This window comes from Pipistrellus hanaki (genome assembly GCF_964339955.1).
Source record: "Pipistrellus hanaki genome assembly, chromosome: 1".
NCBI lineage: Eukaryota > Metazoa > Chordata > Mammalia > Chiroptera > Vespertilionidae > Pipistrellus > Pipistrellus hanaki.
In genome coordinates, this window is record NC_140503.1 from 31,766,433 (window position 1) to 31,897,633 (window position 131,201).

A 131,201-nucleotide genomic window follows, 5' to 3' on the forward strand; every position below is an offset into this window, starting at 1 on the left:
TTATAGTATTTCCTCTTGCCCTTGGATTAGCTGCAAGGGAACCAATCTAAAATACAATTTGAAAGCCTTCCTAGTTTTTACTTCTTTGGATTTATTTCTTAAAATAATAAGGTTTGGGATCAAAAGGAAAAATCTGATTGGCTATCTCCCCAGAGTAGATAATGCAAATAGCCAGGGATGCAATATATTTGTCTTCAAAATTCAAAAATTTCTACACCAAAAATGCACATTCTCTAATATAATATGTAGGAAAGTGTGAGGACTTTCGACTCCATGGGGTACCTGTTTTCTTTTCTAATCCCACATGCGAAATAGCTGCCATGCTTCCACTCTGTCCCATTCACCCCTTTTCTGCAGTCAGCACTGAGCACAGTGATGAACCAGCTCCCTTTGGAAGCCTTCAGAACTTGCTCTGAGATGGGAAGGCCCCTGGCACTTGCCTCAAATTCTGTTTCTACATAGCAAGGGGAGAAAAGAGTCAGGAATAGTCTTTATTGCCACATCTCACTTAAGATATATAACAGTCCAGGGTCTTTGACTTCCCTGGGATAACTGCTAATCCCCTTTCCCTTTCGTAGAAGAGGGAGAGCAAAGAATCTAGGCAGAAGACAATTGCAATCATTCAAGTTTAAGAAGTAATTCAGAGGCAGCAACACATTTTTTGTGTGTGTGGCAGAGACTCAAGAGTAAGAAACAGTACATTTTAAAGGGTTCTAAAAAACATTGACTATGGAATGCCACATTAACAAGTCGGTACAAATTAAAAAACAATACGCCCATGGTGATTCATGGTGACTCAGCTAAAGTAATTTGGTAATCCTAATGTTCTCTGATGTTCCTCGATTTTGTGTGTGTGTGTTTGTGAGGGGAAGAGGAAATCAATTTAATGTTTTTCATTTAGGTGAATTAAAATTAAGCAAAATTACTTTTCTTGGTTTTGGCACTTTGATTGAACAAATGAATAAGCACATGTCTTCTGGATATTTCCACCTGGGAGCACAAACATGCTGAGCCTCCCTATAAAAAAGAATGTGTTGACTCAAGAATAGGTGACAATATATTTTTTACTTTTTTATTCTGTAAGAATTTTAAACATAGAAAATTTGTGAAAGTATTACAAAGATTTTGGTTTTATATATACGCCATGCAGCTTTCCCTAATGTCAATTACTTACATAACCATTGTACAACAGAAAACCCAGGAAATTAACATTCATATATTAATTACTATGATCTACATTATGAACCTATTGTACCTAAGTTCACCAGTTTTTCTCCAATGTCTTTTTTTTTCTTTTCTTTCCTGTTTCAGGATCCAGTCTGGGATGGTACATTGCATTTGGTTGTATGTCTCTTTAGTCTCTGCAGATCTGTGACACTCTTTAGTCTTTCCTAACCTTGACACTTTTGAAGAATACTAGTTACTTTTTAAAATGTTCCTCAGTTGGGTTTGTCTAATGTATTTTGGTGACAGAATTATGCATTTTTGGTAGGAATACTATACAAGTCATATTGTGTCCTTCTCAGGGCATTATAACAGAGGTACATGATATTGATATGCCTTCTTATTGGTAGTTTTAGCCTGGCTCACTTAGTTAATTTTGTCATGTCAAGTTTTTTCACTGTAAAGATACAATTTTCCCTTTTGTAACTGCAAACTATCTTTGGATAGTTTGAGAGTAGGCTAATATACTCAAACTTTAGCCCACTAATTTTTGCACCCATAGATGAACTTTGACTGCAACAATTATTACTGCATTATTTCCCCAATAGTGACTTTGTATTTCTTATTCTTTCTACATTTATTAAATTTTTCTATAAGGAAGAACTTCCCTTTCTTCCTCATTCACTTATTCAGCCGTTTATACTAGTATGGATTCATGATGTTTATTTATTTATTTATTTAAAAATATATTTTATTGATTTTTTTTTTTTTTTTTTTTACAGAGAGGAAGAGAGAGGGATAGAGAGTTAGAAACATCGATGAGAGAGAATCATCGATCAGCTGCCAAGGTACATGCCCTTCACTGAAATCGAACCCAGGACCTTTCAGTCCGAAGGCTGATGCTCTATCCACTGAGCCAAACTGGTTTCAGCGGATTCATGATGTTTAATGTGTTTTATGGGTTATAATCCAATACTATCACTATTTATTTAATTACTCCACTGTTACAAATTGGCCATGTGAGGGTTGGCTCCTGTATACTTTTGACATGCCTCATTCTTTTAAAAAGAAATTCTTTGTTTTCTGGCACCAAAATATTATCTAGACTTATCCTGCCCCAGTCCTGGAATCAACTGTTTCTCTAAGGATCCTTGATGCCTTGTGTGCAGGGATCCTGCATTGCTCTGTGCCTTGGTGGACAGCCTTTTGTATGTGATGTCCTCCTACATGTACTTACTTTCTTTCTCTGACTTTGGCCTTGAAAGGTCAATTCCCAAGTTGACCTGACAAATAGCAAATAAACCTCTCCCGGTGTTTATTGTGCCCCAAATTTCCCTCTGAACTATGGATTTTTTTTTTTTTTTTTTTTGCCTTTGGCTCTTGGTGTCTCCTAGTGACTTTTTGCCATTATCTTATCTGGCTGAATCCCAATATTGGCGCTTACTCTTTTGTCCACTGCACAGACTTGCTAAGTCCAGCCCACATCTCACTAGATGGCATAGTTGAATGCTATGGAGGACTAAACTTTTCAGCTACCTTTAACTGTGCTGATTAGACTGAGAGGTTGGGGTAGGATTAATTTGTTTCTCTCTCTGGCCTTGGGGAAAAGTGTAGGTTGAATTCTTTTTTTTTTTTAATTTCTTTATTGATTAAGGTATCACATATTTGTCATCAACCCCCCATTCCAATTCCCCCCCACACACACACACACACTCATGCCCCCACCCCCCTTTTGTCCTTAACCACTGGTTAGGCTCTTATGTGTGCACATAAGTCCTTTGGTTGATCTCTCCCTTTTATCCCCACCCTCCCTTTGAGGTCCAACAATCTGACCCATAGCTCCTTGTCTCTGGAAAGACAATCTCAGTGAATAGTTGGTCCTGGGGAGTGGAGCCAGGCCAGGAGCCCTACAAAGGATTGGGTAAGGGCTCAGTCTGTAATAGTCACTTCTCGTAGCAATTGTATTTCCTGCTTTGCACTTCCAATCCGTTATCCTCTAACCATTAAGTAACACTTTATTCAGAAGTTGTGGCTTCGCATTAGGGTAATTCAGGGATTTTAGTGGAGTTTCCCCCACATCGGTGAGCCAGAGAGGCAGGTACAGTGGGGGGAGCATAAGTAGAGAGAGCCATGCTTGGTGGCATGTCAGCCTCATGCAGGAGCAGGAGTTTCATATCATAGCAGAAAAACATAAGCACACTTCTAGCACAATCTGGAGAACTTTTAGTTTCCTTCAATCAAGCCACTGTTTATACAAGTTTCTTGTGTATCACTCCAGAGTTTACTTACTCAGGTATGAGTATATAAGGTCTCATTTCCATACCTTTAAAAAAATCTCTGGCACCCTTTAAAATTCACCATCTTTCCCTAGCCATCAGTGAGCCACTCCTTCTTTTGGAAAAAAAAACAACAAAAAAACACACACACACTTTTTTATTTAAATTTCAGATTATTCTGAAATTTCCTAAACTGCCGAAACCAGTTTGGCTTAGTGGATAGAGCGTTGGCCTGCGGACTGAAAGGCCCCAGGTTCGATTCCAGTCAAGGGCATGTACCGTGGTTGCAGGCACATCCCCAAGTAGGGGGTGTGCAAGAGGCAGCTGATTGATGACTCTCTCTCATCGATGTTTATAACTCTCTATCCCTCTCTCTGTAAAAAATATCAATAAAATATATTTTAAAAAATAATAAAACATAAAATTTCCTGAACTGAAACATAGATTCTATATATCCCTTAGTTATGTTAAATTCATCCATTTAGTTCATTAATTTAGCAAAAATCTATTGATTTTCTGCTGTGTCAAAAAGACCCTGTATTTAGTTCTTACAGGATTATGAAGATTATGTATCTTGCCCTTGAAAAGCATATAATACATTAGGAGATATAAGATATGAAGCTAAATAACCATGAGAGAGATGTATAAATTGCCACAGCAATTCAGAGAAGGAGAGCTTAGTTAAATCCTATGGATCAAGGAAGGCTCTGGGAAGAAAATGGCCTTTAAGTTCAGGCATGAAAGTTGGGTCTATTCCCTGTAGAAATGAGGTGAGGGAAAAGGAAGGACATTCTGTGTTATATCTCAGCACTTTTGTTTGCAAGTGAAAGAAATTCAAAGTGGCTTAAACGAAGAAAGGAAAAGTAGAAGAATGACATATTACTTAGTAGCTCCTGTAACCAAAACCAGAAAAGACGAGGCTGGAGCTAGCTTCAGGGGCCAATCTAAGAGTAAAAAAAGAGTTGCCCCTCTGCTTCTAATTCAGAACTATCTGTAAAGGACTGGCCTAGGTTGGTGGTTATAACCCTCTGGGAATTGGGGAGGAAGGTACTAGGATTGGTGACCTCACCAGAAAACAATGAATTGGAGAGGAGCAGCTCTCTATGGGTGCTGCTATTAGAAGATGGTGGGAAAGGACACAGGGCAGGCAAAAAGTATCATGAGCAAAGGCATGAAAGCAGAAGATTGTAAGTCACACTCTGAATATGGTGGGGCGCTCAGTTATGTTTCAGATAAGCCTGGGACTGGTGTGAGGGAAGTGAGACATCTATAATGCAAAATTTAAGGATAAACTCACTCTCAGAGGTCAATCCTGAACTGATAGGACTCTGAGAGGGAAAGAGTACCTCCTTAAATTTTGTATGTTAGACACCTACTTGCCTGGCCCTGTTCAGAGGAAAGGGATGCTCAACAGTGTCGAAAATCAACAGGTTAAAGTAGTTTGATGACCAACTAGAATGACTGCTGAGAGGACAGATTTGATGGAATAATGAAAATAAAAGCCAAATTGCAGGATGTTAAAGAGTAAGTATATAGTGAAGAAATGTACGCTACTCTTTCTGAAGTTTGGTTGCAATTCCTTACCATGATAGAGAAGGAATAGCTGGGGACCCGACACATTTTTATTTTTTTTATTTTTTAATATTGGCACTATTTGGCCCAAAATGCAGTTATCTATCTCCATGGAATGACTTGAAAGGTATCTGGCTCTCTTCCAGCCAAAAAATAAATTTCTACTAGCCTATTAGTGATGTCTGAATTGCTACCATTAGTGATATTGGGTTATTGAATTAAAGGATTATCTCCTAACAGTTAGTAAGTACCCTCCCGGGCTCCCATCTGTAGGTAATTCATTAAGCTTTTAGCAGCTATTTCCGTGATGTGAATTGGTTTATCTGATTTTGTTTGTGTGTGACCACTGAGAATAGATTTTGACAAAGGAAGGATAAGAACACTGAAGGGTTTTTGACAGTTTGGAGGTGGTACTCGTAAGGAGGCAAGGTGAAGCACTCCCCAAAGGAAAGGCAGCCAGGTTCTAAGGGGTAATCTGCCTCTCGATGTTCCTCAGATCATTTTCAATCTTACACTCTCCCCCCCACCCCCTCACATCAATGAATCATTTTTAAAGACCGCTTTGGACTATAACTTGTCAAATTTTTCTGGGAATATACTTTATGTCCCAGATAATAGAACAGTGTACTGGATCTGTTCTCACTGGGCCTATCCAGAGGCAGAATTACCTTGAAGCAAATGATGCTTAGGTTTCCAGATACCTCACTTGCCTGGGCCCATTTTAGCAATATGTTAACATGATCATGCATTCTGGGAAAATTTGCAAAATAAGATAATTACAACAGACCACTGTCTCTTTCCACTCTTGTTTCCACTTTGTCACATTTTCCCTAAGACTGTAACAAAAAAGGCCAAAGTAGCCCTGGAGTAACCACAGTCATTTTTGTGATCCAATAGCTAACGGGAAGTTGAGTTGGATATGCAATTAGTTTAGGCTTACTAGTATATGTTTTTTACGGTTTGCTGTCACTTATGTGTACTCTTAGGCTATTGCTAGCTGCTTCAGTGCAGGGATGTATTGCTGGAATATTCCTACCACCCACTGTGCCAACGCATGTGTCACAACATGAATGTGTGCTAGTAAAGCCCTTGATCACAAACTGGTGAGTGTTATCAATGCAAAGATTATTTAAGATGGGTTACTGTTCAAGGAAACTTGAAATGTCTTGAGATCTTACTGCTCATATATGAAAAAAGCTCTTCTAAATTATGAATTAAAAAATTGCAATCAACCCATACTGAAGAAAATCCGAATTATCTTTCTAATTGTGATTATACTATGAAAGTGTTGTCTTATAAAGATGTAATCAGCCCAAACCGGTTTGGCTCAGTGGTAGAGCGTCGATCTGTGGACTGAAGAGTCCCGGGTTCGATTCCGGTCAAGGACATGTACCTTGGTTGCGGGCACATCCCCGGTGGGGGGTGTGCAGGAGGCGGCTGGTTGATGTTTCTCTCTCATCGACGTTTCTAGCTCTTTATCTCTCTCCCTTCCTCTCTGTAAAATATCAATAAAATATTAAAAAAAAAATAAAGATGTAATCAAAGACACACAAAAAAAAAGTAGAGAGAAAACTTCTAGAGGTATACATGATAGGAAATGAGTAAAATGATTGTGTTATTGTTTGATATTTTGTTATTATTTGTTGTATTTGCCAGGTTTTAAAATGTTGTAGTTTCTTTTCATTTTTTATAAAAACACTTAAATTCTTGTCTTTATAAAATATAAAAACTATCATTTGGAAGTATGACTGTACCAGAAAAGGCCAAAGAAGAATCATCCACTCTATGCCTTCTCTTTTATGAGGTCACTCAGGATATCAACTATGATTATTGTTGCTTGTTGCCTCACATTATTTTTATCCATGTATCCACCATAGTTTACTTGCCCTTCCACACAAATTAAAGATCTCTTTTTCACATATTTAGGGCCTGGTTGGAATGCTGAAATTCTGTGGTATGTTGTCTTTTGACTGACATCCCCTATTTAATATGCTTCACTTTCCCCTGATTCTTCTCATTTGTTGCTAGAGAAAATAATGTGACCATTTATGTTTGTTTTTTCTCCCACCTATCTCATAACCGTTCTTACCCACTCACCTAAGTAACTGCACACAATTTAGAGATCTTTCAAGAATGAAACTGCTAGCTATTTTGGACTCCTGTCTAACAAAACTGAAGTACCTGTAATGCAAGTCTTCAAAACATGGCTTCTATTTTCCTTTTCCTACAATCTAATCTTCAGTCTTTTCCCAGCATAGGACTCATGCCTTCTTCTCTCACTCTTACGGTTTTGGTTTTTTTTCTCATACCCAATTTTGTAATCATAATTTTGTATCCTTTACTTTAAAGAGTATCCTCCCTTCCTACTTGTGTTCACTTCAAGCCCTACAAAATCTGATTCTTGTCTGTTCCTGTGATTCTGAGCAAGTAATGTGAGATACTAGTTTCCTTATCCGGAAGCCTGGAATCACCATCTCTGCTAACTTAACTTTGCCAAGTTCTTTGAGGAAGTGAGATGATGCAGGTGAAAGGACTTATTTATAAGCTATAAAGAGCCATACAAATGCAAGTAAAGTGGGATCACTGCTTCCTCCTCAAAGAAATGGGACTTTCATTTCCCCCAAGTGGTTATGTTATCTTTTCAGTATTTATACTTTACATTTGGGATATCCTGACTTGCAGGACGAGCCATGATCCCTTTGAAGAGCTTCACATAGAGGACAAGAATGATGGTGCCAGCACAAGCCCACCCATTACCACTGTTGGAACACCAACTCATTGGGTTCTCTCTGCTGGGGGTGATGAACAGAGTTGCTTCTGATACTGAGGACAGCAGTTAGCATTTAAATTCAGTAATATTTCAAATATTCAGTACTTCTGGAGTCTAACCTGAGAATTTTTCATTTCTAACAAGTTCTCTAGAGATGCATATGTTGACAGTTTGCTAGATAGAGAACCCCCATGTTTCAGTTCATCTTCAGCTATCATCATTGATAAATCTCTGTTTTAATATGACAGTCACATCCAGATCCTGGGGTTGGAACCTGGATGTTTGGACAATTTCTAGGTTGTCCATTTTTTATGTTTTAAAGGTATTTCATTTGATTAAAATATTTGCTTAAGTACTTTAATTTATCAAATCCAAGATGCCACTGATTGTGAGACACAACTGGGTTTAAAAAAACAAAGCTCAAATAGTTGAGTGACTAGCCCATATTCACAGATTAGGTATTTTCAAGCAAGATCTGTTTGATCCCACCCTCTCAGATACCAGTTTATTGCTACAAGCTGCTTCTATATAGGTTTCCTCTTCCTATTTGTGTGTCTGTTTTAAGTCGATGAATCCAGCTCATAGTCATAATTGCCTGCAAAAATGATTTTGTAGATCAGATGTCTAAATATATGTATGCATAAGGGCTTTAGTCAAAACACATACTTAATCATGAATGTATGGAAAGTGAGAAGTATACCCAATGCAATAAAATGTGCTTTAAATGAACAACTCTTCAATAGGAATTTTAAATATTTGAAAATGTTTGGAATACATAATAAACTAGTTTACTACCAACCAGGCTGCTCACATATCAAATTAAAATGCTCCACCTGAACTTAGATATTTTATTTCATGGAAGGAAATTCAAGACTAATCTCTTCAGCCAGAAAGACAACTAGTAAACGTTCTCATGTTGCAAATTGACAGTGTCAGGCTAAATGACTTTCCAAGAAGCAGTTATATATATATATATATTTTTTTTTTTAATCAGAATTCAAAATTACACACAGTTCATTTGCTTTTGTCCATTAAATTTTGAAGTTGAGTAGATTTCCATGGGGCTTCTGTGATTTAAGATTTTAATGAAAACTCTGGTTCCCCCACTGGGTCAGTCTGAACATGGGTGCGGAACGCCAATCCACTGGTTTAAAATTGAACACCTTATCTGAGTTTGTGACTTTTTTGTGTGTGTGTGTGTGTGTGTGTGTGTGTTTACTTTTTAATTTGTAGGCCAAGCGTCAAGACTAAAGTGGGGGTGCAAGGAAGAGAACGAAAGAAAAGAAAAGAGGTTCTTAGAACAGGAATCCTCTATCATCCTATCGTGGACAAAAATATTAGGATATAATAGCTGCCCTGTTTCCCCGAGAATAAGACAGTGTCTTATATTAATTTTTGCTCCCAAAGATGTTCTAGGTCTTATTTTCAGGGGATGTCTTATTTTTCCATGAAGAAGAATACGGTACACATTTATTGTTAAATGAAAATAAAGGAAATTTATTACCTGTATACGGTACAGTAGTACGGTAGTTGTCAACACAAACCAGACAAACTGTAAATCCTACAGTATCAAGAATTTACTCATTTATTCAATGACAATCATGATATCATCTTCTGGAACATCATCATAACAATCCAATTCCTGAATTTCCTGGTGAATTTCTTGTGACTCCATTTCTTTCAGAATCAGTGGACCAAATCTCATGTTTAGCAATAGCATTCTGAGACAGAGCCTGGGGGGGCCTTATTTTCGGGAGGATGCCTTATATTTCACTCAGAAGGAAACCTGTAAGTAGGTCTTATTTTCGGAGGATGTCTTATTTTCGGGGAAACACGGTAGAATTTTCGAAATCCAAGTAGTAACCCTTACCTTACTGTTGGCGGAAATGTGTGTGTGAGAAGGTAATTGTCATGTAATGAACTCAGAGCCACAGGATATCTAAAAACAAAACAAAACAAATCAGAAAAAAACCCACATGCCTAGAGGAAGAATCACCCCAGACAACCTGACAAGTAGGTAAAACAGGTGACCAGCACTGGGAGGACTTAAGGGAACTGTGGGTCCAGCCTGGATTAGTCATCACTGTGGCTCACATGGGCTCAGAGCTAGCAGCAGTCCTCCACTAATTCCGAACAGACAGGCCTCCAGGAAGATCCATAATTCATTTCGTCTGGAAATATTTATTGAGCACCTAATACTTAGGATAGGCGCTGGGAATATAAAGAAGAATATGATTTGGCCCTTGCCCTTAAAGAGCTAACACTCTAGGGGGGGGGGGAGGGAGAGTCAAACATATAGATACATTAGTGTATTACAACCTTTAACACAGACATTTCAGTAAGGTACGGTGGAAGCATTAAGAAGGGAGAGGGAAAGTCTCTGAGGGGCCCAGGTAACCGAGCATGACTCTCTCCAGGAGGGGAAGGCTTGATGGCTTAGCAGGTCAGCAGTTCTGGGCCCGGGAAACCAAGGGACGAACGGAAAGGGCGCGGGCAGAGGCGTGAAATTGCGGGTTCTGCCTGGGATCGCCCGAACGCTCCTTTGTCTCCAGACAAGGGAGCGAGAAGGTGGCGAAAGCTGTGTAGGGTAGGTCTAAAGAAGTTTGGGAAGGTAAAGCCTAGCTATTAGAGAAGCATGGCAGGATCTAGCCCGGGGAGATTCCTAACAGCAGAAACGGGAGCCCCCGGGTTTCCAACAGGAGGGGTCTCGGGGGGCGGCGAGGCTGCCGGTGCGGTGGCGGACACTCGGTCCTCAGGGCGCGCTGGCCCTGGTTCGCGCCCCGACGGCCGGCCCGCGGGTCTGCCGAGCGCGCCAAGCCCTCTCCCTGCGCCTGGAGCCCACCGGCTCTCCGGGCGCCGCGCGGGGACTCGCTCAACTGTCCCGGGGCCCGGCCGGCCCAGCGGCTCCGCCGCCTGCCCAGCGCCGGCTCCTCACCGCAGGCCCCGACCCGCGCGCGGGGGGCCCAGACCCGCGCGCCGTCAGAGGCTGGAGGGCGAGCGCGTGTCCCCAACTGCCCCCCTCCCCTGAGCGTTCATTTGTGTTTATGCCCGCACCTTGATTTTTTTTATTTTTTAATAAATACATTTTATTAATTTTTTACAGAGAGGAAGAGAGAGGGATAGAGAGTTAGAAACATCGATGAGAGAGAATCATCAATCAGCTGCCTCTTGCACATCCCCTACTGGGGATGTGCCCGCAACCAAGGTACATGTCCCTGACCGGAATCGAACCCGGGACCCTTGAGTCCGTAGGCCGAGGCTCTATCCACTGAGCCAAACCGGTCCCAGCCGCACCTTGATTTTTATTGAATCCCCGCACCCTGGCTGGGAGAAGTTTCTGCCCTCGTGCTCCTTGAGGCAGGCGGTCTGACGGGTGGCTCGCGGTCTACCCGTCTGGGAACTCCCAGGCGCCAGACGGGAAACGTGGTGCGTGGAGCGTCCATCCACCGTCACGATCCGGGCCCGGAGGAAGGAGACCCCTTCCCGCGTCCTGGGGCCACTGTGGTCCTCCTATCTTGTGGGGGAAAGGCCGACCTCCCCGCGCAGGATCGCCTCCTCCAGGGAACCCCCCGCCCGCGCCCCCGCCGACGCCTCTCCGCGAGGCTCCGGGGGGCGCACGGCGGAGGGACGCGCTGGGCGCCCGGGCCGGCGCGCGGACAATGACCCCTTCTCCCCGGGCCGCCGCCTCCCCCGGCCACCGCCCCCCGCGAGCCCCCGGGCAGACCTATTAGCCATTCAGCCCGGCAAAACCCCGCGGCCCGCGCTTTGTCCCGCGGAGCCCGGCGCCGTCATTAGCGCTGATTACGCTGAGCCGCCTGACAGCCCCGCGGGCCGCCGCGCAGGCCCCGCACCCGCCCGCCCGGCCGGCGCACAAAGGCGGCGGAAATCGCCGCGCACTCCGCGTCCTGGCTGAATGGAGCCAGAAGCCGCTTCCCCTCTCCTCCCGCCCCATTCACGTTGCCTTTTGATACAATATATTTTTTTTCTTTTTTGTTAAAATTAGGGAGAGAGACCGAGGTCAAGGAAGATGTTGCTTGAGCTCTTGGCCTGGCATTTGTTTAATGTAAACAAAGAGCAAGGCCTCCCCTCCCCGGGCCTCTCTTCCCCTCCCTGCCTCCTAGGTTTTCATAAACAAACGGGACCAGAGAGGCGGCAGCGGCGGCTGGAGGAGGCGGAGTGGGTCTGCAAAGTGGAGGCCACAGGAGCTGCGGCCTTCGGGGAGCAGGAGCCATCGCGCTTTGGGGGGAATGGCGGGAGTTTGACATACGTGTCACCGGTTAAGGAGCCTGAGCTAGGGTTGGGATCTAACCCTCACGTGGGTCAAGTCTGCTGAAATGTACGAATGCAGCTTCTTTCCACTTTGCTGGAGTAACATTTTTGTTGTTGTTGTTGTTTAAATTGTTACAGGAAAGGGATTTCAAGAAAGAAAGGAAACCCATCATATGGAGATTTCTCCAAAATCAGGAAACACCCACATTGCTTCCTCCTGAAATTAGAACGAACAAACAAACAAACAAACAAAAAACTACCGCCTTTCAAGGCTAGGATAAAACTGATACGGAAAACAAACAAAAAAAATGTTTAAAGGAAATGAAACGTTGACAACAGCCGTCTACAGGAAGATTTGGACCAACTTCCAACATGTGATAATACTTGATTATTCACAAAAGCAGTGAGGTGCCACCGGGATTCACATAAACATTCTTTCAAGTCTCTTAAATAATAGGACACATATTAGCTAAATCTCCAGATTGGTGAAACAGAATAGCTACTTATAATGTTATCCTTAGGCAGCTGGTTACTTAAAGCAAATTAGATGTGTTTTTTAAAAAAAGATATACTTGAAAGGCTTTCACCAAAGCAGGAAGAAAAATCTTCCATTACTGTTTGCCTCCCACACCCCCCCCCTTTTTTTTTTCTGAGCAATTGTTATTTAGAAATTATTTCTAAAGAGAAAGCTTAGTTCTTAGCACGAGCCCCTTTTTCTTGAGAATGCAGAGTGGACATTTCCTTTTGCTTTTAGGCCTCATTTAAACCGGTGAGTGGGATGGGATTTTAGAATCTCAAATTCCTTTACATAAGTCCACTAATTAGGCCTTTCCCTTCCCTGTTGGATCTGGAAGCATCAGCTTAAGAGATAAAATTTGCCAACTATCTTCTTCAAATGCTGGTTCTGGACAGCTCCATAAACAGGATGGAGTGAGGCTGGGGAACAAGGCTGGAAATCCCTTGATTTTCCATTGAAGTGCAGTACTCTCTGGCAGATTCAGGACCCCAGTGATCGAGGGAGGCACCTAAGAGTGCAAATTTAAGGAGGCACTCAATCCCCGTGCCTTGCACTTGCTGCACTTGCTTGACCTTTAGAGTGAATGCCTCCTTAAATTTCAGGTGTCTCCTTTGCTTCCTCTGGAGAACTGGCCCGGCTTCTTGGCATTCTAGGAACTACCGGGGACTCTGGGAAACATAACAAAGTCCGGAGGAAGCTCTGCCATCCAAGCCTTTCACAACTCGCAGTAGGACTTTTGCTTGCTTTTTGGAAGAGCACAGCGTGATCACAAAGACTTCCCTACTCTTCCACCTAGAGCTCTTGTGCAAGAAAGAGAGTGTTGATTGTCAACAGATCTCTGGCTAAGGGCTGCTGTCCACAATGACAACCACTTATAAAGCCCCAATGAGGCCAAATCTGTTTCAGCCATTGAGAAACCAGAAATCAACCTTTATTTATGTTGCTGGCTTCCCCATATATCTTGCCATTTGACTGCTTTTTGTCTTCCATGACTTCTCTTATTTTTGTTCCGTTTGCACATTGGCATATCCATCCAAATAAGTTAGCAGGCTTCTGTTAAGGACATAAAGGCAAATTGAAAGGAGTCTAATGGGGAGGGGTACTTGAGGAGGGAAGTTCAGCTCAATTTATTTAAATATCATTGTCAAATTGTATAATATGCTATCCTTTTCACTGGGAAAAAAAATGAAAGCTTAGAGACTCGCTGGATAGCATTTACAGTTTTAGTGCAAGAACTCTGTATGTGTATGTGCGTGTGTGCCTGCACACTTAGGGAGGGCAAATTAAATACTAAGAATATTTATATGTTTTAATTGAAGCAAATTAAATACTAAGAATATTTATAACTTAATTACAGGACAATGAAGCTCTCCGTGATTTCTTTTATCTTTAATATAGAAGTCAAGATTTATCTGCAGCTTTCTATTTCACCTCAATATGTGAACATTCTTTCCCCATCGCAGTATATTCCTTTTGTTGAAAATAATGCATTTGATTAAAACCTGCTTCTGCAACAAGAAGATGTTAATCTAGTTTTTACAGCCTCTCCTCTCTCCTTTTGTCTATGTTTAATGAGTTCAATCCTAAATGGAGTATATGCTCACCCTAGCATGATCGTGAGTACCTTCTGCTTTTGTATGGGAGGGGGCCTCAAGGAGATGGAAAGTCTTTCTCACTGCAGAGACTGTGTCAGATTAATCTTACATTTTTATCAAATAGGATTCACTATTAAGCCCTAAAACTTGGCTTTCTAAATTGTTCTTGAAAGCCGTTGACACTTAATAAAAGGGAGTGTCAAGTGGACAAGCCATGGTTACCTGTGCTGGGGGTGTGGGGAGTTGCCTTATAGGGGATGGTCACATTGCCAATTTCTAGGTTTAAATATATCATGCACATGTATGTACATACATACATACATACATGCAATTTGACTGGGAGGTGGTTATCGACTTGGCATAAAATATACCAGAAGACATCAGAAAAGGCAAAGGGTACCATTTGCACTAGAGTCCTCGCCTGCCTGATGGAGGAATTTTTTTATTGTTTAAAGTATTACATGTCTCCTTTCCCCCCCAATTACGCGCCCCCCCCCAAAAAAAAGATTTTTTTTTTAAGGAGTCCAAGAGTAGCTCCCTTAATTAGGAAAGGTTGCTCACCAGATTTTTATTGTTTGACTTCCTCATACAGAACCCTGCACCTTTAGAAACAGCAAGTTTCCAAGATACAGGGAAACCTACCATACCAGTCTCTTAAATAAGTAAATAAACAGCATATCTATGTTTTGTTTAAAAAAAAACTTTAAAGCAAAAGTTATACATATAGCGTCCTTTCGACATGAAATACCCACGGGAGATTCAGAGATTCGGGGCAGGCGCTCAGCGTGCAGTTCCCGTTCCAGAGGCATCTTCACGCACTCTCCTTGGGGAAAAAGCAAAGCAAAGAGAACATAGCGCTGGTCGGGCCTCACCGTGGGCCCCTGCACCACTGGGCGAACATGACACCCCTCTTGCAGGCACCTCACCAGAGAGTCCCTGGCCACCTGGCTTCCAACGCGCTGCAATTGTCTGGTGGTGGGTCTCTCCTCTTCCCTCCCGCCTTCATTTTGTCTGTGTCTTTTTACACACTGGATTCTGTTTCCGAGCCTGCTGTTTGGGCAGCCTAGATGTCGCACTCGCTGTCGCTGGACGTGATGGAGATGGCTGAAGTGGCCGCCTTGCTGGATAGGCTGGCGGCTGGGCTGGCTGTGGTTCCCAGCACCTCGGTACTGCCCTCCTCCTCGGCTCTCAGCACCAGCCCGGAGCCCTGAGACAGGACTTGCTGCTGGAGTCTACGGGGAAGGAATGAAAGATGCTTAATATATTTCCCATTGCCCCCTGGTCCTTGTCGCGACCAATGGCCCTCCCTCAGAACCCGGGCGTTAAAGCCAGCAAGATGAGGCAACAGGGCTTGAGCAGGAGTCCTCAGCCACCTCTGCAGAGCCCTTCTTCAGCGCCCGTTCTTCTCCCAGTCTCCCCAGGCCTCCGATGCTGGGCTCCCAGGGTCATTCCCTGATGCTGGCCACCTTTGAGAGATTTACAATTCTGTCAGGATAAAGGGAGTGTGGGTGACAAGGGCAGAGTGGGCTCCGGGGCAGGGTGTATCTGTGCCTCCAAGGCCTGGTCGGCCCAAAGCTAAGGGCAAAAAGGGGCTGCCTGAGAGCTGCAGGGAGCATCTGGGCCTGCGGGAAGAGGCAGTGTTTTTGGCCAAAACGCCCGGCTGATTGAGGGCCATACGCTGGAAAAGAAAAGAAAGCCATAGCCCACGAATCTGCTGTTTTGAGAGTGGGCTGCCCACGCATGGGAAGAGAAGAGCTCCACTTCCCACTTCTTAGAAGCAGAAGTCTACGGAAAACTGTTTTCATAGCATCAGAGAGGGACACATCCGGGCTTTCAAGCGGCCAATACACGGCATACACGGCCGCACCGCTCACAAGCCAGGCTTTCTTTAATAATAAGAGAATTAGCTTTGGGCCTTGAGGTCCCTCATTGTTCCTGGGACGTTAACTTCTGTCCTCCCAATGCAGCCTGCATCTGGTGACGGGAACCAGCTGCTGGACCGGCTCCCCAGACTCCCAGAACGAGACTGTGTAGAACCAAGCGCCCGGAAGGAACCCCCTGCCCAGAATCCCAGAACGCTGGGTCTCCAAACCCAAGGCTCAGACCGTGCTCACATCCAAGTCGCGGGGCCCGCCGCCCGCCGCCCCCCACCCCCTTCCTGGGTGAGCGCACGGCGGGGAGGCTCCAGGGACTGACCTGTTCTTCGCAGCAGCAGCCCGGTCCCTTTGCCGGCGGTTTTTGAACCAGTTGCCCACCTGCGTCGGGGTGAGTCCGGTGGCCTGGGCGAGCTCCCGCTTCTTGCTGGGGTTGGGGTACGGGTCCTGCAGGTACCACTCGCGCAGCAGGTGCCGCGTGCGCTCCTTGAAGCAGTGCGTCTTCTGCTCGCCGTCCCAGATGGTGCGCGGCAGCGGGAACTTCTTGCGCACCCGGTACTTGTCCACCGGCCCCAGCGGCCGCCCGCGCAGCTTCTCCGCCTCCTGGTAGTGCGCCTCGAGCCACAGCGCCTGCAGCTTGGCGTGCGAGTCCTTGGTGAACTTGTGGTTCTCCAGGATGTGGTAGAGCTCGCGGTAGTGGCCGCCGTGGAAAGCCACGATGGCGCGGGCGCGCAGCACCGACTCGTTCTTGTTGAGGGCCTCGCAGGCCGCCGGGGCCACGGGCAGCGACCAGAGGAAGCGGCCCAGGCGCTCCACGTCGCCGCTCTCCTCCAGGGTCTCGCACACCCCCGCCACTTGCTGGGGGCTGAAGTTCAGGATGGGCAGCTGGAACATGGGGGCGGCGGCGGCGCCGGCGCGAGTGCCGAGCCGGGGACGGGACGCGCGGCGGCAGATGCCCACCGGCCCGCCGGGTGCGCCAGGCTCTTCGCGGTGCACCAGCTCTGGGTAGCCGGGCTGGCCGCTGGGATGGCGGCGGCGGCGGAGGTGGAGGTGGTGGAGGTGGCGGAGGTGGAGGTGGTGGAGGTAGTGGAGGTGGTGGAGGTGGAGGTGGTGGAAACGCACCTGCGGGGAGCGAGCGGGCGGGAGGGGTGGGAGGAGGTGCGGGCTCCGCGGCTCAGGTCCAGTTTCGCACCGTTAGGGCCGAGCTGGCGGGCGAGCGGGCTTCTCTACTGGGGTGGGCGGATTGGCAGCCCGGGCGCCATGGAGACCCCCTGTCAGTCACCGGCCGGCTCTGCCAATCAAGACCGCAACCGGGGCGTCTAGGCCATTTCAGCACCTCCCCGCTCTCAACAGCGCCCGCTGTCCGCCCGCCCGTGGACTTCCCCGCAGCATTTTGTTTGCAGAAGCCCGAGGAGGAAAAGACTTGCGAGTAGCTGGGAGGAAAGAGTCCAGAGCAGCAGCGTTTCAAACGCCCCCCCCCCCCAGCCTTGTTCTTCTGTTCCCCGCCCTCTCCCCCCTCCCCAACCTCCACCCCCGCCCCCAAGAGGCAGCGAAGCTACAGGAATCCACTTTGGGGCGATGCTCTGGCTGGGTCAAGAGGTCTCCAGAGGACAAAGAGGACTGGCCAAATTGAAACCCTCCAAGGATCCGTCGTTTAGTCGTAGCCAAAAGGCAAACAGTTGCGAGGGAGCGCAGGCACGGGAAGGGAGGGAAAGGGGATCACCTCATTTCTTTCCAGCAGCACCCATCCCCGCATGCCTTTCCTCCTTGTCTGTCTGCCAAAGCAGCCCAGTGGGGAGCCAATCTGCAGCAGAAGGAACGGACCCGGGATCTGTAAGGAGGTCAGTGTGGACACTACACCCCACCACCACCTTCACAGGCCTCCTGAAATCACTCAGAGCCAGGTGCTGGCCCCAAGTCAAACGCTCGTAGGAAAAGGGGCATCGCACCCTCCAAAAGTTTATACTTTTCAGCCTCTCTGCCCCCCCCCCCCCAGTTTAATGGACTTGAATAAATGGGCGGCATGGCCACATCTAGAGTGAGAAGTCATTGGCAGGTCAGGACAGCTACTTAAAAGCTTATGTCAAAGATTTTTTTTTTTTTAAATATTGATTTGCTTTTTCTGGAAGGCTAGTTTTTCCCCTAGTCTGTGTTGGAACACTTAACTCTTAAGCTGGGGATAGAAACTCTAACCTTGGCCTTTTTAGCACAAAAGTAATTCAGTAGAGGTAAAAAGGGGAGGGGGGGAAGAATGAGGGGGAAGAGCAGGGAAAGAGTGGCACAACAATGGTCTGCAGGGGTGGGAGTGGGAGGGGGGAGGGCAGAAAGCGCTTACTAAGCTGTTGAGCACTGACCCCGCCCTCAGAGAAGGGCCTTCTTGGCTGTCCTGCCTTCAGGCCCTAGGGTTGAATTCGTAACTTTTATTGATTTCCAACTGACATTTGCATCCTACCATGTTCTGAGGTCAAGGTAAAAAGCAACCCCAATCTCACCTGGGCCTTTCACTGGGGTTTAGTTTGAAGAAAATGATTGGGTGGGGTGGGGGGTCCAAGGAAAACCCCCTTTAAAGGCCTATCCCAAGAAAGGAATCCACGAGGAAGGTTCTCCTGGACCTGGACTGCCTTTTCTTTAGTATCAAGTACAATCTGTGCGCGGCTGCGCAGCCCCGGTAAGTCAGAAGGCAGATAGATAGCACAGATGGTTGGAGGTGTCGGGTCAGATCATGCTACGCCTCAGTGCAGGGCAAAGCTCGTTCTGACGGGAAACCCTGATATTATTTTCACAGATCTTCACAGTTCACTCGGAAAAAAAAAATAGCAGAGGGGAAGAAAAACGCCCTGCAACCATTTCTATCATTTCTGTGAGATTGCCAACAGAGAGGCTTTCTCTTCTGAGAGCTCATTTCCTTGAAATGCGACAGGGCAGGGGCAGAAATAAAGAGAGAGATGAGGGTCATGACAAAGCACAGACCGTAGGGTGACTTCCAAATCCGCAGGAAGGACAACTTTTAGCGAGAAACATCACGCACAAGGGCCCACGACAGGGAGTGCAGAACGGAGAAGGGAGACCACGGGAGAGCCGAGTGCGTGGCACTTCTGGCCGAGGATGGAAAGCATCCCCTCCTCCCGTTCACATAAGTCCCTCCGTTCCCTCGGGAGGTCTCCCCTGCCCGCTTTCCCAGCAGAATCGCTCCCCATCCGTGCGCGTGCGGAAGCCGCCGGGGGTGTCTCGGGACCTTACCGGCCCAGAGGCCAGAGCAGCTGGAGGCGATAAGCTGCGGTGCCCCAGGGGACCGAGCCTTCTGCACCCCCTTTTCTGCGCAAATTGAAAGCAGCGAATTCCGAATTGGGGGGAAACTGGCACCTGACCCTTAGTCTTTGTGAGCAAGTCCTGTTAGCATTCCGAGTCTAGGTGCCATAACCAGGAAATGGGGGTATTTATCCCACTCCTTGGTCAGTAGTTATGCAAATAGGAAATGAGAGGACGCGTTGGCTTGTGCGTGTCTGGTGCTCTCGGACGCCTGGGACCCAATGCAAGACTGGCTGCCCAGCAGAATCCACCTCCTTCCTCACCCACCCGACGCGGCGTCCGGGCGCGGGGCGGACGGGGTCTGAGAAGTGTCCGGAGGCTCCAGGAAATTCTATCGTCACCAGCGCAGGGGGACTTGACTTAATTTTGTTCACTCAAAGGAAATGAACTCCTCCCCACTCCCTCAGCACACTGGGATCATGTGTGCGTTCATCAGCTTCCTTTAGGGGAAAAGACAAACGGAAGAACTACGTGGGGCTTCCCCATCCCAGGAAATGAGACAAGCTCCGGTGGGTTCCTTAGGAATAATCTTATTGTGGCGAAGGCAGGGACGCCCCCCCCCCCCGCCCCCTTTTAAAATGCACTTCTCTCAGGTTTGCCAGGCAAAAGCTGGACCTTCGGGCTGGCTTTTCTTAATTTCACATCAGGCTAGATTTTCACCAGTTTTGGAACCTTGCCCTGGACTCGCTGTCCCCCGCCCCCACCCCAGTTTTCTCTTGCGCTGGACCAGGAAATCCAGGAGGTGCCCAGGCTGCCCCTGGGTGCGGACCTGTTGGTGCAGCTCTGCAGCTGTCTGCAGCTCGTTGGTGTGGGAGTCTTAGTCAAATATTCGATTCTCACTTGGAATCCATAGACGTCTGTTTTACTTTATGGAGAAAATATGGAGAGAGAGAGAAAGAGAGAGAGAGAACCAGACCGCGAAAGAGAGAGAAAGAAGACATTGCCCCTGGGGCAGATTCTACGTCTGTCTAACTGTTAAGTACGGAGGCAGCCCGCAAAAGGCCTCCAGGGAGTTGTGAGGTTCATACTAAAGATCTTCAGAGTTCGGTCTGGGACTTACTTCATGCAATTTTGTAGTCAGGGATTTTAAGAACGTAGCAATTGAAGATATCTGATTTTGCTCTCAGGAGCAGAAGGACCCGTGGAGTCCCAGTTATACTCTGCCGAACAATCCGCCAAGGGAGAGCACTGCTTAGAGGTCAATACATTCTCTCCAATCTCTTGTCTTGTTGGCTCTTGGCGCTGGTCTTGCCTTTTATTGGACTCTTCCTAAACCAAACGCCTGTATAGAAAGGCGTTTTTGTTTTATTTCCTACACAATTCTGTCGACAGGGATTTTAAGAATGTAGCAACTGAGGATATCTGAATTCCTGGATAAAGACATCTGTGCTGCATGTGAGAGTCAGTCACAGGCTGGAAGGACAGTGAGAGCCCAGCCTTTTGTGTATGCCCATTTTTATTTTGGGGGGGAGGGATCTTGAGTCTCCCCCCCCTTTCAAAACTGTATGTTGCCAGTGAGTGAGAATAATGTAAAAAAAAAAAAATCTAGAAAATTAAAATTACTGTCTTTAGAATTATAGTATTAAAATTTCACACTCTCAAGTATTTACTAACGAAGTTAGGATTCTGATTTCAGAAGATATCATATGCATAAATATAGGTATATTTGTTTATGTATTTGATGGTCTCGAGCTTCAGGTTATGGAATTAATTCAATATCCTCGCTTTATAGTGCTAACTATCCTAATAAGCTCCCAAGGTAGACTGCTCTATTTCATGCATTCTTCCCCTGCCAGTGTGCACCTTGTAATGAAGAGCGAGGCCTCTTTATTGTCTACTTCTGAGAACAAACACCACTGGGAAATGTTTTGTAGATTGGCACTGTAAAATTAACAGACAAAAAAGTATTACAATGAAAATATTAGTCTAATTTTACATGATTAGGATATTTTTGTTGTTAGTTGCAAAATTCACCAGCTCTTTTTAAAACTGCTTATGTTAAGCAGAGGGAAATTTTCATAAGTTTAAATGTGGGAAAATGTACCATTTGAAAGTAACTATTAATTAGCATTAATTTTTTTAAATGTTAGGCTGACTATGCAACTCTGTTTTGACCTCTTGTTTGTGGTTGTGCCTAGACATTTGATGAAAATTTGTATTTAAGCCAAAAAGTGCATTGCAAGTCATACTTCTTGTTTAAACTATGGTCTTGAATTCACTTTTCTCTCCCCTGCTTCTGTGGGGTAAGCCTAAATTTTCACAGAGCTTGTTTAGGGATATGTATCAATCAGTGGGTTCTTATGTGAAGGATTAATGTTAAAAAATGTAACCAGTCTGTCACTTAACTTTATTATCAGCAATGAAACAATAGTTGAATGACTGAAAGAATGATTAATTCATAGTTTTCTACTTGAACTTTAATTTTCCCGCCAGCAGGTTATTTTTGACCATTTTCAAATCTAAGATCAAAGTGTCTTTCTAAAATCCACATAGAAATTTTAAAAATCAATGAAGTGAAAATATGTTTATTTATGTCCTCTGGGATGAGTCGAACATCATCACATTAAATTATATGCATACCATATATAATTATTAATTATGTGTTATATGTGTAGTAATAATTCCCTTCTAAGTACTGTAACATCAAATAGAAGCATTAGCCTCCAATAAATATACCTTACGTTCTCTGAGTTGATCCATATGGTTAGCATAAGCTACTTTAAAAATTGCATTATAAAAAATACATTTACATGGCATCTTACCCTTCAAAGAAGCGAATCTCACCAGAGGGCAATTTTACTCCCTCTTCCAAAGGACATTTGACAATGTCTGAAGACATTCTTGGCTGTCACAACTGGCATCTAAGAGGTGGAGGCCAAGATCTTACAATGAATAGGACAGCTCTCACAACAAAACACTGCTAAGATCCTGCTTTAAAGGATCCCCAATAATCAACAAAGACAGACATTACTAACACTTGCTAAAATTCTGTTTATTCTGGTGTTGAAGTACTTTCAAAGGAATCAGTGCCCTTTTAATTTCTCGTTAGGTCTATGCCACACCAATAAAATTTGTTCCTAAGAACCTACTATAATTTTGTTCCTTAAAATTTGCTGTAAATACTTATCATTACCGAATACTTAAAAATTTAAAAATATCCCTGAGAAAAGTGTTGCTATTATGTTACAATCTATGATTTTTGAGTATTTGCTGAGACAGACGACAATGATTGAAGGCTCTTGGCCAGGCCCTCTTCATTTTACAAATGAATAAAATATGAAGACCAAAGAGGTTAAGTGATTACTCATATTATATAACAATTAGTGTTATATAATAACACTAATAATTAGTTAGTGGTAGAGAGGTTTAAAACACAGATTCAAACCTCTGTCCATTAGATGCCTTGCTTATCCTACCCAAGGAAGATGGGATAATTCCAGCTGAGTTTGAGGGCAGAGGATTTGAGTCACACATGAATATGTGTAAGGTCCGATGCTGTTTCCTGTTCTTGTGACTTTCAGAGTTTGGAGCAGTCTAGTTCATAGATCTCAGAGAGATTTAAACTATTCTGAGTCTTGCTAAGTAGTGTACCCTTGCAAGCTCTAAAAAATTTTTGAATCTCAAATGTGGCTCTGAGATTTTAGTTGTCTTCTTTGGGGGAGGGGAGGTAAGAAATGTTGACATTTAGGTTTGCTGAACACCTTTTTCTGAGGCATCACAAGAAAATGGAACTGAATCCAGCCTCTTGGGGAGGAAAGATTGGACTTGAGGTGCTGGTAAGGCTTGGTTTAAGTAAACACACACACAGACACACACACACAGACACACACACACACGCACGCACACACACGCACGCACACAAACACGCACACACATACACTCTCTCCCCTCCCCCAAATAAAAACCCAACCACCTCCAAACTCTTTTGTCAGGTCTTTCAAAAGAATAACAGTGATGCTCACTAGCATTTCTATAATTAACAAGCTGTCAACATTTCTATTACAACTACAGAAGTCTATTACAGACCACAGAATTGTGATAAATGTTTCTTTAGGTCTGAAATGTTAGCCTTCATCTTCTTTTCAGCTTAAGGGCAATTTTTGAAACCAATTTTGTTCCAATCATTTTGGATCAGTTGTGTGGTAATTTTGGAAGTGCAGATGCTCTAGGCCCACCTATTGAAATAAAGATTTTTAAATGGAAACACAGAGAGGAGTCTGCTTAAGCCCCAGTGGGGACCAGCTGCAAAGCTCTGGCAGGGAATTATGTAGACAGACAGTGGGAGTAGATTTAGAAATAAATAAGGGACAGAGAAATATGTGCATGTTTCGTTTAACAGCAGATTTTTTTCCTCAGCTTCTTCAAACTATGGAATTCCGTTTTGTATTCTATCTGTTCATTACTTTCTCTACTATTTCTTAAACTAATATAAGAGAATTTGTCATAACTATTAAAATTTGGGCTGAACTGATTTTTTATTTCTATCCTTCATTTAGTTAAAATTTCTTTCTACCTTTCTCACCTCCCTTCTCCTTGTCTACCTTTTTATTCTTGTCAGTCCTTTCCATGGATTCTGAAAGTTCATATTTCCCAATGATTTGGTAGTTCTCTGTATTATAATAATTTGTATTTCTTTTTTCCCTTTCCTTTTCTGTTTGCTCTGATTCTGTGACTCTTTCCTTCTGCTTCCCACTCTCCATTGCCAAATATCTTCTCACTAAACTAAGCCTTGTTAAAATGTCCAGAGGTAGACAAAGACAAAGTGAGTGCTTACTCCTGAAAGCAGATGGGGGATGGTAGTATTTATCAAAGAAGAAGGGTATAGTGCACATGTGTCAAACACAAGGCCCGCGGGCCAAATCCAGCCCGCCAGGCCTTGCAATGTGGCCCGCACCGCGCTTTCATCACTGCACTCCGCTGTCAGTTTATGACATTGTCAGTTTATGACTGTTCAGTAAACCATTCGGCCCTCGATTTAGGCTGGATTTTAGATTTTGGCCCCTTCTCTGATTGAGTTCGACACCCCTAGTATAGTGCCTCTAGAATGATGTTTTAGGGCTGTGATGCTTCTCTAACTGAACTTATGGAAGCAGATAAAATAGTAAAAACAGCAAGGGTAGTTTACTTGAAATTTCCCAAATGTTCACTGTATTAGTTTCCTGTAGCTGCTGTAACAAATTATCACACACTGGGTATTTTAAAACAACAGTTCTCTGACAGTTTTGGAGGCCACAAGACTGAGATAATCACTATTGCTTGGTGCATGTCATTATAGACCATTTTTTCTACATGCAGGTACATCTTTTTTCCCTTTTGACAGAAATACTGTTCTATAACCTTTTACTGTCATAACATTTTGTGGACATTTTCCTGCTAATAATTACACATTATTTTGAATGGCTGCATTGTGTTCCATAGTGAACATACTATAACTTATTTATCCGGTCCCTATTGATGTTTATTTAAATTGATTCTAGTTTTTCATCAGATTCACAAGGTGGTCCAAACACGTCTGACATCCCGGCCATCCCTTCCCACAAAGAGGTCGATGGCCACCTTGGCTGTGTGCTCAGTGGTTAGAGCACCAGCACTAGGGTCGTGGATTTGATTCCCACTCAGGGGCACATGCCTGGTTTGTGGGTTCACTCCCCATCCCCAGTCAGGGCACATGTGGAAGGCAACTAGTCAAGGTGTCTCTCTCACATCAGTGTTTCTCTCTTTCTCTCTCCTCCTCCCTCCCTCCCTCCCTTCCATTTTCTCTGAAGGGCAATGGAAAGAATATCCTCAGGTGAGGATTAATTAAAACAAAAACAAGTTTCATGGCCAACTAGGGATTTTTCCCACTGATGCCTCTTTCCCAAGGCCCATTTCTTCAGTCTCCTGGCTGGTGCACATATTGTCAGTTTGCAAACTGGCCCCTGTGCCCGGAAGGCAAGGAGAGACCTAAGAAAGAGGCAAAGAACTCCAGGTTAATAAGCAGTTGGTTTAATAAGCTGAGGGAACATAATTGCAAGACTTGTCCTGGGGAGCTGTAAAGCAAGTAGATCTTCACAACTGTCTTTTTACATCTTAAAAGTTATGCATATTGCCAAAACTGGTCTGGCTCAGTGGATAGAGCATTGGCCTGCAGACTCAAGCGTCCTGGGTTCGATTCCGGTCAAGGGCATGTACCTTGGTTGCGGGCACATCCCCATTAGGGGGTGTGCAAGAGACATTCTCTCTCACTGATGTTTCTAACTCTCTATCCCTCTCTCTTCCTCTCTGTAAAAAATCAATAAAAATATATATATTTTTTAAAAAGTTATGCATATGAGGCCTTAACTGGATTCAGTGCAGTATTTAGTCAGATGGCCTCACAATTTACTCTTTCAAGGCTATGTTCTTGAAAATGGCTCCCACTGTGGGAATGATAGGCAGGGCACACAGTCTACGGACAGGGGAGGGGCTGAGGAGCCTCTGGTTGCCAGGGTCTAGCTTGTAGGTCAACTGAAGGTCATGTCCTTTTGACGACCTCCTCCAACAACTTGTATTACATAAATAGTTAATTTGGGATAAATTATATCTTGAATGCTCCCATTCAGGTACATGGGATGGTTCTTATTTATTTAAATGTCCTTTTGTGTCTTTTAATAAAATTTTTCTAGTTTCCTCATGTTGGAAAAGCAGATAGGATAACTGAAAAATTATGGGTTTATTGTAAAGGTCTTAAGTCTTAAGTCCCATACAATTCCATAGATTTTGAAGGCATTATTGTATTACAGTGTGGCATAATAGTTAACATTTACTATCATTTAAAATGAATGAGGAAGTTTTTCCATTGACTCCCCGAGTTGGTAGATATGGATAATTGGAGGGGGAAGAGGAGCAGAAAATGAGGTTAGAGCTTGAAGAATTGTGTAAAGTAGGGCATGATAATTGGCTCTTCTACCCCCCCTCCCCCCATGAATGCACCCAGACTGCAGCCTAAGAAATAATCTTTAGTGAAATTGAGTGATTAGCCTGGGAGGGTAAAGGTCACTCAAAGTGGAGTGTTTGTGCTTACTCTGGGCTTAGAGGTTATGCCAGAGCATTCAATTCGTAATGAGCCTGAAGGATTTGATGATATGGTGAAGAATATATATGATTTTTTTTTCTGTTGATAGGGAGAAAAAGTATAATTAGAAACTCTAGGAAGAACAAAATTGGTGCAAGAAATCATGGCTCAAATATGAAATAAACTAAAGCATGGCATGATTATGATCAATTGATGAAAATTTAGTTGGCTTTGATGCTTGGAAATTTGATACAAATATATTTTCAAATAGTATGTAAAATGACACAAAATTTCATCATCTCTACTTTTGTGCATTTAAAAGAACTTTATAAGTGCAGGTGACATAAAACCAACTTACACTATCTTGAACAAAAATGGAATCCATTGGCTTAAAGAACTGAAAGTGCAAAGATAGTTGACTCCTCCATATCTTGCTTCTGCTTTTATTTATGTTGTCTTCATTGTAAGGCTAGTTTTTCCACATGGTGAGAAAGGTAATTATCAATTGCTCAAGCTTTACAAGGTTTTTGGAGTTCAGAGAGACTTTTTTTGTTTGTTTGTTTGTTTGTTTTTCTTTTTTCCTTTTTCTTTTTTCCCCATTCAACACATACTGTTTAAGAAAAGACTGGTTCCAGAGATGGAGTGCTTTGATTGGCCAGGTCATTGGTCAATGGTGGGAGGTTATTAAATGAAGGATAGAGCATTAGATGCAGATTGATGGCCAAGTCCATCCCTGAGATCAGAGTCCTATGGAAGCTAAATGCATAGCATTATTGGTTCTTGTTAAGAAAGAGAAATTCTATTGTCTGAGGGGTAACTCTTGAACATTCTGAGCCTATATTTCTCTCTAACCTTTTTTTTTTTTTTTTTTTTTTTTTTTTTTTTTTTTTTTGTGAGTTTCTACCTTGCTGGATACCAGAAGCAGTGGAATATGAGGGGGACAACTTTAAACTTCTGAGAGAAGTTTATATCTTAGTTACTGCCAGTTTAAAAGTTTCTTTTAGATAATTTAGTCTTCTCAGATAAATACTAAATCTGCTTTCCTCTTCCTCTCTAAACTGTCTTTTTTTATGGCGATGGGGCAAATGAGACTTCATAGGGTAGATGGGGTTTTGGATACATTGGTGTCCTTTGGATCCCTTCTGGTCTCTGCTGTGGAATGAATGGTTTTATAGTATGGATTGGCCCCCGTGAGGCCTTGTGGAGTGTTGTACAGAAACTCATTACTAGAATCTAGGCTTCTAGACATTTACTTCTAGAGTGAAACACTACATACTTTGTCCTCTGCCCATTACCTCTGTAGACTCTTCACTAAAGTTTTATCATTTGAATCATCTGGGGTGATTTTTTGTTTCCTGCCCCGTGGGACCCTGACTGATACAGAGTTGCTGACTGACTTAGAAGCAAAGGACATTGAGGTCATTCATTTACTATCTCCAAACTATCATCCCAATCACATATGCATATCTTTATTAAAGTATGCATAATCATCAATATCTGTGTCCACAGTCAAATGGAGAAGTTGAGAGCAAGGACTTTCTTCATCTTTATATACTTAAATACTATGTAAGTGCCAAAGACTCCAGAGAAAATGTCACAGATCTCAGAGAAAAGATATATCTATAATAGTCAGAATAGACTGTTTGGGGAAGTTAGGACTTGAACTCTGAAGAATGGGTAGATCTCATCATTGATGTTTCTATCTTACCTCTCTCTTCCTCTCTGAAGTCTATAAAAATGTATTTAAAAATACAGAAAAGTTAATGTGCATTTTAATAGAAACAAACGACTCACTCCCCAAATGTTTGCTGAGGGGAAAACGTGTTTGAAATCTTATGCTTGCTTTTCAAGAACTTTTGAAAAAATGCTGATTGAAAATTGAATTTTTATGATTGATGCCAGTGTTTTTTACTGTTAAAGTTGATATCAATGTTATTGTCGTTCTCAAAAAGCTTTTAAAACGGTTATCAGAGGAAGTGAGTAGTGTTAAGAAAACCACTTTCTTAAAGAAACCAGGAGAGTCTCCGAGCGGCCCCCAGCCCTCCGTTTAGGGATGCTCTCCGACTTAGAAAGCACCTGCTTCCGGGTTGTAAAGCGCTTGGCTCCTGATTGGCCAGGAGGAAGCTGTGACTGGCCTAGTCTCGCGGGACTTGGGTCTGGCTCTTCCGCCCTTCGCTCTTCTGCGGCGCCAAGCGGGCAGTTCCGTGCCGGCGTCTGCCTTCGCGTGCCAGGCGTTCGATTCTGAGTGGATTCTGGGACCCGGGAAAGGAAGGGAGTGGACCTTCGGGTCCCCGGGGCCATTGAGGTGGGTGGGACAGGGAGCTGTGTGTGGCAGTTATTCCCCGCGCTGGCGGGCCCTGTCTCCACAGAACTGCGGGAGGTCGTGTTCTAGGGGCTTCTAGAAGCTTCCAGGCGCGTGGCTGGCCTCTGCTTTGGTATGGCCGCAGCCACGGGCGCCTCCGCGTGGGTGGAGGGTGGGGCGGACTCAGGTGAAGGGAACCAGGTCGGACGAGTTTCCTGCCTCAGAGCGGAAGGGCCGCTGGGAACCTGGGTTAGGAGTGGGGCGTGTTTTGTAAGCCAAAGTGGCAGTCCCGGGAGAACCTCCGCTTTCTGCATTCTTGGTAGATTCGTAGGTGCACAGTTGCTGTAGGTTGGTAAGGGACTTTCTTTCTGTTTTTCTTTTTTTTTCGGTATAGCAAAGGTGGAGATTTATGGAAAAACAAGTACAGAACAAGTACAGACTCCTGCGTGGGGAGGGGGAAGAGTCCCCGGTAAGGGACTTTCTTTAGCTGTCTTGCTACTCCTAGTAGGACCCCTTCGGAAAGGACATATTGAGAGGAATTTATTTTATAGGGCATGTCCTTTTGAGAGTTCTGAGTGTCTGTGGACTCCAGAATATTCAGACAAGGTGTGAGGGCCCCCCCAAAAGTTTGTCATACTACAGCATTCAATAAGTATTGAGTAAAGCGCTCACTATCTCTCTGCCGGGCACTGAGCTGAATGGTTCTCTGCCCTCCCCAATTCTTGCTCCATCCACATTTTTCTGTAATAATGCTATGTTAACAAATATTTTACTGAATTTGTGCTGTTTTGCATACGACTTCAGAAAATCCTTATTTATTTATTTATTTATTTATTTATTTTTACACAGTATCCAAGATGAATGACAGCCTATTTGTCAGCTTGGACAAGCTTTTGCTAGAATTCGGTAAGTATGAAATAAAAATAAAGAAATATGTAATTATTTGTATTATGATTTGCTATTTTAACAATGATGTGAAGTCACAAAAGAATTATTTATTTTAGTTTTTCAGTATGAGCAAGATATAAGTACTAAAGAAGATATGGTTCAACGAATTAATAGTAAGTAGTTTTGCATGATAAACATTTCTTATGGCAGGTAAAGTAATACGCAATTGCCTTGCTCAAGATAACTTAAGTTGGCATTATAACTTTTGTGCAGTTCTGTTGATTGCCTAATAATGTCCTATTCTGTATTCAGTATTTCATTTGTGTAGAAGAATTTTGCTTTAAGCTGAAATGACCCTCTGAGTGCAATTAAAAATAATGATATTTTTCTCAAATAACACAGAGTGAGTCAGGGGCCAAGATTGATGGGTGCCATATTTTTCAGGGATGATAATTCTGAAAATAATATTAAGAGTGAAAGGGCAAAGCAAATTACATACTGTATTTTCCGGCGTGTAAGACGACCCCCTAATTTTACAGTTAAAACCTAGGTTTGTGCCTATATTCGCTGTATAAGACTACCCCCCACTTCAAAGAAAAGACTTACTTTGCCGTCAAGATCTGCAGGTAATTTTTGTGCAATATTGGTCTTTTGCCCCCGAATTTCGGTTGACTTTTTTTCGTTTCAAAAGTCGTTTTATACGCCGGAAAATATGTAAGTATATTAAGATTGTACAGAAAAACTATGAAAAGAAAATAGAACCATTAATTTCTTAATAGTTCTGAAAAGATAGAATTTAGTTGTCTTTTCTGAAACAGAAAAGAATACAGGCTATGAAAATTTTATTTTAATCTTTTTAGGAAACGGTATTTTACTTTTATCTGTTTTAGTCACTACTAAAAATGAGTTGAAGGTGCCTTTTTTTTTTAATGGTTTATTTATTTATTTATTTAAATATATCTTATTGATTTTTTACAGAGAGGAGGAGAGAGGGATAGAGAGCTAGAAACGTCGATGAGAGAGAAACATCGACCAGCTGCCTCTTGCACACCCCCTACCGGGGATGTGCCCGCAACCAATGTACATGCCCCCGACCGGAATCGAACCCGGGACCTTTCAGTCCACAGACCGACTCTCTACCATTGAGCCAAACCGGTTTTGGCTGAAGGTGCTTTTAATAATTAATTGACATGGAATTGAATAGAAATTTCACATTTGTCAAAAACAAAACTTATTATTATATATGAGTAAACATTTACATGAACTTATAGCTTCATTAGATGCCATTGATCTTAGATATCACTCTAACCCTCTTACAATAAAAGGATGTTTATCTTTCTCTTCAGTGCCAAATACAAATTCTTAGCATATGGGTCTAGGAGCAAGCCTGGCTTTGGTTCTTTGCTTTTCAGTATAGGGCCCGTCCCATCTCATTTTCTCTCCATTCTCTGACTGTCTTCCATTTAGGTAAATTACCAAACTACTTTTTCCTATTGTATTTGTTTATTTTAATTTTATGCTTTTTACCTTAAGAAAATATTTCTTTTCTTTTTTTTCAGAAGGCTTTGAAGATATTAAACAAAGTAAAGCAATAATTTGTAAGATACAGGAAACTATAAATGCAACAGATGAGGAAATTGGTTATTACTGCAAACATAGTAAGGATATCAAAAACAACTGTAGTAAGTGAGTATTTGAAAGAAAAGAACTTTGAGTAATTGTCACTAGATTCTTTTATTCAAGGTTTCTGAGTTTAGAAACTACTCTTTTATAATAGTATTTTATATTAGCACAATGATTAATTAAGTCTTAAATTGCCTTGTAAGAAGGGATCACAGGAAATTCAAAAGAAAAAAAGTGCTTTAAGATCTCTCTAATTCAGATCCAACTAGTCTTACTTGTAAATACTGAATTTTGAATAATCTAGGTTCAGTATATAAAATTACTATTACATAAATGAATTTGAAATAATTTACATCTTTGAATTCTCAAGATCGTATTTTTGTTTAGTAGAATCTAGGCTAAAATTAGCAGCTTTCCAAAATAAAAGTATTTACTAGGTTAAGAATTCTTTCGATATGGCATCAGGTTCTACATTCTAGTAGTTAAATCCATTATAAGATATAACCATTTTGAAATAAAGAATTGTTAATGGGACTTTATTTTATATACAAATACTTAAAAATAAAATGTGAGAGGAGAACCAATATAGCAAGGGTAAATGCCAGTACTCATCGCCTCCTACAACCACATCAAAATTACAACTAAAATACAGAATAAAAGTCATTCAGAATCACCTGAAAGCTGGCTGAATTCAAGTCCTATAACTAGAGCAATAAAGAAAAGATCACATTAACGCCGGTAGGAAGGGTGGAGGCATGGAACATGCTGATTTGACACATAGGTGTGGCATTTTTAAAAAATCACGATGGTTATCTCCAAGGCTTCTTGTGAGAAGCAGAGAGGCTCAGCCCCACACCAGACCCCTAGCCCTGGGTTCCAGAGCTGGGAAGAGAAGTCATTGTAACTTTGGGCTGTAAAAACCAGTGGGGATTGTGGCTGAATGATACAGAGGCTATTAAAGTCCCAGGTGTTCTCTTAAAGGACCCATGTACAAACATACATGATCCTGCTTCCCCTGATCTTCAGCACCAGGTGGAGGCTTTGGGGGAATCTAGGACATACGGGGAAGAACTGGATTGTCTGGAATTGGGGCAGGAACTAGGGGGCGGCTTTCTCTCACAGGAGTCATTGTTCTTGTGCTGGGCCCTCCCCTGTTGCAGACTAGCAGCCGTAACTGAGTTTACATCAGCGTGGCTCACACTGCTCTGGTGATTCCTGAGACCCCATCCAAACGAATTTGCAGCCCTACCCAAGCTGTTTGCAGCTGTTTTTGCAGTCTGCCCTGGGTCAGTGTTCAGACTTTGTTAAAATCTCTTAAACAAGCAGCAGCTGGCATCAGCATGCTCCAAACCTATCAATAAAAGGTCCAAGACTTGGCACTAGCTCTTACTTCACAGCCAGCCATCACCTAGGCTCTTGCCCAACACAAATAGAGCCATTTGCAGGTCATGGTAGCTCCTGCCAGGTGGCCCCAGGCAGTGGCTGACTTTGCACCTCCTGGGAGGCTCCAGAGCCAGTGCACTGGTGGACAGCTTCAGACCATACCAGATTACCACTCTACATATTCACAAGTGATACACTCAAGGGACAGACTGAGCACCAAAGCCCCATAGAAACAAATCCTGCTCCATGGCATGTCTCTTGTACAGAAGATCTTATATTGTAGACGCTGCTGATCCTCATAGCCAATTGGCCTGGAGGTCAATTCCTCCCAGGGATGCCAATTCCTCCTGGGGATGCCAACAGCAATCAAAGCTCAACTACAACAAGACTGTACACAACCCATACAGGGCTGCACATAAAGTGCCCAGCTCAGGTGACTAGGGAGGCTTAGCCACTGGGCCTCATAGGACACCTAATTCACATGGCCATTCTACCAATTCCAGGAGACATAACAGCTCTACCAAGTACATAGAAACAAACACAGGGAAGCAACCAAAATGCATAGACTACTGGATACAGAGTTCAAAATAATGATTATCCGGTTACTTGAGGACCTTAATGAGATTTTCAAGGGACTTAATGAAACCTCAAGGATCTTAGTGAGAAATTCAAAGATACGAAAAAGGACCAGTCAGAAATTAAGCATACACTAACTGAAATAAGGAATAATTTACAGGGATTCAACAGTAGAGTAGAGGACTTCAAGAGTCAATTCAATTATTTGAAATACGAGGAAGCAAATAACACCTAATCAGAAAAAAAAAGAACCCCAAATTATGAAGATAGTACCAACATTCACATTTTGGGGGTGCCACAGGAGAAGAGAGGGAGAAAGATATTGAAAACTCATTTTAAGAAGTGACAGAAAACTTCCCCTAGCCAATGGAAAGAAATAGACATAATTCTATGAAGCACAGAGTCCCAAACTAGAGGAGCCCAAAGAGGCCCACACCAAGCCACATCAGAATTAAAATGCCAACGGTTAAAGACAAAGAGAAAATCTTAAAAGCAGCAAAAGAAAAGCAGTTAGTTACCTATACAAAGCATCCATACGACTGTCAGCTGATTTTTCAACAGAAACTTTGCAGGCCAGAAGGGAGTGGCAAGAAATATTCAAAGTGATGAATAGCAAGGATCTACAACCAAGATTTCTCTACCCAGCAAAGCTCTAATTTAGAATTGAGGATCAGATAAAGAGCTTTCCAGACAAGAAAAAGCTAAAGGAGTTCACCACCACTAAACCATGGAATGTTAAAGGGTATTCTTTAAGAAGAGGAACAAGAAGGGATAAAAAACATGAACATTGAAATGGCAATAAATACATATCTATCAACAACTGAATTTAAAAAGTTAATGAACAAGAAATCTATTGAACAGAATAAAATGATGAACAAAATAGAATTAGAGGCATGGAAACATGGATCAGACTTAGGAAACTCAGAGGGAAGGATAATTGGGGGATGGGAAGAGATTAACCAAATATCTTATATGCATACTAGAGGCCTGATGCACTAAATTTGTGTAAGTCACGGTGGCTTGCCTTGGCCCTTGCAGCCCTGGCTTTGTCTGGACGGTCATGTGGCTGGTATAATTAGCATATTATGCTTTTATTACTATAGAATATGCATTTCCTATGGACACAGGCAATGGGGTGGAGAAGGCCTGGGGCATGGTGGGAACTTGGTGGAGGGGGAAAAGTGGAGATATCTCTAATACTCTCAACAATAAAGATTTTAAAATATATATATGAAAAGGGAGAGAAACCAAGATGGATGCATAGGTAAACACCTAAACTGCTGCCTAGCACAACAATATCAAAACTACAACTAAAAGACAAAACGGACACAATCTAGAACCAGAAGAAAGCTGGCTAAGTGGAAATTATACAACTAGAAGGAAAGAGGAAAGCACATTGAAATTCAGAGGAGCTTCAAAAGACTGAGGTATGGAGATGCATGTGTGCAGAGAGGACGGGCAGCTGACTGCACGGGAGGCTGAGTGCACTGCTGGTTTTCTAAAGCAGGAGGGAGATGGAAACTCTTGACTGTGCTGAACTCCAGTCCTGGGTGAGAATGGGAACCCAAACTCATTTTGGGGTGAATTTGGACTGTCAGGAAAAGAGAAAGCACACTGAGACTTAGTGAAGCTGCAGAAAGCATAGGTCCAGAGGTGTGTGTGCGCATAGATGATTGACTGCTGAGTGTACGGGTGGCTAAATGTGTGGTTGGCTTTCTAAAGCAGGAGGGAGACTGCAGCTCTCAACTGCTCTGAACTCCAGTTCCAGGCAAGTTTCTGGGAAATAAGACTCATTCAGGGAGAAACTGGACTGTCTGGCTGTAGGCGAAACTCGAGGGCAGCTTTCTCTCAGAGGTGCTTGCAGCGATTACTGAGGGACACTGAGACCCAGGAGCCTCAAAGAGCAGGGTTAACGGGAAGCCAAGGCTGCCTGCTCCATCCTGAGATTTTGCCTTATCCAAGCTGAGTACAGAGGCGCTTGTGAGTCTTCTCCATAAGGGTGTCTCCAGCACAGAAGTTCCCCCAGCGTAGACACAGCTGATCCTCACAGCCAACTGGCCTGGAGGTCAATTCCTCCCAGTGATACCAACAGCAATCAAGACTTAACTACAACAAGGCTGTGCAGACTGTCCACAAAAAGGTGCACCAAAAGTGTCCACCTCAGGTAACTGGGAAGGCTGAGCCACTGGGCCATATAGGACACCTACCACACAAAACTACTCTACCAATACAGGGAAGCAGCAGAAATGCATAGACAAACATCACGAATGAAAGAAATGGAGGAAAGCAAAACAACTGAATATAGAGTTCAAAACCATGCTAATAAGATTTTTCAAGAATTTCCTAGAAAAGGCCTATAAATTTAGACTCTCAAGGATATGAAAAAGGACCAACTAGAAATTAAACATACACTGACTGAAATAAAAAATATTATACAAAGACCTAACAGCAGATTAGAGGACCACAAGAATCAAGTCAAAGATTTGAAATACAAAGAAGTAAAAAACATTCAACTGGAAAAGAAAAAAGAATCCAAAAATTTGAAGATAGTGTAAGGAGCCTCTGGGACAACCTCAAGTGTACCAACACCTGATTTATGGAGGTGCCAAAAGAGAGAGAGCAAGATACTGAAAACTTATTTGTAGAAATAATGACTGAAAACTTCCCCTACCTGGTGAAAGAAATAGACTTACAAGTCCAGGAAGTGCACAGAACCCCAAATAAAAGGAATCCAAAGAGGACTACACCAAGACACATCATAATTAAAATGCCAAGAGCAAAAGACAAAGAGAGAATATTAAAAGCAGCAAGAGAAAAACAGTTACCTACAAGGGAGCACCCATATGACTGTCAGCTGGTTTCTCAACAGAAACTATGCAGGCCAGATGGAAGTGGCAAGAAATATTCAAAGTGCTGAATAGCAAGAACCTACAACCAAGATTACTCTACCCAGCAAAGTTATTCAGAATTGAAGGGCAGATAAAGAGCTTCACAGATAAGAAAAAGCTAAAGGAGTACATCACCATCAAACCAGTATTATATGAAATGATGAAGGGTATTCTTTAAGAAGAGGAAGAAGAAGAAAAAGGTAAAGATTAAAATTATGAACAACAAATACATGTCTATCAACAAGTGAATCTAAAAATCAAGTGAATAAAAATATCTGATGAACAAAATAAACTGGTGAATATAATAGAATCAGGGGCATAGAAATGACTGAAAATTCTCGGGGGGTAAAGGGGTGTGAGGGGTGAGGGAAAAGGCTGGACAAAAATCACACCTATGGATGAGGACAGTGCGGGGAAGGTAAGGGCAGAAGGTGTGGTAGGAACCAGGTAGAGGGGAGCTATGGGGGGTAATAATCTGAACAATAAAGATTTATTAAATTAAGAACAACAGTAATAATCTGAACAATAAAGATTTATTAAATTAAGAAAATATATATATGAAAAAAAGAAATTGTTAAGTTTTTTATAGTTCATTTTGTCTTTGTATTAAGTACTATATTTTAAATTCATATCTGTTTTAAAATACTTTTTTCAAAATTTTAATAAGCTCTTTTGGTTTATACCTCATTACTTTAAAAAAAAAATCCTAGTAATTCTTGACATTGAGCCTGAAAACTGGTCATGGCCCTGACCGGGAATCAAACAGTGATTTCTTGGTTCATGGTTCAATGATCAAACTACTGAGCCACACTGGCCCTTTCAGATCTTTTTAATAAGTTTTAAATATTGTTACATACTAGAGGCCTAGTGCATGAAATTCGTGCACTTGGGGGGAGGGTCCCTCAGCCTGGCCTGTGCCCTCTCGCAATCCCAGGAGCCTTTGGGGGATGTCTCACTGACAGCTTAAGCCTGCTCCTTGCCTAAGCCATCAGTTAGACATCCTTAGTGCTGCTGTGGAAGTGGCAGAGGTTCCTGCCACCACCGCTGTGCTTGCTAGCCGTGATCTGGGCTTCTGGCTGAGGGTTGCTCCCCCTGGGGGAGCTCACTGACCACCAGGGGGCAGCTCCTGTGTTGACCATCTGCCCCCTGGTGGTTAGTGCATGTCATAGTGAATGGTCGTTCTGTTTTATAGGATACTTAATGCACATCTATCTACATACCTTTTCTTTTTACAAAGATGGGTGTATACCATATTTATTCTTCAACTTGTTTTTTGAATTTAACAATATGTAATGTAAATGGTATTGTATATGTAATGATTATTATAGGCTTCACTTTTTATGAGCTCCACAGTATTTTTAGTATTGATGTGTGTATTTAACCATTCTTCTATTAATAGACATTTATATTGTTTTCAGTTTTTTCATATTATAAGCAACATGTCCAAGTATCCTTTCACATTTATAGACCTATTGCTATAGGATGAACTTCTACAAGTGAAATTGCTAAATCAAAGAATATGCATGCATATTTAAACGTTTGATAGATAATGTCAAACTGCTCTCCAAAAAATTTATACTAATTTTATACTTCCACCAACAATGTATGAGAGTTTCTATTTCCTCAAGCCCTTGCTAACACAGGAATTAGTAATTTAAATTTTTTGGCTATTTGATCTATAAAAAATATATCTTGTTGAACTTCTAAATATATTTTTGATTTAGGTTTTATTGTAATGATTTTTACCAGTAGTTTCCATTACCAGTGGTATCCTAGCTCTCTGAATGCTAACTCCATCAACTAACTGCAATGGGTGCTGGGAAAGAACGGATTTTTTTTTTTTTTTTTTTTTTTGCCAGAGAACCTGTATTCAAGATGTATTGTACTTTATAGTACAATTTCATCTCTGCTGGGTTCTGAGGACAGTTAATAGCATCTGTTGAGTTTAATACCATGACCACCTCTAGTTTATCATGTCAGCATGCTGGTTTAGAAATGTAAATGTTAAAGATGAATTCATAATAGTTCTAGAAGAAAATATAGATGACAACATGATCTTTGAGAGAAAACTTTTCCAAATATGTCACCAAAAGTAGAAATCATATAGGAAATGGATAAATATGACTACCTACAGATTAAAAAGAAAAACACCCTAAATGATACAAAAGGCAAAAGAAAACAATTTATTAAAACAATAATAGTAGTTATTTTTCAGTGTTGAAAGTATATGGATTGATTTTCTGTGCTTTCTAGTGGGCATTTATACTTTTTGAATCTGAAAAAATTAAAAAGATTAGAAAGAAGAGCTAGAGAAAATACTTGAACAATACTTAGAATGGAGGCTGCCATGATATATGCTAATTTTAGATTTTTCACATTGGTAACACTTTTTGAGTCATGTAATGAAAATGTATAAGATGAATATTTATTTTGATATTGCCATCTGATTTTATAATTCATTTATAATTCATTTTGGCCTAGTTCAGGAGGGTGTAACAACCTGACTTTTTAAGTTTCAAAGAAGAAAAACCCTCTCTTTAGCCCTTATCCTAGCTCTTTGAATGCTAACTTCAAAATAATTTCTTAGCCAAGACCTTAGAAGTATGATGAGAAAGAAAGCCAGATGTTGCAGTGTTGCATAAGATATTCCAGAAATGCCATAGGAGTATATACACAGTCCATTCACGTTACAATTGCTGCTTCCCTAGTCATTCCAAAATGGGTTTTATGTAAAAACTAGAGGCCCAGTGCATGAAATTTGTGAACTTGGGGAGGGTCCCTCAGCCTGGCCTGTGCTCTCTTGCAGTTCGGGAGCCCTGCAGACACTGCTGGCCAGGTAGCCAGGGCGTCCCTCTGTGGGGTGATTGTGGGGTGATGGCGGGCCCCTTACCCCCCCACTAATCGCATTATACCCGCGTTGACTAGCCTGGCACCAGTGTGTGTCATAGCATGGTCATCCAGAAGGTCATCCAGACAGTCGTTCTGCTGTTCAGTCATTTGGTCAATTTGCATGTTACACTTTTATTATTTAGCTTAACAGATAATAATATTTGAGCATATGTATAATTGCATGAAGAATGGTAGTGATGATGGGAGATGGGACTATTTTTCTTGATGTAAGCTTGTTTTCTCTAGGAAGGGAAAAACTTGTTTATTTTTAAATGGTTGCATTCATTTTCATTATCTCTAACAATTCATTTATCATTCTGAGATGCTGATTATGTTTTTTTTCTTAGCTGGAAGCCAACATGTGATGTTTTTCATAAATACGAAGACTATATGAAGGACCGATTCGCTATTTATCAAGAAACACTTGAAAAAGACAAGTACAATATATAAATGCTTTTATTTTGTTAAACCTTGTCTGAGGGTATTTTGTCCATTGATTTTTAGAGTGGGTGGAAGGGAGGGACAAGGAAAGGGGAAGGTCCAAAAAGAGAGAGGGAAAAAAAAACAACAACATTGATGTGAGAGAGACACATTGATTGGTTGCCTCCCACACATGCCCTGACTGTGGTAGGGGTCAAAACTGCACCCAAGTATGTGCCCATGATTAGGAATAGAAACTGAGATCCTTTGGTAAGCAGGCTGATGTTCTAACCACTGACCTATACCAGCTAGAGCGAGTACTTATGTTTAAGCTTATCATTCCTGTAAGTATTAATAGGGTATGCTTTGTAAGAATGTAGAAATTTTGTACAGTGGGGGGTAGATTTTTGTTTTGTTTTATTTAACTTTATTTTCATTGTTTATACTATTCTAGATGTCTCCATTTTCCCCATCTTTGCCCACCTTCACCTAGTCCTCACTCCTTCCCTCTGGCCAAGTAAAGCCTTGTTTTTGACTTTTGTGGTGCTACTAAAGGCCTACCTATTTGTTATATAGCTCTATCAAACCCTGGATTTATTTACATATGTCCTTAAACAGAAACTATCAATAGCAATTACTATAGCAGAGTGCTTCAATTAACAGTGCTTCAGTTATGACTGAATTGTTACAAGCAAACATCTGTGAGAATAGTTAACTGTAGATTTAGCTTATGAAAAATTTGGAATACAAGTTTTACCCGCAACCCAAAAATAGAGCATTCTTCTGAAATCCGTCATAAGCTGAAATGGTGTCAAGTGAAGAAGCAGTTACCATCAATTTATATGGAAACATTTTTTAGTGCTTCTGGACCTAAAAATAATCTATTAAATCATACCAAATAACACATAAAACCAAATAACATTAACATTATAGTAAAAGCAGGAATGCACAAAGTAAATTGAGATAAAGCACAGCTGCTCACAGATACAGTTCAAGGTTATGGTGGCTTAATAATGAGATGCTGATAAGATAGTAATGACTCTTCTTGAATCATGACTTAGCTATGCTGGGCTCTGTCAGAGTTCCTATACAGAGTATGTTAGAAAAGTGGGCAGGAATATGTAATATGAACAGGATAGATGTGGTATGCTAATCTAATCAGAAACTGGTGTCTCAGACTCAGTTTCCTTACAGGTAATTTCCCTCCTCCCTGGACCATTTCCCTAAATTACAACTTAATTAGCAAATATGCATTTAGAAGAATAGGAGCTTGTTTGGGCTCAACTGCTTTATCTGCTTAAAGGGAACAGAATTTAGTAATATTAAGAAATTAAAACATTCTCAAGATTCAGATCTGCTAGTACAAGGTTATTAGCTCTACTTTTTTTCTTACTATACAAGCAGTTTATGTTTTTACAGTTATCTTACAGATAACCATTATAGTATCTACACTAATAAAACAGAAACATGCAAATTGACCATTTCTCCACTATGCCCACCAGCCAATCAGGAGCGAGTATGCAAATTAACCCAACAAAGATGGCTGCAGCCACAGAGCTGGAGTGAGTAGGAGGCTTGGTTTCCCCCAGCAAAGGAGGAAGCCAAACTTCCAGACTGCCCTGGCCTCTGCTTAAGAAGGGGCGGGGGGGGGGGGGGGAGGAGGAGGGGCTGGGAGCCTTGGTTGCTGGGGGGCATGGCCAGCCTGAAAACAGCCATCAGCCCCTCACCCAGGCTGGCCAGGCACCCCAGAAGGAACCCTCACCTCATGGGGGCATGGTCGGCCTGCAAACCACCATAACCCCCTTGCCCAGGCTGCTCCATGCCCCAAGGAACCCCCCACCCTGATCTGGGACACCCTTCAGGGCAAACCAGCCACCGCCCACCCATGAACCAGGTCTCTATCTATACTAATAAAAGGGTAGTATGCTAATTAGACTGGGAGACCTTCTGGATATTCTTTTGGACAAAGCCATGGTGACGGGGCCAATGTAGAGGTGGTTAGAGATGAAGAGGGGAGGGCAGTTGTGGGTGATCAGGCCAGGATGGGATGGCAGTTGAGGGTGATCAGCTAGTGGGGTGGGGGCATTGGGAGTGACACGGCCAGCAGGGAGGACAGTTGGGGGTGAGCAGACCAGCAGGGGGGCTAGTTAGGGGCAAGCAGGCCATCAGTGGGGGTCTGGTGGGGGTGAGCAGGGCAGCAGGGGGGCGGGCAGTTTGGAATTAGCAGGCCAGCAGGGGAGCAGTTGGGGGCAAGCAGGCCAGTGGGGAGAGGAGGTGGGGGTGAGCAGGCCAGCAGGGAGGGCAGTTGGGGGTGAGTATGCCAGCAGGGGGGACAGTTGGTGATCAGGCTGGCGGGGGGTGGGGGGGAGGCAGTTGGGGGCGAGCAGGCCAGCATGTAGAGTGGTTAGGGTCAATCAGGCAGGCAGAGAGGTGAGCAGTTAGGAGCAGCAGTCCAAAATTGTGAGAGGGATGTCTGACTGCCAGTTTAGGCTCAGTCCCTGTAAACTAGCAGTAGGACATCCTTTGAGGGGTACCAGATTGGAGAGGGTGCAGGCCAGACTGATAGATACCCCTCACCCCTGTGCACGAATTTTATTCACCATGCAAGAATTTCCTGCATTGGTTTTTAAATAATTTCCCCATATAGTATGGCTTAATTTATAAAATTTACTAAATTTTGAGCAACATGAAGATTATATATTTTTAGAATATTTTCTATGAGTATTAATTCTTGAAGCTAAGTATTTTATAAGAATTGGGTAGAAAGAGGATAAATATTTTAGGCTTTGTGGGCTACACAGTCTATGTTGTAACTACTGAACTCTGCTGTTGGGTACAAGAGCAACTTGAGACATTATAGAAATAAATGACTATTTCAGTAAAACTTGGTTGATGGAAATTAACAGTTTGAATTTTATATAACTATTTTTTACTTTTTTTGTTTTGTTAATGGATATTTTTTCATTAATATTTAGAGAGAGTGAAAGGGATGGGGAGAGACACACAGAGAGAAACATTGATGTGAGAGAGACACATCGATTGGTTGCCTCCTACATGAGCCCCAATCAGGATGGGGATTGAGCCTGCAACTGAGGTACCTGCCCTTGTGGGACCCTTCAGTCCATGGGTCGATGCTCTATCCACTGAGCCAAACAGGCTAGGGTTGAAGTTCATATAACTTTAATGTGTCATGAAATGTATATTATTATACTTTTTATTTTTCCAGTCATTTAAAAATGTTTAAAAAAAAAACCCAAAACATTTTTAGCTAATAGGCCATACAAAATCAGGTGGCAGATTAGATTTGCCCCATAGGTCATAGTCACTGACCCCCTACTGTAGAGCAAGCAAATGTCAAATAAGAAGGAAGAGTGAATGTCATCTTGCAAGAATTAACTGTCTCACTCAAGACTTGTACCTAAATAGATGACTACCTACCTCTACCTGTGTTGGAATGGAGTTCCAATCAGTGCTGACATTTTCTTTCTAGAATAGTTTTTTAAAATATATTTTTATTGATTTTTTACAGAGAGGAAGGGAGAGGGATAGAGAGTTAGAAACATTGATGAGTGAGAAACATGGATCAGCTGCCTCCTGCACACCCTTTACTGGGGATGTGCTCACAACCAAGGTACATGCCCTTGACTGGTTTCAAACCTGGGACCCTTGAGTCCACAGGCCAACACTCTATCCACTGAGCCAAACTGATTAGGGTTCTAAAATAGTTTTGAAGTATACCAAAATGATTATGAAACCAGAACATGTGAAACCATGTTCTAACACATAGAACATGACTATGTAATAATTTTGGCTTAGATAGTTGAAGAAGATTTAAAAGTTGTAGTTACAGAAGTAGCTGAACTGGGGAGAATAGAGACTCGTAACTCAGGAGGAATAGAAATTCAAGAAGTGATCAAAAGAACCAGGTTGTACACTGCCCAGTGTAGCTCGGTTGGTTGGATGTCATCTCATGCACCAAAAGGTTGACAGTGTGGTTCCTTGTCAGGGCACATCCCTGGGTTTTAGGCTCAATCTCTGGTGGGGTGGGGGAGGAATGCAGAAAGCAGCCCATTGATGTTTCACTCTCACATCAACATTTCTCCCTCCCTCTCCTTTCCTCTCTCTCTAAAAGAGCTAATAAAAATATATTTAAAAAAAGAACCAGATTCTGTAATGTCAATTGGAAAGAGCTAAAGAGATATGGAGTTTGACAAATTAACTCATCGGTGACCTTGGGAAGGTAGTTTCATCAGAATGGTGAGAATGAAAATTAAGTAGAAGTGTATTAAGAAGTGAATAACTCAGGTAGTGAAGAAAAATTGGAAAATGTGATGGAGTTAAGGAAAATCTGAAAGACAAATGGTATTTAGGGAAGCAGGGATAAGTAGATATTTGACTTGCCTTTTATGCTTAATTTAGTAGACTTTAACAAATGATAGACAGTTGTAAAATATACTCTGTAATAATGACATCATTTTAAAAAATTTTAACAGAAAAATGTACCATGGTTATGTATGTCAATATAAAGATGTTTTGAAGCAATACCAACTAAAATACTCAGAAGCACCCCTTTCACATGAATATTATGAGAAGAAAAGAGAACATGAAGAAATTAAAAACAGAGTGTTGGCATGTACTGAACAACTAAAAATGAATGAAACTATTTTTATGGAATTTCTAGGTATTAATATTTTTATTATATATTGTTTTAATAGTGGCATCTTCATAATTAAAGTAATAACTCAATCTAAAATACAACTTTGTTTTTCAGTGCCTGCTCCCTTCCCATCACTTACTAAATGGACATTGCATATGTATCCACAATACTTATATTAATATAATATTTCTACTTAGAATTTTTATTAGATAAGTATTATTTCTGTATTTTAATTGTTATTGTGTTTCTTTGGTGAGAATCACATGGGTTTATTTTATGTTTAATTAAAAAATTTTAGAATTTTAAAGTTCATCTGGGATTAGTTTTCATATATGTGCATGTCATTAGAAGAGGCAATTTTAATGAGAATGAAGTGCAATATGTATCTGGCTTTAAGTGGTATGTCTTAGCAACCAAACCAATGAAAAAGTCATCTTGCTCTGTCTTACCAAAGGAAGAATTCCAATTACATCAGTTGATTCTAACTTGTTAGGATGGAAAGCGGTAAGGAGGTGGAGTCACAATCATTCAATCACTTATAGAAATTCATTAGGTATCTGCCTGTGTCAGGCAGTATCAAGAAGATACAGAGCTTTCTTGCAAGGAGCTTTTGGTAGTGAGGGAGATGTGTAGGCAAATATTCTGATACAGTGGCATTGTATTAGATGCTTAAGTAATTCTTAATTGGTCTAAATCTCATTTGTTTGTCAAGATCTTGCCTGGTGATGAACTTGGAACTTTAATCCTCTTCCAACCTCCACAATCCTTTATATGTTTCCCTATCAGATTATAACTCCACTGTTTGTACTAAGTCTACTTTATCCCTGTACTCTACCTTTCGTCATTCTGCTTCATCCTCAATTACCCTTTTATTCCTTTGCTGCTTGCTCTCTCCATGTTTGGGTTTTAGCTTTTTCTGTTTTTGGTTGTTCATCTGCTGCCCATTTAAGTTTTAACTTCTCAATGGGAAAGGGCAGAGGTTGGTAGATGCAGAAGGTTCAGCGGGTTTTAGGGAGTTGGATGTAGGAGGGATGAGATGTATGAATGCATGGCAAACAAGAAGAGATGTTACAGGTAGGGAGATGATTTAAATGTCTACATCTTAAAATTTAAATTGATACTGTTGATAATGGTATTGCATTATAAATAATGTTCATCCGAAATTTTTTGTTCATACAAGTCATATTTTAAGGCAGAATAGAAAAGGCCTGACAGATTTTCTCTGGAGTTTTTACTGTCCTATTTATTTTTAAATTCTCCTAAATGAATTATAGAGTAACTTAGGAAATTGTAGTAGATAATAACCATGCAGAATGCCTAGGAACAGCTGAAATTGGTTATAAATTTAGTTCAAGCAGAAAATCCAGATAGAAGTTCTAGTTATCTTCTGAGTTCTACAGGGTACACTGATGAACCTTACAGAGCAAGAAAAAGGTGTATTTTTAATGTTGACTTTGGGAAAAAAAAGTAATGCAGAAACACCGGAAGTTAGATTTGAGCCTGAATTGGTTGTATATTATTAGTCATGCCAAATGACATGATGAACTTGGGTTAAAAAAAACAAAAGCACAAAAGCACACTGTAAAAATACTTAACTGAAAGAAAAAAAATCTTAAGTATTTTGGATGAAATGTGTTTTGTTCTTGTTAATCCTTACCAGAGAATGATTTTGAGAGAGTGGAAGGGAGCGGGCAGGGGGGTGGGGGAGAAACACAGAGAGAGAGACACATCGATTTGGTTGCCTCTCACACATACACTAACTGACCAGGGCTGAGGATCAAGCCTGCAATCAAGGTAGATGCTCTTGACTGGAACATGGACCCTTCAGTCTGCAGGCCAATGCTCTGTCTACTGAGCCATACTGGTTAGGGCTAAAATGTTATTTTTAAGCTCAATATATAACATAGATAAACAATAAATTTTCTTTGTCAGTTTGACAGATGTTTATATTCTTTTTTCATGTACTGTTAGTAATATTAATTATTGTTTATTGTGGAATATAAGTATATATGAATGTTATATGATATTATTTCTGATGTAAAATCTGTTTGCATAACATAGTTCCTTAACATATTAAGTGTTAATTTGAGATGTAGAACACAAGATATTCTTAGACATGCCAACAATTTTTCCAAAATTTCATGTGAATTGAAGAAAGAAGTCGATGAAGTGGAAATAGAAATTAAATATTTAAACCAGGTATATATTATATATATAAATGTATAAGTGTAATGGTACATTACTTTAAAGTCTTAGAAGAGCTATTTCTAAAGAGCCTAAATATGGACCAGGGCATATGATAATTTATTTGCCTCAGATTCCTTTGGAGTAAAAATATAGGTATTGAGTATATCCAACTCTTGATTTTGGGGACTAACTCTTGATTTGGTTTAACTTTCTTTGGGGCTGAGGAAGAAAATGATGAAAAAATATCATCTAGCTTAATAATGAAAATTTAAAGGCATTAAAAGAGAACAAGACAATAAATGGTTTAAAGAACTTAATTTTGAAAATGTATAACTATTAATATATTCTTTATAGAGCTAGGCTAGAGCTAGTTTAACCTTTAAGATTGATGGTACATGATAGTTTCTTGAGTACATTTTTAAAGTTGATTTTAGAAAGAGGAAGGGGGAGAGAGAGAAAGAGAGAAGCCTTGATTAGTTGCCTCATATTCACACCCTGACTGGGGGACCTAACCCGAAACCTGGGTATGGGTCCTGACAGGAATCCAACCTGCCATCTTGCAGTGCATGGGACAATGTTCCTACCAACTGAGCCTACCAGTCGGGGCTTTTGAATATATTTTTAGTGCCATTTATTGAAATGTGGCTTTCGTTGACAAGTATGTAAAAAAAAAAAAAAAAAATCAAAGTCTAAAATTTTCCAAATTTTGAGAAAAATTTAATAGCTAATTTTCTAAAAGTTGTGTTATATGGTATGTTAATCATTCATAGGTATGAGGTTCAAGATAAGTAATATCATTTGACTTCCTTTAAAGTTTATGGAAATTATGTCTCTAAGTAGGGAATCTGTCTACTTTGCTTCTAACTGTCCTTTTTTTAAAAAGTGTAAATGTCAATAAATAAATAAAAAATAAAATTTTAAAAGGTGTAAGTTCAATGAAATCTAGGTTTGCTAATGGAGTTGTAAGGAAAAATTAAAGGGTTAGGATTTATTATTAATTTTACCTTGCTTTGGCAACTTTCACTAAACAATAGCTAATATACTCCACAATATAAATTTTGTGGTAATATAGAAAAAATCATATTTATTAGTTAAGGTAAAACATGTTCCTTAATACTTTGCAGGTAATTATTTTGTTTTGCTTTATCATTTCTATTTTTAGCAGATTACAAGATTTTATGAAACTAAGAAATTGGAAGAGAACAATAAAAATATAGAAAAAAGAAAGGAATTGAAAGAAAGGTATAGGTAAACTTTAAAATGGTATTTTATGTGAACAAGTATTCTGCATCTAACAATTTTATTCTATATTTTATACCAAACCACTAATATTTATACAGATCCTATATTCATATTTTGTGCATGCTATTTTCTATTAATTTCTTATGAAAATATTAATTTTACCTTTAAATATTATGGACTGATTTTCAAATTTGCTTGTTATTTAGTACAGCCAAGAATAATTTGTAAAGAGAAATGGGATAGCAGCAGCATATTCACTGTTCTTTAACCTGTCAGTTGTATATTTCATCCAGTTTTCCATGATGACTCAGCAGTGGGAAAAATAGTAGGAGCAGCAACGTACTTACCTTTTTATCATCCTGTCACCAGCTTGAACAGCTCTTCCTTTGCCAGAGAGAGTGAAGATTAGCCAAAATGCTACTGAGTTGTGGCATCATATGTTTCCTTGACATTCATCCTAATGGTGATAAAATAGACATCAGTGCTGGAGGCGTTTAAAAAAAGATTGATTTTGTCTGTTATTGTGTGATGAAAAAACATATGTATTACTATTGCTATGTCTGATAAACTTTCTATTTTTCTCATTTGCTTATTTAAGGTAAAGCATGTATTACTTGATAATAACTATCAAAATCTGTATTATATAAAATGACTACTAGTTTCTAAGTTCCTCTCGATATAGAGAATTTTGATATTAAAGATTTATCAATAGCCTGGCCAGCGTGGCTCAGTAGTTGAGTGTCAACCTATGAACTAGGAGGTCACAGTTCAATTCCTAGTCAGGGCACATGCCTGAGTTTCAGGCTTGATCCCCAGTGTGATATATATATATATATATATATATATATATATATATATATATATATATATATATATATATATCTCAAATTTTAGACTTTGATTTTTTCATTCTTCTTAAGTTTCCTATGTCTCCATTGCTTTTATACTAATTTTCAACATACTCCTCTCCCAAATTAATCTTCCTGATCCCACTTTCTTAGATCTTTTTTCTTGATCCCCCCTCTCCCATGTATTACATTCATAGTAATGTGTCTTTAATTTTGTAACCAAATTGATTAGAAAAATATAGTAAATGTACAGAATCTCTCTTTATTGACAAAATTTTAAAAATATATTTTTATTGATTTCATAGATGAAGAGAGAGGGAGAGAGAGAAACATCAATGATGAGAGAAAATCATTGATCAGCTGCCTTCTGCATGCCCCACACTGGGGATCAAGCCTGAAACTTAGGCATGTGCCCTGAGCAGGAATTGAACTGTGACCTCCTAGTTCATAGGTTGACACTCAACTACTGAGCCACGCTGGCCAGGCTATTGATAAATCTTTAATATCAAAATTCTCTATATCGAGAGGAACTTAAAAACTAGTCATTTTATATAATATAGATTTTGATAGTTATTATCAAGTAATATTATTTTAATTATTTAATCATCAATATTAAAAAAATATACTTAGAAAATATTCAGTGAAATTGCTCTTCCAGTAAAAAACTTAAAATACTTATGATCATAATGTTGCTTTAATGGTTTCTGTATTCATGCTAGTTGATTATTTCTAAATCTTTTTAAAGTTTGAAGTATTTCAAAATCTAAAGCATGCTACTTATAAATATTACTAGAGGCTTGGTGCATAAATTTGTGCACCAGTGGGGTCTCTTGACCTAGTTTGCAGAATCGGGCCAAAACCAGCTCTTGGACATCTCCTGAGGGGTCCCAGATTGCCAGAGGGTGCAGGCCAGACTGAGGAACCCCACTGATGCACAATCGGGGCTGGGGAGGGATGCAGGAGGTTGGCCAGCTGTGAGGGACTGCGGGGAGGGCTCCAGGGTGTGTCCGGCCCATCTCCCTGAGTCCTGATTGGCCAGACCCCAGCAGCAAGCTAACCTACTGGTCAGAGCTTCTGCCCCCTGGTGGTCAGTGCACATCATAGTGAGCAGTTGAGCATCCTTAGCATATCATTAGCATATTATACTTTGCTTAGTTGAACTGCCACTGGATGACCAGATACTTAGCATATTAGGCTTTTATTATATAGGACATTTTAGTTTAAAATATTTTTGACACATTTAGAGTTAAAATTATTGTGTTTTAAAAAATGAGAATGTGATATAATGAGAAGAGCACTGGACCTAATCAGGAAATGTGTGTTTTAGTTGTGACACTAATAAGTAATTTAATAATATTGGGTAGATCTGTTAAGTTCTCTGGAACTCAGTTTTATCTGTGAAATAAGGAGTTTTAACTTATCTCTTCTGGCTTTAACATATGCTAATTTTTATTGAATTTATTGAGGTGACATTGGTTAATAAATTAGGCTTCAGGTGTACAATTCATACAATATACATAATCTGTATATTGTATTATGTGTTTATCACCCAAAGTCAAGTCTCCTTCTGTCAATATATGTTAATTTCTTACTTCACAAATACTTAATGTGATTTACTTTTCCCTTTAGAATTTTTGAAAAAGATGAACATGTATTTATATTGAATAAAACTTCACAGAAAAGTCAATTATTTCTTCCAAATGAATCTCAGAAATTAGTCAGACCAATAAATATTCTATCTTCAGAACCAAGAGTTATAGGTACAGTATCTGTTTATTTTCAAATACTTAGTTTTCTTTGCAAACACCTAAAAGAAGAAATCGAAAGAAGCAATTTTAGTTATCATTTGATATAACCAAGAACAAACTGTTAGAAACCTATCAACTCAGGAAAGTACCACTTTGATTTTTTCTGAGAGCAAATAAGACATGCCTTTTGTACTTAGCTTTTTTTCTTGAAAAGAGAAATCATTCATACTACATTTTTTTAAAAAGTGTTCGGATTTGGTTGCACAGGTATCAGAGGAAGGTGGATAATTATATATTTTTTATTTGAGAAGTTGTCTTATTAGTAAGTGGGTAGCTGACTTGTGTTAATGATATTTGTGACTTAGTCACAGAGATATTTGAATCATGATTCATTCGTAGATCTATAATTATATTAGGTAAGTACATTGGCTTTTATTGCCTCCTGGTCACTAATATTACCGCTCTGTCTTTGGTTCCCCATTATAAAGATGTAGTTTTGCCAGCTGGTTTTCATTTTACAGTCATGGTTATTGTAATAGCTATTATATAGTGAGGAATTAAGATTTGTATAATAATTTCATAATTCTATATTTTAATTTAAATTAAGTATTCATGTAACTTTTTAAATTACAAGGTTAGGTTAAATGTTGGGTATGATATTTGAATCTATCTCTGGAAATTATTTGAAGTTGTATAATTTAATAACCTATCAATAGATAAAAAAGAAGATAGTTCTATGAAGCAGTCAAAGCTTGCCAGTGTTGACTCCAAACAGAAAGAAAACAATATGCAGGTAGGTATTTGTTTTTTAATAATATAAATTAAATGCTTGCATTATTTAGGACATGCTGTGTGTTTGTGTGTGTGTCTGTATTTGTGTTATAAATATATATATATATATGTGTGTGTGTGTGTGTGTGTGTGTGTGTATTTTTTAAAAATATATATTTTATTGATTTTTTACAGAGAGGAAAGGAGAGGGATAGAGAGTTAGAAATATTGATGAGAGAGAATCATTGATCAGCTGCCTCTTGCACACCTCCTACTGGGGATGTGCCCACAACCCTGGTACATGCCCTTGACTGGAATCGAACCCGGGACCTTTCAGTCCGCAGGCTGACGCTCTAACCCAGGGGTCTTCAGACTACGGCCCGCGGGCCACATGCGGCCCGCAGAGGAGTCTGATCCGGCCCGCCAGGTTTTTTGGGCAGTGAGCGCAGCCGAGGTGTTACAGTAGGAATTAGTAGTTCATATAGTCCGGCCCTCCAGCTCTCTGAGGGACCGTGATCTGGCCCCCACTTTAAAAAGTTTGAGGACCTCTGCTCTATCCACTGAGCTAAACTGGTTTCAGCTGTTAAAAATATATTTCACTAGAGGTCTGGTGCATAAATTTCGTGCATTGAGGAAGAAGGATCCCTCAGCCCAGCCTGTGCCCTCTTGCAGTACAAGAGCCCTTGGGGGATGTCCGACTGCTGGCTTAGGCCCAATTCTGTGGAGTGGGCCTAAACCAGCAATCGGACATCCTTAACACTGCTGCAGAGGCGGGGGAAACTCCTGCCACTGCCACTGCACTTGCCAGCCATGAGCCCGGCTTCTGGCTGAGCAGTGCTTCCCCAGTGGGAGTGCACTGACCACCAAGGGGCAGCTCCTGTGTTGAGTGTCTACCCCTTGTGGTCATTGTGTGTCATAGCAACCGGTCATTCTGGTATAGAGCCAAAAATAGATCTCTGACATCCCCTGAGGGGTCCCAGATAGTGAGAAGGCACAGGCTAGGCTGAGGGACCCCACTGGTGCACAATCAGGGCTGGGGAGAGACATGGGAGGTTGGCCAGCTGGGGAAGGACCACAGGAGAGTGCCAGGGTGTGTCCAGCCCATCTCACTTGGTCCCGATTGGTGAGACCCAGCAGCAAGCTAACCTACTGGTTGGAGCATCTGCCCCCTGATGGTCAGTGCACGTCATAGTGACTGGTTGACCATTGACTGTCTGCCCCTGGTGATCAATGCATGTCATAGTGAGCAGTTGAGCAGCCTTAAGATACCATTAGCATATTACATTTTGATTAGTTGAACAGCCAACTGGATGACTGGACACTTAGCATATTAGGCTTTTATATATAGGATTGGCCATTAGTACAATACAACCTCAGGATCTAAAAAAACTTAAAAGAGTTTCAACAGGGCAGCCTGAGCATATATTGTAGCCTTCTCATATACTCCTAAAAATAATAGAAGAAATATTTTAAAACTAGAGGTCTGGTGCATGAAATTCACACACGGGGGAGGGGGTGGTGGTGTCCCTCACCCAGCCGGCACTCTCTCCAAACTGGGACATCCCTCTCCTCTCACAATTCAGGACTGCTGGCTCCCAACTGCTCTCCTACCTGCCTGCCTGATTGCCCCTAATCGCTTCTTCCTGCCAGCCTGATCACCCCCTAACCACTCCCATGCCAGCCTGATTGATATCTAACTGCTCCCCTGCCAGCCTGTTTGCCCCCAACTTCCCTCCTCTGCTGACCTGGTCACCCATAACTTCCCTCCCCTGCAGGGTTGATCACCCCTAACTGCCCTCCCCTGCAGGCCTGGTCCCTCCCAACTGCCCTCCTCTGCTGTCCATCTTGTGTCCACATGTCATCTTTGACCACATAGGGGCAAGCTATTGTGTGTTGGAGTGATGGTCAATCTGCATATTACTCTTTTTTTTTTTTTTAGATTGGATAGAGGTCTGGTGCACAGGTGGGGGCCAGCTGGTTTGCCCTGAAGTGTGTCCCAGATCAGGGTGGGAGTTCCCTTGGGGTGTGGGGCGGTCTGGATGAGGGGCCTGTGGTGGTTTGTAGGCCAACCACGTCCTTCGGCAACCCAAGTGGAGTATCTGGGATTTATGTATCTTCTACAATTGAAACTTTGTAGCCTGGAGTGGAGCCAAGCCTTTTGCTTGCTCTGTGGCTGCCGCCATTTCTGTTTGGATTTGTTTACCTTCTATAATTGAAACTTTGTAGCCTGGAGTGGAGGCTTAGGACAGCTAGGGCAGGCAGAAAGCTTGGCTTCTTCCCATTGCCTGGGTAATCCAAACCTCCCTTCTGCTCTCTGTGGCTGCAGCAATCTTGGTTGGGGTTAATTTGTATACTTGCCCTGATTGGCTGGTGGATGTGGCTTGTGGGTGTAGTAGAAGTATGGTCAATTTGCATATGATCAATACTCTTTTATTAGATAAGATACCAAGCCCTGTACCCAGTAGACCAAAAACTGAGATATTTCTGAAGGATGAAAACAGAATTGGATTGAAGAGGGAACTTGTAGCCCAGGATTTTCATAGAATACTATTATTGAAGTTATAGAGCTGAGAGCAATGAATCAGGCAATTGATTGGATTACTTTAGTAGGTGTTAGTTTCATTAACATTTGTTCATCTCATAAGCCTTCTGCCCTTGGCGAGGTGTCAGCAATGGGATTACTGTCTCTAGGTACCCTGTTTCCCCGAAAATAAGACGGTGTCTTATATTAATTTTTTCTCCCAAAGTTGCACTAGGTCTTATTTTCAGGGGATGTCTTATCTTTCCATGCGCTAGGTCTTATTTTCGGAGGATGTCTTATTTTCGGGGAAACACGGGTAGAAGCAGTGAATATAGGAGCTTGGGTTAGAGAGAGGTGGTGCTCTGGGTGATTCTTGATTTGCATAAAGAAAAAGGAGCACACCACTCAGAAAGCTAACCTCTGGTGTGGCACATCTCTTTTCCTTCATTCTTCCTGAAAATAAATAGTACAGAAGGAAATTCTCAATTAAAATATAATTGCTTTCCATTAACTCATAATTAATACACACAAATATAGGGGTAGTGGTGACCAAAGTAATTAGTGAAACATTAATTTTAAATATGTATTAATTTAAAAAATTTAAAAATAAGCTACTAAAATTCTAGATGATATCCAATATGGGATGAAGGTGAAAAATAAATGCGGGAAACTAGTGTACTCAATTCTTTTTTTATTCAGGGTTGGAGGAAAGGAGAAGATACAAAAACTGATTAATTCAATATATTGCTGGAAAAATATAAATTTATGCATATGTTAAACATTTAAGGGTAACCAACAGTAGATACATGGAATGTGTAAGTTTTAAAACAACAGAAAAAAAAGATGAAATGAAGAAAATTAGTCCAACAGAAGTCAGGAAAGGGAGGGAAAATAAAACAGCATTTTATTTTTTAAAAATATATTTTTAAAATTGATTTTAGAAAGGAAGGGAGAGGGAGAGAAAGAGAAACATTGATGATGAGAGGGAATCATTAATTGGCTGTTTCCTGCATCCTCACACTGGGGACTGAGCCTGCAACCTCAGCATATGCCCTGACTCCAATTCCAACCATGACCTCCTGGTTTATGGGTCAAAATTCAACCACTGAGCTATGCCAGGCAGGCACTAGAAAGCATTTTAAATAGAAAACAAATAAGGTGCCAAAAATAGTTTTGAACAAATCAGTAATAATAAAAATCTGACATAGGTGCTTCTATGGAATATATAAACAAAATACAACTAAATACTATTAAAACAGAACAACTGAAACAACTTGACAAATGAAGGCTGAAAATAAAAGGATGAAAAATATACATCAAGCAAATGCAGACAAAGCCAAACCAAATGTAACAATGCTATATAAAATAGAGTTCAAGATTTAAAAACATTAATAAGGATAAATATATTTCATATTTTTAAAGGAATAATTCACCAAGAACTCATAACTATGATGCACTAAATGATAGTTTCAAAATATATCAAGGAAACATCGATAGAACTTCGAAGAAGCAATTGAATCCATAGTTAAAACATGACCGCTCTATCAAAAACAGTGCTGACTCTGAATTTGGCTACATGTGAAACAATATAAAACCAAGTCATGAAATAACATTAAACAAGATTAACATTTCTTTTTCTCTTGCAATTCTAAAGTGACGCAGGTTCACTTTATTAGGGCTAATAGCACTATCTCCACAATTTCATTATTTCTCAGGCTACATCTATGCTTTCTTTTCCTGCTGAGCTTTTGTCTCAAGGTCACATCATGATTAGAAGCTAACTATTGCAACTTTACCATTATATCTGCCTTCTAGGCAAGGAAGAAGGAGATCAAGGTTAGCTGATTCAGCCCCATTTAAAAAAAAAATTGTGTGTGTTTTTAATTGATTTTAGAGTGTGATTTGAGAGAGAGAGAGAGAGAGAGAGAGAGAGAGAGAGAGAGGGAGGGAGGGAGGGAGGGAGGGAGGGAGGGAGGGAGGGAGGGAGGGAGAGAGGAAGAGGAGATGAGAAAGAGAACCATAGATTTGTTGTTCCACTTATTTATGTATTCACTGGTGATTCCTATATGTACCCTAGCTAGGGATTGAATCCACAACCTTGGAATATTGGGATGATTCTTCAAACAACTGAGCTACCTGGCCAGAGCTCAGCCCCATTTTTAAAGATCTTTCCTGGAAGCTCTTTAAACAACTTATAGTAATGTTTCAATGGCCAGAACTTAGTCATATGGCTACCTCTATCTGGGAAGAGGTTGAGAAATATAGGTGGTTTTGTTTTTGTTTTTGTTTTTGAAATCAACACAAAAGGAAAGTAGATTTTGAATAGGATAGAAAACTTACAGTTTTTGCCACAGGAAAAAAAATCAAGTAAGATAAAAAATAAGTAAGGATGTAGAGGATCTGAATAACATAATTAGCAAACTTTATTTCTAACATACAGAGAATTCAGTTAAATTTTCATTTGCAGTATTCATCAAAATTGACCCATTAATACAACAAAAAGGTTATCTAAACCAATTCTAAAAAGAAGCTATCTTCATTTTCCCCAAGGAATGTTATGTAGAAAAACCAATCAGTGTGATTCCCTACATTAACAGATTAATAAATGACTACAGAGGTAAAAAAATATATATATATATTTTAAATAGTGGGTTGTGTTTTTTTTTTTTTTTTTTAAAGAATGTAGAGACACTCTTCCTACCAGATATCAAAATGTTTCTCTTTTTACTTTTGGTATTGAGATAATTCACATATCATAAAACTCACAATTTTAAAGAGTATGATTCAGTGGTTTTTAGTATATTCACAAGGTAGTGTAATCATCATCATTATCTAATTCCAGAACATCCCAAAACATTTTAAAATATCAAAATGTAGTAATTATAAATGTGGAACAAGAAAAGACAAATTTATTAGTGGATTACATCAAAATAAAAAAGTTCTGTGTGGCAACTAATGTTAACAAAATAAAAAACAGTGATGGGCCCTAGCTGGTTTTTCTCATTAGCTAGAGCATTGGCCTTGGGACTGAAGGGTCATGGGCTCAATCCCATCAAAGGCACATGTCTTGGTTGCAGGCTCAATCTCTGACCTTGGTCAGGGCATGTGTGAGTGATGTCTCTCACATCAATGTTTCTCTCTGTCTCCTTCCCTTCCACTCTCTCTAAAAGTCAATGGAAAAAATATCCTCAGGTGAGGATTAACAACAAAAAGACAGTGATGGAATGGGCAGGAGGTTGATATCCAGAATGTATATTAGTAATATGCAAATAAATACATAATAATTCTTACAAATTAATAAAAAAGAAAAAGAAATGATCAAAGATAAGGTAGCTTACAGAAAAGGAAAGATAAGAGTCACTAAACATAAGATGCTGACCTCAGAAGTACAGGAAAGTGCAAATTAAACCAATGAGATGTCTGAGTTCACCTATCAGTTTTCAGACATCAAAATAATTGCCAACATCTAGTGAGGTCAATGATAGTGGGAATATAATTTAATACAACTACATTGGAGGACTGATTCAGTGAACTAATTAAAAATAGAAGTGTACATACTCAGCAGTGTTACACCTTGGCATCTACTGCAAACAAATACTTAAAATACTTGTATAAGCACTTGTATTAGGAGACATACTAGTATATAAAAATGTATATTGTTTAAAATAGGCATCAAAAGAATACTTGTATTTTAAGAGACAGGTGTTCCTTAAAGGACCAGGTTTTCTATAATCTGAAAGTACAAGATGATAAAATTAAGACCAGTGGCTGTTAAAACAGAAAGAAATAGTATAAACTTTTCTATTAAAATAAAAATATCTTCATTTTGGTTAAATAAGAAAAATCAGAGACTTTAAAATTAATGACTCAGGAAAAATTAAAGGCTTGAAACAGACAATACAAACAGTAGTAAAGCAGTGGTTTAGATATTAATATCTAAAGTTAAAAATGAAATATTAAATGCATCTTATATAATAAAAGGCTAATATGCAAATCGAACAATGGAATGACAGGTCTCTGTGACGTGCACTGACCACCAGGGGGTAGACGCTCAATGCAAGAGCTGCCTCCTGGTGGTCAGTGCACTCCCATGGCCAGCCAAACTCCCCTGATCCCTACCCACAGCCTGCTGGCCCCAATCAGGACTGGGCAAGATGGCCCCGGTCCAGCCCCTATCGCCAGCCAGGCCAAGGGACCCCACCCATACACAAATTTGTGCACCAGGCTTCCAGTCTATATAAAAGCCTGATATGCAAATTATCCCCTCAGGAGTTTGACTGGGAGACCAGAAGTTTGATTGCTCACTATGATGTGTGCTGACTACCAGGGGGTAGAGCAGAAGGAAGGCCCCGATTGGCCCTGATCGCCGGCCAGGCCTAGGGGACCCTACCCATGCATGAATTTTGTGCACCAGGCCTCTAGTAAATAATAATGGTGATGACCAGAGTGACGATGCTTTTGGAGAGCTCCAAATATCCATGACAAGTCAAACATTTTTATTGTTTTATGTATCAAATTCTAATGCTTAATTTCTTTTCTTCAGATATTTAATGACTCTGCTATGAATAACCCCTCAAAATGTTCACATGTTACAGCTATTAAAAGTTCACAGAATTTTATGCAGTTCAGGTAACTTTTAAAAATAAGAAAATGCTTTCGTATCTGAAATAATTTATCAACTTAGCAAATAATATAAAAATTATATTTACTATGTTTTAGATTGCTAACCCCACAGAAACAGTTAAACTTCAATCAATGGTTTGAAAAAGGAAATACAGGTACTTATTTTCTGTTTATATTTTCTCTAAGAATTGGGACTGACAAATTATATCAGGTTTTTATGCTATTCAAATAAGTTTTTTAGATTGTTTGCATTTCTGGTTAATTGACCAGGCATACCTGGTTTTTAAAGTACATTTTACCCTAAATATAAAACAAATATTTTTCATTGAAGAAATTTTGGAAATAGAAAAAAAGTAAAAGACACAAAAATACCACCACTCAGATATAACAGGCTCTTTACATACTGGTATATATTCTTGATTTTTTTCCTGTGCATATGAATGTTTTGTTTTTTAATATTTTCCCCACAAATTTGAAACATGCTATGTATATAATTTTGTATTTTTTTCTTCCCACTTGATATACTATTGTTGAGGGTGTTTTTCCATGCCATTCAGTTGAATTTATTTGCAATGATTGTATGGATATGCTATAATTTATTTAGCCTCCTCTCACTTTGAATATTTTATTTCCAGTTATTTTGCTATTAAAATAATGCTACTATGTTCCTTTACATAAATCTTTTGCTATCTTGGATTATTATCTTTGAATAACATCATAGGAAGGTCACAGAATATATATCTATGAATTTATTATCCTAGAAACAAGTAGCTGTTGAAACTTTGACACATCCTTGAAAATACTGATTCATTCTCTGTCTCTCTGTATAATCCATGTATCATGTTTTAATATACCATGTTCACATGTATGTATATTGTAGTAACTTAGTAATGAATAATAATTATTCTACTTATAGACTATATAAAAGTCTTCACCTCTTCTTGTCTGTAGCATATGGATAGCTGACTTTTATTTTAAAGTTTTAAAAATGGCTCATTCTGTAGTATAAAAATTTTATAAATATATGCATATTCAAAAAAGTCACGTAATATACTATTTCTCACACAGTGTAGGATTCAACCAATACAATATGTTTATTTAAATATCCATGTAAATGGATAGTCTTTCTGCTTTCTTCTGGGATAAAGAAATACATCTTATCTGCACAGGTGATCTGTTCCACCTGTTTATAATCCTCCATGCATGCCAAGCTGGCTGAGTGTTAGACAAGGAAAGGATGGCTAATCTTGAGAAACAACACATCACTAGTACACTTATGTGGGGAAATGCATATATGTGTTGTTGTAGTTCTATTAATAGTTCCAATGAGCAGAAATAGTAAGGTTTCATACTCAAGAAAGTATATAGTTATCTTAGAAGAAAAAAGACTCTGTTCAATAATTTCCAAGCCTATTTTTGAAGAAGTTAATATATGGCAAAAATAATATTGTGATTTAAATGCAAGAGGCAAAATATAAAGTTTTCAGATGATAAAGTAGAAAAATATCTATTCAAAATAAGGAAGTTCTATTAAATAAGAATTAAAAAGCCCAATCATAAAAGATTGATAAATTTGGCTATATTAACATTCAGAATTTCTATTAATCAAAAGACACTTAAAAAGAATGGAAACTAGGTCACTAGGTAATCAAAAGATACTATAAAAAGAATGGAAGGCAAGATGATTTAGAACTGTCAGAAGACTAGTTTCCAAATATGTATAAAGAACTACAAATCAAGAAGAAAAAGACAATCCTATTGGAAATTGTGCAAAGTACACAAATAGTTACTTCAAATAGCAAAACTTTTGTGTCAGGTAAAAGTCTGAAAAGTTGCTCAGCAAATCAGGAAACTTAATAATAAAACCACAATGAGATATTGCATATTAACCAGACTGGCAAAATAAAGAAGTCTGACAATACTAGGTAAGTATTGATGAGAATATAGGGCAATAGGAACTCTCATAATTATTGTAGGAACTGCCATTTATAATTGACCATGTACTAAGACAATACCTAAGTTCTAATTGGAGCTAATAATTTTGTCTGGTGAAATTGAATGATTTCCTAGAGTAGCTCAGGATGGTCAGTTGCAATAACAAAAATGGATAAATAGTTTGGAAGCTAAACTTTGATAATAGTTTAACACCTTGTAAAATGGAGGATATACACACACCCTGTACCTTCTAATTCTACTCTATACCTAGAGAAATACAAGTACATAAATGCAAGTATACTGTATATGTAAAAGAATGTGATATTATTGTTTGTAATAGCCTCAACGCAGAAACACTTCAAATGCCAATTTTCAGTAGAATAGATACATTATGTGTGTTTGGACAATGGGATACTTTATATCATTAAAGTAAGCAACTTTGTCTATATATAACAATACAGATGAATCTCACAAGCATATGCTAAGCCAAAAAAAGCAAGATAAAGAGCATGTATATTATTACTTCATCATGTATTATTTTAAAACAGGAAAAATAAATTATATTGCTTAGGTCAGTGGTCAGCAAACTGCTGCTCGCGAGCCTCAAGCAGCTCTTTGGCCCCTTGAGATTTTAGGAAAGGCCAGCTTAGGAGTACCGTAATACTATCTAATAAAAGAATAATATGCAAATTAACCATCACTCCGCTGCTATACCCATAAGCCATGCCTAAAAGCCACACCCACAAGCCAAACAGGAGCAAATATGCAAATAAACCCAACCAAAATGGCTGCGGCCACAGAGAGCAGGAGGGAGGCTTGGCCAGCCTGCAAACCACCACATGCCCCTTGCCCAGGCTGCCCCACGCCCAAGGGAACCCCCAACCTGATCCAGGACATACTTCAGGGCAAACCAGCCAGTCCTCACCTGTGCACCAGGCCTCTACTTTATCTAGTAAAAGAGTAATATGCAGATTGACCATCACTCCAACATACAAGATGGCTATTCCCATGTGGACACAAGATGGCTGCCACAAGATGGCAGCAGGAGAAGGCAGTTGGGAGGGAACAGGCCTGCAAGGGAGGGCAGCTGGGGGCAATTAAGCCTGCAGGGGAGGGTATTTATTGGTGATCAAGCCAGCAGAGGAAGGAAGTTAGGGGGGACCCAGACCTGCAGGGAAGGGCATTTGGAGAGACCCAGGCCTACAGGGGAGAACAGTTGGGGTGGGTGACTGCAGAGGAGGGCAGTTAGGCATCAATCAGGCTGGCAGGGGAGTGGTTAGGGGGTGATCAGGCTACCAGGCAGAAGAAGTTAGGGGCAATCAGGAAGGCAGACAGGTGAGCAGATGGGTGCCAGCAGTGCTGCATTGTGAGAGGGATGTCCGACTGCCCGTTGAGACATGATCCAGGTAGGATTTTGCCTAAATGGGCAGTTGGACATCCCTCGAGGAGTCCCATATTGGAGAGGGTGCAGGCTGGGCTGTGGGACAAACCCCCACCATGCACGAATTTTGTGCATCAGGCCTCTAATCAAGTTAATAACAGTGTACCTACCTATATAGTTTAAGTTTAAAAAATTTGTCTCTCAAAAGAAATTTCAATCGTTGTACTGTTGATATTTGGCTCTGTTGTCTAATGAGTATGCGACCATTGGCTTAGGTGATCTATACTAATAAAAGGGTAATATAATAATTAGACCAGGCATCTTCCGGACACCATCAGGATGTTCTTTCTGACAAAGCTGGGCCCAGTTGAAGCCACCTACCCTGAGGTCTTGGGGGTGCCAGTGCCTGTGGCTGTGGCCCAGGAGAGGGAGAAGCCACCTGCCCACGTCCCAGGCGCCTGGGTGGCTGCAGCCTGGTCGAAGCTGCCCACCTATGGTCCCCTGTTCCTAGGCAAAGCTGGCCCAGGTTCCTGGTGCCTGTGGCTGGCCAGAGGGAGGGAAGCCCAGGTCCCTGGTCCCAGGTGTCTCTGGCTAGCCAAAGGAGGGAATCCTGGGTCCCAGGTGTGAGATTGAGGCACAGGCAATTAGGGGCGATCAGGCCTGCAGGGGAGCAGTTAGAGGTGATCAGGCAGGCAGGCAGGCAGGCAGAGGGGTTAGGGGTGACCAGGCACAGTTTCTAACTCTCTATCCTCTCTCTTCCTCTCTGTAACAAATCAATTATATATATATATATATTTTATTCCAGAGAGGAAGGGAGAGGGGGAAAGAGATAGAAACATCAATGATGAGAGAGAATCCTTGATTAGCTACTTCCTACACCATTCCCACTGGGGATCGAGTCTGCTACCCGGGTATGTGCTCTGACCAGTAATCGAACTATGACCTCCTGGTTCATAGGTTGATGCTCAACCACTGAGTCATGCTGACTGGACTCATATAGTTAGTTTTTATTCTACTACTAGAGGCCCAGTGCATGAAATTTGTGCCAGGATATGGTCCCTAGGCCTAGCCTGCGATCAGGGCCATCTTCCCTGGGTGCCAGCAGCTGGCCCCATCTTCCCCCACCCCCCCACCTGAGTTCCCAGTTTGCCATCAGGCAATCGGAGTCTGATGGCCAGAGAGGAGGGACTGAGAGATCGGCAGGTCCCGCCCACTCACCCTACCCCCACCACAGGTCACCCTTTGTGTGTGGGGTGACAAGCAGGGTGGGATCCTTGGCCTGGTGCCACCTGCATCCCCCACTGCCATGGGTCCCTGTTTACTATCGGGCGATGGGAGCCTGCTGGCTGGGAAGAGGAACCAGGAGATGGTCAGTGCACTGCATAGTGACTGGTCAAGGGGTTGTACTGCCATTATGGTCACCAGGCTTTTATTATATAGGAGCTATGTACTGTTGAATTATATGAACTTGTAATTTTTGTAGGTCAAAAACAGTTAACTATTGGCAATTTCATATGGTGTGACATGTTTTATTTATAATTAAATTGCAAAAAGAAAAAATAGTTTGTTCTCATATAACAGATGCTGAGTGTGGAGATACAGGGACAGTAAGACAACTGAAAGAATTAAAATGTACTTCACAAGTAAGTCAAATTTTGGTTTCTAATTTCTCAGCAAACATTCCAATTTAAATATTAATTTATATTTTTATTTCAGATTTATTATAGTAAAGATTATTTATGTGAGGTATAGATGTTATTAGCTTAATAATCAAGTGGCTATGATGTTATAGAATCTTAGAGTTTTAGATAAAAAATGAAGCTACAAAAAGTTTATATGAAAATATATAAAAAAAAGTTGTCATTAATAATTGACTATATATAGTGGACACCACAACTAAATTGTAACTGAAGAAAAATTTTTGTTTGGTAAGATGGAATAATTTACCAAAGCAATTTAAGACCAGTGGTTATCATAAAAATATATTCAGAATATTTTTAATAATGGAAATCTTTAATGATGATATATAATGAGAGAAACAAATTGGTAATTATAAAATATTCAGAGTAATATGCAGATTGACCATCACTTCAACACACAATAGCTTGCCCCCATGTGGTCAAAGATGACTGCCCCAAGTGGACACAAGATGGCCAGCCAGAGCATTTGAGAGGGATCAGGTCTGCAAGGAAGGGCAGTTGTGGGTGATTAGGCCAGCAGGGAAGGGCAGTTAGGAGTGACCAGGTCAGCAGAGGAGAGAAGTTGGGGCAACTGGGCTGCAGGGAAGGGAAGTTGGGGTGGAGGGGGGGGGGCTAAGCCTGCAGGAGAGAGCAGTTGGGGGGGGGGGGCAGGCCTGCAGGGGAGGGCAGTTAGGGGCAAACAGGCTGGCAGGGGAGCAGTTAGGCATCAATCAGGCTGGCAGGGGCGTGGTTAGACGGTGATCAGGCTGGCAGGCAAAAACGATTAGGGGCAGTCAGAAAGGCAGGCAGGCGAACACTTGGGAGCCAGCAGTCCTGGATTGTGAGATTGTGTTTAAGATTGGGCCTAAATGGGCAGTTGGACATCCCTCGAGGGGTCCCAGATTAGATAGGGTGCAGGCTGGGCTGAGGGACACACCTCCCCCCTGCACGAATTTTGTACATTGGGCCTCTAGTGAGTTTATAAAGGAAAAAAAATATATATATATATTTATCCTTTTCAAGGAGATACCATATACAACTCAACCCAGTGCATGATGTGGAAATATTTCTTTTTTCCCCTGTTTTCGACAGATATATTTTGTGTGTTTGGACAATTACTTTCATTAACTCATCTTATTTTACTTATCCTATATAATAAAAGGCCAATATGCAAATCAACTGAATGGTGAAAAGACCAGTTGCTATAATGCACACTGACCATCAGGGGCAGACACTCAATGCAGGAGCTTCTCCCTGGTGGTCAGTGTGCTCCCACGGGGAAGTGCCGCTCAGCCAAAAACCCTGAGCCAGGCTTATGGCTGGTGAACAAAGCAGTCGTGGCAGGAGCCTTTCCCACCTCCGCAGCAGCGCTAAGGATGTTCAACTGCCAACTTAGGCCCGCTCTCTTGGGGAAGTGGGCCTAAGCCATCACTTGGACATCCCCTGAGGGGTCCCAGACTGCGAGAGGCTGCAGGCTGGGCTGAGGACTCCTGTCCACCTCTCCCCCCCTTCCTGAGTACACGAATTTCATGTACCGGGCCTCTAGTGCAGCATTTTTCAACCGCTGTTCCGCAGCACACTAGTGTGCCGCGAGATGTTGCCTGGTGTGCCGTAGGTGCAGACAAGACAAGAATTTTTAATTTTTCACTATTTTGTTTACTTAATATTTCATAATAAAGTAATTATAAAATACTTTCTTTGTGTTTATTTGATTCCTATTCAAGAGAATTACTTTATATATAGTCAATATAGGCACAGAGTTAAATTTTTTAACATTTTCTAATGGTGGTGTGCCTCGTGATTTTTTTCATGAAACAAGTGTGCCTTTGCCCAAAAAAGGTTGAAAAACACTGCTCTAGTATAATGATACTGTCATACATTAATACAGTATTTTCCACTTCATACATTTTTATATATGTGATTTTATTAACGCAATAACATTCATTTTTATAGTTTTCTGTTACTTTGAATTTGTAGGTTATACATGAAGAACATTTGGGGAAGCCAATAGATAATAATGATGAAGTAGAAGAAAGGGCTGAGAATTTTCCACAGACTGCTGAAATTCCTTTATTTTTAAGAACTCCTGAAGCTGTGAAAACACCTGAATCTTTGGAGAAATTACTGTTCTCTAAAACCCCCCCAAAGGAAATGTAAGATTTTAGTTAATAATTATAATTAAAGAATATATGTTTTGAGTTACATAAATAATTGATAGGAATAGTAAAATGCCTATACCTTTTAAAAGTTTTTATTATGGAATATGTCATATATACAAAAGAGATACACCCTACTATAATGACTCTATGTACCTATTACCCTGTTTGAACAATAATTCAGTTATTATCATTCTGCCATTCTTGTTTCATATATCTTCTACCCCATTTTCCCTGCAACATTTAGGTGAAGATGGCATAGATCCTGAGTACTTACCTAGTGCAATAGTCTATATATTTAAGATTTTCCAAAGGATAAAAAAAAACCCTATGGAAAATTTAAAATGCTATTATCCCATGTGGTAGATTTGTAGACATCATTGAATAATATTACAGCAGTCATTTTTTCTCATGTTGCAATGTCTAAAGCAAGAATTGCTTTTCTATAACTAACATTAATAGGCATAAATATCTCTAAAATGATTATTTAACTTTGAAAACCATAGATTTTTAATTTGCAGCTAAGAAAATATTGCTGCATTTTGACCTTTTATAGTTCACTCCCTTTCTTAATGCTGATACCTGAGATTTCTCTAAAACCTATGTCAAACAGATTTCACTTCATCAGGAATCTCTCACCTGTGTTCTGCAGTATTTAAATTTTTTTTTAAACCTGAGGATATGTTTATTGATTTATTTTTATTATTATTTTTTTTAGAAAGAGGGGAAGGGAGAGAGAGAGAGAGAGGAATATAGATGTGAAAGAGAATCATCAATTGGCTGTCTCCTGCCCTGACTGAGAATCAAACCCACAACCTTTCAGTGTATGGCACAGTGCTCCCCAACAAACAGCAACTCTGGCCAGAGTTCTACAGCTGTATTTTAAATTGCTCCTAAGAGTTTTATATATATTAATGTAATACTGCTGACTCAAACATAGCATGCTCAAAGTGAGACATCATCAAGTCCAAGAACTGTAAAAGGATGTGGCAATCATATGCTAAAACCTTTTTTTTTGGATGAGAAAACCGATCTATAAAGTTAAGTGATTCATTAATCGTCATAGCGGTAGTTATATAAATTATCTTCAGATTTCTATGTATTTAACAAACACTTAATAGCACTGTCTAAGAACTTATAAATATTACTCATTTAAGACTCACAACAACTTTATGAGATGTAAGTACATTATTATCCTTATTTTATAGATGAGGGAACAGAATTACAGGTGGTACACTCATTAGTGTTAGAGTTGAGATTCAAACCCAGGCAGTTTTGTTTCCAGAATCCCTGCTTTCAACCACTGTTTTATATACTGTTTTGTCTAATTATTTTCCCCAAATCTTTTTGTATTTAACTCCCTTATGCAACAGTCTGTAATGACTGGCTTCTCATAAAGACTATAATTTTGTGACTGGCTTTTAGTACCTACAGAATCAAGGTTAAGAATCTTGACTTTGAATCTGGATTGCTGCATTCAAATCCCAATCTGGCACTACATTAATTGGAGCAAATTATTTAAGCTTTCTATGCATCAAAATCCTATTCTGTAAAATAGAAGTGATATAAATGGAAGTAATAATAATAGTACCTATTTCATAGGGTTATTTGGAGGAATAAAGTACTTTAGTGGTGATGGAAATACCTAGAATAGAGTCTAACAGTATATTCTCAGTGGGAATTATTATCATTCCATAATTAATTGGTCCACTCCATTTAGCGTTATTTTCCACCTTACACCATCTTTTTCTCCTTAGTTGTCACTTCAGTAGCTACTTCCTCCCTTTCCTTATTGTATCAATTCTTACCTCTGTCAATGATTTTCAACTGGTGTGTGGCAATAATTTTTAAAACATATAATACCTGACTGTTTAGTTGGGCACTAACTTGTTTTCCTTAAGATGGTCAAATAAAAAATATGAAAACACAACAATAGCTGTTAGATGTGAATGAATAAAAATTATACCTACTTTTTTTTTGTCATATAAGCAAAAAATATATTTTTGGTGTGCCACAGAATTTTAGTAATTAGTTTATATGTGCCATGAGATGAAAAGGTTGAAAATTACTGCTCTTTGCTATTTGTTATGGTACTTACCACTCTGCAATATTAAATAATATGTTTGTAACATTTTGGTTATTTCTTATTTCTCTATAACAGAAACAGAAGTACAATGCCTGAAGATCAAATACAAAAGGAATCCCCTGGGTTTTCTTTTCTTATGAGTTATACTTCCAGATCACCTGGATTGAATTTATTTGATTCTTCTATATTTGATTCAGAAATCTCATCAGATAAGGTAACATGAGAAACTAACGTTTTATTTCTAAAAAAAAAAAAAAAAAAAATGTACACTAGAACCTCAAAGAATTTTAATTCTTTAGCACCAAACTATCTTGGGACAAAGGCAGTTTTTAAAAAGATTCTGAATATTGATAATATAACAAAGTACACCCATTATTTTTTATTTTCAACTTCAGGTGCCCCAAATTGACATATTTATTAAAATAAAAAATAATCTCAGAGCAGGAATGCTTTGAATTGTAGTTAAAGGCAGTTTAAAACTTAATCTGGCTTTGTAGTTTATGTGTTTGACTTCTAAACAAATTTCCTATATTCACAGTGTAAAAACTCCAGGTTATTAGTTGATCTTTCTATCTACATGATTGTATATAACAATATTATAATCAAATAATTTTAAAAGACCTAAAGAATTTCCGTCTAATAGTGATTTCTCCTGTTCAGTGATAGAAATCATGATAAAGTACTTATTTCTGTATTTAGCAATTGAAACTGAAAATTAAGACTATGTACTTTATTTGATTAGTAGAGGTAGCATAGCATAGTGATTAACACTACACTCTGAAGCCAGACCACTTGGTGTATACTGGATATAGGATTTTGGGTATGTAAGACTCTATTTTTTATCTGTAAAATGGAAATAATAACTTTTATCATAGGGTTTTTTACTGTTAAATGGATTTATGTATATAAAACACTAAGAAAAGTTCAAACCATTTAATGCACAAGTAGCAATGTAATACAATATAAATATTATATTTTTATTGATTATTTAATTTAGTCACAGCCAATTTTATGTGGATTAGAGTATTTTATTCCTACATCCAATACATATTAAAATATTGAAATTTTAAGTTTATTGATGGATGATGTAGTATACATTTTATAGTATTTTATGTCTTCAACTTTGATCTCAATTTATCTAAATGATTATTTCAAAAACAGTAATTTCTAGGGGAATTAAAAAATAGACTATAGTTATTTAATTCTCATTTACAATAGTAACATAAATGCAAAATATATGTATGCAACTCTAGCAGGAAATATGTACATTTGGATAAAGAAAAAAATATAATTGAATATATCAAAAGATATGTGACATACCTGTATAGGAAGAAAATATTGTAGGTATATATTTCTTCCCCAAATAATTTATAAATATTCAATTCTAATTGGAGTCTTGGCAAGCTGATTTACCTTTAATCTTTTGTTTTGATTTTGTAATAGTGGGTTGAGGAATGAGATTGGCATAATAATTACTAAGTTTTCTTGACCAAAATGTTAAAATGTTAAAAAAAATAAGATTTGTAATAAACTGAAATGAAATTCTAAGACAACATTTAACCCAAAGAAAGACAGAGAAAACAGCATAACAAGATACATAGGAACAAAGTGAAAACAAATAGTAAAATGTTTGACAAAAATATGAAATTTTAAAATAATTACATTCATCATAAATGGATTAAACACTTCATTAAAAGGTAAAGATTGTAAGAATAAATAAAAAGCATGACCCAACTATAAGTTATCTACAAGATAATACTTTAAATATAAATACAAAGACAGATTGAAAGTAAATGGATGGAAAAGGTATATCATGAAAACTGTAAGCATAAGGTCACAATGGCTATATAATATCAATGGCTAGATAATCTTCAAGGCAAAGAATAATGGCAGAGATAAAGAGGAGTATTTCATAAGGATAAGAGGGTCAATTCTTAAGGAAGATATAACAATGATAAATGTGTACATGCCTACTAACAGCATCAAAATACAGAACAAAAATTGACAGAATTAAAGAAGAAATAGGTAAAAACACAAATTAAGTTGGAGATTTTTAAACAATTAAAATCTGTCAGCAATTTATATAATTAGACAACAGTCAATAAATCCTATCTAATAAAAAAGTAATATGCAAATTGACCATCACTCCAACACACAAAATGGCTGTCACCATGTGGCCAAAGATAGCTGCCCCCATGTGGATACAAGATGGCCACCACAAGATGGCCAGCAGGGGAAGCAGTTGGGAGGGACCAGGCCTGCAAGGGAGGGCAGTTGGGGGCAATCAAGCCTGCAGGGGAGGGCAGTTAGGGGTGACCAAGCCGGCAAAGAAGGGAAGTTGGGGGCAAGCTGGCCTGCAGGAAAGGGCAGCTAGGGGGGAACCCAGGTCTTCAGGGGAGGGCAGAGGAGAGGGCGCAGGCTAGGCTGAAGGACAAACTCCCCCCTGTGCATGAATTTCACAGTATACATTATAAAATCAGAACACTATTGATCCTCTTGACCTAACTTACATTTATAGAACACCACACCCAGCAACTGATGGTGCATTCACCAAGACAGAGCATAATCCCCCCTCCCTCTCCCCCTCATCTTTCCCCCTCCCTCTACCTCTCCCTTCCTCTCTGAAATTAATAAAATATATTTTTAAGAAAGAAACTACATTGTATGTTACTATGGAGAAATATTAAAATGCCATTAAAAATCAGGTTTTGGAAGAATAATAACATTAAAAATGCTCATAATGCAATATTAAGTTAAAAAAGAGCAGAAAACTGTTGTAAGGATTCCTTTTTTTTCTTTTAAATCTTCACCAAGAATATTTTTTCCATTGGTTTTCAGAGACAGTGGAAAGGAGGAGGATGGAGGGAGAGTGAAAGAGAGAAACATGGATGTGAGACACATTGATTGCCTACCACATATGCTCCAGCTGAGGCCAGGGATGGAACCTGCAACCCAGGTCCATGCCCTTGACTGGAATTGAACCCTAGACTCTTTGGTGCATTGGCTGATACTCTGACCACTGAGCCTGCTAAAGCCATGATTCCATTTTTAAAAAGCTTTTTTTCAGAGGAAACAGTCTTTGGCAGCAAAACTTGATCTGAAGTGATGTGAAGCTATCATACTTCCTATTACTTTACAAAAATATATCTTTATTATTGAAAATATTAGTATGTCCCTTTTTTTCTCTCTCTTTGAACCCTTTCATCCCCTTTGGACCTTCCTCCCAGGCCTACTTCACTATTGTCTGTGTCCAATAGTGTATTATGCATATAAATTCTTTGATTAGTCTCCTCCTGCCCTCCTCCCTGTCCCCCTTCCCTCTGAGATTGGTCAGTCTGTTCCATGCTTCCATGTCTCTGGATCTGTTTTTTCCTCTCAGTTTATTTTATTCATTATATTCCACATATGAGTGAGATGTTGTCATACTTGTCTTTCTCTGACTGACTTATTTGACTTAGCATATAGGCAGGAAAACAATACCAAGAACCTGATTTGTAAAAGAGGCTTCAGAATAAAGCAAAAGTTAATTAGAATTTTAGGTTTTGCTAATATTCCAAAGTAGGAGCTTCCTTAGTAAAATATATGCTGCCTACTAATATTTTATCTGTGCCAAGAATCAAATCGCTAAGCCTTATTTTAATATAATCAAATGATAAGTTTTAAAGATAAATCTTTTTAAGTACAATAGTGTACTATATAGAATGTTTTGTCTACTCTGATTATGCTTACTAGAAGAACCAGACTTTAGATTCAAATATAAATGCTATGTATACTGTTTTACTGATTTCATGAGTAATACTTAATGGAAATTATTTTTCAGTTTAATGAACACTATTCTGCAGGAAATTTAAATCCTCTCTCATCACAACAAGAAGTTGGTAAGTGATATGTAGTTTGCATCTATATTCATGAGTGGTACTAGTCTTTACTTTTCTGGTAGTGTCCTTTTCTGGTTTTGGTATCAAGGTAATGCTGGCTTTATAAAATAACTTTGGGAGTGTTCCCTCCTCTTTGAATTTTTTTGGGAAGAGTTTGAGAAGGATTGGTGTTAATTCTGACCCTATTTCTGACACTATTATTGATATCTCTTCATATCTAAAATACCTGTTGACATTAGAAACTAACTATAACCAGGCCTTTGTGGCTCAGTTGGTTGAACATTGTCCTATGCACCAAAAGGTTGCTGGTTTGATTTCCTGGTCAGGGCATGCCTAGTTGGGATACATGTGGGAGACACTTGATATTCTCTCTCTCTCTCTCTCTCTCTCTCTCTCTCTCTCTCTCTCTCTCTCTCTCTCTCTCTCTCTCTCTCTCGTCTCTCTCTTTCTCTCTCTCTCTCTCTCTGTCTCCCCCTATCTCTCCCCCCTCTTTTTCCCCCCCTCTCTCCCCTTCCCTACCTCACTCCTTTCCTCCCTACCTCCCTCCAATATTTTAGTTCTTTCTGTCGCTGGACATACAGCAGTTTTTCCAAGCTTATCTTCATTTATTCCCTTTTAATAACTATTTATTATTTCTCAGTGCTTCTAAAAGCTGAATTGATTTCTTTCACCCACATATTTCCTATGCATACCTATTTCTGTGCCTGTGTACTATATTCTCCATTTGAGTTCTTTACCCTTCCTTCCACCTTATATACAACTTCTTTATGTAGTTGAGTTCAAATTACTGTAAAGTATAATTTAAGTTTGAATCTCTATAACCTTCCATACCACAAAGGATAGTACTTTGCACATAAGAGAAATAGAGTTAACTGCCTGCATGATAGATAAATGATTCAATGTTATCCTATTTATTGTATGCTGTATACTGTAGTTTAGTAGGTTATACAAATTATGTAACATGAATAGCATGATATTGTGTATATATTTTCTTCAGGAAACTTATTTGGGAAACCAGAAGGAGAAGATGCCTTTACATTTTCTTTTCCATCAGACTCTTCAACTCATACATTTGGAGCTGGAAAAGATGATTTTAGTTTTCCATTTTCATTTGAACAGGATCAAAACTCAACACCCCCTTCTTCTGTAAAAGGTTTTTCATCTTCCTCACAAAATACAACTCAATTTACTTTTTTTTGAACTAATTATTAAATTCTTGAATTATTTTACTGCTTTGTAATCCTAGGGCATAAATTTACATTATTAAAATATGAAGTTTTTTTTGTCAAAGTAATAATGGGTTACCATAATTATTTTATTATATTATTTAAATATTGAAGAAACTTAAGCCCATGCCATTTAATTTTGCTTTTACTGTGGTATTAGCTATTACTATTATTATTTTGATTTTGATTTTGTAAGCCATATTAGGTATAACTTTTACTAATCTTAATAGAATTTGATGTTTTTTCCTTTAATCTTTATTGTAAATATTAAGCCTGCTTCTCCACAGGACCTAAGTTTCATTTTGGTAGTATTTTAGGTGCTTTGATAAGAACAAGAACTTCTTCATGCTATCAGAAGACCTTTTAGCAGTAACTACTAGTATGCAGAATTAATGTTGAGATGTACTTAGTTTTTAGCTACTAAAAAATTGCTTTTAAGATTACTGTGTTTCCTTATGCTTTACTCTCCCAATATAAAGAGCAATACCTTAACAATATGTGTTTTCTTATAATAAGACAAGGAATGAAATTAGAATTTTACCAGCTTCTTTAGTGGAAGAAAAGGAAAGGTGAAACATCATTTTCTGAAAATCAGATTGTTGTCTTAATGGTGACACTGTTAATGTTTTTTTTTTTTCCTTAAATATTTTAAAAGAACATTTAAAATTTTGTTTCCTGTCTTCAACAAAATTATATTTTATGTGCAGCATTTGCTTGTTATTCAGTTCTATAGCTTAAATGAAGATATTTAAAATTCTATGAAATTATATAAACATATTGCTCAATATCATTGTATTTTGTATTTTTTAATTAGTTGTATGTGTTATTAAGTAATAAAGAATCTGACTCCATATTTTGGATTTTAAGCCTCACCCTGTTTTCTTCCCCTTTTGCCCTATGCTAGTTTTTGGTCAAGCTGATAAGAAAGCCCAAATATTCCCTCCTTTGGTACCACATTAAAATAACCTATAGAAACTCTTGCTCCAGCTCCACCCCTACTGATATAAAAACCCAAAGCCAGTCTTCTTTCCCTGCTCTTTTAAGCCACTTTCAGACCAGCTTGGAATGCCTGCCTTCTCTCCTCAGAAAAATGTTATGCAAGTAACAAGACTTCTCATATCCTATTGGAGTGTGTTTGGTTTTATATCTCAATATCCTAAGCAAATTTGGAGTGAGAGTCTATCTTGCTTCTTTGGGATGTCCACAACATATCACAATTGTATTAAATTAAGACTTCTCAAAGTATATTTTTAGAAGTAGAAGGATGATATATAAATAATAATAGGAAGAATTTAAGAGAACTTTGGACTGTTTTTAAAAACAAAACAAAACAAAAAATTTTAACAACAGTTGAAAGATGAATATTTCAGTGAAGCTAGAGGAGGTTGTTTTTTGTGGTGGTTTTTTCCTCATTTTTTAAAAATGTATTTTTATTTATTTCCTAGAGGAATGGAGAAGGAAAGAGCCATAGAAATATCAATGATGAGAGAATCATTGACCAGCTGCCTCCTGCACACCCCGTACTGGGGATTGAGCCCCAAAACCCAGGCATATGACCTGACCAGGGATAGAACTGACCTCCTGATTTATAGGTCAACAGCCAACCACTGAGCCACACCATCTGGGCTGGAGGGTTGTTTTTTTAAAATCCTCACTGGATGGTATGTTTTTTTTTGTTTCTTTGTGTGTGTGTTTTTTTTTTTTTTGGGGGGGGGGAGAGAGAGAGAGAGAGAGAGAGAGAGAGAGAGAGAGAGAGAGAGAGAGAGAGAGAGAGAGAGAGAGAGACATTGATCTTTTGCCTGTCATAAGTACCAGGGATTGAACATGGAACCTAGGTATGTACCCTGACCCGGAATCAAACCTGCAACCTTTTGGTACGGGATGATGCTCCAACCAACTGAGCCACATGGGCCAGGGCTGGAGTCTTACTTTTTATATCAAGTATTTATTTTATTGACTCTATAATTGAATTAAATGATAGTTTTGGTAAAAAACATTAACTATATTTGAAAAAGAAGAAAAATATAATTGATTTATTTGTCATTTATTAAGAGTTTCAAAATGGATTTTAGCCTTGAGAGACCCAGTGATTCCATGGTTTATTTTTTACTTTAAATAAATGCCTACTACACCAGTATAGTTAGATTTATCATGTATTAATAAATGAGGTAAAGTAAAATACATACTTTAAAAATATCTAAACTGTGCATGATATTTTGAGGGCATATGGAAGAGCTAAAAGACATAGTGTTGTTTTTTAAATTGAATTTATTGTGGTGACATTGATTCACAAAACCATACAGGTTTCAAGTGTACAACTCAATAAAACATCATCTGCATGCTGCAAATGCACTCATTGCCCCAAGCAAAGTCTCTTTCTGTAAAGACAGTTTTATACTGAAGGGACTTATATTTTAGTTGAAAGGACAAAAACTTATTAAACAACAAAAATATTATAATAAAGTAGTTAATAATAAAATTTGATAGTTTATAACTTTGTGTTGTAAGAGATTGAGTGTTTTAAGATTCAGGGGGGAAAAGGGCCATCATGGAATAGGCAGCCTGGGAAGGATTCATTGAGGAGGTTGCATTTGAATTGGGACTTTAAAGGTACATAGATTGTAAAATTATTCATTGTAAGGTTGATGCTTTTTTTTTTTTTTTTTAGCTTTTCATTTTTACTGCCTAACTCTATGGGAAAATGTTTAGTAGGATTTCATTAAATGCTTATTGAATTAATAGAATTGACAGTATTGGTAAAGAAAGCAGGGAAGACTTTCAAAGTAAGGGGAACAATATGAGCAAAAGAAAAATACAATCACAAATATAGTATGTGTGGAGGAAATTTAGAATAGGCTTAATTGGAGTGGGATTAGGAAATTGAGTTTATTCTGTTAATAAAAGCCTATGTGGTCATCATGCCTGCATGCTGTGATGCCCTCACGCCTAAATGGCGATCGCCAGGAGGCTGTGTGCACAGAAGGCATGTGTGGGTGGGTGGGGCTGCATGCGCACACAGGTGGGCAGGGGCTTGATGCTGCGTGCTGACACAGAGGCGGCTCCTGCAGCTCTGTGTGGCAAGGCGGGGGGTCCTGTGGCTCTGCATGGCGAGGAGGCAGGACCCCCGGCTCCCACCTACCTCTTCGGGGCAATCCATCAAGGAGCCCTAGTTGGGTGGATGGGGCCTACCTCTTTGGGGCGACTTCCCCCCAAGTGCACGAATTTCATGCACCAGGCCTCTAGCTAGATGTGATAGAACTGATTTATAGAGGATATTCAAGTATTTTGACTTGATTTCTGGGGCCATTAAAGAACTTATATTCTATATGCCACAGCAGCAAGAGAAAATGTTTGGCTAAGAAAGATGACACTGACAATCAGAGGAAAAATGAAAGTTAAACCAATTAAGAGGTAATTGCAATGGTCTGAGTATGCAAATGAGCATATGAAAAAATGCTCTACAACATATGTCTTCAGAGAAATGCAAGTTAAAACAGCACTGAGATGCCACTTCCCTCCTATCAGAATGGTCCAAATCCAGCATGTTGACAATACCAAATGCTAACAAGGAATAGAACAACAAGAACTTTCATTCATTGCTGTGGGAATGCAATATGGTATCGCTACTTTGAAAGACAGTTCGGCAGTTTCTTACAAAACCAAGCATACTTTTACTATATGATCCAGCAATAGCACTTCCTGGTGTATACCTAACAGAGGCAAAAACTTACGTCTACACAAAAACCTGAACATGGATGTTTAAAGCACCTTATAAATTGCCAAAACTTGGAAGCAACTAAGATGTTCTTTAGTAAATGAATGGATAAACAAACTGTGGTATAACAAGACAATGGAATAGTGTTCCATGTTAAAAAGAAGTGAACTTCAAGCTATGAAAAGACAGGAAACTTAAGTGCATATTAGTAAGTGGAAGAAGATAGTCTGAAAAGAGTACATACTGTATGATTCCAACTATACAACGTTTCGGAAAAGGCAAAAACTATTGAGACAGTGAAAAGATAAGTTGTTATGATGGGTTAGGAGGGAGAGAAGAATAAATAGGCAGAGCACAGGATTTTAGGAAGTGAAAACACTCTGTGATAATACAATGATGAATATATGCCATTAATTACTCCAAGCCCACAATAAGTATAACACAAAGAGTGAACCCTAATGTAAGCTATGGACCTTGGGTGATAATGTGCTGATGTAGATTCATTGATTACAACAAATGTACCACTCTGGTGTGAGTGTTAATGGGGAAGGTTATGCATGTGTGGAAGTAGGTAGGGAGTATATGGGAAATCTCTGAACCATCACAGTTTTGCTGTGACTCTAAAACCTCTCTAAAAAATAAAATCTATTTTAAAAAACTAACAAAAGGCAATTTGGACACCACTACCCCCTTCTCTCTCTCTCTCTCTCTATCTCTCTCTCTCTCACACACTCACACACACACACACACACACACACACACACACACACATGCACACAACCCTAAGCTTTCTACTGTCTTGCTGATTGCAGAGTCGTAAATCCTTTTTGGGTAGTAGAAAATAGAAATATTAATTTTTATTTATTGTAACTGAGTAGATATTAGAATTTCAGGGGCCTACACAGCCAGCTGATCAGAGAGTGTTAGTAATTTTGAAGTGGTATTATTACCACTTTTAATTTAAAAGGCAAAGTGTTTCTGATCTTTTGAAAGAATGAATGAGCAAGCAATATATAAACCTGGCTGGCATGTTGATGCTTTCCTTTTGAATTTCAATTGCTGCCATGTAACTTGCCTTGGAGGCTGAATGGCTCATTTAGAAGCATTCTCATTGCTTTGCTTTTATATTTTGCTCTTGATTTCTCTAAAGTTGACACAAGTCACATGCAATCAAATCTATATCCCTGGTGGATAGGCCTGTCCTAATATTTTCTGACTCACACCCAGGTTATTTGCAGCTCAGCAGTTCTTCCTCTAAATACATTACTTTGTATTCTGATGTTAACATCTAGCTGAGAATTGGTCTCTTAAAACATGATTTCTTTAATAGTGTACCTCTTTTGTTTTGATATGAATATGAAACTTTTTAGAAAATAAGTTAACTTATTTTTCTGAAGATAGTCTTTCTAAAGAATCAGCTCACCTTTTAATTTTTATTTCATTTTTGTTGTGTTGTAGGAAATGTGTTTTAATGAAGTATTTGTAGCTCCAGACTGATGAAGCCTAAGTACAGCAGAGGAATGATAGGAAGAACATTCCATAGTGTGGGCCTCGGAGTACTGTCTGGGTTAAACACTGAGAGATTCTTGCTCAGGTCTGACTGTGGGCCAACTGCTTGTCCTCTTTGCTTCGGTTTCTTCATTTTCAAAATGGGGTTGATGATCCTACCTAGGGGGTTGTTAGGAGTATGATAGTGTTTGACCTGGTGCTTAGCTCATGGTAAGTGCTCAATGAATTGTGGTCTAATTCGTTTTACAGATAGAGATTTTCATGCAAAACAAGATAAGTTGATGTTCAGATTTTTAAAACAATAAGAAATACAAAGCACATCAAATGATAGAGACACAAGATATTTTAAAGTAACTTTTAGAATCTGTCCAATGGCAAAGCAGATATTCAATAGGAAGGTATTTTATGTTTAGTCATACTATAGTCCGAATGGGTCTGAAAAATTGCTGCTTGCAAAAGTTATGTGTGTTTTGTTCCAGGCAAGGAAATAATTCCTTCTTCCAATACATCATAAAACAGTAACATTAAACTATTTACTCCCACACTAGCCAGTTTGGCTCAGTGGAGAGAGCATTAGACTGTGGTTCAAATGGTCCTGGATTTGATTCCCATCAAGGTCATGTACCTGGGTTGCAGGGTCCTCCCCAGCCTAGGTCCTAATTTTATTTTTATTATTTTACTTTTTATAACTAATTGACACCTTCTGGTAATATAAAATATTTGAATTGTGTGTTGAGATTTTAAATTAATAATATTCTACATCTATTTGATTAGTATGTCTTTTTCTTACTCTCTGTATTGATGTGTTGAAAAAATTAAAGGATCTCAAAAGGGAAAATGTGGCAAATCTAATAATTCAAGAACTATTTGGTAAGATCTAAGTGGGAATGATAAGCAGTGCACAAAAATGCATCAATATTAAAAATATGTGCATAGATTTTTGAGGCAGGAACTTGTTTTTTTTTTTTTAAGGAAGTAAAGGATTAATACACTATATTTTCCACTCTAGCCGGTTTGGCTCCATGAATAGGACCTCAGCCTTCGGACTGAATGGTCCTGGTTTCAATTCTGGTCAAGGGCACATGCTAGGGTTGTGGGCTTGATTCCCAGTGTGGGGCCTGCAGGAGGCAGCCAATCAATGCTTTTCTCTCATCATTGATAGTTCTAGCTCTCCTTCTACCTTCCTCTCTGAAATCAATAAAAATACTTTAAAAAATACACTATATTTTCCTTCTCATTCACCAGCTGGAGCATAATGAATAAGCAGGAAAATATAGTGTATTAATTTTTACAGCAATAGTAGCATCTCTGTAAGAACCTGAATTTATTCTTACAGAAATAACCAAGAAACATTTTCACAAGAAATTTTTGACCAAAATAATTAGAGAGATACCATGTTTAAAGATTTAAAAACTGAATTGTTTCAAAGTTTATGTTTAGATTCAATTCAATCCCAACAGGATTTTTTTTTTTTTTAAAGAAGTTCACAAGTTGTTCCTAAAATTTATATGGGAAAAAAACCCCACAAAATATAAAACACAGCTGATGGTATCTGATTTCAAAATTTACTACAAAATTACAATAATCAAAACAATGTGGTCATGTCATAAATAGATCATTGGACCAGAACAGAAAGTCCAAAAATAGACCCTCTCATTATGTAGTCACTTGATTTTTTACAAAGATGCCAAAGCTATCTAACAGGGAAAAGAAAATCTTTTCAACAGATGGTACTATGACAAGGGAATAAATATGTGGAAAAATGAACCTCAACTCCTATCTGCTACACTTCTCAAAAACTAGGGATGTATCATAACCTAAATATAAAATATAAAGATATAACTTCTAGAAGAAACTTAAGAGACTAGCTCTGACAACTTAAGATAAATATTTATTAGAGGACACAAAAATCATTAATTAAAATTTTTTTAATAAGTTGGACTTGATCAAAATTTAAAACTGCTCAGCATAAGACACAGTTAAGAAAATGAAAACATGGCCAACTCAGTGGTTGAGCATCGATTTACAAACCAGGAGATCATAGGTGTAATTCCTGGTCAGGGCATATGCCCAGGTTGCAGGCTCAACCCTTTCATATTGTGTATCCAAGTCCTAGGAATAGTAGCTACTTCTTCTATCTACTATATTTATTTTTAGAGCTCTCTTTATTTCTTACTAGCTATTCTTTTGTTACTTTAATCTCCTGTTATATGTAAGCATTCTTAACTATGTTAAACTTTTCCTGTTCAAATTACTATATGGCTTCTAGCCTGATGGATATAAACAAACAAACAAAAATATATCTGACATGTACCTGGCAAATGACTGGTATCCAGAATATATAAAGAATTCCTACAAATCAATAACAAAAAAGACAAACAATTCAGTAAAATATGGGCAAAGATATGAACAAACCTTTCTTAGAGGAAGATATGTAGAAGACCAATACACCTAAAGATGCTCATCTTCATTGGATGTCAGGAGGATGAAAATAAAATCAAGGAGATATTATTTCATACCCATTAGAATGCCTAAGATTGACGTTACTATAGTTTTACTATTACTACATGTCAGAATGGAGTCTGGTCGGGATGGCTCAGTGGTTGAGTGTCTATCCATGACCAGAAGGTCATAATTCAATTCCCACTCAGGGTTTCATGCTCAGTCCCCAGTAGGGGGTGTGCAGGAGACAGCCAATAGATGATTCTCTCTCATCACTGATTTTTCTATCTCTTCCTCTCTCTCCCTTTTTCTCTCTGAAATCAATAAAAACATATATATTTTTAAATGGTATTGGACATATGTCCATGGCCCACTGTGCCATCTCAGCCAAGTCCATAGCATTATATGAAGACTAGAGGCCCAGTGCACAAATTCATGCACCAGTGGGGTCCCTTGGCCTGGCCTGCGGGATCAGGATGAAACCGGCTCTCCAACATACCCTAGGGGTCCTGGATTGTGAGAGGGCAAAGACTATGCTAAGGGACCTCACCAGTCCATGATAGGGACAAGGAAGAGATGTGGGAGGTTGGCCAGCAGAGGAGGGACCTCGGGATGGCTTCAAGATATGCCTGGCCTGTCTTGCTCAGTCCGATTGGCTGGACCCCAGCAGCAAGATAACCTACCAGTCTGAGCGTCTGCTCCCTGGTGGTCAGTGCACATAATAGCAAGCGGTTGAGTGGCCTTAGCAAAGGAATTTCATTAATATCTGATGTTAAAAATAGAATGATCACTTAAGTTTTTTTTTTTTTTAAATTTTGGAAGAAATGTTATGAAAACAATAAATTCATTTTTTGAAGATGCTCAGGAATTTAAAGATGCTCAGATGTCAGCATTTAATATGCCTGGCATATAGTAGATTCTCAATAAGTATTTGTGAGGGAGGGGAAGATTGAATGAGTTTTACATAGCTTACACAGGACCACAATCTGTTTTGCATCAAAATAGATGTCTCTATCACTACACTTTGTTGAAAATAACACGGCATTTTGAAGAGCAAACAAAAAACAAAATTAAATTTAAAAGAATTAATTTATTTGTTTGAATCTAATGATCAACATGCAAGGTTTTCTTAGAGAATTTTTGAAACATTAGTAAAGTCTCTTAGCTATAAAATAGCATCACATAAATTCAAGGAAAATAAGCAGAATTATATCTTTTAAAAATAACTTTCCAAAAGAGACATATTTAGCAAAGGCAATTACACTCTTGATTTTATTAGATGCCAGTGTTATGTATACTTAGGCATATCATTCATTCTATTTATGATGAAGCTGTGTGAAGTCCCTTACTGCTGCAAATATTCTTTTGAATTCGCCTACCACTTGCTTAATCTAATTTGCTAAGTGATAAACATAAGCTCCAAGTACTTTTAGAATTACATTGATTTTCACCAAGATCCTAGTGACTGAAGTGGATAGTACTATAAAATGAGATAAAGCAAATTGTAAGATATATTTCTTTTTCAAATTAAAACCATTATCACACATCCTCCCTATTGTTGCAGTTTTTGTAACTATATAATCATTGCCTATTAGACATGTAATCGTACTGAATGTAAAAAAAAAAAACCCACAAAACACAAAATATGGGGAAAATAGCAAAATAGAATATTTCATCCAAACAAAATATCCATAAATTTCTGAAAAATTGCAAAGTATTATTGCATAAAATGATTAATAATTAGTGATGGAAGGTTTGATACAGATGCAAATGGAATATAATCATAATCCTATTAGTGCATAGCTTTCATTATGCATACTTACAACAATTAGCAGAACTTATTAACTAAAAAGTATTTTTAGCACTAACTGAAAAACAGTCTCTGATGCAAAATAAAAAATAATCAGTCAATAAATATCAAAGTTTATTAATGAACATTATTTGATAAGAATTTTCTCTAATTATATTAGTATGATGGCTTCTGGAACATTAATATAACTATTTGTTACATTTCTTTTAAAAATTAGGCTGAAAAGAAAAAATATATAATTTCCATAATTTAAAGTTTAACTTTAAAATTTGAGCATTTACCCATTTTTTAATAAATCTTTATTGTTCAGATTATTACAATTGTTCCTCTTTTTTTCCCCCGTAGCTCCCCTCCACCCGGTTCCCACCCTACCTTCTGCCCTTACCTCCCCAGTCACTGTCCTCATCCATAGGTGTACGATTTTTTGTCCAATCTCTTCCTGCAGCCTCCACACCCCTTTCCTCCTGAGAATTGACAGTCCACTCCCTTTCTATGCCTCTGATTCTATTATATTCATCAGTTTATTCTGTTCATCATATTTTTTATTCACTTGATTTTTAGATTAACTTGTTGATAGACATGTATTTGTAGTTCATAATTTTCATCTTTACCTTTTTCTTCTTCTTCCTCTTCTTAAAGAATACCTTTTAGCATTTCATATAATATTGCTTTGGCGGTGATGAACTCCTTTAGCTTTTTCTTATCTGTGAAGCTCTTTATCTAACCTTTAATTCTGAATAATAACTTTGCTGGGTAGAGTAATCTTGGTTGTAGGTTCTTGCTATTCAGCACTTTGAATATTTCTTACCACTCTCGTCTGGCCTGCATAGTTTCTGTTGAGAAATCAGCTGACAATCATACGGGTGCTCCCTTGTAGGTAACTAACCATTTTTCTCTTGCTGCTTTTAATATTCTCTCTTTGTCTTTTGCTCTTGGCATTTTAATTATGATGTGTCTTGGTGTGGTCCTCGTTGGATTCCTTTTGCTTGGGGTTCTCTGTGCTTCCTGGACTTGTAAGTCTATTTCTTTCACCAGGTGGAGGAAGTTTTCTGTCATTACTTCTTCAAATAGGTTTTCAGTATCTTGCACTCTCTCTTCTTCTGGCACTCCCATTATTCTGATGTTGGTATGCTTGAAGTTGTCCCAGAGGCTCCTTACACTATCTTCATATTTTTGGATTTTTTTTTCTTTTTGCTTTTCCAGTTGGGTGCTTTTTGCTTCTGTGTATTTCAAATCTTTGACTTGCTTCTTGCAATCCTCTAGTCTGCTGTTAGATCTCTGTATATTATTTTTTATTTCAGTCAGTGTATGCTTAATTTCTAGTTGGTCTTTTTTTATATCCTCAAGGGTCTCACTAAATTTATCAACCTTTTCTAGAAAATTCTTGAAAAACCTTATAACCGTGGTTTTGAACTCTATATCCAGTCATTTGCTTTCCTCCATTTCTTTCATTTGTGACCTGTTTCTTTGTCTCCACATTTTGGCTGCTTCACTGAGTTGATAGAGTGGTTTTGTGTGCTAGGTGTCCTATAGGGCCCAGTGGCTTAGCCTCCCAGTTACCTGAGGTGGACATTCTTGATGCACCCCTTTGTGGGCTGTGTGCACAGTCTTGTTGAAGTTAAGTCTTGATTGTTGTTGGTATCACTGAGAGGAATTGACCTCCAGGCCAATTGGCTATGAGGATCAGCTGTATCAATGATGGAAGAACTTCTATGCTGGAAACACCCTTATGAGACAAGACTTGCTTCAGTGGGGCTTTTGTGCTCACTGAGTCTGCCCACTGAGTGTGTCCCTTATGAATCTGAAGTGTTGTAATCTGGATGGTCCTACTGTGACCCCTGGGTACACTGGCTCTTGGATCTCCAAGGAGGTGCTAATTTAGCCTCTGACTGAAGCAACCCAGCAGGAGCTATGGAGATATCTGCAGATTCCTCTTCTTTGTTTGGGTTTTGGAGGTGCCCAAATGAGCAATGCGGCCAAGCTTTAAAGCAATGCAGCCCAGCTGTGAAGCAATGCAAGCTGTGTGGGGCTTTGGGCCTTCTTTTGGATGTTCTGGGTCTCACTGACTCAGCTGCAGTTTGTTAGGTAAGTTTAGAATTCAAAGGACCAGACCATTCATATGCAAAAACCTCTGTGCTCAGCTTGGATGGGGCAGAGTCTCAGGGCAGAGCAAATAGCAATGGCTTCATGGGGCAGGATCTCAGGGTGGAGCAAAGAGCAACGGCTTCCCGTTAGCCCTGCCCTAAGAGGTTCCTGGATCTCAGTGTCCCACAGTAATTGCTGCAAGTACCTCTGAGAAAAAGCTACCCTCGAGTTTTGACCACTGCCAGACAGTCCAGTTTCTCCCTGTATGAGTATGGTTCCCCAGAGTCTCTCCTGGAACTGGAGTTCAGAGCAGTCGGGAGCTTTTGTCTCCCTCCCGCTTTTAAAAAGCCAGCCATGTACTCAGTTGCCAGCTCTCTTTGCTCATGCCTCCATATCTCTGCCTTGACTTCCACAGCTCCTCTGAGTCTCAGTGTGCTTTTCTCTTTCCTTCTAGTTGTAGAATTTCCACTCAGCCAGCCTTCCTGGGGTTCTGGATGATATCTGTTTTTTATTTTAGTTGTAGTTTTGAATTTGTTATGTGAGGCAGCAGTTCAAGCATTTACTTATGCCACCATCTTGGTTTCTCACTTTTATCCATTTTTTAATTGTCACAACCACCTAAATATTAGAAAGTAAGACTAATATTTTTTATTTTAAACATTTCAAAATTTTAGCTACTTCTCCAAAGGATAGAAAGGCTCTAAAATAACCTTTAAATTTTGTTCCAAACTATTAAAGGATGTAGAGAACTTAAACTGATAGGGTATCATTGCTGAACTCACTTTATTCCATGATTTTAAACCATTGACCATTCAAATCTCTACAGCCTGCTGAAAAGCTGAGGATTTATTAAAAGGAGGAGAAAAGGAATTAAAATAAGAAACTTGAAAGTCAAATGTTAAGTAACCCTTTAAATCCTCTTTTCTTTTGTTAATCTTCACCTGAGGATATTTTTCTGTTGATTTTTAGAGAGAGTGGAAAGAATGGGGGAGGAAGGAGAGAGAGAGAGAGAGAGAGAGAGAGAGAGAGAGAGAGAGAGAGAGAGACGAGAGAGAAACATCAAAGTTAGAGAGACACATTGGTTGCCTCCTACACGGCCCCTGAACGGGCTGGGATTGAACCTGCAACCCTGCAACCCAGGTATATGCCCTTGACCTGGAATTGCACCTGTGACCCTTTGGTGTATGGGCTGATGCTCTAACTTACTAGGAAACATGGGGCAGGGATAAATTCATTTTAAGGAGTTAAATTTTAATCACTTCAAGAAAACTACTGGAAAGAAATGAATTCTAGAAAACTAATTCTAGAAAACTAACTTTTTCTTCTTTTTAAAAAATATATATTTTGTTGATTTTTTACAGAGAAGAAGGGAGAGGGATAGAGAGTTAGAAACATCGGTGAGAGAAACATTTATCAGCTGCCTCCTGCACACCCCCTACTGGGGATGTGCCTGCAACCAAGGTACATGCCCTTGACTGAAATCGAACCTCGGACCCTTCAGTCTGCAGGCCGATGCTCTATCCACTGAGCCAAACTGGTTAGGGCGACACCAGCTCTTTTAAGTATATTAATTTATTAATTCATTTACTTGCCAACTTATTGTTCAACAGATGTGATTGAACACCCACAGCGTACCAAGCACTGTGCTAAATTCTTGGAATATAGTGGAGAGCTCAGAGACGTGATCCTGCCCTAAAGGAGCTTCAGGGCAGGAACATGCTACGGAGCCTCACAACTCAATTATAGTTTTTAAGAATGTTTTATTTGGTTTTGGAGAGGAAATCTTATAAAAGTTTCAACATGTAAAATAATTCTATAAGTTCAATTAAAATGATCACTTCCCTAGTCAGTTTGGCTCAGTGGATAGAGCGTTGGCCTGCAGACTGAGGAATCCTGCGTTCAATTCTGGTCAAGGGCACATACTTTGGTTGCAGGCTTGATGCCCAGCCCTGGTTGGGGCACGAGCAAGAGGCAACCAATTAATGTATCTCTCTCACATCCATGTTTCTCTCTCCCCGCTTCCTTCCACTCTCTCTAAAAACTAAATAAAATAAAATAATGAAAAACAAGAAGAGAAACAACCTATTGCTCTATCTATACCATACTTGAATCAGCAAGAACTATCAGAGAGGCAGCGTGGAGCTTGATTGCATTCCTGCCCTAGACTCACTGAATCATTTTGAGCAGCTAAGTCAACAGCTGGGTTTATATTTTCTCATTTATAAAGTGGGATTATTTATGAGGACTTTTAAGCTAGTGGGACTACATATGAGTGCTCACTTCAAAATATTATTGTACATTAATTTATTGTTGATGTCAATAGGAAAGATAAGGAAGAAATATCCTGACAGAAACCAAGTTCAATGTATTGTGTAAAATATGGTGTGCTCAAAAGAGACTGGGGTTCTGCTTACTCTCAGACTATTAGAAATAAAAGTTTCCTACCTACCCCGTTGTGTTTGGTGGTGATAAGGAGTGCTGGTCTGGGCCCACTTCCCCCAGCAATGTCTCGTCTCTATTATTACCCGTGCACAGACCTGCAGGCAGCCGCATTGCATAGACACATGTTAAAGGAAGTCAAAGGCAAAGAATTAACACCTGCATAAAGGATGCAAACCAGGCCATCACATTAAGGAGTACAAATTGATAAAATGAAAATGTAGTAAGTGACATCCTAATGGTTCTATTCTGGCTTCCTAATTCCCTGTGCACAAGATGCTTTTATGCACCACTGAAGTAGAGCCATCACAGCCTCCCCCTAGCTCCAGTTAGCTAATTACAGCCTAATGCTCCCCAAATATGGCTGGCATAAAAGCCTGCAGAACTCCCTTTCCTTATGTTAGATGGGGCAGATCGAGCACTTTAAAAAATCTCAACCATAGTGCATAACCTTACAGTACACACAAAATATACATTCTTAAGGAAAGTGTGCATTTGAGCTATCTTTGGTATGGTAACCTATAGATTGAGAATTTATGAAACTAGGAGGAGTATGAGGATTAACAAGGCCATATAATTAAACTACTTTTAAAACTCTAAACTTTAAACTCCTTTTTTCTGCAAAAGGGCCATTGGGTGTTATTTTATTACATAATTCGCAGGCAATACAAAATTATCAACTTAAAAATTAGTCTGCTATAATTGGTCACACATTTAATTAACTCACCCCTAATGCCTTGGCAGGCCAAACCAAATGATTTCATGGGCCTTATACAGGGGTAGGAACATTCTACCCATATTCTAAGTAAAAGGTATTATTTAATCACCATATCCTAACTTTTTAAAAATATATATATTTTATTGATTTTTTACAGAGAGGAAGGGAGAGAGAGATAGAGAGCTAGAAACGTTGATGAGAAACATCAACCAGCTGCCTCTTGCACACCCCCTACCGGGGATGTGCCCACAACCAACGTACATGCCCTTGACCGGAATCGAACCCGGGATCTTTCAGTCCGCAGACTGACGCTCTACCACTGAGCCAAACTGGTTTCGGCATATCCTAACTTTTTATTCACTTTGGTCACACAGTTTTGCCTTAGTAAAAAATTAGTCAGATAATTTAGAAAAAATTATATAATTGTTTCCTCATATTATCAATATACTAGAGGCCCAGTGTATGAATTTATGCACCAGTGGGGTCCCTTGGCTTGACATGCAGGATCAGGCTGAAACTGGCTCTCCGACATTCCACAAAGGGTCCCCAATTGAGAGCGGGTGCAGGCCAGGCAGAAGGACCCCACAGGTGCACGATCCGGGCTGGGGAGGGACACCAGTAGTTGGCCAGCTGGGAAGGGTATCAGGCCCATCTTGCTCAGTCCCAATTGGCCAGACACCAGCAGCAAGCTAACTACCAGTCAGAGTGTCTGCCCCCTGGTGGTCAGTGCACATCATAGCGAGTGGTTGAGTAACCTTCGCATATCATTAGCATGTTATGCTTTGATTGGTTGAATGGGCGACTGGGCAACAGGACACTTACCATATCAAGCTTTTATTATATAGGATTAGTAATAAGTAATAAGCATTAATTGCTTTACATTAGGTTGATTTATTTAATTCTAAAATTGTCCTAATCAGAAGGTACTATTATCATTATTTTAGAGATGAAGAATCCAAAGCATCAGAGAGGTTATCTCAGACCACACAACAGGTAAAGGGTAGACCTGAATTTGAACCCAGGCAGTCAGTGTGTCTCAGGTCAGATCTTTTCATTACCACACCTGGCTACCTGTATGGGTGTAGAAATGCAAGTCAGGGCACTTTTACATTAAGAACCCTATTGTATCATTAAGGGTTCTCAGAATGAATGGTAGCCCATAGAATGCCCAGGAGGGTCAGAGAGCCAGCCAGGCGTGGGGCCACAGATATGGTTCCTTAAAGCCACCTTAGGGGTATGACATCACACTTGAACGGTTGTCAGTGAAGCTCAATTCTGATGCTGCTGCTAGAGTCAACATCAGCATCCGACACTGGACAGAACTCACCGGCACTGCTTCTGCCAAGTCTCTACTTCTTTGCATCCCTTGGTCCTGCCTCCAAGTCCAGCCTATGTGGCAGATAACGACCACAGAGCAAATGTCCTGCAAAGACCCCGAGGCCACACATCTGCTTCAGGTGAACCAGTGATGTACATCTTTGAGAAAGAAGTCGGTTTTTAACTGCTGAGATGAGTTGCCACTGAGAAGAATTTAAAGTCGCCAAGAACATTGCCGTTAATTGGGCACCGTCAAGCTGCAGAGATCATGGAAAACAGGAGTGCTTCCTCGTGGATGTATTTTCCCACTCAAATTAGCCAAAGGTATCTCGGAAAATCCTCCGGGGAAGTGAGTAACCAACCACGACAGCAATCTACGGGGCCCACAGCCTTCTTTACCCTGTTGCATGTTTCACCTCCGATGACGCTAATGGGGGGGAAAAGAGTTTGTTGTTGGAGTGTAAGGACTAAATAATGACAAATTGGTTGCCTGAAGTACAGGGGGGGAAAAAAAGAAAGAAATAAAGAAAAGAAACAAATGGATGTGTGGCATTAACAGAGTTAATTATAGATGCAGATTAAAAGGCAAGATTAAGTAGTGGGAGAAAAGCAGAGAGTCACCTTCGGCCCAGACCCGCCAGGCAGGAGCGGTCAGTCACCTAGCAACAAGTTTCCTATCCCCGCTGTGCTCTTTAATTCAGCAAATCTGCTCAGGATGGCAGGCTGTTCTCCTGACAAAACGCATTATGTAGGAGACTGAGGGCTACAAAAATCCACTGTGTGCAGCACTCTGCTCCCTATTGACCACTGATCCTTTCTCTCGGCCCACAAAGGAGGCCCACAGAATGCCCTGAAAGGAGGAGAGGCTCCGCAGAGAAAACATTTGCTTGTAATTGAGATTGACTACATAATGAAAATGATGTTCTTTTTTAAAATTCTGCTTGGTGAGGCCACACGTTTTGTCTCCGGGCACTCAAAACACATCCCCGCTGGGAAAAGGGGCAAACATTGTAAAAACTCAAAACTGTGATTTTTTTTTTTTTTCTTCTTTCTTCTTTGCATTGAAAACACCCATTCTATAACGAAATGGCCAGGTCCCCTCTCCTTAGAACTTAAACAAGTGGCAAGAAGGTAAACAGGAAAACGCCTATTCAGAGCGGCTGTCGCAGGCGCTTGCTTTGCTGCGGTTGCGTGCGCATTCATCTGCACAACAACTAAAGAATTTTGATTTCTTGATTGTGCCCTCTGTGAAGAGACCGTAAGTGGCCGGTCAAAACACGGCCACCCTTGTAAGTGTGTGGGGAGAAACACCCATTGAAAATGTAACATGCCTCGGAGGAAGGGGCCGAGACACGGCGTTGTTCTCTGAACCTGGAGGACACTGTGGAGGCGGCCTCTGCTTGGCCTTTCACGGATCTCCTACAGAAAGGTGACAGTGGGATCTTCCTGAAGACCGAAGCAGCAGAGTCACAATTGTTTTTTAAAAAAACAGTTCATTCCTTTGGAAATACTGCTAAATTATTTTTAGATAGATTGGCAAACATTAGTATGCCTGTCTGAGTTTCTAGGTTTCAAGGATTTTACAAAAAAAAAAAAAGGGATTTCCCACACATTAACAAGATGCTCTTCCTGGAGGAGTATGATTCAATAAATACTTATTAAGGCCCCTACCTGTGCCAGGCACTGCTGTGAAGGTTGTGGTTTCAGAGATTTTTTTTTTTTTTTTTTTTTTTTAAAAGAGCCCTCGCCCTCAAGAGCAGCTGAGGAGTATCAGGCTATTAAAGCCCGGTGTGAAAGGCGTTGGGAGAGAGTTCGGCACAGGGTCCTAAGAGAACATCTCGAATGACAGAGGTCCCAAAATGTAGGGGAAGTGGTTGTCCACACATAAGAATTTGGGGGGTTGGGGGGGGTGGGGGGAGCCGAAACCAGTTTGGCTCAGTGGATAGAGCGTCGGCCTGCTGACTGAAGGGTCCCAGGTTCGATTCCAGTCAAGGGCATGTACCTTGGTTGCAGGCATATCCCCAGTAGGGGGTGTGCAGGAGGCAGCTGATCGATGTTTCTAACTCTCTATCCCTCTCCCTTCCTCTCTGTAAAAAATCAATAAATAAAATATATATATTTTAAAGAATTTGGGGGGAAGATGACACCAGAGCTAATACCTTAAGGATGTGTGGTTAGAGATTGTCCAAGTTCTTGGCAGAGAAAACACTGTGTAAAGATTCTGAGAAAGAGCGTGGAGCTTTGAGTCACTGAGAGGAGCTGTGGCGGGAGGCGTAGAGGAATTCCAGGACCAGGTCATTGTGCTGGGCCACGGCCCTTTCCCGAAGGGGGTGAGGAAATATCGATAGGTCTTAGGGATGGTTAGGTTTGCAGTGACATTAACAGGTGATATGTATTTCCTTTTCCTGAGGGGAGCTCCCAGGTAATAAGGAAATGCAAGTTCCCTGTTACAAGTTACCATTTAAATTAGATGGCGGATTAGAAGCTCTAACGGGGGAAGAGGGTGGTTGGCTTTACTGAATGGCTGAAGGTGAAAAGCAGTGCTTCCGTTTTCAGGCAGAGCAGGTCGTCCTCGGTATCACCGAGGCTGCACCAGATTAGCACAGAGCGAAACAAAGCCCCGTATAGAGAAGGCATTTGTGCACCGTCATTTTGCCGGTGAGTAAAAATGTGGCACTGACTAAATCAGAATCACAGGTCAAAAAAAGTTACTTTCTGGTTTTCTAGGCTCACAAGTGAAAGTTGCCATATTCTTAAGATGAAAAGCTGGTGATTGTGATTGCCTCGGTTGAGGAACTGCATGAATGGACTGTGCGCACTACGCATCTGGGCAGAAAAAATGGAAGATTATATATAACACAAAACAGATGCCCAAAGGCTAGCTTGTTATCTACACACAGAGGCATGCTTAAAGACATGTCAATACACAGGATAGCTATTGTCTAGCCGTTGTCATAGGCAGGCAGGGCTGTACTGTCTGCAATAATGAGCACCTGCTTGCCCTGTCTACCCCCATCCTCCCTCCCCACACTCTCAGAATACAGTTGTGTCTAGGGAAGGCCCAGAGGGAGAGGCCAGTATCTCTGTTGGGACCAAAGATGAGCCAGTTCTAAAGGATGGTTGTATATATCTGCCTGGTGGCCCATTCCCATATTAGTATTTGCCACGTGGCTAATGGAACCCAAATCCAAGGCCCAGCCCAAAGCCGTTTGCCCGTAGGCAGAGCACTTCTAGGTTATCTAGTTTTTAAAAAGGCATATCCTGCTGAAATCGGTTTGGCTCAGTGGATAGAGCATTGGCCTATGGACCGAAGGGTCTCAGGTTCGATTCCGGTCAAGGGCGTGTACCTTGGTTGCAGGCACATCCCCAGAAGGGGGTGTGCAGGAGGCAGCTGATCGATGTTTCTCTCTCATCGATGTTTCTAACTCTCTATCCCTCTCCCTTCCTCTCTGTTAAAAATCAATAAAAAATATATTTAAAAAATAAAAATAAAAAGGCATGTCTGAACTCAGGAGGTGAGAAGATCCTGAGAGGTGACAGGATGGAAATGTTCCGTGCTGTCAGGACTGGGGCTGCCTTCACCGCAGACCCAGGGCCCTCCCACTCTGGAGCGAGCAGTGGTGTGTGAAACAGATGCCGATGGGCCTCGCCAGCCTCAGCGTTCCTCTTCTTCCTTTTCGGAGGCATATTTGCAAACATCTCATCGTGGGCATTTCAAGAGCTACTCCACAGGAGCTTTCTTCTCTGTGAGGCAGAATCCTTGGAAAACAGGATCACAGCAATGCCGACCGGCTCCCTACGTGTAAGGTGAATTTAAACTCTCCCACGAAAAGGCACCACATCCAGTCTGCGTGAGGCACTCTGGGAGATTTACGGGAGCATTACGTGAAAGGCTGTGGACATGCAAGAGTCAGGGAGTCTCACTCCAATAGTTTCTTTCTGAGAGTACGGTTAAGAATTTTGCAAATATTACCTTCTCGTGTTTATGTCTAATCAGTTAAACCACATTATCCACCCTCTTAGCTTTCTCGTAGAAGATTATCTGACATTTAGCATTCACCGGTTTTTCTGAAGAGGTCAATAGTTCACCAGCCCAAGTTAGAACTGAACAGAACTGGTCATTCCTAAAACTCGGTTGAAATGCGAGGGCTTTGTGTTGACAGCCTAGCGGTTGTAATGAGTCTCTGGTACATTCTTAGGGCTTGTTTCTTTTGCCCTGTGAATGGAGAGAGTAAAATTACAATCTCTAGGTGTTTTCCATGGTCCTTTCACACGCGGGCTGTCCGACACCAATTAAAGAGATTATGTCATCGAGTGAAAGGAAAGCTATAACGTGTACGTTAATGCTATGATTACTTGAGACAGGGTCACAGGGCCCTATAGCATAGGAGCTGACCTTCAAAAAATTAACTTTGAGCTCAATTCCTAATTAACCTTTTTCAATACAAGACAGTATAATTTCAGGCCATTGCCCCCTGAAAATACTCACTTTTTCATATACGATGACGGTGTTACCAAATTCAATGAGTAATTGACAAAAGATTTTTTTCCCCCCTTAATGATATTATCTTGAAACATTCATTTTTATTTCCATTCTAAATATTCTGTTTTCTCGGTGGACAAAACTTCGGGAAATACAATTAAAACTACAAAAAAAGAAAAGTAGTGTTAAAATAAGTTCATGTGGGGGAAGCAATGGTAAGATATATACACATATAATACCTTACAAAATGGAAAAAAAATAAAAATTAAATTAAATTAAATTAAAAAATATAAGTTCATGTCAATGCACAAAAACGTCAGATAAGTATACTGCATACTCAACAATGTGAGATTACAGTCATTTGGACAAATGGAAATCTGGGTAAGTTTTTAATGATTATGTTGGAATCCAAATATTTCATTGCTTTGAATTAATGTCTTCTGCAACTATTAAAACTCTGCTTTGCTATACAGTGTATATTTTATTTCAGAAACAGCTCTGTGATAAAAATGCTTCAATTATATTAGCTCTCATTTAAGCAGGCCTGAAGTTAATAGCTGATGGACTTCAGATTTCTTATCATCTCTGGCACATTCTGGCTGAACAAAAGAGAAAGTGACTCTTAAATTAGTGCCTTTCAGGGTTTGGCCCTGATACTCATGATTTGCCTCTGGAGATAAGAATTCCCCAAATAGATAATTTTCACATCATTTAGTAGTCACTCTTTAATGACCTCCATAGTAAAGCAGCATTGATCAAATTTAAAAATCAAAACCAGCTTTTTTTGTGCCATAGGTTTAGAAAACACTTTAAATGCAACCTGACTGTGGGTTCTACTAATCACTTCTTTGATTGTTTTGAATTCAGACTGTAGATAATACGGGCTAAGACGTTGTCTCATTAATAAACCATTCAGAAACTGTCCTAGCGATGTCTTTATTTTTCTATTTCACATTCCCTCCAGGTTTGCTATAGCTGCACTTTGTATTCTGTTAGTTGTGCACAGTGCTACACAAATCCTGCAAGATTTTAATGAAAAGAATGTATCATTATTATCCTCTGGTTAAAACACCTCAGTATCTGGGTCTGGAGTGGCATTGTGGCAGAAGTGAGCAACGGACTTTTTATTTATTTATTTAAATTGATTTTTCTTACAGAGAAGAAGGGAGAGGAATAGAGAGCCAGAAACGTCGATGAGAGAGGAAACATCGACCAGTTGCCTCCTGCACACCCCCCACCGGGGATGTGCCCGCAACCAATGTACAATACATGCCCTTGACCGGAATCGAACCTGGGACCTTTCAGTCTGCAGACCGACGCTCTACTGCTGAGCCAAACCGGTTTTGGCAGCAACGGACTTTTTAAAGGGCCCCCCAGAATGCCTGAAGTACACGGGCACACATGGATTCTCACCTACTCTGCCGCCTGAACAACGTAGGGAGGGAGAATGCTGATTTGTTTATTGGTTATATTTCCCTCGGAGCATTCATACATACCAGGATTGAAAAGAAGAGCAAGGACCAGTAATGAGACACAATTAATGTCTTGCATAAGTTTCATTCAAATCAGAAAAATGACACCGAGGACATGGAAGCGAGCACAATGGAAAACAGCTGGAGCACAGCTGGAAAAGCTGCCTTGATATCTAAGCAATTGGCATTGATCCTTGGTCTTTTCGGATGAAACTGGGGGGGAAATCTCCCAGCTCTCTACCTGATCTATAAAATAAACACAGAATGTTGGGAAAGCAAACGAAAAGTGTACATTTTAAAAGCAAGCTTTATGTAGGCTTAGCTTCGGTCCAAAATAAAACATAACAACTCTAGAGAGAACCTTTCAGACTCCTTGTAAAATGTGTGTATGTGTGTGTGGGTGTGTGAGTGTGTGTGTGTGTGTGTGTGTGTGTGTGTGTGTATGTATGTACTCGCCAATGGAGGAACTGGGCCCAGAAGGACTTTAACATTGTTATGAAATGAATTGTCAACCTCAGAGAAAGGCAAAATGAGTTCTAAAATCACCAGCAACACTTTGTCCCACTCCAGGTGGGATCTTTTGTAATGTTTAATTTTCTCGAATTCGTTTCAAAAGGAACAGTGTTGTGGCAGGATTTGAGATGTGCTAAATATGCCCCATTCCTCGGCTGGTGGCTAGAGTGACTTGGAGAAAGAGAGCAAGTAGACGGTAATGCTCACGCTTAACATTTACCTTTATTTGGTCAACTGAAATACATAGCAACTCGCAGAAGGTCAGTTTTATTAAATGCACTTTTATTAAACACTAGCAGCTAAATGTGTTTAAATATTGTATTTATAACATATAAATGACACAGTTCCTGGATTTTACTCTTCAACTACAATTACCTCCCTGATACGTAAAGGAGACGAAATGCAAGGGTTTCTGGGTTCCGTTCCCAGCTCTCATTGCTCTCCATGCCGCTCTTCAGAATGCCCTGGATCTGGAGGAAGGCATTGCTCTCAGGTGTCCAAAGGGAATGCTTTGTTCTAAACCACCGCCATCTGTGACTACGCATGCCCTCCACCAGCTGTAGAGCGCCACTCCACACGGACGGACATACACGTTTCCAACTTCCCGCTTCCTAGGACAGCTGCTCACCTGTTCACCAGCAAGTCTCACTGCATAATTCTCCGTCTTAATTCACAAACATTTCCGCGCACCTCCTATTCCAGTCCCTCCCCAATCTCCTTGTTTACCTCCATGCCTTTTCATCCTTACAACAAAATGTCTTGTTGATTGTACATAAGCTCTCTTGCAACTCTGTAAGTCCTTTTGAAATCTGTTTCTGAAAAAAAGACAAAGAACATATAGATATTAATATGTCTATTCTCAATGTGCAGTTTTTAAAATCAATTCACTTATGGATGCCCATATACATATGGCAAATATCATATGTGAAAAACTAAACTACAGATAAAAAATATCTTTACGTTTCTAACTTATAGGTGATAGGAAGTAGGTGGTGCCACTTAGTTCTGATCACTTATAACCCGTTTTGTATTTAGTTGAAATATATTTTGAGACATCAAAATCCCAAAGCAATACGTGGAGCTGGACAATCCAATGAAATTCACCTTAATAAGATTTGGTAATTATGCAAATGCATGCATGCAAGGCAAATGCATCACTGTTGGTGCTTGCCAAGAAGGTGCGAAAAGAGCTGAAGATAGTACTTGGCAAGAGAGTTTGGGACCTCCACCCCTTTAAATCAGTGTTCCCCAAACTTCTCTCATGATGAGAATCACCTGGCGGAGTTGTTAAACTACAGATTCCTGAATCCCAACTAAGAAGTGCTAAACTAGCACTAAGTTAAGTATACGATTTTACCTATATGTTCCCAAAAATTCTAGTTTAGCACTTCTTAGTTGGGATTCAGGAATCTGTAGTTTAACAACTCCGCCAGGTGATTCTCATCATGAGAGAAGTTTGGGAAACACTGCTTTAAATCATAGCCCTGTGAGGTGAGACACTGCAGGAGAGGAAGGGTCTGGTGAGGGGGGCTTCTTCACCTCCCGGAGCAGCCAGGAGGCGGCCAGGAGTGCTGTAACCGGCACCTCCTGCAGGCTGGCCTCCCCAGGGGCCTGGGAACTGGTGCTCAGTGAGCAGCTAATAAAGACATTCCTGGACCAGACGGAGCTGGGCTGCGCGGTGGGTGCACGACACCTCTCGCTAATCCTTACAAAGATGTCCTCACGGAGAAAAGGAGCTCAAGCGGGTAACAAGCCAGCATTTCTCTCTGACTCAGCAGCAAGGGGAGAGGAAGAGATTAACATTTTAAAAATCAACATGGCAAACGATCTAAGAAAAGGCTAGCGTGAGCGTTTAACTTGACAGGGGGCTTAAGTATTCATATTAAATACCGTGATTGCTGATATTTGAATGAAACCGTGAATGCCAACTGTACTTGAGTCGGATGCTGAATTTTTTCAGCCCTTTCCTTCCAAATAGCCGTCCCTGGAACAGATCTAGGGAACAGGGTTGACTTCGCCACCTGCTGGTCCTGTGAGGGTACTGCGGCTCAGGAGCTCACTGCCGCACAGCGAGCCTCTGCGGGCTGTGAAAACACCAGGCTGTCAGAGAGGGCGGCCATCCATCCGGCCTGCGCGGTGGGCGGATAGCACTGATCTGGCATCACCAAGCCGGGTGGAGCGGGTGGTGGCGGTGGCGGTGCAGGAGTCCCAGGGTTACCAAGTGTGTGGCGGCTGCCTAAGGCTCCCTCCGTGGATGGCCCCACGTTAATGTCCTCCTCCCAGGACCTAGGATAAGTGTTATGAAACCTGCTTGCATAGATCAAACGGGGAAAAATGCTTTTAAAACCATAGGCATTATGCAAACAAACAGATTGGTCAGAATTAGGGGTTGGCTTCCTGCAATCTGTTTTATGTGCGTATGGTCATGAAGATTTTAACACCCAAATTCTAACTGGAGCCGCGTGAAATCTTGAGAAAAATGGAAAAGTATAAATGCATGTATATGGGACCAGTTTCCCACATCAGCAGACCCCCGAGCAGCATTAGCATTCCATCTTCCAAAAACACCTACTCCAATTAAAAGGCGGACAGCTTCCTGAACCTGTGCTTTAAACAGAGAGAGTGCCAGCAATCATAAAAACAAAATTACCTTCGTGATTTCCCCCCCCTCCCCCCCCCCCCTAGTTATGCCCAGTAGTATTCAAAGGTAGCCTTCATGGGACTCAGGGAAACAAAACCGAGAGGCACTAAGCATAAAGGCCAAAACTGATTCAAATGACCACACTGAACTTCCTTTTTTTTCCCTTCTTCTTTTTTTCCTTTCCCTAACAATTTCTCGATTTCCTAGCTATGGACTATTCTGTTTGTAAAAGTCCCAATAAAATTTCCACAATTTATCCTTGTGAGGGACTCCGCTGTTGAGGTTTAATATAAATTTGCAGGTATTCACAAAAGGCAGGTCAGACAAAGCCACATCCTCCCAAATTGCTTTATTTCTTCACATAAATATCCCTTAAAATAGGCTTTTTCATGCTCCTGAACAGCACTGCAATCATGCTCACAAAACAAACATAGAATTCTGAACCTAAGCAAGCCACTTAGTCTGCTTGAGGGAGACAATGTCTTCCTTGTCACTGGTTTTGTCTCCCCCCGCCCGCCCTCCTGTTTGCAGACCACCCATGAACCTTTTCACTGCTCTCTTTTAATCTGAGAAAGGGGAGAAAAGGAGACTTGTTGCCCTCAGCAGTTCTGGGGCTTTTCTCCCGGTTGGGTAAGTTAATTATTTTAACCTGCGGAGGGGGGGTGGCCGGGGCGGTCTGCGGGCGGGAGGGGGAACAGGTGTCTGGAACACCTGCATTTCTAGGCTTAATTGCTCTGAAATCTTGTAGGCTCTCCGCCGCATTCTCCTTTCTTCCCAGAGGCTCCGGGGAGGAGTCCGTCTGTGGAGTTCTTAACCTATTGGAGCATAAATATGCAACCACTTTGGGTTGAGCAAATTATTTTTCTTAAAATGAAGTCCAGGTAAATTTAATTAGGAAACAGGTGATTGGCAGGTATTGCTCTGAATGCGGGGATTAAAAGCTCTACGGTTGTTAAGAGGAAAAGGCAGAGTCAGGAGTCGGCCATGTTTCTAGTGGTTCTCTTCTTACAGTAACGGAAACCCTCATCAGTGACTCTGGAATTCTCCAAGTTCTGTGACACATCCGCCACAACGAAGTACCACAAAGCAATTTCTTGTTCAGTAGAGCACACGGATAAATCTGCTTTTAAACGATGCTGAAGCCCTAACTCGTTTGGCTCAGTGGATAGAGCGTCGGCCTGCGGACTCAAGGGTCCCAGGTTGGATTCCGGTCAAGGGCATGTACCTTTGGTTGCGGGCACATCCCTAATAGGGGGTGTGCAGGAGGCAGCTGATTGATGTTTCTCTCTCACCAATGTTTCTAACTCTCTATCTCTCTCCCTTCCTCTCTGTAAAAAATCAATTAAAAATATATATATATATATTTTTTAAGATGCTGAAATAACCTGTGGGCCAAAAATGAGTATTTCATATTGTATTTTGCATTCAGCTTGAGTGTTTTCATAAACATAGCTTATAATAACTGAGTGCTTACCATGGCCAGACACTCTTGTATAGGTATTGTCTCATTTAACCTTCACACAACCCTGTGAGACATTTCCTGCTAATCCCCTCACTTTGCAGGTGCAGACGCTGAGGCGTAGGGAGATTAATTAACTTATCCAACAGTAACTGGCCAGGTAGGGATTCCAACCCGGGCAGCAAGATCCAGAGCCGATGACTCCCACTCATAGCATTCGTTTGCTAGAAGTCAGTAGCTCTGAAGTCCCCCTACCCTGAAGTGTCCCCCAGAAACTGTTCTCGATTCCTGAGGGTGGTAGAGGCAGCACAGGGATGGAAACTGGCGCTGAGCAAAAAGCTCCAAGCCCTGGCCCTGCATCATCAGAGCAGCCCTGAGTCACACACAGGGTCGTTAATCAATGGCATGGGAACATTCTAGAAAAGCACAAGCCTCCAGGATGTATCAGACCTGAAGACAGGAATTGAAACCCAGGTTTTCTGGAACCGAATGAGTTCCAATCCCCCCGCTGAATGAGTGAGCAATCTGTGGTCCAGAGACACTAAAGGAGATTTGTTCAAGCTTTCACAGCGGGACCAGAGTCCGGTGCAAGATTGTGAATCCAGAAATATGCTTCGCAGCCGGTGCCCTTTTTACTCCCAGGAACCAATGCTTCTCCCCTGGGTGAGGATCTCAGACAGATTGGGTAGGCCAGTGGTGACCTTGCCCTGTGACGGACTCCTCGGGTATTGGTGCAAAGGCCCTGAAAGGGAAATGACCGTTTGCTACTGACTGAATGGTTCTTGTCAGGCAGCAGCTCACGCAGGTTTCGCTCGACACAGGAAATCAGGTGTCAACGCCGGCTGGCTGGCAAGAAAACATCTAGCCTCAGACAAGGGAGCCTTAGTTCCTGCTTCGGGTTTCCTCTCTGCCTGTCTGTGCTCATCGCCGCCTTCTCAGGGCGTGGGGGTGTAGAAATAGTCAAAGGATGGGGGGGATTCCCCCTGGGAATGGCCTGGAACTTCCCGCTGCCTCCTGATGGAGCCCAGACACAGCCTTCCCCATGCCTGGCTCTCCCTCCACTCCCCCCTCAGAGCGGGTTCCCAGCCTCTTCTGGTCATCAGCAGGGAAGTCAGTGAGCTGTGAGGCCGGGACAGGGAAGGGGTGCACTTCTGAGATGCCGCAGGGGCCCGCGAGGGCTTCCTGAGGAGATGACAGCACAGGTCACATGGGAGGTTTCAGAGAAAGCCCACGGGCAAGGAAACGGAATGCGCTGTTTGCTGAGTCCCAGGGGAAGGACGGGTGTGTGGGAAGGCCGTGCATCAGGTAACATTTGAGCACAGGAAGAGCCCCTTCTAACAGCGCCTGGGCTAGTCCTGTTATTTAGAAGTTGTTTTTTGTTTGTTTGTTTGTTTGTTTTGTTTTGTTTTTTAGACCAAAAGCCCTTATCACAATACAGGTGTCTCTTGTTTCATTGCACTTTGCTTTATTGTGCCTCCAGATGTTGCGTTTTTGTTTTGTTTTGTGAAATATGGTAGCAATCCTACTTGGGTAAAAACTACTGTTTGAATTTTAACCCTACTATCCTGACTTCGACCTTCACTTACCCGCTTTGTTCATCGTGCGATGGGCTTAGGGAGGATGAGTTCAAGTTCTGGGCAACGTTACGTGCAGAACTTTCTTTTTCATTAAAGAGCCAGCCCTATGTATACTTAGTGGTTATCCCGATGCTGGCCTCAAAAACAACGCTGTTCTATCCAATTAAAAAAAAAAATTGCACCTGGCGTGGTATTGAGATTGTGGGCATATCTGGTCTCTGGCCTGCAAGGTCAGGCAGCTAAGTTTATCTTCATCATTCTTCAAACGGGCTAAAGCAAACTAGAAAGCAACATTTTATCTAGGAAGAACAGCAGAAAATTCCAAACAACAGTTTGTTGTAGAATGGGGGTTTTCCTTCTCAGAACCTTTAAAAAGAACTACCTGTCCCTAAAGCCGCACACAGTCTTGTAGGGTCCTCCTGCATGTGGTACACTTGCGGCTATCCTGGCCAGTTCAATAAATTCTTGTTTGCTTTTTAAAATAAATTATCAGCCTCCGGTGGTCTTATTTTGAACCCAGGGTTCGACCCCACAACATTTTGTTTTACTTAATGAAGGCAGGACCTTCCACAGTAAAGGGATTACCACTCGAATTATTGCAATACGTGCTTTGTGGCGGTGGCCTGGACCCGAGCCCGCCATACCTGCCAGCTGTGGCTGCACCGAGCAGTCATGTAAGGAACCTTCCCCCCGTGTGTCCTTCTACCGAGCCCTGGACGGCAGCGCGGCTCAGACCTCAGAGGGGCATGCACGCCACCTGGGGATCCTGTTAACGATTCCGATGTAACATGTGTCAGGCGATGTTGATGGTGCTGGTCTGTTGACCCTACTTTGAACAGCAAGGTGAGAAGAAAATTCTGGTGTCAGAAGGCAATTCTGTTCCATGTTTAATGAATCCATGTAGACTTAGGGCGGGTGTTTTAAAAAACAGTAGTTACCTTTTTGTGTAACAATGAGTTCTGTTATCGTCGTGTGGTTTAGCTTATGTTTTGCAGATACTGGAACCAGTTAAGAGAATTTGGATCACAAAGTTGATAAGTAATGTACACGCTTAGGATGTTCTTGTTGATTTTGATAATAGAAGTCTGCATGTTAGATGCTTGTTGGAATCGGGTATGTTGGATTTATGGTCATAGTTTAAAATGTGTCAGGGAATTTAAAATACTATGTAAATGGTATAGAAACTTAGGGAGATGTTGTTGTTCATCCTCACCTAAGGATATTTTTCCATGGATTTTTAGAGAGAGTAGAAGGGCGGGGGAGAGACAGAGAGAGAGAAACATCAACGTGAGAAAGACACAGCAATTGGCTGTCTCCAGCACGGCCATCAGCCATGACGGCGGCTGGGATTTCACCTGGTAGAGAGGATGGAAGCAGGGACAGTTGCGATCCACGAGAGTCGTCCAGTTTGCTGGTGCACAGAGTTGCGGCAGGAGAAGTCCCGGTGAGAAGAGTCTTCGGATCTGTTGTAGAAAAAGAGGTGCATCTGCTGCGTGTGTGCTCAGCCGGCCCGGCCAAGGTGACCCTCGGGCCCCGCGTGACTGTGAGACGGCCCTGTGGAGAGCGAGTAGAAGCAAGGGAACGGATAAAAACCACGGCAGACGTTTACTGTTTTGGCTGTAGTTCAACAATAATAATGCCATTAATAGTTGAAAGATATAAAATAGTAAGTTTATATTTTGATTCCATGGAAACATATTTATAAAAAGCCAGCGACTGGAACACTGTGATGACTGGACCAACTGGTTGATACGATGCCCGCTGCGGCCAGCGAACTGGCAGATCTGGGGGTGGGGCCAACTGGCCAACCACCCCAATCGGCCAGGAGCCTCTCCCCTTGTCTGTCCCTGCCCCTGACTGCCCCCTCCCTACTCCAATAGGGGGCAGAGTGGGGCAGCCAACCAACTCCTGCAGCCCCTCCTCCCACCTGGCCCCACCCAAGATGGCCCCTCCCCCCTATCAGGGGCAGGGCCAGCTGGCCCTCCCCTAACTGGTCCCACCCCCGATGGGTCCCCACCACCCTGATTGGTCTTCAGCCCCTCCCCCTAGTCAGTTCCACCCAGATCATCCCCCTCACACCAATCAGGGCCTGCTGGCCAATCACCCGTGGCCCCTCCCCCCAGCTAGCCCAGCCATGATCAGCCCAATCAGGGCGGGCTGACTGGCCAACCTCCTGGCAGGCCTGGCCCCAATCTGCCCTGTTTGGGGTTGGGCTGGCTGGACCCCACTTGTGTACGAATTCATGCACTGGGCCTCTAGTAGTAAATAAAAAACAATGTAGACTTATAGTCATAGTTTCATTACAATTCAATTAGTAGTCACAATTTCAATAATGCTGAAAATCATTTTTATTGCTAAAACTACAATGTAAATATAATAAAGACTTTTGCCACCAAGGAAGCTGTGAGAGCCACCCAGTGCTGTCCGTGACAAACCTGGTCAGCATTCCCTGCCTCGGGTCTCTTCTGGGAGGTAGGCAGGCTGCTGGGGGATGTTTGAAAGGAGTTGAGGTGCTGCTTTGACTCTAAGACGCTCTCTTGGTTTTAAAATGATCATGGCAAATAGTTATGTAACAAATTATAGTTAATATCTAAACAAAAACACAGGCAAATCGACTGAAAGGGTAAACTAAAGGCTTCCTAGTCTTTGCAATATCTTTGAAGATGCTAACGCTTACCAAATCCACTTCTGTGTCCATACCAGACTACAAAATCCTGAAAGATCCTCTTCACTTATTAGCCAGAGAAGTAGAAAAAGAGCCTTCTTGCCAAAACCGGTTTGGCTCAGTGGACAGAGTGTCGGCCTGCGGACTGAAAGGTCCCAGGTTTGATTCCGGTCAAGGGCACGTACTCTGGTTGCGGGCACATCCCCAGTGGGGGGCGTGCAGGAGGCAGCTGATCAATGTTTCTCTCTCATTGATGTTTCTAGCTCTCTATCTCTCTCCTTTCCTCTCTGTAAAAAATCAATAAAATGTATATATTTTTTAAAAAGAACCTTCTTCCAGTCCATACACTTGACTCTAGAGTCTAGACTAGGGGTGTCGAACTCAATCAGAGAAGGGGCCAAAATCTAAAATCCAGCCTAAATCGCGGGCCAAATGGTTTACTGAACAGTCATAAACTGACAATGTCATAAACTGACAGCGGAGTGCAGTGATGACAGCGCGGTGCGGGCCACATTGCAAGGCCTGGCGGGCTGGATTTGGCCCGCGGGCCTTGTGTTTGACACATGTGGTCTAGACCATTGAGTCTCTTTGTGACCCTGCCAAAAATAAAGAAAACGGAACAAGGAAGAAAGGTCAAGAGATGTGTTCCCTTTTGTGATTTTTCTGGCAAGTGACCTGGAGCCCCCTAGAGTGCAGACAAGATGGGCAGCAGATTCTTTGTGGGGTGAATGGAGGCGGTGAGGACAGAGGGTTTCTCTTTCATACGAAGGAAAGCCTTTCCTCCCCTTCTCTAAACACCTGACTTCTCCTCCCAAGCATCTCCAGGTGATGGGCCTTCCTCACGGAATTGACAAGTCAGTCAGTTTAGACAATGGATTATTCATTGTGACATAACCCACTTAAAAATGAACCATAAAAGAGTAAATCTCTCCATAAGAAAGCCAATGTTTTTCTTGCATTCTTCTCCTGTAGGCTACTAAGAAAAATTTGCTTATTTCTCATAACTACACATTTGTTCTGGAAATCTGAAAGACCGAGTTTTGCTAAGTACAGACCTTGTTCCTTTCCATTGCCTGGGCGCTATCCAGAGAATGCACAAAGGAATCATTGTAAGCACACACTCAACGCTGGAAAACAGGTCAGAAAGTCTACACTCAGAGGTAGATGGCTTCATTGACAAAGAAAAATATCCCTTCTTAAAAGTGAGTTTCCAAAAGAGTTCTTACTTTTACATTTCACTGTGATATTTACAAGTAAATGAACAACACCTATGGTTTCCTTTCTTTAAAAGAGCATAGGTTTTTCCGTTTTCACCATCAACTGCCACTGCCTACGAGAAGGTTCCAAATGCTATGAAATGACCTGGCTTCTGAGAAATGGGAATATTGGGAGTCGATCGTATTTCCTATGGAGGCAGCATTCCCAGCGCCGCACACGGCCACTGGCAGGTGCGTGTGAGAAGTGGGGGCCTCACGGGACAAGAGACAAAACCGGGGCCGCGTTGTGAGGAAGGTTCTCTCCTCACGGTGGCTCTCACCTTAAAAGGCACACGTGCATTACGGGAAGACAGAAGTCTTATGCACGGGGGACAGTCACTGAATAACTGGGAACATGTATTGAGAGTGTGCTTGGCACTGTTCTGAATACTTTGTGTGCAAGAACGTCTCTCATTTTAATCATAACAGCCTGATGATTCTAACAATCATCTCCATTGGACAGAGGGAAAGGAGGCTTATGCAAGAGAATTGCCCAGGGTCAAAGGTTAACGAAGCATCTCGCTCAGAGGATCCAACCCAGGTTTGCTTCTCTGAGACCCAGACGCATGCGTGGTGTGCGGAGAGCTCTGTGGCTGCCAGAGGCTGGCCTGGGGTGTGCCGCTGCCCGGCGTGGGAACTGGACGTCAGCGCTGGCAGATCAAATTCATCCGTTCCATCCTGCTCCTCCCGCTGGAACCGTGAGACTCAGAGCTGGGACTCCGTCTCCAGTTCCCCCTCCGGTCCTGGCTCTGTCCCGCGCTTCTCTCTGCTTTTTGTACACTTGCTCGTTTTATTGGCAGCCCTGCTAATGCCTTTACTGCTGGCACAGCTATTGGGAGGGGAGCTTTACTACTCCATTGCACATGAAGGGCTTTCTAAGTTCAAGTCAGGCGTTTGTTATCGCAGGTAAGATCATCCCGCCCGTGACTACGTGGCCGGCAGACCTTCCGTTATGGAGAACAAGATGGCATCACAGACCAGATTCCCTGCCCCTTATATGATTGGATGCAAGATGAGTTGAATTGTTTGCCACGGGGCTCTAAAGCAGCTCAGGATGGCTGGACCACAATGTGGTCATTTTGCCCACTTGAACGTGACTTAGACCTAAAGCAAGTGTCCTGCCCACAGAGCTGTTGCTCTCCTCTCTCCCCTGTGACACAGGTTTCTGGAGAGTGGAGCTAGGCCACACCCACCCGCATCCCTGCACCCAGCCAACGAACATCAGGCCAACAAGGCCTTTTCGTAGTTATAATCCCTGGCCTCTCAGGATTAAATCTTCCCGGGGGGTGGGGAGGGGAGAGGAACGGGGAGAAGACCATCAAACAAGCACGTGTGATAAAGTGTAATAACAGGAAGGGAAAGTCGAGGGGTCTGTGTGAGAACAGAGGAGGGCGCCCCATTCAGACTGGAGGCCAGGGGTCGATGGGGTCTTCTCGGAGGGAGACCTGAGACCTGAAGGAAGGGTGGGACTTGCTCAGATGAATGGCAGGGGGAAGGACAGAGGGAAAGGGAAGACGTAGAGGGAAGAGCATGGCACAGGCTCTGGGGGAGGGAGCCGGCACAGGCCTGGAGCTGGGAGGGGTCCCAGCGCTGTTGGCATTCACTGATTTACAGAAGGGCCGGGGACCTCCTGGGAAAGGGATGTTGTCCTTGTCCACAGGGGGCTTGGAGACAGACAGCTATAATCAAACGCAAAGCGCAGGAAACGTGGTGGGAGTGAGCTCCGGTTACGCCAGGTGCGGGCACAGGAAAGACGGGGGCACGTAGGGGCTCAATCATCCTTCCAATGCAACACCTTCCCCTCAGCCCTCGGCACAGCTCAGAAGGCAGATTCTCCTCCTCACTTTGCCTGATGGTAGCGTGGCTCTCTGGCCTGATCGTGCAGCCCCACATCCCAGTTCTGTCAGTCTCAGGGCGTCCCCCGTCCTGTCCCGCTGACACAGGGCCAAGGAGGGTCTTCCTCGGTCCGCGTCCAGGCAGTGCTGACAGTGGCCACAGGCATGAGGATAGGGGACCCGCAGGCAGCACACGGGGACTCACGAGGCTGGAGGCAGCAGGGTCCCGGCTCAGATGGCGAGAAAGGGGGCATCACTCCTCTGTGATGTGGGAGCTCACGCAGTCCTGCTCTGGGACCGAAACAGGCAAAAGGAGACACAGATTCTCCTCTCTTCATGGGAACCGGAATGCACACAGCGCCTCCTCGGGCCTGCAGGTGGGGGTATGAGGGGGCCAGGCTCCCCAGGTCTGGGCGGGTCTTACGAAATGCTGCTCTTGGTAGAGTTAAAATGTAGCACAGTATTTTGCAGGCCAGCTGTGAGTAGGATGAGCTGACAGGAACTCACCCTGGAAGCAGCCAACTGCAAAGAAGAAATCAACTACAATTGACCAAACAGTGGACAGCTTGTCTCTAACTCAGTGGTGACTGTCTCGGGCGTGAGCAATGGCTGTGCTGCTCTGCAGGGAGACCAGAGTTTTGGATGTGAATTCCCCATCTTCTTCACTTGCTCCAAGTAGATGAAACTACCGGAGGACAGCCGCCTCCCGCTCTGGAACAGAGCGGCCCCGTGGCAAACCCCTTGAGGCGGGTAACAGGCAGAGCAACAGCGCAGCTGCCAGCCCAAGGGAAACCTCGGTGGGTTTGTTGGATCCTGAGACTGAGGAGTTGTGATTTGGCTGCGACTGGGATTGATCTGTGGATTCCGTGAGGACCTCCAGGGGCTCCCAGAACCTACTTTAGGAAGAGGGAACCATGCTCAGTGGCTGAGCGTTGACCTGTGAACCAGGAGGTCACGGTTTGGCTCCTGGTCAGGACACAATCCCAGGTTCAGGCTCCATCCCCAGGAGGCAGCCTATCAGTGACTCTCATCAGTGATGTTTCTCTCTCTCTTCTCTAAAATCAATAAAATTTTTTTTTTTTTTAAAAAGCAAAAGAACGTGTTTTCAATGACCAAGTAGGAAGAAGGGCCTTGGAGCTGCTGACACTGGGGCATGAATGGGGAGGGCTGAGAGCTGCGGGTCGCATCCCGCAGATGTCACCGGCGTGGCTAACGTGATAAACTCCCTGAGCTCAGAGCTGTGAGGACGAGTCCCCAGGGGCACTTCCTACCTGTCCCCCACAAAACAACATTTTATACGGATGTGACCATGTAATGACTGGCCTCATGTCTTCCTATTTGATCTTTCTGGAAGGAAAACTTCCAGCCGTGAAGGCATGAGCATTGTGATGACACAGGATGGCGTGTGTGTATGAGGCACGTGCACACAGAGAACACTGCTGACACTCCCCTGCCCGGGACATCAACTTCTCTAAGTCTTTTTGGGACAAAACTAAACAGACTAGTAAATAATTTAAAATGTTTTGTATTAGAACAGGCGTGTTTATATCAAGGAATCGATGTTTAACTTTTCTTCTTTTTCTTTATTGATTAAGGTATTACATATGTGTCCTTATTGCTTCATTGCCCTCCCCACCCTCCACTCATGCCCTCACCCCCCTGGTGTCTGTGTGATTTTTAAAAAGCACACAGAATCTTGCATACTGTATAAGCAATATATGAAACTGAATGTAAAACAAAGATAAAACAACCGACTTCAGAGAAATACCAGGCTTGCACAAGCACACGTAGGCCCTCCCCTCCCCTCCACCCCCTGGGCTCTACGTTTCACAGCCTTGGGCCAATGCAGATCCTCCTGGAGGAAAGTCTGAAAAGCAGTGTGTTGGTGGTGATGGGGGTGGTAGTGGTGTCAGAAGATACAAGTTCTAACCTTCTCCTTAATAATAATAACCATCCATTTTATTTTTTAATATATTTTATTGATCTTTTTACAGAGAGGAAGAGAAAGGGATAGAGAGCTAGAAATATCGATGAGAGAGAAATATCGATCAGCTGCCTCCTGCACACTTCCCACTGGAGATGTGCCCACAACCAAGGTACATACCCTTGACCAGAGTCAAACCCACAGTCCGCAGGCCGACGCTCTAGCCACTGAGCCAAACCGGTTAGGGCAATGATAATCCATTTTCTACTTAATAATAATAGCAGCAACAAAAATAACAGCTAGTGTTTATCAAATGCTTACTAAGTGCTAAGTACTTTTAATGCCTGAACTCCACCCCCCACGCATACATCTTTTGGGGTCTATGCCATTAATAATGTGTCCATTTATGGATGAGAAACTGAGGAACAAGGCAGCTGACGTTACACAGGGGCCATGTGGATCTGGCTTTCAACCCCTAAGCAGTCTGGCTTCAAAATCCAGCTACCCGCCCCCTGCTGGGTGAATGCATTGTTGATCCTAAAAACGGAACAATCAGGTTTGGCCTGTGGGGGGCGTGGGGGAGCCGGGCAAGAAAGCTCCGCCCCAGGGGCCTGCTCTATGGCGGCCATGTCCAATGATCCCATCTGTATTTTCTTGAGAAAAGAGTGAATGTAAGACCATCAGGACGAGGGTAACAGGGGCAGAGGCAATAAGGAAACAGTTTGAGGGGAAGTGAAGCAGGAGAAAAGGGGCAGGAGGTGATGCCGTCAGAAGAAAACAGTCCCCCAGGCCAGTGGTCAGCAAACTGCGGCTCCCGAGCCACAAAAAGGGCTCTTTGGCCCCTTGAGTGTGGCTCTTCCACAAAATACCACGTGCAGGCGCACACGTACAGTGCGATTGAAACTTCGTGGCCCAGGCACGGAAGTCTGTTTTCGGCTCCCGAAAGAAATTTCAATCGTTGTACTCTTAGTTGTCTCTGTTGACCGATGAGTTTGCTGACCACTGGCCCCAGGCCGTGGAGCCCCTGGGATAGGAGGGGTGGTCCAGGCCCCGGGGCTGCCCTTGAGAGCTCACATCTGCTGTTGGATCGTGGGGGGCAGCGCTCTGCCTCTCCGTAGGCGGGGGGCTGGGGGATCCCTGAGATGTTACCCGGGTCCCCTCACCTGCCACCCTGTAAACCCAGCACCCGAGGGGGTTTGATGCTCTCTTCTTTTCGGCTCAGCAGCCTAACCCAGTACCAGTTTGGTGCAGGTTATGAATGTGATTTTTCTGCACAAGCTTCTTTCTGGATCTTAGGTGTCTTTTTAGTAAGACAGCTGTGTTCTCCAGCAAGGGAGATGCTGCCCACTAAGGGCACTTGGAATGTGTGCACGCCTGTGTGTGTGTGTGTGTGTGTGTGTGTGTGTGTGTGTGTGGTGGGGAGGGGGTGTGGCTGTCACAAAGACTTGGGGGGGGGGGTGCTGTTGGCAGTCAGCACCCAGGAGCCAGGAATGCGAATCTAATGGCCCAGGCCTTCCGCACCCCCGCTGAGGACCGCTGGATGATTCCGAGTCTGCATGGTTATTTCTTCTCATAAAAATATAAATAAATCCACTTTTAAGTTCTGAAGCTCTGTTAAGTAGGCCTCTTGGCGTTGAATGTGAAAATAGTGAAAGGGAGCAAGAAAAAAAATAGCTCATGATTTATAGGGAGCTTTCCGCACAGGCTTTGCGAAAGGAAGCAGCTTGGCTGTGACGGGGCGGTCGCTGGCACGGTCCTCATGCCGCGAGCTCTGGAGATCTGAAGCCGGGATCACGTTAAACACAGACGGCCCGGGAGCGGAAAGCCCCTGTGGACAAAACTGCACGGCAGACTTTTCTGGAGGTGCAGAAAAATAAATAAGTTACTTAAGCCACAGGTACCTGGTGTTATTTGTCTGCTAGTGAGGGCTAAAGGCGTGCGTGGCCACGTTGGGCTGGAGCATGCTTTGCGAAGGGCCCTATCTGTGGGGCCAACATCAGTTGCCTTTTTTGGTTTCCCTGGGTCACACCGGAACTATGGCAAATGTCAGGCATTCCTCACTGCCTGTGTTATTTCTGTCGTATCCGAGAACCAAGTGCTTTGCAAGTAACTTGATTTTTTTAAAAACTTGTTTGCATCCTAAGTGATTTCTGTGAAATTATGGTTCTCATGTTAAAAAAATATAAGCCACCCTTTAAAACACATGCATAACTATCATCACGGGTTAAAGTTCATTCATATGTTACCTTAAATCAAACTGAGTAAGTGTAACCATAACTATAACCTATAACGATAAAACAAAGGATTTAAAAAAATCCAGCTTATATATATATATATATATATATATATATATATATATATATATATATATATATAAAAGCTGGATTTTATATATATACACACCAGAGGGATTAAAGGAGAATACACACACCAGAGGGATTAAAGGAGAATACAGAAACCCCTGTTGGTTAAATGGGCACATGCAAGTTGTATGATACAGTTGACGTAAGCCTGAGTGTGAATGTGTGTGTGCGTGTGTGTGTACACACAGGCATGCACATGCATGCAATCATATGGAATATTCATTGTGGCTTTATCTGGCATTTTGGTATTCACTTCCAAATACTCTTTAAAAAATTACTGGTAAACTGTTCAGCCATGGTTACTGTGATGAATTACTATTGCTGTCAAAAAGTTAAAAAAAAAAAATTGACAGGTAGGTTAGTTTGTTCTGGCTTATCTAGGGCAGATATACAATTGCTTTTAGGCTTTGGAAACCATTGAAAAGGATCCTGTGGCAGAGAGATAAGATTATGCTTGATCATGGCATTGAAGGTGGGGAGGAGGGAAGTGAGAACATGAGGGGGGGTGAGAAGGGGAGCCAAGAAGAGTTAATAGATTGCGGTCCCCGTGAATGTGGGTACCAGAGGCCCTGCATTTCTGTCTGACCTGAGTTCCGAAGGATGGAGACAGGAAACTCATGTTTCTTTTTCTTTTTTAAAATATATTTTATTTATTTTACAAAGAGGAAGGGAGAAGGATAGAGTTAGAAACATCGACGAGAGAAAGATTGATCAGCTACCCCCTGCACACCTCCTACTGGGGATGTGCCTGCAACCAAGGTACATGCCCTTGGCCAGAATCGAACCCGGGACCCTTCAGTCCACAGGCCAACGCTCTATCCACTGAGCCAAACCGGCCAGGGCTCACGTGTCTTACGCACAGACCCACATTCCTGTGAGAAGTTAGCTTGCAGCCAAAGACCCCTCCGCCAGATGAACTTAAGTTCCAAAGAAGGAATTAGAACTTCCTTCTACTCTTTCAAGCGCGGGTTCCTCGGTCAGCGCTGCCCTTTCCTTTGAAATTACGGAGCGATCACAGTCACGGCTTCCCCTGTGTGGAGGGCCCTCTGAGTGTCAGGCTCCCGTTCAGGGACAGGGGAGAACTCTGGCTACAGAGGCCTCGCCAGCCCCATCGCCGGGGACCCGGGCACAGCCACGACTGGTTTATTTTCTTCTTGCAAGCCCCCCTCGGACAGGGATCCTCGCCTGTTTGGTTCAGAGTGTGGGCATCCGGACTTGGCACATAAAAGGCTCCTCGCCAACATGGATGGAACGAATGAGTGAACCCGGGCCTTAGTAAGCTTCTGTGAAAAGCACTGCATGACTGAGGAGAAGCTAAGGAAGCCTGGGTCTCTGCCGTGTGTGGGTGGAGGGTCAGAAGCCCCTGGGGGGAGGGGAAGGGGAGGCTTTTTTGCGGACTCTGCCTCACAGGCCAGCGAGGATCACATGGAGGCACCGCGACCGGGGGGGTCCTTCTTGCAGCTCATTTCAGAGGTTCAGGCCCTTAGCCCGAGAGTCTGGACACAGCTCCTCTCCCCCTCCGGGGACAGTCACCACTGAGTCAGAGACAAGCTGCCTGACGTGCACAGTGTGTCTGCCCTTCACTCTCCCAGGGTCTTTGCAGCTTGAAAAGTCTAGTAACTACAGCTCTTCTGTCCTCAGGGGTCTCTGATACCCTCCCCTCAGCCCCAGGGAGTTTCTCAGACTGTCTGTGCTGTCCAGTGTCATTTAATTGCACTATTTTCAATAAAAGTATTTAAATATACATATATTTCAATGTACCCCTTTTAAATATACACGTCCCTTCATTTTTCTAGGTTTGTAGGACTTTCCCCATCTAACGAAATCTCCCAATCAGGGGGAAGAGCCACCTGACAGATACCAAAAGGTAGTTAGTATATGGGTGACTGATTGGGGGTTTGGGTGGCTAAGGCCCATTCCGCATAAGATGAAGCCTCAGACGTGGTCCAGCGTCATCCTCAGTGTCTGCTATTTCACAGCTGCCCTGGGCCTTGCAAGGCTGCAGGAGAGACCACAGCTCAGCCTGGCGTCCACCCTGGATGAATGCTCCCAGGGACATCTCCCTGGGAGATTAGGGGGGTCCGTGCCCGCAAACGGGGAGCCCCCTCCTCCCCCTCGCCGGGCGCCGGCTGCGTGCGGCCTGGAGGGCAGATGGAGCCATCGAGAGGCCTCTCCTGCCCACGCAGCTCCCGCCGGGTCAGACCAACCCGTCTGGCCGGGCTCCGCGGTGAAGCCCGCACCGGGGCCTCCGAGCGGGGCGGCAGCTGCCCCGCCCGCAGCCCCGCGCCTCCCGGCCACCGGGATCTGTCAGCGCCCACATAGCCGCGGACAGCTGCCATCTGCTGTGTTTAGTAACCCCACCCCCACCCCGCCTCCCCTTCCGCGGGAGGACGCCTGTCTGGGTCGGTAAGCCGGGAGGTTGTTTTTTAAGGACTCCCACTCCCTCCCGCAAGCCCTCCTCCCTCTGGCCTCCAAGCTGGGCTCCGGGCCCGCGAGCAGGTGCCGCAGCCAAAGGCGGGGAGCGCGCCCCTCCCTGAGTCCGGGGAAGAGAACAGTCCGTGCCCGTGTGCACCATTTTAATGCATCGCATTTCAGGTCTGCAAATGCGAAGTGTAAATTGGGCTGGGAAATGACTGTGCGTCGGCCCAGACGTCGGGGTTAATTCATCACCGCAATCCAGATACATCAGCGAAAATAACGGGAATGTAGAGCAGTGGTTCCTCCTGCCTCTGTGCTTGCTGGCGAAGGCTAAAGGCTAGATCACTCGGGAGATAAAGGAACTAGGATTCCCCTCTCCTCCTTAATTGGGAAAGCATGAATGCCAGGGAACATTCTCAGCCAGGTTTCTCCCACCGATGGAAGTTGGATTTGCCCACTAACACTTCCCACGAGCCTGTGTCCTGTTCGCATCGACACACCACGAGCTGTTGGTAAACCTTGAAAACGAGCTTTTTCGTATTTCAGATGTGTGCTACCTCAAACTCTGATTCCTCAGCCGGGGGATTGTTGGAATTTCCAAGGGCCTTGCCGCTCAGAATGTGGTCCATGACCCAGCAGCACAGCATCTCATTCAAGATGGAATGGGAATCTAAATTTTAACAATGTGTTTTCATTAAAGGTGAGGAGATCTAGCTTTTTAAATCCACAAATACCTTTGCCCAAACATCTGTGTAAGTAGCCTAGGTGGCCCTTCTAAGTTGAATAGTCAGGTGGTGAAGCCTGAGGTTCAGGTGACTTTTATGCTCACGATAGCCAAATGTCTTGAATCAGCAAAAGTGCCTTCAGCCAAAACCAGTTTGGCTCAGTGGATAAAGCGTCGGCCTGCGGACTGAAAGGTCCCAGGTTCTATTCCGGTCAAGGGCATGTATTTTGGTTGCAGGCACATCCCCAATAGGGGGTGTGCGAAAGGCAGCTGATCGATGTTTCTCTCCCATCGATGCTTCTAACTCTCTATCCCTCTCTCTTCCTCTCTGTAAAAAAATCAATAAAATATGTTTTTTTTAAAAAGGTGGGGGTAGGGGGAACTGCCTTCAGGTTTGGTTGCCCGTGAATTACAGAAGCAAGACAGCTAATGACTTGTTTGGTTAACTAACAACACATTGCTTGCACCATTTAGAAAAACTCAAAACTGGGAAGGTATATTTTCTCCTCATATAACTGGCTTATTCACTCCCAGAGTGAGTGTCGGCGTGAGAAAGCCTTTTGCTTGACCATCAAAGTCACCCCTCTCCCCATTAGCGCGGTCGGACTGTATTCATCACGGCACTTGTCTTTCAGAAGGACACAGAGGCCCTTCGTTGGCACTGCTCAGGGCTGTCCCGGAGGACTGTCTAGTGCTAGACTTCACAATAAAAGAGGGAGGTGGAGACCTTGGCAAAGGTTCAGAAAACATTCCTAAAGGTGATTTTTTTCATTTTAGGTTTTGTTAATCCTCACCCAAGGATATCTTTCCATTGATTTTTTAGACAGCGTGCAAGAGAGAGGGAAAGACAGAGAAGCATATAGATTGGTTGCCTCCTGCACACACCCTGACCCTTGGCGAGAGATGGAGGGTATGGGCGGGGGGGGGGGGGGGGGGGGGGGCGCGGGTAAAGAGCTGAGCCAAACAGGCAAAGGTCCTAAAGGTTATTGTTAAAACTCAAAGTGAATCATCTAATTGTGTAACACTATCCAGAAAATGGTCATCCACCCACTGCACTGATGTAAACAACATAGAGAGATTTTCACTTTCGGAGAAATAAACATGGTGGGACTAAGCGGACGAAGAGGAAAGATTGTCTCCGGGGCACACGTTCTCCACGTTGGTGGCTCATTGCAGTCACCTGGGAAGATTTAACAAATCCCAGCACCAATTAAGTCAGCACCCAGGCATCAGTACTCTATCACGCTCTCCAGATGTCTCTGATGTGCAGCTAAGGCTGAGAAGCGAGCAGTGCGTCTCTACCTGGACTGGGCATTAGCGCCGCAAAGGGATTTTATTAAAATGCAGGTGCTGAGTCATCAAGTCTGGGTGAGGCCAGAGCTTCTGCCAAAGCCCGGTCCATGCACCAGGCCTGAATAGCAAGGGGCTAGAGGCCTTTGAAACTAGAATAAGCTCTCTCCCCATAAGACTCCATGGTCACATTTCACACCATCTCACAGGCTCCATGGCTTTATGATATTTGTCAACATGCAAAGAGATGCCTTCAGCCATCATAAACCATGAAAAGAAAACCAACCTCAAGAACACAGCTTTGCCCTGCCCGTGTGGCTCAGTAGTGTTGACCTATGAACCAGAAGATCATGGTTCAATTCCGGTCAGGGCATATGCCCAGGTTGCACTCTTAATCCCCAGTGAGGGGTGTGCAGGAGGCAGCTGATCAATAATCCTCTCTCATCATTGACGTTTTTATCTCTCTCTCTCCTCCTTTCCTCTCTGAAGTCAATAAAAAATAATTTAAAAAATTTAAAAAGAACACGGCTTTAGATGAAAATATTTAACAATGATTGATATGTCCTTGAATGAAAAAGTATTTGCAGAACTTAGGAATAGGCATGTTCCTGACTTTTCTGAACAATATTACCATTTCTATTCTCTTGCTACCATTTCCTCAAGACGGCGTTGCTAATAGGAGAGTCACCATCATGGTATCTCTCTGGTCAAGTACAAGGCCAGCTGGGTGCTGGCACCTAGAGGTGCCAGTAACATCTGCTCCAAAGCAGAGCCATCTTCAACACTAGAGGTTTCTGAATTCTGTGCATGTGAGAACCAGCCACTGTAGGGAGGTCCCTTTGAGCAGTCAACATATGGGGCCAGTAAGTGAAGCAAAATTTTAAATTTAAAAAGTAAACACATTCACAGTGATATGAATAGCTAACCTAAATGACACAGCTTTGCCTGTACTATCTCACTTGATCCTCTCAACAACCTCCCAGGGTGGTTACCATTATTATCCCTACTAGAGGCCCGACGCACGAAATTCATGCAAGAGTGGGCCTTCCCTTGCAGCCCTAGTTCCGCTTGGAAGGTCAGAATGTCATCCGGAAGGACATCCGGTCTAATTAGCATATTATCCTTTTATTATTATAGATTTTACAAAGAAGACAACAGAGCTTAGAGAAGGGGAGACACTTGCCTGAAGTCTCACAACCAGAAAGCCGTGGAGCCCACTATCGGGCCCGCTTCTGTTTGATGCCGGAATCCACAGTGAGTTCATTCATGTGATGGTATAGTTGTCCCTGTGGATGGCATTTTCTATGGATAGTTCTGCTGCCATAAGCAGTGAGTTCATCTTTTCCCTAGGCTGAGGTCTAAATATTTTTTTAAAAAGCAGCCTTTTAATTTTTTAATTAGCCTGGTTCCCCCAAGATAAGGCTCTTTAAAGGTCAGATGTGAGCTTAATCCTCTTTGGGTTATCACTGAGAGAGATCAGCGGAATTGACCTTGACAAAAGCGCCTGGGAGGCCCGGGGACAGACGGGCCTTGGGTGTCCGTGAGCACGACAGCTGCTGCCATAGGAAGGGGCTTTTTCCGCGCCTTTGAGAGAAGGCAGATATGTTTTCCCAGACAAGAGCCTGAGTTAAAAATAATGTAATATCCACCTTCAGCGTGAACGGAATCGTGTCCCACTGACATTAGATCCTCTGCCCCGGGGAACGCAGGCTGGGTGCTGAGGGGCTGCATGAGGCCGACTCAGTGACCATGAGAAGAAACAGAGCGTGATGGGGACAGAGCACATCGCCAGGAAGGGCGGGCTCAGCTCAGCTCCCTGGCCAGCGGAGCTAACCAATCACACAAGACAGGCTCATGGAACCCTTTCCTAAGGACAGCCAGGGTTGCCAAGATGTCAGCCTAACATGCAGAATTTGCCTGAGAAGAACGGAGATCTGTCAGCTTAGTGTCGACACGGGAACAAACAACTTCGTACCGGACAAGCAGAAAGCACTGCGGTCCGGGGCCTGTGCAGGGGCAGGGACGGGGCGTCCTGACCCTCGGAGGCCTGCTGCCTCCGCATCCACGTGGCTAGAGTGGGAGCAGCTATGACCACCATTGGCTGGTGGCAGCGTGGCTGGAGCTTGGCCAACTGGAGTCCTTTCCTGGGGGGTTTATTTTTTTCCAGATTTTAAAAAAATGATCTTTAGAAAGAGAGGAAAGGAGAGGAGAGGAGAGGAGAGAGAGAGAGAGAGAGAGAGAGAGAGAGAGAGAGAGAGAGAGAGAGAAACATCATGTGAAAGCAAAACATTGATCTGCCTCTTGCATGCCCCATCCTGGGGATCCAGCCTACAACCCCGGGCTTGTGGCTTGACCCAGAATCAAACCAGCAACGTTTCAGTTCCTGGGAGAACACCCTACCAACTGAGCCGCACTGACCAGGGCGTCCCTGGGGCTGTTAGGAAAGGGACTCTCCGCCCTCGCAGGGGCGGTGGAGGAGGGATGAGGCTCAGGAGCTGCAGCAGCCATCCGCCTCCCGCAGGAAGCTGCTCTGCCCACATGCAGGACAAAGGCGGCCGGGGACAGTGTGCAATGCCGGGACCCCGTTGTTCCTGAGGCCCAGCTTCTAATGCAGTTGTTCAGTCTGGATTCTCTGAACTAACACGTCCCCCTTTTGCCTAACCCCGTCTGGCCACGTTTCTATCACTTCTCCCAGGGAAGTCCCGGCTCCTCTGGAGGAAGTGACTGTGACCCTCCCTCCACCTGTTGTTCAGTGTCCTTTCCTCCCAAGTGGACAAGCAGCACCTTCCTGCCGGGACTCTGTTCGCTTCCATTTCAAACCAGTGGGCTCCTTCCCAAAGGATCGGCCCTCGGTTTTCTCTCGTGAGGCCTCAAGGAAAAGCTCAGAGCTTCAAAATTTCTCCTTGAGGGAAAATTTCCTTTTTTTTTTTTTTCTTTAATGGAAAAGAGAATGCATTTCAACTCAATAAGCTGGTGAGTGCAGGTACTGGAGACAGTGGGCCGCCCAGCCGCCGCTCACATGACATCGCAGTGTGGACCCTAGAATGACAGAGATGGGTGTTTACAGAACCTGACAATGTGAGCACATTATACAAAGTGCCCTTTAAAAATTAATCTTCCCCATCACAATTAGATAAGAATTGCTAGCCTGTTTTATAGTATAGCTGAGAATACTATAATTTTAACTATTTTTAGTTAAACCTTTACCCTTTATCCTTTACCTTTTCTAACCCTTTATCCTTTCTCTTGCAAACAAACATCCATGGGAACTTCTGTAAGACCTCCCTTTAGGGTAGGTCTAAGGAAGAAGGAAATTCTTGGTATTTGAGTTCAAAGGTAGATTTTTAAAATCAATAGCATTTATCTGACTTTTAAATTTAACAGTCACACATGAATATATATATATTTCTAAAAGCTCAGGGCTAAAGACAAGAGGACCTAGACTCTAGAACTTTAGTCTATAAACCAGAGTCAGCAGGTTATGGGCTCCAGGGTTTATAAATAAAATTTTATTGAAACCCAGTCACACCCCTTTGTTTATGTATCAACTAACTACTTTTGCATTAGAACAATAGAGTTGAGTGGTTGCAACAAAAACTGTATGCACGGACCTCAAAGTCTAAAATATTTATTATCTGACCCTCTTTTGGAAAGTTTGGGGGACAGTAGACATCATGACTCCTGATTTTCAGTCTCTTCAGTCTTGTCTCTGGAGTAAATTCCTGGGGTGTTCCTGGCCGGTATTTCATACAATACAGACCAGAGAGCCCAAATGAAGGAGCAAAACATGGATTGTTTGCCATGAGGAGGCCTCAAGAGGTTTTATTCTGATCCTCACAGGCCATCTGGTGCTGGTGTGGAACGATGGACAAAGAGATAGGAGATAAAGGGCAAAACAAACAAACACACACACACACACACACACACACACACACACACACACACACACAAATGAAACGCAAGGTAAGGAGTAAAAAGATGGAGGGGCGGGGCAGGGCTGGGGCCCGAGGTGATGTAACCTCCTCCACTGCCTGGTTTTCGTCCCTCCACGGGCTTGCTCTCCCCACCACCCCGCTGTTGCCCCCCTAGCCAGCCCCCCACACCCAGCTGTATTTGGCCTGCCCTCGTCTCTTCTTTCCTCCCTGCCCAAGCCTGTAATTACTGCCTCCAGGTGCACCGTTTCCACTCCTCTCCTGTGACTTTATCATCCTCAGAGCTGTGAATGGTAATTTGCCAGCCTCCACGAACCTTTCTTTTTGAAAGCAGCATAAGCTGGGTGTAACGTTACATCGCTAAGACTCCCTAGACAATAGAAAAGGAAATGGAATTTACCGGGGAACAAAGGAATCTGCAGCTCCCTTCTCTCCAGCTTCACGTACTGGGGTCCACGGCAGGGCTCTGGGGGAACCGAGGCTGGGCCCAGCCCGGGAAGGAAGGGGCTTCTTGCAGAGGCTTCTGGGGTCGGTGCTTAGTCGACCCAACATGGCATTTGCTCTCGTGCCAAACGGAGGTGAAGGAAAGGGAGCAAAAGCTGTGGCTCCTCCACTTCACAGGCTGCCAGTGGGGACCGCAGAGTGGTTAGCAGAGTGGGTCTGAGGGCTTCACCAGTAGGCGTGGTGCCCCTCCTGCAGGTCAGGCTCCCTCTCAAAGCCTCTGCTTTTCATCTGAGTGATAGACTCTCACGTGTACCTCACGGGGTTATCTTGAGGGTTTAGATGAGAAGCTGCATGGAAGCACTTAGTGTGTAGTCCCAGGCACAGGCTACACACAAGGGTCAATCATGTGTTGGAGCTAGTGTGACGTGCTTTGTCCGGCCTTGTGCAAAGCGGTTGTGGGGAGAGTCACTTTGTTCTTTGGGCAAGTCCCACTAAGTGGCCATGAACCATGTCTTTGAGAACGGAATGGTGCGTCTGAAGCTGAGTTTATGGGTTTCTTGCTTCTGTGGGCTTCCATGCAGGCCTCTTTGGAAGAAAAAGACTGCTCCTTCCTTGCGTGTCTTTACCTGGCTCAGGGGACCTACTATTGTGGATTTAGAGGTTGGGAAGTGCCCTTCAGAGAATTAAGAGATAAGAAGGGAGTGGTTAATAAACAACTTCCATCTTGGATAAACAAATGACCTATCGTAACTCAAAGACAAGTGACCCTGAGCGGTCTCTCTCCTCTGGGGTTTCTTGGCGTAGGACGATGAGAGGCGCACGTGTCCCTGGCAGGTTCTCTGGTCTCTGTGAGACCAGCGCATTTGCTAAGAAGCCAGTTCTGGAGGGTTTAACAGCCCTATTTTAGAAACCAGGTCGTCATCCCTCCCCCTCTCCCAACCAGCCCTTCTGTGGCCTACGTGGCCTTGGAGGAGTTTGTGAAAAGGCCTGTCCCCTGGCCACGTTTCTATCTCTGAGTCATTTAGGAAGGACTTAGCACGTCGAGGATTCAGGAAGAAAGTGGACTTCTGATGTGGGACACCTGGGAAGGAGTAGGGACATGAGGGAGGATCAGACACCTGCCCTTGGATGAAAAGCTTGATGATCAGCAACAACTCCCCTTCCCTAACTAACCTATGAGGAAAACACTGTCTACCTCCTATTAAAATCAAACAAACAAACAAACAACAGCAAAAATAGACGTGGATCAAAAATAAGAAATTAGGCCAAATCTAGTCACAGGGATAGAATTCATGTTCGCAGCCCTGGGCGGGGGGGCAGCCCGGGAGGACAGCCCTGGCCTCTGGCCTGGCCCTAGTTCCCCGGGAGGCCAGCCCACAGTGCTGGTTCTGCGCTTCCCAACAGCTGAGAGCCTCCTACCTATATTTCAAAGGGGACTTTTCCAAAGTCATACTTACTACCTGGTGATCTTGAGATTTCGTGGTGAGAAGATTAATTTGGGCCAAATTAAACTCAAGACCCCAATGGGATTTACAAGCAGTGTTTGCAGAACTACATAAAAATATCCCTTGCTATTCATTCACTCGCCGTGTCCTAGGAATCATACATCTGAGGCGAAGCGCTCACCGTGTGAGAAGCGATGGGTGGGAGTCCCCAAGTGAGCCTTCCTCCTGCCCATGGGGACCAACGGCTGGCTCTGTAGAAACTGGGGACAGTCAGGGAAACACAGCTACTGGCTGCTCAGGAAGACCTCCAGCCAACCACTGTGGTTATGGCTTTGAAGAAGGTGAAGGTGGCGAGAAGAACCCAGCAAGAGAAGTTCATCTGAATCCACAAGTTCCCAGGCAGACGTGGGAGCTGGGCCAGGAAAGCATGGTGTCAGCTGACCTGTGACAAGCAGAGAGGGTAGGGTGACTGGAGGACTGAATGCACTCTAAGCTTCCTCAAGTCCCTGGCGAATGCCTCCCATTAGCCCAGCCAAAGTGCCTGCCTGGCTGGGGGCGGCCCTGGGGGAGTAGTTAGGGGTGGTTTGGAATGACAGTGGCCGCTCTGTGGACTCCTCCCCTGCTGTGCTCTCTCCCATTTGCAAAAAAAAAAGCAACTGCACCACAGACTGGTTGTGCATATGCTCTCCAACGCTTCCTGGTCCAGCAGAACTGGGTGGCACTCAGCAGGCCTGGGAGGTTCCAGGATGGGGCTTTGCTGTCTCCTTGGTAACAACTATCATTTACTGAGCTCTCATTAGGGAGAAGCCCCAAGGTAAGCAAATGAGTGAAGGCTTGGCTAGGGGGCAGAACTAACATTCTGCGTCAGCTGGACACTGCCATCTTCCACTCCCTGTTCATTCGCAGGCTTGTCTCATAATTGTGTACAACAAGAATGTCAAACTCTCGGCAAGAGGCATGCAGCCTGCCGGCCGTGAGTTTCACATGCTTGTTGTACGACATCTAACACTGTTTCTCAGGACAGGAATGAAGTCTTTCCCACATCTTTATCTTCTACAGAGGTTAGCTCAGGGGCTTGCATGTACTGTTGGAAATGTTAAGTAAAACCGCCCACTTCTGTAGTGTTTGTGATGGGACTGCGTGCCTGTCACACTCACAGGTGATCTGGCCTTATCCCACGTGACCTTGCTGCCTGAGAGAGGTCAAAGGTTTGCCCCTGAGTCTAAGGGAGCCGTTTCACAGGCTGACTGTGGCCCAGAGAGGGAGGTCAGCCCAGCAGGACTGGAGAATCCATGTTGACTGGCTAGCCACTCAGATCCTCTCTGAGGGAAACTGGAATAAAGTTCTGTGGAGAGAGCCCATCAGTAGGAGTAGTAGGAACAAAATTGAGTCACAAATGTGATGGAATCTTGAATGTGACCAGCAATAGCCGCGCATGGATAAGGCTGGAGCGGTTATACCTTGAAAGAGGTAACCCTGAGGCACTGACTGGCTACAATTACACGCTATCTTAGGAACATGTTGACTCTTCCACAACCATCACCAAAGGTATAAATGCTGTAAAGGACTTTGGGATGAAATCAGCCAAACGGTTTCTTAGCTGAGCCCATTGTTTTGAAATTCAGGACATAGCCAAGTGTTTTCCATGGCCTCAGCCCTTCCGATCCCAATTCCATGGTCTCACGTGGCTGACTGCAATGGGATCTCTGGCCATGCAGACGCCATTCCTAGACTATAGGGCACTGCCTTGCTCTCCAGAGGGGCTGTGGGCTGAGAAATCAAGCTCTATTTGGATAAGTTGTATGCATGTTTGGCCAGGGAGAGGCCATTCCTAGGTAGATCCAGCATGGGGTCCACTGTTCCCAGACAGTGCAAGCAAGAGTTACCTACGCCTTCCAATCCGTAGGTGCTTTTTATTGATACCCAGGTAATTTACTTTTTTTTCTAATGTGCATTGTATTTTTCTATCATCATTATAGTTTACTTGTCTCCAGATGTTGGAGAATTGAATATATTTAGTGTGTGTGTGTATATATGTGTGTGTGTGTTTTCATATATTATCCACATAAGATGCAAACATGTTTACATGACAAACATTGCTTACAAATGTGACATGATAAACAACAAAAATGACTGTATTCTAGAAAATAAAAGAAGTCTTGGGTTCAGTTAATAACATGAAAAGCTGATAGTATAATTGATCTTGTAATAATACTCTCTCCTTTTCCAGATCACTGCAGATCTGGGACATCCAACATGGAGGCAATGAGAAGAAATAAAATGTCACTGAGTTCTCGTTAGGATATTTTTATGTAAGTGTTGTCTTAAGACGCAGCAGTTCCTAAGAGGTCTGATCAGAGGTTGGTCCATAGAGTGTGGCGTTGTCAAGAAGCAAGGGACTTCAGTTGGATGTTGGGAAGCCAACCAGATGAATTATTTGTAGTCAGTTGCCATAAATTGTTGCCCATCTTTGACTCCCTCTTCCTAATGGTCCTCTGATTTCCTCTGGGAAATCTTTTATAAGCATTATGTATAGTAGTCTTGGCATTTCACTAAATTTTGGTGTCTGCCCCACTAAGAAGCACAAGCGGATAGACCCTTCCTTAAATGACCTTGGTTCCTACCCATTTCCAAGCCTGGTTTTCCAGCCTTCCTATTCATCTGTGAGCTTTTAATGGCCTTTCTATAAATTTCACTTTTTGCTTAAGTCATGGAGAGTCAGGAGCTATTACCTGAAAAGGAAGGGCATGACAGACCCACCTGCTGTGTGGTAGGCACAGTGCTAGGTGTTTTGTAAATATTGTCTCACCAACTCTCAAAGCCACCTACCAGCCTTAGGGGGAAGACAGGCATACGAAGGCTAAGAACCGCAGAGCCATGGGGAGCGTACGTGTTATTACGTAGGAATCAGGATGGCTCTTCACCAGCCAGGCGATAGGAAGGGGAAGAAGCAGTTTGCAAGCGTTCGGTCTCCAGCCTGTGTGTCCAGTGTCAGGTGAGGCAGGAGGAAAAAAAAGTAATAGCTTAATCCATTATCATAAATAAAGCTGGCAATCTTTTCAACAAATGGTGCTGGGGAAACTGTGTAGCCACACACGAAAGAATAAAGTTGGACCCTTACCTTATACCATATGCCAAAATTAATGAAAAAAAAAAAAAAAAAAAAAAAGGATCAGGTGAGGCTCTTGCCCCGCCCTGGCCACCAGCACCCACCCAGCCAGCCTGGCTCAGCCATGACTGAGGCCACGCTCATCTTCAACAACCACACGTCCTACAGGCCTTCGGTGAAGAAACACAGCGAATCTTTGGGGAGACATTCCATTTGGTATCCAAGAGAGAGGCACATGTTTGTAGTTCCCTAGGAGGAGTATTAATTGGAGCTGACAACAAACTGATTTGCAGACATTTTGCAGTGTTACATTTTGTCTTCTGTGTGGATTCTTCAGAAAGAATGAACTTGGCATTTTAGATCTAATTCTAATATTTGTGAAAACATTAGACAGGTTTTGAAAATGTCTGTGAACTGCGTTTAATTTTCCATGTAAGCAAGGTTCACAATATTCTTGCAGAAATAGTGATGGGGGACTAACATGAATGAGACCAACATGAATGAGACTGTTACACAAATTGATGCACAAAATAACCTGGAGAAATCTGAGGCTGGCTTAGCGGGAGCTCTTGCCCATGCTGTATTAGCAGTAAAGAATGTGAATCTTCCTGAGATCCCCAGAAATATCAACACTGGTGACATCAGTATAAAGGCACCAAACCTGCCTTCTTTTAAATAAAACAATTTAAAAGGCTTAAATTATAAAACTGGGGGAGGGGAGGGGGCGGGCGGGCAGATCACCTAAGTGCAGTTGTTCGTCAAAAATAGAGAGTCTTAACTTTTGCTTTTGGATTTAAGTCAAGATACTGTATATAAACTGTGTAAAATTAGTATGGCAGCTGAATGTTGTTTTTCTTGCAAAGTAATGTTGAAGAAATTGAGTTCTAGTGTGATTTTTTTATTAAAAAAAAAGTTATTTTAGAAAAAGGATGGGAGATAGAAACATCAATCAATACTAGAGAGAAACATTGATAACACTGAAGGGTTGCCTTCCACACTCACCCCAACCAGGGATCAAACCCCACAATCTGGGCATGTGCCTGACCAGGAATTGAACCCGCCACCTTTGAGTGTACGGGACACTCCAACCAATTGATCCACACCAGCCAGAGACAGTGTAATTTTTTTTTCTTCTTTCTTTTCTAAACTGCATTCCTATGTCTACCTAAGGCAAGCCTCCATATATTGGCGACAACTATTTCGAAGAGTGTTGGAAACATTTCTTTAAATTGACCCAAAGTGTTGGTGTTTTGTATGGATGACAAGTGCAGCATTCCTTAATTCTTTCTATTACCTGTCCCCATTTAACGAACTAATTATGTACTGCATGGAAACATTATGATCTTTTCCTCTTAGTTTAAATAAACCCAAGGCAATTGGACTTCTAAAGCACCTTTCTGTTTGTTTGATTATCTACTTTGGCAATAAGTTGTTGTTTTTTCACAGCCCTCTGACTCAACAAAGTAAACAATAATATATCTCTGCTAAAAAAAAATAAATAAAAAATGGACCAAAGATAAATTTAAGTGCTATATAAAACATAGCTGAAAATCTTCATGACCCTGGATTAAGCAATGATTTTTAGGTATGACATCCAAAGCTCAGGCAATAAAAAAAAAAATAAAAAAAATAAAAAAATTGGACTTCACCAAAATTAAAAACTTTTGTGCATTAAAAGACACTACAGTAACAATGTAAACATCCATAGAATAAAAGGACAATCCACAGAATGGGGGGGGAAATTGCAAATCACCTATCTGATAAGGTATTAATATTTAGAATATTTAAAACTCCTATAACTCAACACACCAACAACAGCAACAATAAAACACCCAAACAACCCTACCACAAAATGGGCAAGGAACCTAGACATTTCTCTAAAGATGCATAAATAGCCAAAAAGCACATGAAAAAATGCTCAAGGAAATGCAAATGAAAACCACAGTGAGAGACCACTGCACACTAGTTATTCAAACAGAAAACAATTATTAGTAAGGTTGTGGAGAATCTGGAACCCTCAAGCATGGTTGGTGGGAATGTAAAATGGAGCAGCCACTGTGGAAAACAGTCTGGCAGTTCCTTAATAAGTTGAACATAGAATTAAAATATCACCTAGCAATTCCACTCTTAGATATACACTGTATACCCAAAAGAATTGAAAACAGGGGTTCAAAGTTATACACATCCACATTCTTAGCAGTATTCACAATAGCTAAAACCCAAGTGTCTATCAATGGGTAAATGGATAGCTTATCATGGGAATAATATTCAGTCATAAAAAGGAATGAAATTCCTACACATCTAAAACATGGATGTAACTTGAAAACATTATGCTAAGTGAAAGAAATCAGACACAAAAGGATAAATAGTGTATGATTTCACTTATATGAAATATCTAGAATAGGCAAATTCCTAGAGATAGAAAGAACAGCAGTTGCTAAGGGCTGAGGGGAGGGAGAATGGTGAGTTACTGCCTAGTAGATGCAGAGTTTCTGTTTGGGATAATAAAAATGCTCTGTAAATAGGGGTGATGATTAAACAACACTGTGAATGTACTTAATGCCACTACATTTTATGCTTAAAATGATAAATTCCATTATGTATATTTTATAATTAGAATTATATCAAGAGGTAATAAAGCTGGTGAGATCTTCCCTAAGAAACTAATTAGAGTGGTTAATGTTAATCAGAAAAAAATAGTTTTTTTCCCCAGCTTGAGAATTTTTACAGGTTATTTTAAACCATGCTGGGAAATAAATCCAGTACATTTTAATTATTAATATTTAACATATACAATAATCCATATTTTCAGATTTTCCATTTGATTTGTCTTTTCCCCCACACCACCAGAAAATGAGTAGAAAGACCGACATCAAATTTGGAGGGTTAAGGTAGACTAACTTAAAATATAGGCTCCGTGGCAAACATAAAATTCTCTTTAGTGCCTCAGAAAGAGATAAGTATCATTATCTGGAGAGGATGAGGTAATCACGTTTCTGCTGGTGTGTGAAAGCAGACAGCAAAGTTTCCAGTGAACTGTCTTCTAGTCTCAAAGGCAGAAACACCAATTGCAGGTGTGGATGGCAGTGAAGACTCTGAGTCTTTCCTATGTCAGGGTTAGTGACGGCAGGGTTTATCTATTAACGTTGATTAATAATTCTCCCCTGCAACATGGGGCAGGACATCTGGAGCAGCAGGAAGATGAAATGTCCTGTGAGTGAGCAGAGCCCACACTGTTGGGTTTTGCTTTTGTTTTTTACTTTCACTATATTCACAGAATTTCTACTCCAAAGAATCACACGTACTGAGAAAATATGTTGTTTTACCTCATGTCCTAGCCACAACTGTAGACGTTACTGCTTTAGAACGGAAGGGAGCGGAGCACTGTGCAGAGAAGCTTTCTGATTAAAACAAAAGGTCTTGTAATGTTTACATCCAAATTATATTCACAATGAATAGGCTTGGGTAATAGCTTTACAAGCTAAAAATATGCACATAATGATACACTTTTAGGCACTTCAGAATTAAATTGCTAATAAATTGAAGGTTATGTTTAAAATTATGAAATACACTGTCCATTGTTTAAAACTTGGAATATGATGAACTATCAAATACTTGACTGCTTTTAGCTCTAACTTCGCCTCCTGAATGCTGTTACTTCGTTTTGGCTTGGAGGGAGGGGGTGGCAGAGGAGCAGCACAGCAGTGGAGCTAGAGCAAACAGGAAACCTCAAACAGCTTTTCATGTGGTCCCCGCCCCTCTGCTCACATGCACTTGCCTTAAAGTGCACAGTTCAAATGAGACCACAGCCCCTAGCTCCTGCTGGCCAGGTGCTAGCCCAGTGGGGCTCACTGAGGTTATGAAGAATGTCTTCTACGTGGACCCACAGGTCCGCCAGACCACTGCCACGGCTCTATACAACCCACATCTCTTCCTGAGGCCCCCACAACAAATTTTTCTGATTGGACAATTAGCCAAAATTACATAGAGTGTTAGGTTTGGGGCAGCACTGCACTGGGTGGAAAACAAATTCATGTATTATTGAAATGGCACTGCACTTGAGAGTAAAGCTGATTTGAGATAAACAATATCATCAACCTAAGAAACCTTGGACATAAACGGCAGGCTTTCTTAGGGATGTACCTCTCAGTCCTCTTAGGTCAGTGTGTGAAGTTCTTGCTAAGACCAACATCCTCATTGGCCTCATGCCTTCTTCCCTACTCAGCCATCCTATTTCTTGGAATCTCTCCCTACTTAGCTCTCTGCCCATGCAAATTTAACCTCACCCTAAACGCCAGGTGCTCTACTTCAGCCGTCGCCAACCTTTTGGACCTCATGGCCCATGGATCCCCGGTTGTCGACCAGGGCTCCAAAGGTTTCCTTAAACCAGCGGTTGCCAACCTTTCGGACTTCCATGAACCACCAGTCTACTTCATCCCCAAAGATGCAGGAACATTGACCTCTTTCTAATAATGAGTACTTACAATGAGACGATCCCTTATGGTCCTAGTCTTTCTGCTATTGGCATTTGTTCAAGTAAGACAGTCTCCTAGAGTGTACCTAACACCAATCTCATTTTCTGCAGGCACATACAGCCATTGAATGTATATAAGGCTGTCATGGTTCACAAGTATTCCTTTCTGTTCCTCTTAAGTCCCTCTTGAAGTTAGAGGTGACTTTGGCCAAAGTTACAATCCAGGTAGAGGTAACAGATAAAGCAAGTGCCTGTAGGACCCTGGGGTTTGAGTGAAACAGGACAGCCAGTTCTGGGACAGCCAGGCAGAGACCTGTGTGGGTAGAGACTGAAGTGAATCCAAGAGGTCACAGGGATCAGACCATATAGGGGCTTTGCAGTCCACTGTAAGGACTTTGGCTTTTACTGAGTGAAATGGGAGCCACCAGGCATTTGAACAGAGGCTGTTAGGAGGGGCAGGGGTTGATGCAGGCATTCAAAGGGGCTGGAGAAGGAGGAGAGAACGGACTTTCCATGGTTATCTTCCAACCTAATCTTGTCTGCTGAAGGATTTAAAAAAAATTTCCCAGGTCATTTTATCTTGCTGGCAGGTAGCAGGTTGAAGACCAGAGAACAAAACTGATAATACAAGGGAAATCTGCAATCCATATCTTAAACTTAATTTTTAACTGCTTTGCTCATCAAACATACAAGTGAGAGTAGACAACTGAAATTAGATGATCTCCCCCTTCCCCTACTACTTTGAGGGAGAACAGAGACTTGACTAACCTACCAACCAGTGATGCAGACTGACTGCTATAAAACCTAACAATTTATGGGGCTTAAACGAATGGATTCCATTTGAATATCAGAAAAATGGAATTTTCTTTACTTAAAAAGAAACCTTGTTTACTTTAAAACCTCCTCTATTTGTCCTTAGTATTTATCTTCCTTTCTCTTCTCCTCCAGTCTTCTTTCCTCTTCCTTCCATGTCAAAAAAAAAAAAAAGCCAACTTCACCAAATTTCAAGTAAAAAGTCTAAGATAACCACAGATTCTAAAATTAAAAAGTAAAATTATTTTTACATAAAGTATTCAAATTTTTATACCTGAACCTGATATTTGACTGTGTTTGATTTTCAGTCAGTCCAAGAAAACAAAAATATTAAGAGTTTAAATAGATTTAGAGAATCAACTACATGATCTTAAAAAATTGCTATAACTTAGTCCGTGATGCTCAATGGTTAAGCATTGACTTATGAACTAGGTCACGATTTGATTCCTGGTCAGGGATTGCAGGCTCAATCCCCAGTAGGGGGTGTGCAGGAAGGAGCTGACCAATGATTCATCAACTGATGTTTCTTTCTCTCCCTCTCTCTTCCTTTCTGAAATCAATAATATGCCAAATCTATCTGATCATGAAGCAGGCAAAACTCTCTGAAGGTCAAGTTGAACTAGTAACACTAGTGACAGGGACTGTGGAGCTGGAAAGGGTATTTCTTATAGCCATATTGTCATGTTGTAAAAAATCAGCATAAGGTACATGGCAAATCCTTATGGTATTTAAGGATGCAGAATTCAACGTCCAGACTTTTCTGAAGAAAATATTCACAAAGGCCCTAATGCAGAATATAATCTAGGAACTTATATAAACAAAACCAAAGGAAAAGAACAGGCAAGCATTCTGATTTCAGACATAAAAGTAAATATTAAGAAAGGAGGAGACCAAGCAGCTTCTTTATGAGAACTAGGCACAGAAGCACTTTCATTTTCCTTATTAAATGCTAAGGCCTCTCTCTCTTTTATTTTATTAAGGATCATTGCAGCAAAGAGTCTGTCAAAATACATCAAGAAAGGCATACAGTTGTAAAAGTTGAATTTATAACAGTTACATGAGACTTTTATTTGTCTAATATGACAAGTTTCAAAAAGCCAATTCTCATGTGCTTCTACTACATCCAATCACTAGAAAATTTTAGTTGTTTTGTTAGGAATGTTCTGGAGATGTTTAGTTTTAAAAACTTTTCAGTTTTGTTAGTAAGCAGTTAAAATATCAATGGCTGAAACAAGAATAATTCTGCTTTTATAATGGTATATAGTAAGTCTTTGTTTTCTTCATTAAACATAATCAAGTTACACATTCAAGTCTGTTATACTTAGAATTTAGAAGACAAACAATCCTGGAATGGTTTCGTTAGGCTAATGTAAGGTGCACTTACAACTCCTTTGACCTAGAACAGTCACAATTCTTCTAGCAAACCCTTTGATTTTTAAATACTAGACAATTTTAGTCAACAGTTACCAAAACAAATAGCAAAATAAATACAAAAAAGATTTTTAGGAAGGACACAGCATGGCTGCAATCTAAGCCAGTTTGTCACCTATAACAAAGTTAGAGCCCTTAACAAAGATTGCACTTAAATAGTTCAGAGACTTCAATGAGGATCCTTTGGGTCCATACATCTCAAGACCTTTAATAAAATATTTGAAAGTCCTACAGTCACCTTACTTAATTATATAATTCAAAATAAACACTTGTTTTATTATAATCCTGCCTGAACACTAAATTCAGTATTATTTTCTTTCCAGGTTTCTGCTGCTGTAACATTTCTCATACCAATGTCTGAGCAGAAGTTGAACATCTATGAGAAATTGGACAATAAATTAGTAATTTAAAATATGTATTTGATATTGTCTATTTTATCAAATTTCGTATTTGCAAATTTATTCAAACATATATGGCTTTTCTTTTAAACCTGTTATCTATCTAGCTCTAAGGATTGTTGCAGATAAACTACCAGGTGGTGCGGGAAAATTAATCAGCTGGGCACTGCAGATGCACTAGTGCCATGACTCAGGGGAGTCAGCTTCCAAATCC

General features: G+C 41.7%; 2 protein-coding genes and 1 pseudogene across 4 annotated transcripts; 2 read left to right on the forward strand and 1 right to left on the reverse strand.

Annotated features, from left to right (window-relative positions):
* Nucleotides 1-15,226: 15,226 nt before the first annotated feature.
* Nucleotides 15,227-16,931, reverse strand: SIX6 (SIX homeobox 6; the record flags this gene model as incomplete). The annotated part of the gene is made up of 2 exons (XM_084883308.1): nucleotides 15,227-15,395; nucleotides 16,360-16,931. 2 exons carry the CDS (start codon nucleotides 16,929-16,931, stop codon nucleotides 15,227-15,229), a joined length of 741 nt encoding a protein of 246 aa, XP_084739434.1.
* Nucleotides 16,932-29,523: 12,592 nt separating this feature from the next.
* LOC311622252 (protein SIX6OS1) lies at nucleotides 29,524-72,260 on the forward strand (the record flags this gene model as incomplete). Of its 2 annotated transcripts, none has more annotated exons than XM_084883184.1 (17): nucleotides 29,524-29,587; nucleotides 29,686-29,742; nucleotides 31,129-31,255; nucleotides 39,276-39,365; nucleotides 43,842-44,029; nucleotides 44,120-44,162; nucleotides 46,084-46,204; nucleotides 47,355-47,440; nucleotides 49,912-50,042; nucleotides 50,747-50,823; nucleotides 57,866-57,951; nucleotides 58,042-58,100; nucleotides 62,843-62,904; nucleotides 64,918-65,093; nucleotides 67,258-67,396; nucleotides 71,003-71,060; nucleotides 72,058-72,260. In XM_084883184.1, 17 exons carry the CDS (start codon nucleotides 29,539-29,541, stop codon nucleotides 72,258-72,260), a joined length of 1,752 nt encoding a protein of 583 aa, XP_084739310.1. The 2 variants fall into 2 exon arrangements, with proteins under 2 accessions (XP_084739310.1, XP_084739309.1); XM_084883183.1 differs by having other exon boundaries at nucleotides 29,539-29,587; nucleotides 47,355-47,434.
* A 47,558-nt stretch (nucleotides 72,261-119,818) lies between these two features.
* On the forward strand, nucleotides 119,819-128,002 carry LOC311620262 (AP-3 complex subunit sigma-1-like; annotated as a pseudogene). Its single transcript has 2 exons — nucleotides 119,819-119,845; nucleotides 124,040-128,002. The product of its transcript is annotated as an AP-3 complex subunit sigma-1-like (transcript).
* Nucleotides 128,003-131,201: the final 3,199 nt, after the last annotated feature.